The sequence below is a fragment of the Chiloscyllium plagiosum genome, unplaced genomic scaffold (genome assembly GCF_037043375.1).
Source record: "Chiloscyllium plagiosum isolate Xiang-an unplaced genomic scaffold, Cpla_swu_hap1 HiC_scaffold_13, whole genome shotgun sequence".
NCBI lineage: Eukaryota > Metazoa > Chordata > Chondrichthyes > Orectolobiformes > Hemiscylliidae > Chiloscyllium > Chiloscyllium plagiosum.
Genome location: NW_028270151.1, coordinates 25,651,352 through 25,795,530, shown reverse-complemented (window position 1 = coordinate 25,795,530; position 144,179 = coordinate 25,651,352). Strand labels below are relative to the sequence as shown.

Here is a 144,179-nt window from a genome sequence, read left to right as displayed (position 1 = left end):
CGAGGCTGGTGCAGGAGGGAGGGATTCAGATACCTAGACAATTGGGATACCTTCTGGAGAAAGTGGGACCTGTACATGAACTGGAGAGGCACAGATGTCCTGGGTGGGAGATCGTGTGGTTCAGGAGGGTTTAAGCTAGTTTGGCAGGGGGGTGGGAATGAGAGCCACATGTCTGAGAGGGGGTCAGTTGCAGATGGGGCAGTGACAGGATGTATTCAATCTATCAGGAAGGTTTCTCATGCAATGGAACAAAGGGATTGGTTAAAGTGTGTCTGCTTTAATGCAAGGAGTGTCCGAAATAAGAGTGATGAACTTAGAACATGGATCAGTACTTGGGGCTACGATGTTGTGGCCATAACAGAAATGTGGGTTCCACAGGGGCAGGAATGGTTGCTTGATGTTCCAGGGTTTAGAACATTTAAAAAGAACAGGGAGGGTGGTAAAAGAGGAGGGGGTGTAGCATTGCTAATCACACCTACAGAAAAGAAGGTTGTTGAGGAAGGTTTGTCTACTGAGTCAGTATGGGTGGAAGTTAGGAAGAGCAAGGGAACAGCCACCGCATTGAGGGTTTTCAAAAGGCCACCTAGTAGCAGTAGAGAGATTGAAGATCTCATAGGCAGGCAGATTCTGGATAAATGCAAAAGTAGCAGGGTTGTTGTTATGGTTGATTTCAACTTTCCCAATATCGACTGGAACCTCCTGTGGGCGGCACGGTGGCACAGTGGTTAGCACTGCTGCCTCACAGCGCCGGAGACCCGGGTTCATTTCCCGCCTCAGGCGACTGACTGTGTGGAGTTTGCATGTTCTCCCCGTGTCTGCGTGGGTTTCCTCCGGGTGCTCCGGTTTCCTCCCACAGTCCAAAGATGTGTAGGTCAGGTGAATTGGCCATGCTTAATTGCCCGTAGAGTTAGGTAAGGGGTAAATGTAGGGGTATGGGTGGGTTGCGCTTCGGCGGGTCGGTGTGGACTTGTTGGGCCGAAGGGCCTGTTTCTACACTGTAAGTAATCTAATCTAATCTCCTAAATGCAGATGGTTTGGATGGAGTCGTTTTTCTCAGGTGTGTTCAGGAGGAGTTCCTTACTCAGTATGTAGACAGACCGACAAGGGAAGAGGCCATTTTGGATTTGAACTCGACAATGAGCCAGGACAGGTGTCAGATCTCGCGGTGGGAGAGCACTTTGGTGAAAGTGATCACAACTGCCTCACATTTAGCATAGCCTTGGAGTGGGAAAGGAGCAGTTACCCAGGGAAGATATTGAATTGGGGAAAAGGAAATTACGACGCTATCAGACAGGAGTTGGGAAGTACAGACTGGGAGCAATTGTTCCACAGAAAGGGCACAGCAGACATGTAGAGACTAGTTAAGGAGCAGTTGTTGCAAGTGATGCACGAATTTGTTCCTCTGAGACAGTTAAGAAGGGGTAAGATTAAGGAACCTTGGATGACGAGAACAGAGGAACTTCTCATCAAAAGGAAGAAGGCAACTTATGTAAGGTGGAGGAAGCAAGGATCTAGCACAGCTTTAGAGGATTACAGGCTTGCTAGAAAGGAGCTCAGAAATGGACTGAGGAGAGCCAGGAGGGAGCACGAAAAAGGCTTGGCAAGAGGATTAGGGAGAACCCAAAGGCATTTTACTCATTCGTGAGGAATAAGAAAATGATCAGGGAGATGGTAGGGCCGATCAGGGATAGCCAAGGGAACTTGTGCATGGAGTCTGAGCAGATAGGGGAAGCCCTAAATGAATTTTTTGCTTCGGTTTTCACCAAGGAAAGGGAATTTGTTGTAAGTGAAAACTTAGAGGAGCTGTAATATAATCTTGACCAGATCAAGATTAATGAAGTTGATGTGCTAGAAATTTTGGAAAACATTAAGATTGATAAGTCCTGAGGGCCAGACCAGATTTATCCTAGGCTGCTCCGGGAAGCGAGAAAGGAGGTTGCTAAGCCACTGGCGAGGATATTTGCCTTCTCCCTCTCCACAGGAGTCATACCGGAGGATTGGTAGGAGGTGAATGTTGTTCCTCTTTTCAAGAAAGGTAATAGGGAAATCGCTGGCAATTACAGACCAGTCAGTCTTATGTCTGTGGTCAGCAAAGTTTTGGAAAGAATTCTGAGGGATAGGATTTATGACTATTTGGCAAAGCATAGTGTGATTAAAGGCAGTCAGCATGGCTTTGTGAGGGGCAGGTCATGGCTTACAAATCTTATTGAGATCTTTGAGGAGGTGTAAAGACAGGTCGACGATGGTCGAGCAGTGGATGTAGTGTATGTGGACTTCAGTGAGGCATTTGATAGGGTTCCCCTTGGTAGGCTCATTCATAAAGTCAGGATGTATGGGATACAGGGAGATTTGGCTATCTGGATTCAGAATTGGCTGGCTGACAGAAGGCAGAGAGTGGTTGTAGATGGAAAGCATTCTGCCTGGGGGTCAGTGTTGAGTGGAGTCCCGCAGGGCTCTGTTCTTGGGCCTCTGCTCTTTGTAGTTTTTATAAATGACTTGGATGAGGAAGTTGAGGGGTGGGTTAGTAAATTTGTAGATGACACAAAGGTTGGATGTGTCGTCGATAGTATTGAGGGTAACTGCAGGCTGCAGCATGACATAGACAGGATGCAGAGTTGGGCTGAGAAATGGCAGATGGAGTTCAACCTGGATAAATGCGAAGTGATTCATTTTGGAAAGTCAAACTCGAATGCTGAATATAGGATTAAAGACAGGATTCTTGGCAGTGTGGAGGAACAGAGGGACCTGGGTGTGCAAGTACATAGATCCCTCAAAGTTGCCACCCAAGTGGATAGGGTTGTTAAGAAAGCATATGGTGTTTTGGCTTTCATTAACAGGGGGATCAAGTTTAAGAACCGTGAGGTTTTGCTGCAGCTCCACAAGTCCCTGGTGAGAACACACTTGGAATATTTTGTCCAGTTCTGGTCGCCCTACTATAGGAAAGATACAGAGTATTTGGAGAGGGTGCAAAGAAGGTTTACCAGGATGCTACCTGGACTGGAGGGCATGCCTTATGAAGTAAAATTGAATAAGCTCAGACTTTTCTCTCTGGAGAGAAGGAGGAAGGAGGAGACCTGATCGAGGTGTACAAAATAATGAGAGGAATAGATAGAGTCAATAGCCAGAGACTTTTCCCCAGAGCAGGATTGACTGGTACAAGGAGTCATAGTTTGAAGATATTAAGAGGAAGGTATAAAGGAGACGTCAGAGGTAGGTTCTTTATACTGAGAGTTGTGAATGCATGGAATGCGTTGCCAGCTGTGGTGGTGGAAGCAGAGTCATTGGGGACATTTAAGCGACTGCTGGACATGCACATGGATAGCAGTGATTCGAGGGGTGCGTAGGTTAAGTTACTATATTTTACATAAGGATTAAACCTCAACACAACATTGTGGGCCACAGGGCCTGTTCTGTGCTGTACTTTTCTATGTTTTATGTTCTATGACCACCTCTTATGCAAATGTGAGCTTTGGTTTCAGTAATGCCAATGGTGCATAATACCCGTTGGATGTTCGGTTTGACTGGGTATAACTCTGACGAGGGGTGAGGAGGAAGGTGAATTGGAGACTGTGATGTTAAATTCAACAAGACAAATGTCTGCCATATAAACAAATGTCTACAGTCTTCAGCTAAGGCTCATGATGTTTGGAAAAGAACAAATGATGATTTTAATTCAAATGGTTTCTTTTCAGCATAGACAGAAGTGAGTGAAGATACATGCTTTATTTAAAAATGTTGTTACACTGTGTAACTACTTTGAGAAAGGGATTGGAATTAGATTAGATTAGATTACTTACAGTGTGGAAACAGGCCCTTCGGCCCAACAAGTCCACACCGACCCGCCGAAGCGCAACCCACCCATACCCCTACATTTACCCCTTTAACCTAACACTACGGGCAATTTAGCATGGCCAATTCACCTGACCCGCACATTTTTGGATTGTGGGAGGAAACCGGAGCACCCACAAGAATTTTTAGATACCAAAATGTTTAAATGTGTTTTTTTTTTGTTTTTCTGTATTTTTAGTAGTAAAATAAGAAAATAAATGATACAAAAACAACAAAAATTGCTGAAGAGTTCCTATATGCTTTTGAAAGTAAATAATCTGACATTCATTGCAAGCACCTTTACATTGTTATCTGTCCAAGGAAGGTACAGAAGAACAGGTCTCAAGGCCATATGTCCGTGGAGATTCAGCTGGGATTAAATAGCTGGTTGGTCTGTGAACTAGTGACCAGTTATCGATAACAAAAGGCTTATGCCTGCCAACAACAACATGAATAGTTCTCTGGTGGCTGTATAGCTTGAGTCTGCAAAAGGACAGTCAGCAATCATCAGTCTAGGCAGGGGAAATTTTGTGTCAGTGTCAGAGGCTGAGGAGTGACCTTACAGAGGTTCATAAAATCATGAGGGCCATGGATAGGGTAAATAGACAAAATTATTTCCCTGGGGTAGGGGAGTCCAGAACTAGAGGACATAGGTTTAGGGTGAGAGGGGAAAAAGTTTAAAAAGCACCTAAGGAGCAACTTTTTCATGCAGATGGTGGTGTTTGCATGGAATGAGCTGCCAGAAGAAGTGATAGAGGCTGGTACAATTACAACATTTAAAAGGCATCTGGATAGATATATGAATAGGAAGTGTGTAGAGGGATGTGAACCAAATGCTAGCAATTGGGACTTGATTACTTTTGGATATCTAATCTGAAGAGTCTGATTCTGTGCTGTACACCTCTATGACTCTAATTCTCCACCAGCTCAGGAACACTCTCTATGTTCACAGCACCAGAACCTAACTTAAGACTGAAAACGTTTATATTTTTCTGTAAGCAGTTGCTGGAAGCTATGATTTTTAAGTAATGAGTTAGAGAATAGCCACTTGTCTCTCTTTCAAAAGTATCCAGGGACAGAAAACTGGGTAACAGCATTCCGAACAGCACAAGATCCATCTCAGCAGAACCTGTCCAACACCACTGAACTGTTTTCCAAGTTACTCCCTCTGCCATAGCACCTGTGATTTTGTTTCCACTGCTTCCCCTGTGTAAGGGGCTATTTATGAGGGAATTATATTTTAACTAGTAGAGTTATAATTCTTTACTTCTACTTAGAGACTAGTTACTTATAATAAATAATAATTCTTGTTAAGTAAGGAAATGTAATCTGTGATTTTTGTCATTCTGGGGCTGAAACTCAGGTAATTTGTGGAATTTTGTACACTTCAATAAAATGTTTAACTTTTATGCTAGCTCCATGAATAGGAGGGCTTGATTTCCAGTGGGCTAGGCCAGAGAAGTGTAACAAAATTTGGGCACTCTTTTGGGATAAACTTAAAGCACAGGCATTGAGAATTTGGATGATGGATGTGTAAATAACACAAGTGAATGAAAACAACAGGCTCTCTGTTGCATTTAAGACATAGCATTGGAAGCAGTAAAGGATTTCCTGAAGATGGCAGAGTTATCCCCTGGTAAATTTTACAGACCAAATTGATTGATCTGGTGGGTAAACCTCTGTGACCTTTTTTGAGAGAACAGTCAATGATAATTGAGATACCAGGTTGAGAGAAAGTGGCAAGAGAGGATGAGACTCGAGGTCATCAAACATTGGAATCAGATGATATTCAGTTGGAGGTAAAGCACTATGCCACTGTAAAGAAAAATATATTGGTTTCATATCAGAGTGAATGCCTGAAGCATATAAGCAGATGTTCTGAAATTTAGGGGAAAATAGCTGAGCAGCTGAGGCTAACCTGAATTGAGCACAAGGGGGAAAGAAAGTTAGATGAAATTTAAAAGGAATGCAAAAGACAAAGAAAGGGAAATTGAACTAAGAAGACAGAAATGCAGGGGAAAGCACAATAAATTTAGAAGTGCCAAATGAGGAGAAAATGAGGGAACATGAATATCCAGTTAAAATGATGCAGTTGAAACAGACAATGACAGATGCTGATGCAAACCCTGGTGGGGAGAAAGTGAGGTCTGCAGATGCTGGAGATCAAAGTTGAAACTTTATTGCTGGAACAGCACAGCAGGTCAGGCAGCATCCAGGGAACAGGAGATTCGACGTTTCGGGCACAGGCCTTCCTGAAGAAGGGCCTGTGCCCGAAACGTCGAATCTCCTGTTCCCTGGATGCTGCCTGACCTGCTGTGCTGTTCCAGCAATAAAGTTTCAAACCCTGGTGGGGACAATTTGATGCATAATTTGAAATTGGGTAACAAAATTTTTTTGTTTGCAGAGGCCTTACCAAAAATTGAGGAAAAGGAAAAACTGAAGGTTTGTCACATCATTTGAGGAAAAGGCTGAACAAAAAAGTTGAGTAGAATCACTACAGTGCAGAAAGACTGAGTCAACATGAACCCTCTGCAGAGCATCCCACCCAAGTCCACTGCATTCCCCTAACCTCACATGGGGCTTTTACCATGGCTATGCCACACACTACAGATGTTTAGATACCCACACACTAACCCAATGCACCTAACCTATACATCTTTTAGATCCTGGGAGGAAATTGGAGCAACTGGAAGAAACATACACAGATAACATGCAAACTCCACCCAAGGCTGGAATCAAACCCAGGATTGTGGCACTGGGAGACAGCAGTGCTAACCACTGTGCCACCATATCACCTTGGTAAATTAATAAATTGGGAAAAGAATGACTGGACTTGCTCATGCAATGTAAGCTGACAGGTAAAGCACAGGGGATTTATACATCATTGTCAACGGAAGCTTCTCAGGATTATGTCACTGTAAAGAAAAGTATATTGGTTTCATATTGGAGTGAATGTCTGAAGCATATAAGCAGATGTTCTAGAATTTAGGGGAAACAGCTGAGGCTAACCTGAATTGAATATGAAATGGTTAAACAAAGTAATTTGTAATGAAGTAATGAAGGTGGATTAGGCTCCTAAAAAAATTATTCTCCCAAACAAATTTAAATTTCAGTTCCTTTTGTAATGAAGATCCCATTTGTGGACCAAAGGGTTGCAATTGTTAAGTAGGTAGCAATAATAGCTGATGATTGTAGATTAATCCATAAAACCAAATCTTTTGTCCATTACCCTCTTAAATTTGAAAGGTACTGAAATGGAGTGAAATGAATGTCAGTGACCAAAGTGAGTAATGCATAGTTGGGAATATCCTTAGTTCCCTACCCAGAGCAGAGGGAAAGTGCTGATGATGGAGATAAAAATTGGGAGCTGAGATGTTTTGATTGTAACAAAGTGGGACACATACATTTGTGATGCTGGGAATTTAAAGGGAACCATCTGGGACTTATCTGAATTCATAAGAATGAGTCTAGAAGGAAATTCAGAAGGAAAAGAACACATAAGACTGTAGTTTTAATTACAGCTAAGAGATAAGAAGTTAACACTGCTGTGAATGCATAAGGTAGATGTTTTATTCTTCAAAAGGCTGCATAACTGAGGAGAAGAATAGAATGTTATGTCTACCAAATAAAAATAACATTGAATCAATTTTAGGTTCTCACCCAATTAATGTCAGAAATTAACAGTATTGCAGAAATTAATAGCAAAAACAGTCTGCAATATTTGGGCGGCACGGTGGCACAGTGGTTAGCGCTGTTGCCTCACAGCGCCAGAGACCCGGGTTCAATTCCCGCCTCAGGCGACTGACTGTGTGGAGTTTGCACATTCTCCCCGTGTCTGCGTGGGTTTCCTCCGAGTGCTCCGGTTTCCTCCCACAGTCCAAAAATGTGCGGGTTAGGTGAATTGGCCACGCTAAATTGCCTGTAGTGTTAGGTGCAGGGGTAAATGTAGGGGAATGGGTCTGGGTGGGTGCGCTTCGGCAGGTCGGTGTGGACTTGTTGGGCCGAAGGGCCTGTTTCCACACTATAAAGTAATCTAATCTAATTCCAGGACTTGTCATCTCTGAGAGAGATAAGTCAGGACTAGGCATCAGGGTTGTCATCTGAATTTAAAGGAAGTTCATGAGAACATTGCAGATACATTAAGAATGATCTTGCAAAATTCTCTCAATTTGGGAAATCTAACTTTGAATTGCAAATGTCTCTGCTCAGCTTTCTATTTAGGTTTTGGAGGACCCAGTGTTGGACTGGGTTGAAAAAAGTTAAAAATCACACAACACCAGGTTATAGTCCAACAGGTTTACTTAGAACCACTAGCTTTTGAAGCACTGCTTCTTCATCAGGTGGTTGTGGAGCAGGACCACAAGACGCAAAATTAACAGCAAAAGGTTACAGTGATGCAATGATACATTGAACAAACCTAAAATGTTAAGTCTTTCAGCTTTTAGAATGGATTTGCTCGTTTTGGTTCTTTAATATGCAAATCTCAGAACTTCTTTTATGGCACATTCTCAAGATAATTTAAGGTTTTACACAAAAGATGACATCTCAGCTCAGACAATGCCTTAAAGATGTGAGTCCATAAGACCATAAGAACATTAGATATAGGAGTGGAAGTATGGCCATTTGGCCCATTGAGTCCATTCTGCCATTTAATCAAGGCTGATTAAACTCCACTCACCCGAACTCTCCTCATAGCCCTTAATTCCTTACAAGATCAAGAATTTATCAATCTCTGCCTTGAAGACATTTAACATCCCGGCCTCCACTGCGCTCTGTGGCAATGAATTCCACAGGCCCACCACTCTCTGGTTGAAGAAATGGCTCCTCATTTCCATTCTAAATTGACCTCCTCTAATTCTAAGGCTGTGCCCACAGGGCCTAGTCTCCCCGCCTAACGGAAAAAAAATTCCCAGCATCTGCCCTTTCTAAACCATGCATTATCTTGTAAGTTTCTATTAGATCTCCCCTCAACCTTCTAAACTCAAATGAATACAATCCCAGGATCCTCAGCCATTCATCATATGTTCAGCCTACCATTCCAGGGATCATCCATGTGAATTTCTGCTGGACACACTCCAGTGCCAGTATGTCCTTTCTGAGGTGTGGAGACCAAAATTGGACACAGTATTCTAATTGGGGCCTAACTAGAACTTTATAAAGTCTCAGAAGCACATCGCTGCTTTTATATTCCAATCCTCTTGAGATAACTGACAACATTACATTTGCTGTCTTAACCATGGACTCAACCTGCAAGTTAACCTTTAATGAATCCTGGACGAACACTCCCAGATCCCTTTGTACTTCAGCTTTATGAATTCTCTCACTGTTTTGAAAATAGTACTTACCTGTATTCTTTTTTCCAAAGTGTAAGGCTCGCATTTGCTCACGTTGAATTTCATCAGTCATTTCCCAGACCACTCTCCTAAACTGCCTAAATCTTTCTGCAGCCTCCCCTCCTTCTCAGTACTACCTGCCTGTCCATCTAACTTTGTATCTTTGGCAAACTTCACCAGAATGCCCCAATCCATTCGTCTAGGTCATTAATATATAAAGTGAACAGCTTCGGCCACAACATTGAACCCTGTGGGACACCACTTGTTCATGACTGCCATTCCAGAAAAGAACCTTTTATCCCAACTCTCTGCCTTCTGTCAGACAGCAATCCTCAATCCATACCAGTAGATCACCTCAAACACCATTGGCCCTCACCTTGCTCAGCACCCTCCCTTATCAAGAGCCTTTTGGAAGTCTAGATAGATAATATCCACTGGGTTTCCCTGATCTAACCTACTTGTTAACTCTTCAAAGAATTCTAACAGATTTGTCAGGCACAATCTCCTCTTACTAAATCTATGCTGGCCCTGCACTTCCAAGAATTTAGAAATCTCATCCTTAATGATGGATTACAGAATTTTACCAACAACCGAGGTTAGGCTAATTGGCCTATCATTTTCCATCTTTTGTCTTGATCCTCTATTGAAGAAGAGCTTTACAACAGTGATTTTCCAATCATCTGGGACTTTCCCTGACTCCAATGACTTTTGAAAGATCACAACCAATGCCTCTGCTCTTTCCTCAGCCACCTCCGTCAGAACTCTAGGATACAGCCCATTAGGGACAGGAGAATTATCAATTTTTAGACCTTTTCTAGCACTTTCTCTTTTGTAACGGCTACCATACTCAACTCTGCTCCCTGGTTCTCTTTAATTGTTGGGATAATACACCTGTCTTCTACTGTGAAGACTAACACAAAGTACTTATTAAGTTCTTCAGCTATTTCCTGATCTCTCAGCACTAATCTTCCTCATCAATTTGGAGCAGCCCAATGTCTACTTTTGCCTCTTGTTTGTTTCTTATATATTGAAATAAACCTTTGCTGTTATTTCTAATATTACTGGCTAGCCTACTTTCATATTTGATTGTCTCCTTCCTTATTTCTCTCTTTGTTATCCTCTGTTTGTTTTTGTAGTCTTCCCAATCTTCTGATTCCCAGTGCTCTTGGCCACTTTGTAGGCTCACTCTTTTTCTTTGATACATTTCCTGACTTCCTTTGTCAGTCATGGCTGTCTAATCCCTACCCCCCTCATACACCGGATAATCTTTCTTTTCTTTGGGAAGAATCTCTGTACTGTGTCCTCAATTACACCCAGAAACTCCTGCTATTGTTGCTCAACTGTCTTCCCCATTAAGTCTACTTGCAGTCGATTTTCGTCAGTTCCTCTCTCATGCCCCTGTAATTGCCTTTACTTAACTGTAACAGCATTACATCTGATTTTGCCTTCTCTCTTTCAAACTGCAGACTGAACTATACCACATTATAATCACTGCTCCTAAGTATTCCCTTACTTTATGATGTTTTATAAAGTCTGGCTCATTACATAGCACCATGTCCAGAATAGCCTGATCCCTTGTGGGCTCCATCACAAGCTGTTCCAACACGCCATTCTGTAAGCATTCCATGAATTCTCTTTCTTTGGTTTCACTGGAAACATTATTTACCCAGTCCACCTGCTTATTGCAGTCCCCCGTGAACACCGTGACCTTGCCTTTCTGACATGCCCTATCTATTTCCCGGTACATCTTGTGCCCTGGTCCTGACTACTATTAGGACATCTGAATATAAGTTCTATTATGATTTTTTTGCCTTTGTGGTTCCTCAGCTCCACCCACACAGACTCCACATCACCTGACACTATGTCATTCAGTGCCATAGATTTAAATATATATTTTAACTAACAAGGCAACTCCGCCCCCTCTGCCCACCTCCCTGTCTTTTCGATAAGTTGTAGATCCTTGGATATTTAACTGCCAGTCCTGAACCTCCTGCTCTGTGCTGCCTACCACATCATAATCATTCACTATGATTTGTGCCGTTAATTCATCTACATTGTTCTGAATACTATGAGCATTCAGGTAAAGTGCCTTAATGATAATTTTCTTATCCTCATGATTTCCAACATCTCTAGTAATATGTTCCAAGTTATCCTCCCTTTTGGTTCATTCCTAGTCTGACTTGAACTTAAACCCTACACACATGCTAACCTGCTGCTTGTGTTTCTACCTGACTCCATACTCGCAGTCACTTTCCCTTTCCCTTCTCCCTGACTCACAAGCTTAAAGTCCTAGTGAACACCCTATTTATCCTTTTCACTAGAACACTGGTTCCACATTGGTTCAGTTGGAGACCGTCCCATTGGTACATATCACCCCGGTTCCAAAACCGATGCCAATATCCATGAAATGGAATCCCTCTCTCCAACACCAATCTCTTAGCCATGTGTTTACTTTCCTTATTTTCTTATCCCTATGCTAATTAGCACATGGCTCGGGCAGTAATCCAGAGATTATGACCCTTGAGGACCTGTTCTTCAATTTCCTTCCTCGCGCTTGATAATCCCCAAACAGATCCTCCTTCCTAGCCTTGCCTATGTTGTTAGTTCCAATGTGGACCACAACTGGATCATCTCCCTCCCACTCCAATATCCTTTCAAGCCGGTCAGAGTTGTCCTGCACCCTGGAACCAGGTAGGCAACACACCATGTGGGACTCCCGATCCGGCTTGCAAAGATATTATCTGCTTCCTCAATTATAGAATCTCCTGTATCAACTGCTTGTCTTTTTGCTCCCCCCATGCTTGAATGGCCTTCTGCACCATGGTGCCATGGTCAGCTGGCTCATTCTGTCCACAGCCCTTTTTCTCATCCATACAGGGAACAAAAATCACATACCTATTGGACAAGATCAAGGGCTGAGGCTCCTCCACTCCTGAACTCAGAATCTTCTTACCTGCCTCACTTACAGTCACACCCATAGTGACCTTACAGTCACTAATTGAATTTGAATTGGTCAGACCAATCTTAAGTCAGAGTGGTTCTATTTCCAAAGTGGAATTTACAAATATTATATGGATTCACTGCCTACATTAACTGCTTGCAGGTTCTGCAATTTTTGAGCAAAATAAATGTATCTGCAAATATAATTCTGCAAATGCAAATTCACGCCATAAACTCATATGTGTGTGCGGGTGCAGGACAGAAAGACAGAGTGAGTGTATGCATGTGAGTGTGTGTGTGAGTACACGTGAGAGACTGTGTGCTTGCATGTGTGCAAGCTTGATAAAATGTGTGTATGTGAGTGTGATGGGACTTAAGCTGGTGAGAGGGTGCATGGGTGGATGTGAGTGTGGGAGGTGTATATGTGCACACAAAAGAAAGAGCTTGTGAATGAGAGAGGGTCTGTGTTCGTGTGTCAGTATGTAGGAGTGTGTATTTGTGCTTGTGTGCTTGTATGTGTATGAGACAGTATATAGTGCAGTGCAGTCACCTGTAGTGTGACATGAACCTAAGGTCCCGGTTGATGCCACCTGCATGGGTATCGAACTTAGCTATCATGCCTCCGCTCAGCCACGTTGCACTGTTGCCTGTCCTGAAGTCCACCTTGAAGGATGGTCACCCGAAGGTCCAAGGCTGAATGTCTCTGACCGCTGAAGTGTTCCCCAAGTGGGAGGGAACACTCCTGCCTGGTGATTGTTGTGCGGTGTCCATTCATCCATTGTCAGAGGGTCTGCTTGGTCTCGCCAATGTCCCATGCCTCGGGGCATTCCTGTCTGCAATGTATGAGATAGGCAATGTTGGCCGAGTCACATGAGTACCTGCCGCACACATGGTGGGTGGGACCCATGCGTATTGGTGGTATCCATGTCGAAACTCTAACACGTCTTGCAGTAGTTGTCATGACAACATTGTATGGTGTTGTGGTTGATGTTGGCCTGAAGGCTGGGCAGTTTGCTTTGAACAATGATTTGTTTAAGGTTTGGCGGTTGTTTAAAGGTGAGAAATGAAGGTGTAGGAAAGATCTTGGCAAGGTGCACATCCACATTGATAATGTGTTGCAGTCTGCAAAGAACATGGCATAGTTTTCTTGGCTCTCATGAAGTACTGGACAATTAAGAAATAACATTTTCTTCCTCTGGACCCATGGCAAAGAGTCACTGAAGCAACTACACAGTGATATCAACGGATTTCATCCCACCATCAGCCTTACCATGGACTACTCTTTAGTATCTGTGTCATTCTTGAATACATGCATCTCCATCAAGGATGGGAATCTCAACACCTCACTCTACAGCAAACGTATCGGTGACCTCATGATGGTACACTTCTCTAGCTTCCACCCGAAACATATTAAAACAGCCAGGCAAACATGAGGACTGCAGATGCTGGAGCTCAGAGTCAAGATTAGAGTGGTGCTGCAAAAGCACAGCAGGTCAGGCAGCATCCAAGGAGCAGGAAAATCCCTTGCCTGAAACATTGATTTTCCTGCTCCTCGGATGCTGCCTGACCTGCTATGCTTTTCCAGCACCACTCTAATTTTGACTCTGATATTAAAACAGCCAACCCACACAGTCAAGCCCTATGCATACACAAGATCTGTTCAGATGAGGAGGAACGTGATGGACACCTGAAGGTGCTCAAGAATGCCCTCATAAGAACAAGTTACAATGCTCAAATCATCAATCGCCAGTTCTGACATTCCACAACAAGAAACCGTGATGGCATCGTCAGGAGACAGACACGGGTTGCAACCGATAATGTACCCTTCACTGTCCCATACTTCCTAGAGCTGAAAAACTACACCATGTTCTTCACAATCTGCAACATACTATCAATGAGGATGTGCACCTCATCAAGACCTTCCCTATGAGTCGTAGAGGTGTACAGCATTGAAACAGACTTCTCAGCCCAACTTGTCCACGCCAACCAGGTTTCCTAAATGGACTAGTCCCACTTGCCTGCATTTGGCCCAAATCCCTTTAAACATTTCCTATCCACGTACCTGTCCAAATGTCTTTTAAATGTTGTAATTGTACCCACCTCTACCACTTCCTTTGGCAGGATATATATATATATATATGTATATACATACCACCTCCCCGCTCCCTTTTAAATCTTCCCTCTCACCTTAAACCTATGCTCTCTAGTTTTAGACCCCCCTACTCTGGGAAAAGACCTTGGCTATTCATCTTATCTATAAATCCCCTGATTTTATAAAACTCTATAAGGTCACCCCTCATCCTCCTATACTCCAGGGAAAAAAGGTCCTAGCCTATCCAGCATCTCCTTATAACTCCAACTTTCCAGTCTTAGTAATGCCAAAGCACAGTGAGGTTGCCTTAAAGGACTCTCCTTCTCAATCTGTCCCCTTGCCTGAGGCATGATTATCCTCAGGTTAAACGAGCACTAATCATCCCTCTCTCATGAGAGTGGAACTGTCGGACGTCTGCCTCTCTGCCCCTGGAGAGTTGGAAGTGCCACCCACACGACCATAAGTGACACCTTTAGAGACAGTTTCTGTCCGAAATGGGGAATAATACTCTCAGACAGCTACAAACGGAGAAGTGTCTGTGTTCAAACGATTTAACATTTGGTGAGAACATAGTCAAATGCCTTCAGTGCAAGTGACTGCGACAGAAAGGCAATGCATCGATCCATCCCTCAACTTTCCCTGCAAATTGGTTTTGCAAATTCGTGGCTTACTCTAATCCTTCATGTGAACCGGCCTTTCTTTTTGTGTGATGCACAGGTAATTACATACTGCTGTCACTAGAGGACGACAGAGTGCTTACTCAGAATTCATGAGATTTTCCACACATACCAAATGGTGAAATCTTATTTACTGTTGATTATGGTAAAGTTTTCTGAATCTGCCCACCCCTAATTTGATCTTGAGAAAATGAGTGCAATTATTATTGAACGAAAGCAGAAATTGCTGGGAAGCCTGGCAGATTTGGCAGCATCTGTGGAGAGAAAGCAGTGTAAACGTTTCAAGTTCAGAGACCCTTCTTCAGGACCGATTGTAGATAAGGTTGGTATATACATGGAAGATGGGTTGGGAATTGGGGAAGAAGTAAAAAATAGGTGGCTTCCGAAATGTCCATCTTCTTCCTCAATGGAGGATCCCCATCACCCTTGACAGGGCCCTCAGTTGTGTTACAACCATCTTCCCCACTTTGGGCCCCACCTCTTGTCTTCACTCCTGTAACAGCATTAGGGTCTCCCTAGTCTTCACTTGCCATCCCACCAGTATCCACATCCAGAGGATCATTAGCCACCATTTCCACCACCTCCAGCAGGATGCTACCAGTAAACACTTTTTCCCCTCCCCTCCCTTTTCAGCCTTCAGTGGTGACTGTTCCCTCTGGACCACTTTGGCATGTTCCTCCTTCACTTTCAACACCTTCCCAGATCCCCACACAATTGCAAAAGGTGTAATACCTGTCTATTTACTTGCTCTATTCTCATTATGCAAGGCCTCAGACACACCTTCCAGCTGGAGCAGTGATTTACCTGCACTTCATTCAATCTAGTCTACATTATTCACTGTTCACAATGTGGTCTCTAACACTGGGGAGGCAAAACACAGACTGGGCAACCGCTTTTGAGAACATTTGTGTTCTGATGAGGGGCATGTATAGGGTAAATAGGCAAAGCATTTTCCCTTGGCTAGGGGAGTCCAGAACAAGAGGGCATAGGTTTAGGGTGAGAGGGGAAAGATATAAAAGAAACCTAAGGGGCAACTTTTTCACACAGAGGGTGGTACGGGTATGGAATGAGCTGCCAGAGGAAGTGGTGGAGGCTGGTACAATTGCAACATTTAAGAGGCGTTTGGATAGGTATATGAATAGGAAGGGTTTAGAGCAATATGGGCCAGGTGTTGGCAGGTGGGACTAGATTGGGTTGGGATATCTGGTTGACATGGATGGGTTGGACCGAAGGGTCTGTTTCCGTGCTGTACATCTCTATGACTCTATGACTATGCCTGCAAAACAACCCAGGGCTTCCAGTTGCCTATTGCCTCAATTCACATCACCATGTTCCCCAGCCAACATCTCTACCTCATGCTCGCTGCATTGCTCTAATGAAGCCAGCAGAATCTGAAAGAACAGCATTGCATTTTCCGCTTGGCAACCCCGTAGCCTTTAGGACTCAATATCGAGTTCAATAATTTCAGGGTCTGAGCACTTTATCTCATGTCCTTACCCCAACCCCCACACACCAGGCCTTATTATCAGACTATTACCACAAATGTCAGTTACTAATGGTCCCCTTTAACAGTTATTCATTGTCCCAGGCTGACCTTTACACATTCTTTTGTCTGTCCAACTGTTTTTCTCTATCTCTGGGCTTCATCTCCACCTATCCTTTACCCTCCCCCCTCCCCCATCTTTAGTATATGTACTAACCTTTTCCCAGCTACATTCAAGTCCAAAGAAGGATGACTCTACCCGAAATGTTAACTTCGTTTATTCTCCACTGATGCTGCCAGACTTGCTGGATTTTCCCAGTAATTTTGTTTTTGTTTCTGATTTCTACCATCTGCAGTTCTTTGGTGATTTTGTTTAGTCATTATTCTTTGAATCTGCACATACACTGCTCAGCCATGGGGATATGGGGATATGTAATGGGGATATGGTTCATTGTGCAGATAAATTAATGGCCCAAGAATGCATTTTGAATTTGGATTTTTAAATGTGTACATCAAATGGTTTTCCAACAAAAGGATTGGGAATCGGAACTGTAGATGAAGTTAAGAGTCAACAACATTCCTGTCGGTGTGAAATAATACATAGATCAGACCAGAGAGGGATGGCAGATTTGCTTCCTGAAAGGGCATTAGTAATATGCTGAGCATTTTTGACAATTTAACCATCATATTACTGATATTTTCATTTTGTTTTCTCATTTTAAAAGCTGAACTTAATCCATAAAACAACCATTGAAACTCGGTTCTGAATTACTAATCCACCACAAAACCAAATTCCCCACATGTCCACATTAACTTGCTTCAAAGCCCAACTCTAATGCTTTCTTTGGCAGAGAACTTCAAAAGTCTATTGAATTTTTCATAAAAATGCAGATCTGGAAAGTCATATTAAACTCAAAATGTTAACTCTATTTCCCTCTCCATAGATGCTGCCTGGCCTACTGTGTTTCTCCTGCACTTTCTGATTATTTTCAGATCTCCAGCATCCACATATTTTCCATATAAAAACGGAGGAACAAATAATAGGTGCTTGATTCATCGCTCCTCATTTTCTAACTCCATCGTAAGTTAGGATTGCCTTTATTGTGTTGGCACAGGACTGGCAAGGACAGCAGATTCCCTTCTCCAAAAGACATTGAGTGAACCACTTCGACATGTGTAACCCTAAGGCAGAGTCTAGATTAGAGTGGTGCTGGAAAAGCACAGCAGTTCAGGCAGCATCTGAGGAGCAGTGAAATCGACGTTTTGGGCAAAAGCCCTTCATCAGGAATACAGGCAGAGTGCCTGAAGGGTGCAGAGATAAATGAGAGGAGGGTGGGGGTGGGGAGAAAGTAGCATAGAGTACAATAGGTGAGTGGGGGAGGGGATGAAGGTGATAATCAGGGAGGAGGGTGGAGTGGATAGGTGGAAAAGAAGATAGGCAGGTAGGACAAGTCATGGGGACAGTGCTGAGCTGGGGGTTTGGAACTGGGGTGAGGTGGGGGATGGGGAATTGAGGAAACTGTTGAAGTCCACATTGATGCCCTGGGGTTGAAGTGTTCCGAGGCGGAAGATGAGGCGTTCTTCCTCCAGGCCTGTGGTGGTGAGGGATCGGCGGTGAAGGAGGCCCAGGACCTCCATGTCCTCAGCAGAGTGGGAGGGGGAGTTGAAATGTTGGGCCACAGGGCGGTGTGGTTGATTGGTGCGGGTGTCCCAGAGATGTTCCCTAAAGCGCTCTGCTAGGAGGCGTCCAGTCTCCCCAATGTAGAGGAGGCCGCATTAGGAGCAACGGATACAATAAATGATATTGATGGATGTGCAGGTAAATCTTTGATGGATGTGGAAGGCTCCTTTAGGGCCTTGGATGGAGGTGAGGGAGGAGGTGTGGGTGCAGGTTATGCAATTCCTGCATGGCAGGGGAAGGTTTCAATTCCTGCGGTGGCAGGGGAAGTTTGCAATTCCTGCGGTGGCAGGGGAAGGCAGTTTCATACTTACTATTCTCTATGATGCCAGCCAGAAAGTAGCAGAAAATTTCCTCCCACTTTCAAAATGTTGGTTGCCAACTCTCCAACAAATGTGTTGATGCGTCTACAATTAATCACCATAGCATTCTTTCAAGCATCCCGGAAAGCAATTCATTGGTCCACTAAGGGCAAAATACATTTCTCACTCATTTTCTTTGAATGCCCTTGGTGCCACAAGCAAAGCTTGAGGAAGCTCTGGATGTGCTATACTCTACCACTAACACCCTGGAAACAGAACTTCCCGAGACCCTGTTAATGGTAACTAGCAACTTCAGTCAAGCCAATCTAAGGAAAGTGTTGCCCAAGTACCACCAGAATATTACCTGCCCCACCAGGGGCCCAAACATTTTAGACCACTGCTACACCACTGTGAAAGATGCCTACTGCTCCATCCCCCACCCTCATTTCGGGAACTCCAACCACAATGCCGTGTTTCTTTTCCACACTTCCAGGCAAAAGCTCTAGCAGGAGACCCCCTCAGGATATTCAGAACCTGCTAAAAACAAGGCATGAGGCCTTCAGGTCAGGAGACCCACTCAAATATAAGAAATACAAGAATGACCTTCGTAGAGATATTAAGACAGTCAAGGACCAATACCGATCCAAACTACAGACTCATACAGAAACCCGATGACAATGGCAAAGACTGATTGACATCACAGGTTCTAAAAAGAGACAGTGCAAGATAGCAGATGATGACATATCCCTCCCAGATCGTCTCAACGCCTTCTACGCTCGCTTTGAGCAGAATCTTGACGGAGAGGCAACATCTATTTCGACATGTGCTGACGAACCTAACCCGTCAGTCACTGCATCAGAGGTCAGATCAGTTTTCCTTCATGTGAATCCAAGAAAAGTGATGGGACCAGACAGCGTACCAGGCCGTGCACTCAGAGCATACACAGATTAACTGGCAGAGGTCTTATCAGACATCTTCAACCTCTCCCTGCAGCAGGCCACTGTCCCTGCCTGTTTCAAGAGGGCCAACATCATCCCTGTGCCTAAGAAGGCTCATCCAGCATGTCTCAATGACTACTGCCTAGTGGCCATAACTTCAGTGGTCAGGAAGTGCTTTCAAAGGCTGGTCATGGCATTAATAAACTCCAGCCTCCCCACTACTCTTGACCCATTCCAATTTGCCTTTCGGACCAACCGATCCATGTCAGATGCCATATCACTTGCCCTTCACTCCTTCCTAGAACATCTTGACACCAAAAACAGCTACGTAAGAATCCTATTCGTTGACTACAGTTCAGCCTTCAACACCATTATCCTCTCGAGACTGATGACTAAACTTAGTGATCTCGGACTAAGCCCCACTCTCTGTAAATGGATCCTCAGTTTCCTGACCCTCAGGCCACAATCAGTGAAGACTGGGGGCAATATTTCATCCTCACTAACACTCAACACTGGAGCCCCCGAGGGGTGCATACTCAGCTCCCCACTATACTCACTGTATACCCATGACTGCGTCACCAAATACCAGATGAAGGTCATTTACAAGTTCCCTGATGACACCACCATAGTCGGTCGAATCTCAGATGGCGATGAAACAGACTACAGACTGGAGGTGGAAGACCTGGGAAAATGGTGCACTGAGAACAACCTAGCTCTCAATGCTGGCAAAACCAAGAAACTCATAACTGATTTTCAGCGGGATGTTCCTCATGCCCCTCACTCATTAATAGCACAGAGGTGGAATGAGTGGAGAATGTCAGGCTCCTGGGAGTGGTCATTCACAACGAGCTTTCTTGGATCTTCATGTGGACACACTGGTTACAAAGGCCCAACAATGACTCTTTTTCCCCAGGCAGCCGAGGAAATTTGGCATGATGGCGAAGACCCTTGCTAACTTTTATAGGTGTGCCATCGAGAGCATTCTGTCTGGAGGTATCACTACCTGGTTGGCAACTGTACCATTCAAGATTGGAGACGGTTACAGAGAGTGGTGAACTCAGCTCGGACAATCACGAAGGCCAACTTCCCATCTATAGAATCCATCTACCAGTCCTGCTGTCAAGGAAAGGCCTCCAGCATTCTCAAAGATCCATCCTACCATGGCAATGCTTTCCTAGAGCCTCTACCATCAGGGAGAGGGTACAGAAGCCTGAAGGAGAATGTGAGGTCTGCAGATGCTGGAGATCAGAGCTGGAAATGTGTTGCTGGAAAAGCGCAGCAGGTCAGGCAGCATCCAGGGAACAGGAGAATCGACGTTTCGGGCATAAGCCTGAAGAAGATTCCTGAAGAAGGGCTTATGCCCGAAACGTCGATTCTCCTGTTCCCTGGATGCTGCCTGACCTGCTGCGCTTTTCCAGCAACACATTTCCAGTACAGAAGCCTGAATACAAGTACCAGCCGGTTTTGAAACAGTTTTTACCCAACTGTTGTTAGAATACTGAATGGACTCACAAACTCTTAACATTCGCCTCCACCTGTGTTTTTGTTTTTGCCGCTGTTTACCTATTATTTACTTATCTATGCTACTTAACTCTGTGATCTGCCTGTATTGCTCGCAAGACAAAGCTTTTCACTGTGCCTCGGTACATGTGACAATCAATTCAATTCAATTCAATTCAATTCTTATTATTGAAGATAATGAATAAAGACCTTTTGACTAGTTGCTAGCCCAATTAATGTGGGGTGTTGCGTGTTATCAGAATGGTTGTGTCAACTGTCCAGTAATTGGAGACAGGAGATCATGCCTGATTGACATTAACTCCACTTTCTTGCCAACTTACCTAGAAGTCTTGAGCACATGGAGGTCAAATACATGCTAAATCTGCCTGGATTATTTCCAACTAGAGTAAGCAATCCTGGGAAAATTGCAAGAGGGTTTTCATGATGCAATGTTGTGGGAACATTGAATCTTCTCATCACCTGCAGAGGACTGGTGACATTAAATACATCTTCCCCAAGCAGGAGTCCCTTCGCAGGCAAACTATATTCCTGTTGTGTGCTCCAATTTGGCTGCAATATAAAGATTCAGCACTAGAGGACGACAAAAAGCTTCATGAGACATGTTGAGCAAATACAGAGTAGTTGTTTTAAGTTTTTATTTGTTGATTTTACCTTTCCAAACTACCATGGTATGTTTCAGAGTTTTCAGGATTTATATCAGAAAGGCACGATGAGAAGTCATTTTACTGATAGATTGTACATGAGTGTAGACTGAAATTAAAGCAATGACAAATAAACATTTTATAGCTATGTTGCCACATCTCAAAACTGACACTTCAATCAGATGGTTGTGAATTCAAATCTCAAAACAAAGGCCTGAGGCCAATATCTAGGCTGATGCTCCTAGTGCAGTGTACAGGAGTACCACACTGTCAGATTTGTCTTCTTTTAGATCAGAAAAGTAATTGAGGCCCTGTATACCCTTTTAGCAGTTTGGAAGGTGCCAATGGGTATCACTTTAATAAAAAGTTAGGGAAATTCTTCCAGTGCTCTGTTCATCTCTTGACTAAAGCCATTGGAACAAAACTCTGTTCGTTATCATGTTGCTGTTTCTGAAAGCTTGCTAAGCACAACTTCACTGCCACCTTTCCAACATTTCAAAAGTGACCACATATCAAAAGTACTGCTTTGGCTCAAAATGTTTTTGGACATCATGAGATTGTGATGAGATATTATAATCAAATATTATAATTTGCACTAATCATTATTTCTGTGATTCCAGTCAGAGCATTTGTTTCCTATTACTGGAAACAGACATGAACAGAGAAAAAAAAACCTCAATGTTCTTTGCCTTTTACTGATTGGCCAGGGAAGTTCCTGCCTGATTCTCCCCTCCCAGTTTTCCTGATTGGTTTGGAGAATTTAAGCTCAGACTTTCTTATAGTTTGGTTTAGAATTCAACTTCACTTTCTGCGATCGTGCTGCTTGAAGGTTTTTGTTCGAAGGAGAACACGGACAACTGAAGAGAGTTTCACCTTGAAAACAAACACAGATCCTATTCTGGGCACCTTGTGTTTCCTGAGAGGCCTTGGAGACAGTGTCAAGCTTTTTATTTTTGGAAGGAACATTTCACGGGAGGAACAGAACCTGTCTGAAATATTTCCATATTTTCGTGCTCGTAAATTATTCAGTTGGTTGAAGACAGAATGTCATCTGTGTGTCTGCATTTACTGGGTTTCATGCTGAGCTCCCTGGGCTGGATTGCGATTCTGATTGCCACCATCACCAAAGAATGGGTTCAGAGTTGCTCAACAGGAGTGAGTGATTGCCTTCATTTCAATGGATTGAAATTAAAGGGACTGTGGACTGAATGTTACCGATCAACTGACAGTTATCACTGCAAGACTCTGACGGACATCCTGACAATGCCAGGTAACTTCTCCATCACTGTTAGTCTCATGAAACTGTTAACCCCACTTCAGTTTTTAATATTTCCCAAAGTACTTTTAATTCTTAGACATATATATATTTGTATGCACATTTTAAAACAAATATAATTTGCCAACTCTCTTTCTCTATTTCCTTCACATCATTTTATCTAATCATCTTTGCTGTGGAATTGCTTTTTTGTTCCACATCTCTTCCCCTTCTTGCTTCTCCTTTACTATGTTCCAATCCTGATTTTATACATTATTTCAATATCTGGTTCTTTACTCTGCCTGAGTGCTTCCAAACCATCATCATGTACTTCAAATCCATTTGCAGAAGCTAATTTATGACTCCACCTGATGTTCCATTAGTTTACCTGATACATTAACCCACTTAACTTTGTTGTAAAATATTGAGTGCAAATTTAATTTGCATGTGTCCTTATTTTTTCTTGCTAATTGACATATGGAATATTCATTGAAATAATTATTCTCCAGTTGAATCTCAATTTGAATGCAATGAGGACATTGACTAATATTTGCTAACATGAGGCCATTAAACATTTTTGTAGTCACTCACTCAAAACTGGGCAACATTTTATCAATTTTTCTTTCTGCATATTTGTCATTACTTCCCTCCAGGAAGGTATGTGCTTATTCTCACTGAATATTAATTATAATATATCGAGGGCCGAAGGGCATGTACTGCGTTGTAATGTTGTATAACTTAACGGGTTGAACTTGAGAAAGAAATTGTGGGATCATGTTGCACTCCAGAGGCATGTACCCATAATCTAGGCTGATACTCCAGTGCAAGACAATGGAAGGGTAAGCACTGCATTATTGGAAATTCAGATCTTCATCTGGGCTGTTAAAATGAGTCTCCATCTAACCTATGAAGTGGATTAAAAGATTTAATGGCACAATTAGAGTCAGAAAACAGCTATTCACAATGGCATTCACCCTCAATTTGTAGCGAATATCATATTGTTTGTGGGATCTCATTCTGCACATTTTCTGCATTTGTTACAACAGAGTGACTACACTGGAAATGTATTTCATTGGCTGTAAGTCGCCTTCTGGGATCTTGATGTTGTGAAAGTTGGTATAACAGTGTACATTTATTATTCTTTTACAATCTATTTTCTGCTGACTTGGACTTGTTACTCTTCTGGGTGCAGATGGGAATTCTTGAATATTCCAAATATGTACATTTGAAACCAAATGGTTTCTGAACAAAGAGACCCAGTGTTACAGCTTCTGCCTCAGATAGGAATATGTGGGCATTCTGGCAGATATAATAATTATCTGTGGATTTTCAGCAGGAGTATTAAAACCCCAACCCTATCACTATTCCCCTTAATGAAGAAGTAAGTGAATGTATGGTTGTGTAATTCTCACAGTTCCTAAGATTTCTCCATCCTGATTGACTCCAACATCACTTTACAGATTATGCACCTTGCTTTAGTTTGTGCAAAATATATAGGATATTGTAATCTATCCAGTGAAATTGGCAATTCAATATTGGTAAAAGGGAGGACATTACCAATCAATACTGTGTTTGGTGTTCCTACATTTATGGCACATTGTTCTCCTTCATGATTTGAAGATGCCGGTGTTGGATTGGGCTGTACAAAGTTAAAAATCACACAACACCAGGTTATAGTCCAACAGACAATAGACAAAAGACAATAGACAATAGGTGCAGGAGTAGGCCATTCAGCCCTTCGAGCCTGCACCGCCATTCAATATAATCATGGCTGATCATTCCTAATCAGTATCCTGTTCCTGCCTTATCTCCATAACCCTTGATTCCACTATCTTTGAGAGCTCTATCCAACTCTTTCTTAAATGAATCCAGAGACTGGGCCTCCACTGCCCCCTGTGGCAGAGCATTCCACACAGCCACCACTCTCTGGGTGAAGAAGTTTCTCCTCATCTCTGTCCTAAATGGTCTACCCCGTATTTTTAAGCTGTGTCCTCTGGTTCGACACTCACCCATCAGCAAAAACATGTTTCCTGCTGCCAGAGTGTCCAATCCTTTCATAATCTTATATGTCTCAATCAGATCCCCTCTCAGTCTTCTAAACTCAAGGGTATACAAGGTTGAAACTTTATTGCTGGAACAGCACAGCAGGTCAGGCAGCATCCAGGGAACAGGAGATTCGACGTTTCGGGCACAGGCCCTTCTTCAGGAATGAGCAGAGAGTGTTCAGCAGGAGAAGATAAAAGGTAGGGAGGAGGGACTTGGAGGAGGGGAGTTGGAAATGTGATAGGTGGAAAGAGGTCAAGGTGAGGGTGATAGGTCGGAGTAGGGTGGAGGCGGAGAGGTCAAGAAGAAGACTGCAGGTCAGGAAGGCGGTGCCGGGCTGGAAGGATCCGGCTGAGACAAGGTGGGGGGAGGGGGGATGAAGAAACTGGTGAAGTCCAAGTTCATCCCCTGCGGTTGGAGGGTTCCCAGTCGGAAGATAAGACGCTCCTCCTCCGACCGTCGGGTTGTTGTGGTTTGGCGGTGGATGAGTCCAATGACCTGCATATCCTCGGTGGAGTGGGAGGGGGAGTTGAAATGCTGTGCCACAGGTTGGTTGGGTTGGTTCGTCCGGGTGGCCCAGAGGTGCTCCCTGAATCGCTCCGCAAGTAGGCGGCCTGTCTCCCCAATATAGAGGAGGCCACACCGGCTGCAGCGGATGCAGTAGATGATGTGGGTGGAGGTGCAGGTGAATCTGTGGCGGATATGGAAGTTTCCCTTGGGGCCTTGGAGAGAAGTGAGGGGGGAGGTGTGGGCGCAAGTGTTGCACCTCCTGCGGTTGCAAGGGAAGGTGCCGGGAGTGGTGGTTGGGTCGGTGGGGGGTGTGGATCTGACAAGGGAGTCGCGGAGGGAGTGGTCTCTACGGAAAGCTGATAGGGGAGGGGAGGGAAATATATCCTTGGTGCTGGGGTCTGTTTGGAGGTGGCGGAAGTGACGGCGGATGATGCGCTGTACATTTCCTTGGTGCTGGGGTCTGTTTGGAGGTGGCGGAAGTGGCGGAGGTGGCGGAAGTGTACAGCGCATCATCCGCCGTCACTTCCGCCACCTCCAAACAGACCCCAGCACCAAGGATATATTTCCCTCCCCTCCCCTATCAGCTTTCCGTAGAGACCACTCCCTCCGCGACTCCCTTGTCAGATCCACACCCCCCACCGACCCAACCACCACTCCCGGCACCTTCCCTTGCAACCGCAGGAGGTGCAACACTTGCGCCCACACCTCCCCCCTCACTTCTCTCCAAGGCCCCAAGGGAAACTTCCATATCCGCCACAGATTCACCTGCACCTCCACCCACATCATCTACTGCATCCGCTGCAGCCGGTGTGGCCTCCTCTATATTGGGGAGACAGGCCGCCTACTTGCGGAGCGATTCAGGGAGCACCTCTGGGCCACCCGGACGAACCAACCCAACCAACCTGTGGCACAGCATTTCAACTCCCCCTCCCACTCCACCGAGGATATGCAGGTCATTGGACTCATCCACCGCCAAACCACAACAACCCGACGGTCGGAGGAGGAGCGTCTTATCTTCCGACTGGGAACCCTCCAACCGCAGGGGATGAACTTGGACTTCACCAGTTTCTTCATCCCCCCTCCCCCCACCTTGTCTCAGCCGGATCCTTCCAGCCCGGCACCGCCTTCCTGACCTGCAGTCTTCTTCTTGACCTCTCCGCCTCCACCCTACTCCGACCTATCACCCTCACCTTGACCTCTTTCCACCTATCACATTTCCAACTCCCCTCCTCCAAGTCCCTCCTCCCTACCTTTTATCTTCTCCTGCTGAACACTCTCTGCTCATTCCTGAAGAAGGGCCTGTGCCCGAAACGTCGAATCTCCTGTTCCCTGGATGCTGCCTGACCTGCTGTGCTGTTCCAGCAATAAAGTTTCAACTTTGATCTCCAGCATCTGCAGACCTCACTTTCTCCTCAAGGGTATACAAGCCCAGTCGCTTCAGTCTTTCAGTGTAAGATAATCCCGCCAGGTTATAGTCCAACAGGTTTAATTGGAAGCACTAGCTTTCTGAGCACTGCTCCTTCACAACCACCTGATGAAGGAGTGGCGCTCCGAAAGCTAGTGCTTCAAATTAAACCTGTTGGACTATAACCTGGTGCTGTGTGATTTTTAACTTTGCTCTCTTTCAAAATGTTTTATTTGTTCCGGCCCTCTCATTGTGTTTGCTGTCCCCTGTTTTGATTCTCAATTAGATTTCCAACGTCCCTTTCTTCCTTCATCCTCACCACCCTATGATTCCAACCCACAACGATTTTGATTTCTGTCTCAGTTAGCCTCTCTCTCTCTCTCTCTCTCTCTCTCTCTCCTCTGATCTAACTGCCCAGCTGTTCTGCATAAACCTCTTCCTCTCGTCTCTCCTATTCACTTACGGAGACACCACGGAACATTGGTTCATTGTATGCCTTTACCCTCTTCCAACCGTCCATTTCTTTCTGTGGTCAATCCTGTTAACAAGTGTCCACATCACCATGTAACTTTCAGCTGTTCTTTCAAATTAACAAATTCCCAAACCTTTAGCTTTCTACCCTCCAGCAAATATTAATACAGTCTGTACAGTCATCCTCTGAACTTGAATGCTGTTGTTGGAAAACAAGCTCTTAACTTGGCCCATCTTGGAGGTACTCTGTTTTCAGGCCCAGTAGCACCTATTTGAGCAGACCCTATGTGCCACTAGTTTAGCCATCCATAGCTGACTACTGTCACCACAAACAGCATTAAAATAGGTTGAAAACTTTTCTATTACCCTCATTCAACAAGCCAAATCTCCCACCTTGGGATTGCTCCTGTCCTATGCAAAGGTAACTGAAGCATTCAAGAGGCTATTGGATGATGGAATAAAAATGACGTGCACCTATAAGACCTAATGCGGGAGAATGGTATAACGCTTAATGCTCATTGGAAAGTTGCTATGGACAAAACTACTGAATGATGGACTGAATTACTGCATCTGTGTTGTAACGATTCTGTGATACTGAGTGATCCTGAACTCAAATGTTTTTTCCAGATATGGGCCATTCCTCTCCACTTTGTGCCTGAGAGAGTCTCAGCTACCAGATCCACATCCTCCTTCATTGCTCACGTTTCCATTGAACTCCCGAGTGTTCAACTTCCCTTCCCGATATTAGGAATAGTTCCAACTCAGCTATGGTTCCACTTATTTTCATAAAGTAGGGAATCTCTCTTCCAGTCTGAAAAAAGTGCCTTTTTTTTTTGCAAACTTGCACCTCATCTCTAACATGCATTTCCTCTTCAAAGTCATTGTCTCTTCTCAGATCTGTCCAAGCATTTTCTGGAACTCTACTCGAATCCTCCTTTCAGGATTTCATCATACTATCAGGAATGAGATGGCACTTTAACACATGGGTGTAGGGGAGGGATAGCACCCTCATTGGTGTTTTCATTGCATTCTTTTGAAAGGCTCATCCTGTCTTGATTGTCATTTGCAGCTTGCATATGACGGTGGTCAATGATATAATTCTACAGCCAATTAAATCCATTGATTTGTACCTAATACCCTCAGTGGCTAGTGGATTGTCTACCTGGGCAGAGAAAGACTGATTGAGAGTGAACTGAGTGGATGATACCAATTTATGATCTAACAGCTTTGAAATAAGCCAGAATGATGTTGTGAATACTACAAGACACAAAAGATGTCATCTTCCCCCACTGGTCCTGATTTATCTCAAGCTGTCTAGTTCCACCTTATCACCTTGGGGCGACACGGTGGCTCAGTGGTTAGCACTGTTGACTCACAGCACCAGGGACCCAGGTTTGATTCCGGTCTCAGACAACTGTCTGTATGGAGTTTGCACATTCTCCCCATGTCTGCGTGGGTTTCCTCTGGGTGCTCCGGTTTCCTCCCACAATCCAAAGATGTGTGGGACAGGTGAATTGGCTGTGCTAATTGCTCATAGTGTTAGGTGCATTAGTCAGGGGTACATATAGGGTAGGGGAATAGGTCTGGGTGGGTTACTCTTTGGAGGGTTGATGTAGACTTGTTGGGCCAAAGGGTCAGTTTCGTACTGTAGGGAATCTAATCTAATCACGAGATGAAGATTGATCAGGATGACAGAGTAAGGCTGATGATGGGCACCTCTCCCTTACTATCATCTAAACCACACACAATTCATTTTCATCATCTTTATATCATCTGTCACTTTTGTATCTGATAAACATCCCAAATAATGAATGCAGGCATCTTCATCTCAAGGGATGAACAAAACAAAAGACCATAGCCATGATTATCATTAGAATTATATTGGTTTGTGCTGCTCACGCTGACCTTTGCAATCTAAGATATGGTTGCCTTCACCATCTTCTTCCAATGCCCCTCATATATTTTCCAGCTCACTTGGCATGCCTAGCATTGGCTCCTTACTTGCTGAAATTATTGCAGCCAGAGGATCTTCAACAATGGCTGCTTTTGTTGCATGCACACAATTATTCCAGGTGCCACCAAATAACACCAATCATTCAATTCTTCCTCCCCTGCTTTGGAAGGATACACCATGTTAATTAATCTACAACATGACAACATAATTACATCATTTCTCTCAACATTTCCCCTGCCTCACTGCTGTCAAATGTGTCTGGCATCCAGTCCAAATGAGCCACAAGTTTCCTCCTCACTGTCTCAGACTTCTGTCATTTGATGGAACCCCAAGTTGTATTTCCCGTTTCACATACATACCATCAAAAATACTATCTACTTCCACTCCATAAGGAGCTGCCTCTGCCTATCTGCATCAAGAGCTGTCATCCCAGATCAAAATTTCCAATGACTTCCCCAATCTTCAATGTTCTGTAAATATAATCCACATCAAAATTGTGCTGCCATTAGAAATATCCATTCACTCCTCAGATGGAGGGTAAATCATGACATGTGTCACACACACACTGACACACACACACACACTTTATACTACAATTGCTTTCCATCTGATTTAGCTCTGCCTGACCTGCATACCTTATTAGAAACTGCCTGGGAGGAAGCCTCTCTTGACCTTTGATTCTCTAGCACATAATGGCTGAGTTTGTTTTATCATAATCATGTTACTAGGATTGATAGGATTGTTAATATTCTATTTTATTTCCTGGAAGCTTTCTTCCTTGATACATGGTCATAAATAGATGCACCAAAGCTGCTGTCTTCTTTCTTCTTTTAATGAAACATGTATTTTCTCCTTAATCTTCAGGTAAACTTTTACTTTTGTTGAGTACATGAAATTGCAATTCACATCAAATATTTTTCAGTTTTGAAAAAAACAAGATTGTGCGTGACAGAGAATGAGGCATATGTGACAACTTACCCTCCATGTAATGAGTGAATGGATGAAACTAAGGGCAGCACAGTTTTGATATGGACTGCATTTACAGAAGGTTAAAGATCAGAGAGTCAATGGAAATATTGAACTGGGCTAACAGCCATTAACAAGTGTTTCTGCAGCAGATGGACAGAGGCAGCTGCTTATGGAGTGGAAGTAGGTGTTTTTTTTCAATTAGAGAGAGATACTTGGAGTTAACCTCTACAACTCACCTCTTGAGCTTTCAGTCCCAGTAAATAATAGAAGAATCTCAATCAGTTAAGGAAACATTTTTGAAATGCAAAGTTTTAATCCAATTGTCACTATGCTGTGACATTTGATGTCTGCAGAAAAGTTATTAAATTCTTAAAACTAGGGAGAATTGCTTGCCTGACCATATGCATCCTTGTGGGGGTCAATTGGAATGTTTTTGGAAAAAGTGGAAATCATGTTGAGTTTGGTGTACTGCTTATTGCTGCAAAGCTGAATGAATTTTCTCACTATATCGAATTGACTCACTGCATTAATTCCTGATGTAGGGCTTTTGCCCAAAACGTCAATTTTCCTGCTCCTCGGGTGCTGCCTGACCTGCTGTGCTTTTCCAGCACCACTCTAATCTAGACTCTGGTTTCCAGCATATGTAGTCCTTGTTTTTACCTCACTGCATTAATTAGCATTTGACCCTTCATAGTGAGTATCACGTTCAATTCCTATCCCACCTTACCACATCCTATCTCTGGAGAAACTTGCTGCTTATAGGAGATTCTGGAATTGACATGCAGTCGTGGCTCCAGTACCATATTTGCCCTGATACACTATCAGTCCAGAGCTTTATAGTGAGTTTGATGAGCTAGCAACCCATGATGAGTTGAGCTGTTGACAAGGCAGTTAATAAGCAATAATGAGCACCATTTGGGAACTTGCCAGTGTCTGGCAAGAATCTTTACGTGCTACTTGAGAAAAGCAAACAGGAGATGGATTTGTCAGCTGACCTTGACATTGAGATGGGCCCCATCAAACATCTCACCCACCCTGCCACTCATCTCAGCATAACCCACATTGCTCAAAACTTTACCATCGACTGTGAAAGCATCATTCCCCCTTTTGAAGAAAGAAATAACAAGTGCTCTGGTTGGAATGTCAAGGAGTTATTTTCTCAGTTCACAATTTCACCTTGGGAAAAGATCCACTTAAGTTAAAAACATTAATACTGAACAATACATAAAGTTATATCCAGCAATCTGAAAACAGCTGCCTGTTGAAATTAGAAGTATACTGCTGAAACATTTAGAGTCATAGAGTCATTGGGGTTTATAGCATAGAAACAGGCCTCCCAGTTTACACAATTAATCTAGTCCCTTTTGCCTGCATTTGGTCTATTTACATCCAGGGCAGAAGTGGGTACTGCAGATGCTAGAGATTAGAGTCAAGATTAGAGTGGTTCTGGAAAAGCACGGCAGGTCAGGCATCATCTAAGCAGCAGGAACATCAAAGTTTCAGCCAAAAGCCCTTCTCCCGAAATACGATTTTCCTGCTCCTTGGATGTTGCCTGACCTGCTGTGCTTTTCCAGCACCTCTCTAATCTTGAACTATTTACCTCCATACCTGTCCCACCCATGTATCTGTCCAAAGGTTTCTTAAATGACAAAATTGTACTTACCTCCACCATGACTTCTTGCACTCAGCACACTCTACATGAAAAACATTGCCCCTCTGAACCCTTTTTCATTTCACGTTAATCCTTTAGTTTTTGACCAGCACCACCACCACCACCACCACCACCATGAGGAAAAGTTGCTGGCCATCTACTTACCTATGCCTCTCATGATTTTACAGACCTCTGTAAGGTCACATCTTCAGTCTCCTCGGCTTCAGGGAAAACATCCCAGGCTATCCAGTCTCTCCTCAAACGGTGGGTGGCATGAGGCAGCACTGCTGCCTCACAGCGCCAGAGACCTGGGTTCAATTCCCGCCTCAGGCAACTGTCTGTGTGGAGTTTGCATGTTCTCCCCGTGTCTGCGTGGGTTTCCTCCGGGTGCTCCAGTTTCCTCCCACAATCCAAAAATGTTCAGGTTAGGTCAATTGGCCATGCTAAATTGCCTGTAGTGTTAGGTGAAGTGGTAAATGTAGGGGAATGGTTCTGGGTGAGTTAATCTTTGGAGGGTTGGTGTGGACTTGTTGGGTCGAAGGGCCTGTTTCCACACTGTAAGTAATCTAATCAAACCTTCCAGTCCGGGTAGCATCCTACTAAATCTTTTCTAGTTTCATAATATCCTTTCTATAGTAGGATAACCATAACTGCATGCTGTTCTCCAAATGTGGCCTCACCAAACTCCAGCATTCAGTGTGCTCTGACCGATGAAGGCAAACATGTCAGAAGCCTTCTTCACCACCCTGTCTACTTATGACTCAACTGTCAAGGAGTTATGAATCTGTATCCCTAGATCTCTTTTTTCTCTCACACTCCCCAGGGCCTACCATTGGCTGTGCAAGTCCTGCCCTGGTTTGACCAACCAAAATGCTAAACATTGCATTTATCAAAACTAAACTCCATCTGCCATTCCTCAAACCACTGATCGAGATCTTGCCAAATTCATAGACAACCTTCTTCATTGTCCACTACACCACCAATCTTGGTTGCATCTGCAAACTTACTAATTATATCTCTGAAATTCTCATTCAAAGCATTTATATAAATTACAAATAACCATGGATGCAGTACTTGTTGCTATGACACACCACTGGTCACAGGCCTCCAATTTGAAAAACAACCTTGCATCACCACCCATTGTATTCTACCATCAATCCAATTCTTTTATCCAATTGGTGTTCCTGGACCCCACAAGATTAAACCCTACTCAACAACCCACCAAGGCCCAGGGCTTAACAAATCTAACCATCCTGGTTAAACAAATGCCCTAGTTAAGACAACTGACAAATCTGTTTCCAAATAACTCAAGCAGGGCTGCCATGTCTTATAAAAATGGTCTGTTGTGTGGTGCACCATGTTTGCAAAAACATCCAAGGGACTGTTCTCCATAATTAATTTCTGCCATCCCAGCAAGCCCAGCGGTTCTCAGACACCCAATTCATCAGAATATTCTTCCGTGCACAGTACGCAAGAATATTAAATAGTTTCCTCCCATGCCTGTCTAAAGACCTAAGAGGAGAGATATTGGGTCTACTTTGAATTCAGTCCTCAATACTCTCCCTATCTCTCCCGCCACAGCGCTCCAGTAAACACAGAGCCTCTGGCATGTCCAGAAGCAATGGGCAAGAGTACCTACACTTATTTTACATTTGGGGCACACTGAAGATGCCCCATTTTTAAACTTTGCCAGATGGTCCTGTGCCAGATGAGATCCTGCAGCCTTTCTTAAATAATGGCACAACAACCTTCAGGCACTTCACCTGTGGCTGTCGATGATACAAATATCCCCGCTAGGGCCTTACAATGTTAACCCCCACCCCAGCCTCCAACAGAGTCTGGAATACACTTCATCAGGTCCCAAAGATTTATCCCAAAGCTTGTTTTAAAATTTCCAGCACCTCTTGTTCTGTAATGTGGACTTTCTTGAAGACATCACTATTTATTTCCCCAATTTACCTAGTCTTTCTCAATGGTAAATACTAATGAGAAAATATTCATTTATGATCGCACCCTCTGTTGTGGCTCCACACATAGATTACCTTGTTGATCTTTAAGAGGCCCTATTCTCTCAGTAGTTACTCTTTTTCCCTTCCTATAATTGTAGAATCCCTTTGGATTCTCCCTTACCTTATCTGCCAATGTCATCTTATATCCCCCTTAAGCTATCCTGATGTGTCCCTTAAGAGTACTCCCATATCCTTTCTATTCCACAAGGATCATTTGATCCCTGCTGCCTATACATATCATATGCTTCCTTCCTTTTCTTGACCAGGGCCTCAATAAATCCAGTTCCCTAGGGTTCCCTACTTCTGCTGTCCTTACACCTCACTCTAACAGGAACATGCTGGCCCTGAACCCTCATTAACGCACTTTTGAAAGCTTCCCATTTGCCAGATATCCCTTACCTGCAAACAGCCTCCCCCAATCAACTTTTGAAAGTTCCTGTCTAAAACCATCAAAATTGGCCTTGTTCCAATTCAGAACTTTTACTTGAGGACCAGCCCTATCTCATATTATGATAACCAATACGGCCTTTATGATTTAACTTGGTGTCATTAACTTCTGTACTGTCCTCAACCTTCTCTTTTGTCTCCATCCTGCTTTGGATTCCAACCTACATGCCAGTCTAGACTAAACCTTCCCTAGTGGATCTAGCAAATCTCCCTGCCAGGATATAGGTCCCTCTCCAGTTCAGGTTCAACAAGTCCCACTTTTCAGGTCATCTCTACCCCAGAAGACATCCAATGATCCAAGAATCTAAATCCCTGCCCCCTGCACCAGCTCCTAATCCTTGCATTCATTTGCCAAACCTTCCTATTCCTATTCACGCTAACAATTCACGCCGGAATTAATCTAGAAATTACTACCCTTGAGGTTCTGCATTTTAACCTTCTGCCAAACTCCCTGTAATGACTCTTCAGGACTTCATCCTTTTTACTACATATGTCATTGGTACCAATGTGTACAACAACCTCTGGATGCTCACTGTCCCCCTTAAGAATTGAATGCAACAACCATGTGACTCCAAGGTACGAGTAAGCCTTGATCCTCAGCCGATTTATGTTTACATTTCTAAACACCATTGATTCAATTCATGTGAACTTATCAAGTCTTTCTCAACTAATAAAACCAAACACCCCTTTGCCTTTTGTCAATTTTTAAAATCTTTTTAAAGTTGCATGATATTTAACAGAAATGTCAGCTTCCCTTTGCCTTCCAGTTCTCAAAACATGAATGATGAAGGCACAAAAATATTATCAAGTTGTTATCCATCTCTATGAACTGCCATACAGTAAGTTAAAAGACCATTTAGACCACCACTATTAACATTCTTTGGATTGCTATCATGCTGTTGAATAGCAATAGCAATTCCCATTTTCTCATACATTCCAGTAACACCAGGATGATTCCATGCCAATTATTACTGTGTCTGTCTAATGTCTGAAACTAGAGACTCTTACATAATTTACAACAATAATATTACCTTGACCATAATATGAGTCTGGTGTTCACACTTAACATGTTCATTAACCTCAATAATTCAGCCTCAAGAGCACTAGGAATGGGCAATTAGTGCCGGCCTAACATGCAAAGGTCACATTCTGTTATTGAATAAAGGAAAAAAAGATGTTTTATGAACTAAACACAATATAAAGCACATAAAGTAAAGCAATAAAGAGTAAATAGTATAATTTTCCCTTTTCATTCATCAAACACCTATCCAGTTGATGTAAAAAAAAGAACTGATGAATCATTCAGCTTTCACAGTTAAACCAAATTATTCTGTTAAAAAAAGAGGAAATGTGACAGGGTTACAGCCCGTGGAACCAAAGCAGTGCACTGCAATTTGGCAGTTTTTACAGAAGAAAAGGGATACAATCTCCCCTATTCTGAGTTATCCCATTCAAGATCATTTTTTATTATTTATTAGTGTATATACAAAATCCAATTATTAACTGTAATCAAACTGGAAATTTCTCACAATCTGTTGGATCCCTTTAATATCTTGAAAGTTGTGATAAAATTACTGCTTATTTAAACCATATATTCCAAGCAATACAATCCTAATCTATTTAATCTCTTAAATGAAAGCAAAATTCTGCAGGTGCTGGATATCTGAAGTGAAAACTTCAGGGGTGGGACAGTGCTCAATGGTTAGCACTACTGCCTCACAGTGCCAGGGACCTGGGTTTGATTCCGGTCTTGGGCGACTGTCTGTGTGGAGTTTGCACATTCTCCCTGTGTCTGTGTGGGTTTCCTCCGGGTGCTCTGATTTCCTCCCACAATCCAAAGATGTGTAGGTTAGGTGAATTGGTCATGCTAAACTGCCCATAGTGTTAGATGCATTAGTCAGGGGTAAATATGGGGTAGGGGAATGGGCCTGGCTGGGTTATTCTTTGGAGGGTCGATGTAGACTTGTTGGGCCAAAGTCTGTTCTATACTGTAGGGAATCTAATCTAACCTTAAAAAAACAGAAAATACTGGAGAAGCACAAAAAGAGAGTTAAGGTTTTCAGTCTAATGTGACTCTTCTTCAGACCTTATCAGACTGAAACATTAACTCTGTTTCTCGTTCCAAGGATGCAGCCAGACCTGCTGAGTTCCTCCATCATTTTCTGTTTTTATTTGATCTCTTCTTGAAGTTTAAGCTTTGGAGTCCAGATACAATTTTAATCACTAAGTGTTGAATTCTCTCCATGACAAATACATCCTTCCAAAGAAAAGATTCGCAGAACAGTTCATTTTTTCCAGATATGGCATGACTGGAGTTTTGTATAACCGAAGCATAACTTTAACTCCTCTGTACTTTTGTCATCTACATATAGAGATCAACATCTAACTTGATCTTTTATTCTATTTTCTGTACTGCTTTTTGTCATTTGTATAAATGATTTGGATGTGAATACAGGAGGTATGTTTAGTAAGGTTGCAGATGACACCAAAATAGGTGGTGTAGTGGACAGTAAAGAAGATTTACTCAGAGTATAAAGGGACCTTGCTTAGATGGGCAAATGGCCGAGGAGTGACAGATGGAGTTTAATGTAGAGATTTACCAGGATGCTGCCGGGACTGGAGGGTTTGAGCTATAGGGAAATGTTAAATAGGCTAAGGCATCTTTCTCTGAAGTCTCACAGACTTTTGGCTGTCCTGATAGAGGTTTATAAAATCATGAGGGCCATAAGGTGAATAGCCAAGGCCTTTTCCTGAGGGTGGGGGAGTCCAAAGCAAAAAGACGTAGGTTTAAGGTGAAAGGGGAAAGATATAAAAAGGACCTGACGAATAACATTTCCATGCAGAGGGTGGTGCGTGTACAGAACAAGCTGCCAGAGGTCGACACTGAAACAATTACAATCTTTAAAAGACATCTGGATGGGCATATCAATAAGAAGCGTTTAGATGGATATGAGCCAAATTCTGGGACTAGGTTAGATTGGGATGAATGGTCGGCACAGACAAGTTGGACTGAAGGATATGGTTCTGAGTTGCATTACTCTATTACTTTATGACCTAACACTGGCATTTTAATGATTTATATATGTGAACTCCCAAGTCTTTTTCGATTGCCATCGTTTCTTATCTTTTCGCCATTTAGACAGTACTCTGTTCTTTCCTTCATAGGTTCAAAATAGATGTAATTCACTTTCCCTACTTTGAACCATTCTTCAGATTTTTACTATTTACTTAATCTATCAACGAGACTTTTCTACATTTCCATCTATATTGCGTATCATACTGCATATCTTCATGTCATTAGTAAACTGCTCAAGATAATATAAAAAAAATTAATTATAACAGTATGAAACAACAGAAGATTTCTTTTTATTTTAATTCTGTTAAAACAAAGTGTTTTGAATTGAATTTTCACCAGTCACCTTGGCAACTCTAACTTCAAGGTAGAAGGTTATCTTTTATAAAACAAGCTCTGTTGTGCTTTTCCACAATTGCACAAGTAAATTTTAATTAAAAGTAAATCACAACATTATTTTTAATTTACAATGCAATTCAAAGATTTCCTCAATTCTGGGTGTGAAATATTAAATTAAAACAAGCATACAATCAAGTGAATTCAAATGTTAATTCAGTTTAGAAACATTGATTCCTTGAAGGGTGTCTCTGATAGCAGAAAATATAAACTCAAAATTGGGCTCTTTTGAAAAAAACCAGACTTTTAAAGAACAGTTATGCTGCAATTTCCTAAACGTTTAAGGACAGGAGAATCTTCACAGAAAACAAAATTTTCGTAGCCTTTCAAGTTTCCATTCATTCTGTAACTGTCATGTTTCATCTACCGTGTCTCCACACTGGAAACATTTACCATCAGTCCAGGGTTACTTTGATATAAATCCCCTTCTGGACCATTCAAAAACTAAAATAAATCTGTCATGCATGACCTCTAAAATTTCCTATCTCTGGCCCTCTCAAATTTCCAAATTCAGGACCTCGTAAAACTAAGTCTTCCAACCTTAGCTCCACTGCTTCTTTAGAGAGAGAGAGAGAGAGTGAGAGAGAGACAGAGTTCAAGTCATTATACTAAATCTGTTCCACATAATTTTTCAGATAACTTCTTATTTTTAGTTATTTTGACATCATTTCAGTCTGTCTTAACAAACCTTAACAAACTGCTGCAAAACGGCTAGTCAGAAGATGCCTTACACACCTGAAAATTTGCCTTTGTAACTACTTGGGCAGTTACCACACCAATCCTCAGATTCCATTAACCAGAAAATTTAGTAGTAACCATTAGTTATCTCCAGACTGACTTGTTATGGTCAGAAATGATTTATAGCACCTCTGAGCTGCCTATCCAATCATTAAAGCTGACTCTTATTGGAAGGAGTTATGATTTTATTTAATATGCTTGATTTTAATAAATTCAATATTTGAGTGTAGTTCATAAAGTGCAAATGAGAATAACATTACCTATTGTTGTCCTTTGAATACTAGGATTACCCAACTCCTTTTGTTTCCCCATGCACATGCACAGTTAGACCCATGTGGACCAGCATCTGCATTGACAATGTCTGAAACATTAGTGTGGCCCCATCCAGACATGAATCTTTCATACTTGCGCACACACACACACACACATATATATACATCTTGGTAACTTTAGTCTTTGGGCAATGGCTTGGGCCTCTCTCATCATTTTTAGCAAGAAGTTTTATTCTGTTCTTGGCTTCTGTTTCCACGGTGATGGTGCAATCCGGGCATTTGATGATATCAAGTATTTTAACAGCATCATCGTTTATTGCACAAAAATTACTGAAGATGGTTTATGATTGATTATATTTTGAAACCTTACAGAATCTCCAAGGATCTCCCTGTTCAGAAGACAGTTCCCCTTGGTCTTTATGAATGATCAGAAGTGTATTTTGCTGCATCTCCAATGCATTCAGAACACTGAGTCAGAAGAAAATCCGCAGCATTTTGTTTTTCAGAAAAAAAGCTGTCCAGCAAAAATTGTAGAACAATTTAACTCTTGAAATGTCTACTCCACAAAAATATCCTTTGATCTCATATTCTTACAGTAATTAAAGATGGAGGAGCCTCATCTGAAGTTTAGATGCCAAAGAAGCCTAGGTGGCTAAATGATCTGGTTCTATCATGAAGCAGATTATATGAATGTAGAGCAATGAATTTAGTTCTGAATATACTGAACCTGTCTCACCTGATAAAGTTGAACACTCATGATGTTTATCAGTCTCACCTGATAAAGTTTAACACCCTGCAAGAAAGAAGCCACATTCTGCACTCAAAGCCATGATAAAGAAAGAAGGAAGTTTCAATTTACAGAGCATCTTACAACCTCAGGGTGTCCAACATGCTTGACAGTTAATGAAGTATATATTCAAGTGCAGTTACGGTGCTAACAGGGCAGTGTGGCCACCATTTTGCTAACAGCAACACCACACAAACAGAAATAATGTAGCCTGAGTTTCTTAATGATACCGGTTGAACAATAAGATTAGATTACATTACAGTGTGGAAACAGGCCCTTCGGCCCAACAAGTCCACACCGACCCGCCGAAGCGCAACCCACCCATACCCTTACATTTACCCCTTACCTAACAAGACAGGCAATTTAGCATGGCCAATTCACCTTACCTGCACATCTTTGGACTGTGGGAGGAAACCAGAGCACCCGGAGGAAACCCACGCAGACACGGGGAGAACGTGCAAACTCCACACAGTCAGTCGCCTGAGGCGGGAATTGAACCCGGGTCTCTGGCGCTGTGAGGCAACAGTGCTAACCACTGTGCCACCGTGCCGCCCACTAAGTATCAGAAAATTCTACTATTCTGTGAAATGATAGCAGGATGTTTTTTTTTATTCACTGAGATGACAGACAAGGCATTGTTTTAATATCTCATCTGAAACACAACATCTCCAATGATGCAGCATTCCCTCAGTTCTGTTCTGGGAAGATCAGTTTCGATTAGGAGCCAAAACCACTGGAGTAGAAATCGAACACATAGCCATCAAACTCACTGAACCTTGATTCATCGAGTGTCTCTTGCTCCCCGATTTCTCTTAGTTTTGTGACTAAAATGTGCTATGTTTCCGACAGACAGTGGATAGCTACATGGGGAAAGTCCCAGAGCTGTTTTCAACAAGCCTTTCCAACCAAAGTTGCACCACTATGGATAAAATAAAGCTCTTAATTTGCCGCAGTTCCCAGTTATTACTCCAAGAATAGGTCAAGGTAAAGATGGCACCATGTGAGTGAAGATTGTGGCTGAAGTCAATGTTTTTGCAGCTGTTGTTGTGTAATCCCTGAAAGCCTCATAGCAGCTGGGTTCTGAATATCAGCTGTCAGTTCAATCCAAGCATCAACAATGCGATGATCAGGTTTCCTTTTGTATTGTCTCTGGTTTTTATATTACAGCGTGTGTGGCCTTAAGATGTTCCCCATCTGTTTGCCTGACTTATTTGGTCTCTCTTCATTTCACTGTCACCTTTCCTTAATTTAATTGATCCCCTGTCTCTTTCTCTTTTTTCTCCTCCTGGCCTTGATATATCTATCTTTTTCTTCATCTGTGCATCTAATTGCTAACATTCTGTTCTATTCTTCAAAACTCTTTCACTTTTCTCTCCAGCTTGATCCTTGTATATTTCTGTATGATTCACTTTCTCCCTTCCTTTCACTCTTTGTCTCACCCTGGTATTGTATTATTTTCTTTTCACTGCCCCTTTTCCTGATTTACGGAAAATGGTGAGCCTCTGTCCCAGAATGTCAAATGACATTGTGTGACCCCACCCCCTCCGTCCTGGAGTGTGAGAGGACAGTCTGTGACTCACTTTTCCAGATGGTGAAAGGGTATTGTTCTGACCCACTGTCCAAGAATATGAAATGACAGCGAGTGATCCATTGTCCCTGAGGGTGATAGGACTGTCTGTGAATCATTGTTCCAAAGTGTAAAGGGACAGTGTTGTGACCCATTGTCCCAAAAGGTGAAAGGATAGTGAGTGACCTACTGTTGTAGAGTGTCGGAGGACAATGCATGATTCACACAGACAGTGTATGATCCACTGTGAGGCAGCAGTGCTAACCATTGAGTCACTGTGTTGCCCCAAGCCATCATGCCACCCCCAAACATCTTTGAGGTAATCATTTACCCTTCTGTTTTCTAGAGAAAAGAGACATTTTTGATAGATGTTTCAGTATCATCATTGGAAATCTTGTTTGCACTTTCTTCGGTGCCTCTATATCCTTCAACAATTAGCACACTAAGTGTGGTCCAATACAAGGTTCAATACAAGTTTGACTTAATTCCTTTAGTTTTCAATGTCATCTTTTCAAGAGATAATGGCTTTATTAATCTGTGCCCGATTGTGGAATGTCATGTCTGACCCACCACAAAATGCAACCCCATGGATCCAAATTCTTCCAATATCTCAGCATCTTCTCAGCGTGTTCTGAAACACCTCACTCAAAGCACCCTGCTCCCTTTCTCATCCCAATGTCAAGGACAGTTCAGTGAGCTACATAACAGAACACAACCACAAGCAGTATTTTAAATTCTGGACCTACTACAGTTGCACTATATTTCTGCCTGATGATCTAACAGGAAATGTGCTGGAACTAGATGAATCAGTCGATGCTGGGATTTCCTTTCCTGACTTTGAATGTCTTCCTTCCATGCACGTTGCAGGAGACGGATAATCCTCAAGCAATTAAGTCAAAATGAGTTAACAGCACTCAGCCCTGGGTGAAAGACAGGGGTTTTAGTTGTTCAATAGTCATATGGACTGCAAAAGCTCAATGATAAAAATGCTTAGAAGTTTCAGAAGTTTACTTTGTCTGTTTTCCAAGATTACACTCCTATTTTGCAAAGCTTTAACACTTTGGGTCGACCCTTTCTAAACTCATCCACTTCTGCAACCAAGTAATTACAATCCTTGTCTGAACCAGTACTCTCAAGCTATGTAAGATTTGTGCAACATTTAGTATAACTAATCTGATTGAAACAACTTGATAGAAGCCACTATCCCCTCACCAAGTCACCATTTATTGACAATGTGGAGAGTCCTTGACACTGATCCAGCTCCCTCAGAGCCAGCTCTCAGAGTGAACAGAACCTTTGACACTCCAGTTCTTAACTGGCAGCCTGGGCTTCCTGATTGCACCAGATTAACAGCCAGAACCAGGACCACTTGGCTGACCTCAATACAATCATGACACTAATTATATTATATTGTTTTATTTAGCAGATATAAATAATTATTTAGTATAAATAATGAAATTTAATTGGCATATCATTACATGGCAAGGTAATGAACTCAGTTCCTGCCCTTTATACATGCAACTGTCTTGTGTTCCAGTGCAAAAACAGTGACTAAAGAGGCATAAAGGAGAATGCATGGGAAGAAGAAAGAATTAAATAGAAGGGAAGGAAGAACATGGGAAGGAAAGGAAAGATGGAATGTCACTGAGGGCATTGGAAGCCTTGGAATAGGTGAACAGGATAGTATGGGCAGAAGGGGTCTGATGATAGTTGAGGATTGGAAGGGATGGGATGTGCAGAGCATGGTAAGGATTTCACAGGAAGAATTGAGTGGCAGGGGTTGGGCATTTAAGAGCCATTGAAACCAGAGAAATAATACAACACTGAAGGGGGACATTTGACCCATCTTGTCCGTGCCAACCTAAAGACATCCAGATGCCCTTTCAAAAACCAACTTTCCACACAAGGCTCATTGATCTATACCTTATGCGCTCAAGGTGCAGATCAGGTGTGTTTTGAAAAGCTGTAAGTTTTCTGCCTTCACTACCAACTCAGACAGTGAACTCCATACACCCACCTCTCGCTGCATAAAAAAGTTTTTACTCATGTGCCCTCTAATCCTTCTGCCACTTAGCTTGAATCTATGAGCCCTAATTTTTTAAATTTCTCCCAAGAGAAACAGGTTCCCCTTGTCTACTGTATCTCTACCCCTCACAATTTTGTATACCTTAATCATGTTGCCCCTCAGCCTTCTCTGTTTCAAGGAAACAATCCCAACCTCTCCAATCTCTCCTTGTAGCTGCAATTACCCAGCCCAATTAACATTCTAGTAAATCTACTCTGCACTCTCTCCAGAGGAATTATATCCTTCCTGTAATGTGGTGCCCAGAATTGCAGACAATAGTCCAGTTGTGGCATCACCGGTGTCTTACACATCTTCACATTATATCCCAACATTTGTACTTTCTACCTCTGCCAGTGAAAGAGAGCATTCTGTTTGCCTTCTTTACAATCTTATCTACCTGTACTACCACATTAGGGACCGTACACCTGCATGCCAATATCTCTCACTTCATCTATCCCTCTCAGTAAGTTCCCATTTATAGTGTATTCCTTTTTACTGTTTGACCTCCAAAAATGCATTACCTCACATTTGTCAGAGTTGAACTTCATTTGCCACATTCCTGACCATTCCACCAAACCTAATGTATTATTTTGGAGCATATAGCTATCCTCAACACCGTCCACTATGCAGACAATTTTTGAGTCGTCTACAAATATCCCAATAGTGACTTCCATGTTCAAGTCTAAATCGTTAATGTATAAAACAAGCAGCAGGGGTCCCAACACCAAACCCTGCAGAGCAATATTTGAAATAGCTTTCCATTCACAAGGGCAGCCATCAACCATTGCTTTTTGTTTCCTATAACTGTAAGCCAATTTTGTATCCAATTTCACACATTAGTCCACATCCCATGGGCTTTTACATTTTGACCAGTCTGGCATGTGAGATCAAATGCCTTACTAAAATTGATGTCAACAACACCAACTACACTATCCTCTTCGATGCTTCTAATACAGCCAAATTCCTTGTGAAATTATCATTAAATCTGCTTCTACTACCTTTCCAAGTGATGCATTCCAGATCATAACAACTCTCCACATAGAAAATTTCTCCTCATGGTCCTCATGAATATTTTGGCAATTAAAAAAGAATTTTGATGACTGTGACTATTCCCATTATTTCTCCCTATTTTCTCTCTTAAAGACAATTTTTAACTTGTCTATAGACACTTTCATGTACCTTCTTTGCTCTAGCCAAACAATGTTAGCTTCTTGTATCTCTCTAGCCCCTCATCTTTTCAAATATCATAGTAAATCTCTCCTGCACTATCTCCAAGGTATTGACATAATTCTTAGATTGCGATGCCCAGAATTGGACACAATGTTCCAGCTGAACCGTAACCTGTGATTTATAAAGTTTGAATCCAACTTTCAAATTTTTATATTTTATTCCACTGTTTATAAATCTATGGATCCCAAATTTGGCTGAGCATCACATTGTTTTATCATCTTCAAACTTTTCTAAAAGCTAGACCAAAGTAATTGACCAAATCACCATCTTTGATACCATAAAGTTCCATGATCCTCTGATTCTATCCCTTCTATACTTATCCACCATTAAGAACAAACTAAAAATAAATACCAACCCAGCTTTCAAATCAATAACTCCTTAAATAATCAGTTTACTTAGTTTTGAATGATCTCCACCACCTCTGAAATGGGTATTTGAATGATAGCTGTTTTTCCCTCATGCAGCCTACCTGCAGACCAGCCGAGCTCTGATGATCACTGCCTCCATCTTGGGACTGCCGGCAACTCTCCTCATACTCACATCATTACCATGTATGCGGTTCGGAGCTGAATCCCATTCTTCCAAGCACAAGCAATCCTTACTGGGTTCCATTCTGTACATACTAATGGGTAAGTTACAGATCACCAGACTGTCATTGTAACTGATCATTAGGCAAGGGAATAAGCATCATCATTCAGTAGACAGTGCTGGGGCCAGCCTTGTCACTGCCCAATTATTTCTGCTTAATGGACAAGCTCTCTCCTATCTGGAGAAAATATGCAAAAGAGAGAAGTTGCTCTTTATCGCTGTGCATTCACATTAATGATCTATTAGGATTTTCATTAGAAAATAAGATCATTAAAAAATGGATGGCTGGTTTAATAGGTTCCAGATCAACTGCTGGCAAAGATGCACCCCTACATCACCACTTCCAGTCATCCCAAGACCTCAGTGAGAAAGAAGTTGAGTCTCGTTGAGAGTTCGTATATCTAATTTCATTCCCTGTGATCCGAATTTGAACCCAGAGTAGAATGAACAAGTGAAGATCCACTTCTCTTAGCCTTTATGTGGGATCAAAGAGGAGCATGCTAAGTCCAGTTCCATGCATCTGTCTGCCCAGGACATAAAACTGTGCTATTTAGACAATCTCATTTAGAGAGAATTGTGACAAAAATCAGGATTGTTCTGAATTCAGGAAAGAGTCTGTTTATCTAAAGGGCAGTCCTTTACCCTCTTATCCTGGCCTCTCTCTGGTGAGTGATCATAGTTCCTAATCCATAAACAGTTAGTGGGTCTTTAAAGCTTGGCATGAAATGGGTCTCTCCTTTAACTGATCTTACTTTGAAGAATGCTTGGCATTAGCTGCACCTCACTGCGAGAGCTATAGTTTTCAAGTCCTTCCCAGACTTGAGCACAAAATTTAGATTGGGTAAGCCAGTTCCACTTGTTCTCTTAGGCAAATGGGACTAGTTTAGTTTGGGAAACCTGGTCAGCATGGTCAAGTTGGACCGAAGGGTCTGTTTCTGTGCTGTATGGCTCTGTAACTCTGTAACAAGTGAGTTCTTGCTGGTGCCCTTGAAAGTATTTACCTCTCAACCAATATCACTAAAATAGATTATCTGAACATTATCTCATTGCTGTTGGTGGGATCTTGCTAACTAAATATTAACTGTCATTTTTTCTTCTTTGCAACAGTGACTAATTTTGATAATTGGCTTAATTGATCGCAAAATGCTTTGGAACATCTTGTGGTCATGGAAAGCACTATTGAAATGCAAATTGCTTTAGTTTGTTTGACAAGGCCCTTGTTGGATAGGGAAAGCAAGAGAGGATTTAGAAATGATTGTTTGTAAGACATTGTCAAGGATGTTACATAAGTGCATGGTCTCACTTGTGTTTGTATTTTACAGCAATTTGTGCGGCTGTTGCCACAATCTGGTTCCCAGTGGGAGTCCACCAAAATGCACGCCTCTTCAATTTCGGCTATTCTCTCTTTGTGGGTTGGATAGGCACCATGCTGTGTCTGCTCGGGGGAACAGTGATTGCCTGCTGCATCAGTCCTTCACCACAACGCCAGGAAAACCAGTATTACTACACGTCACAAGGCTCCTCCTCCTCCTCGTCAACAAACCCAACACATGCCAAAAGTGCACACGTCTAAGGAACAAAGAGAAGCTCTAACAGATCGTGCATCAAGGGACACATAAAACCCATGGCAAATGCCCACCTTAAAACACACTCTTCCCTAACTTGAAGGACAATGCAGATTGAAGTTCTACTTCACATTGAACAGAAGAAGAAACCCTAGTTTTGTGATTTTAATTGTGATCTTGTCATGGATAATGTTAAATTATGATAACCACCAACTCTTGCTTCAGCAAGAAAAGATATAATAACTAATGTCCAATCTCATGCATCAAATCTGCAGATTAGTAACAGCCAGTCTGGATTCATTTAGATGTGTCAGGTTGTGGATTTGAGACAGTATAAAGCTAAATAGTTATTGATTGGTTGCTGTCCTAAAATGCATTTGTTAGTAAAGTATAAAAGGTTTGTAACTCAAACAGTATTATACAACCTCTCAATTGCCAAATTGGGAATAACCTTCAAAACTAAACTGAAAATCTGAAAATATGCTGATGTTCTTTATCAAGATCTTTCCCTAGCCTCTGATCCCTGTTGGCTTGCACAGGCCCTGTGCTTCTGTTCTGCGTTGGTGAATTTGCACATAACTTGTTAACTACAATGGAGCCTCAAAAAGAGCAAGGGAACAATGAGGGGAGGAAGCAGTGGCTGTAGTGGGCGGCACGGTGGCACAGTGGTTAGCACTGCTGCCTCGCAGCGCCAGAGACCCGGGTTCAATTCCCGACTCAGGCGACTGACTGTGTGGAGTTTGCACGTTCTCCCCGTGTCTGTGTGGGTTTCCTCCGGGGGCTCCGGTTTCCTCCCACAGTCCAAAGATGTGCAAGTCAGGTGAATTGGCCATTCTAAATTGCCCGTAGTGTTAGGTAAAGGGGTAAATGTAGGGGTATGGGTGGGTTACGCTTCGGCGGGTCGGTGTGGACTTGTTGGGCCGAAGGGCCTGTTTCCACACTGTAAGTAATCTAATCTAATCTAATCTAATCTAATCTAAAAGTAAACCCTAAGAAGACCAAATTTAAAAGATGAGTAGATATATTCCAGGATATTGGGAGAAAGAAAGGAAGCTAAATGGCACATACTCATCAAAAGGCAAATTGACCTTTTGAAAAAGTTAGGAGAGGACATTGAAGTGAACAATGTAAATTGTCTCAAGGAAATTGGATGATTTGAGTGAGTTGGCAAAAGGAGTTTGATAGCGTTGGTCTGATGTATTGAATTATGATATGAGTTCCTTGAAATTTTTTCACATCACACAACCCTTTTCCTTTAGACCGTGCAGATTTCTTTTCTTATTCACTCGATGTTCTGCTACATATATCAACATGAAAATTGATCAGACTCATGAATAGTTCCTCAGTTTTTGCTAAACTATGAAGAAATCAATTGAAATCAAGAGGAGCTGACCTTGAGAAATAACTGGACATCGCAATTGATCCATTCTATATATTAAAAAAAACAGGGTTGGGCAAACTGGATGCAGGGATGATGTTTCCCTGGCCGGGATTTGGGGGAGGGGATGGTGGTGCTAGGGTGGGGGTGGGGGCGTGATGTGGGAGGAGGAGAATAAGGGGCTACAGTTTCTGCATATACAGTAGGCTATTTCAGACTGAGATTCAGACTGAGATGAGGGGAGATTTCTTCAGTGCAGGATGGTGAACTACAGAAGGCCGCAAAGGCCAAGTCACTAAGGTGAAAGGTGTCAAGAGATATGGAGGACAGAGCAAGAGTTGGGCATTGGCAGAGAAAATCACCTTTTTTAAATTCATATGTAGGTTTTGTACTTCGCTGCCTAAGCCAGCATTAATTGCCATCCTTAATTATTGTTGTGAAGATAGTAGTGAGTTATCTTCTTGAACCACTGCAGTCCATGTGGTGTAGGTAGACCCAAAATACTGATAGGGAGGGAGTTCCAGGATTTTGACCCAGTGACTGTGAGGAATGGGGATATATTTCCAAGTCAGGATGGTGAGTGGTTTGGAGGGGAAACTTGTAGGAGTCCATATTCTTGTGTATCTGCTTCCTTTGTCCTCCTAGGTGGTATTGGTCAAGTGTATAGAAGGTGTTATCTATTTCTTCACGGAATAGCTCCTACTGAGCATTGGTGTGGAGGTAGTGAACATTTGTGGGTGTAAGGCCAATCAAGCAGACTGCTTTGTTCTGGATGGTGTCAAGCCTGTTGAGCATTCATACAAGTATGAATTGTTCCATCACCCTCTTGACTTGTGCCTTGTATGTGATAAACAAGATTTGCAGAGTCAGATGGTGATTTACTGACTGCAAGGTACCTAGGCTCTGACTTGCCCTTTGAGCCTCGGCATATTAAATGGCTGGTCCAGTTCAGTTTCTGGTTAATGGTGATCCCCAGGATGTTGAGAATGGGTGATTCAGTGACAATAATGCCTTTGAAAGATGAAGGGGTGATTGTCAGATCCCCTCCTGTTGGAGATGGTGATCGCCTATCACTTGTGTGGTGTGAACGTTGCCTGTTGCCTGTCAGCTCAAACCCGGATATTGTCCAAGTCTTGTTGCTTTGGATATGGAATGTTTCAATATCTGAGGAATTGAATGGTCGAGTGATTCTTTGGGCTGAATGGCCGACTCCTGATCCTATTTTCTGTGTTCTGTATGACGTATCTAACATTTGATCAATTGGAAAAAGTGTCGTATGTGATGCTTCATTTTTCTGATAACACACAGATTGACATGAAAAACAAAAATACTGAAACCAATAACTTGTGATGGCTTTTGGATTCTGACTAATCTCTTCCAGATTTAAAATGTTGTACCTACCCATTTCATGAATTGACAGTGTCGGGAGGGTCACATATTCTGGCTGAAAAACTTCTTCATTCATTCATAAAATGTGAGCACTGCAGGCAAAGCCACCCCATACTTTGAGAATGTCTTTGAGAATTTAGCACTGACACCCTGTTTTCCAGAAATTTAATGCAGAAATGGTGGCATGGTAGCTCAGTAGTTATCCCTGCTGCCTCACAGCAGCTGGGACCTAGGTTCGATTCCAACCTTGGTGAATGTTTATGTGGAGTTAGTACGTTCTCCCTAAGTCTGCATGGGTTTTCTCCAGGTGCTCTGGTTTCCTTTCACAGTCTAAAGATGTGCAGATTAGGTGGATTGGCCATGCTAACTTGCCTATAGTGTCCAGGGATGTGCAGACTAAGTGAGTTCACCATGGAAATGCAGGCTTACAGGGTAGTTGGGTGGATGCTCTTCAGAAGGTCAGTGTGGTCTTGATGGGCTGAATGCCCTGCTCCGACACTGTAGAGATTCTATGATTGTATTCTCTGAAACTTGCCCATGGAGACAGCATCTATAATTGACTGGATTTGGGACTTTTTCATAGATCTTTTTACTGTTTAACAGAAAGGTGAGTTTTCTTTTGAATGTGGTACATTTGCATTTAAAAATGGTTGACCCACTGTTTGGTATTATACAACTTGAGTATTGCCAAAAAGAGATTCAGTCAAAGCTTTTTGTCTTGCACTCATCAGGACAATTTGCAAGAATCCCAAAAATGAGGAAAACCAATATTTATATTGTATGAGGGAAGAGTGCTGGCATGGAGAATTAATGACGATTGACAGTTAACTGTCAGGCTTTAATTAAAATTTAAAACAGGCATGTTGAATTGGATTGGTCAACACATAGCCCTGAGAAATGCACCAATGAATGGCTGCCACCTATTTTGTCTTTTCTCAGCATTACTCAAATATATACTCATAAAGTTGGATCAGCAATCATTGCCTTGGCTTTGTCTGGAATATTGTGTTCCCAGACATGGATGGATTTTCTTACATGATGTAAAGAAGTTTGGAGTTTGGAGTTTAACAGAATGAGTGGTGACCTTATCGAAACATAGAGGATTATTTGGGGTTTGTCAAGGTAAATGCAGAGAGATTGTTTCCTGTTAGGGGACAGTCCAGAAACAGAGATATATCTCGGAGTGAGGGGTCACCCATTTCCTGTAAAACACTGTTGTGTAGGAATTTCTTCTGTCAGAAATAATGTGTCTGAAGAATTTGTTTCCATAGGGGCCTGTCAAGGCTGAGTCATTGGATATAATCAAGGCTGAGATAGACATTTTTTTAATCAGTAAAGGGATCAAGAGTTATGGTGACAAGAAAGGAAAGTAGGGGTGAGGATTATCAGATCAGCAATGATCTCACTGAAAGGTGGAGCAGACTCAATGGCCAGATGATCTACCTCTGTTCCTGAGTGAGAATGTTAAAGTGGAGATATAGTTAAGGAATTCAAAATCATAAGAAGTCTTTGCTTTCATTTGAAGGAAGCTTAGTAACCAGGGAACATGGATATACACTAAGTAAAATAAATGCCACAAAAGGAAAAATTTTTCTAAACAATGAGTTCTTTTGATTTAGAATGCACCACTTGAATAGATGTTGGAAGCAGATTCATGACTAACTTCAAAACAGAATTGGATGCAGACTTGAAAGAGATAAATGTGCAGGACTCCGGGTAAACAGCAGGAAATTGGGTCTAACTGAATAAGTCATTAAAAGATCTCATACAAGCATAATGGACTAAATGGTTTCCTTCCTACAGTGATCAATAAATGTAGTCTACATAGCCTCCAGCATGTATATTGAGTTCCAATTATGATTGTTGGTACAGGAATTTACAATGGGAATATATAAGTAAGACTAAATGTATGATTTTAATGCAATTCACATACCCATGTACAATATTCATTCTCCTCTAAGTCCACATCTGCCTCGACTCCGTTCTTCCATGTAACCCTTAGTCAGTGTGTTCTTTAATTGTGTTCCTAATCAGATATTTCTATAACACAGTTTTGAAAAATTCTGTTTCTCCAAGGAGATTTTTCCATATGTCTACCACATTGGGTTGGAGGAGGATGGGAAGATGTGCCAACTGATCTGTATATTGCTAGTAACTCTATTGTAAATAAATGTCAACACAACATTGACCATGTTGATTACAGATGAAGAAACAATATGATAAGGCCATGCAATGATACTTAGGCTGGTTTGTTAAACAACAGTTACAATTAGTTACGACTGGCTAAGCCAATGCTGAAAGATGATCAATCATTTTTATAGCTGAAATATAAATATCTAGGAAAGTGGTCTATGAAGTTTGCAAAATGCAACACTGAATTCATGGATAAGGATCAAGGTAACAATTGATGTGAGCAAGGAACATCTGCAGGAATTACATTCTACATGTGATGTGTTGAAAATGTAAATAATTCACACTTTCCATATGTAATCTGTTCACTGGTTGTATGATTATATAATAAAAAACAAATGCAAGTCTGTTTCATCAGTTGTCTCTATATAAGTATATGGCAGGGCATTGTTCACAAATTTCAATACAATATTGATCTTTTCATTCAGAAAGGAACAATAACATGAAATGCCCAGAGGTCTCAAGACACCAATTAATGACTTATCATTTTATGATATGAATTGAAGTCCTCACTGAGCTATGTCATAATTATTAATTAACACTTTGGTGATGGAAGGCCCAAACATGTGAGCTGTTCAGTGATGAGAATATCATCCACAAAATCTAATGAAGTATGATTACATTTTGGGAGATTGCAGAGTTCATGAACCACACTTACAGTTTCCTGAGATACTTGAGATTTTGCACAGAAACAATGAGTCAGGGGTCCTGAATAAAGCCCTTCATTCCTGATAAAGGGTTTTTGCCTGAAACATCAATTTTCCTGCTCCTCGGATGCTGCCTGACCTGCTGTGCTTTTCCAGCACCACTCTAATCTAGACTCCGATTTCCAGCATCTGCAGTACCCACTTCTGCCCAGTTCTGAATAATGTCCATTCTATGTTGCTCCACCAAGGGGATGGGTACAAAAATTACAAACAGCCTCACTTTACAACATATTATATATACAGTGGATTAGTGGATTTACCTCAGAACCAGAAACACAAGAAAAACATGAAATAAAAATGTGGAAGGATTTACTGAGAAAATTCTGGAGTTTAGGCAAGGCAACTCTAAGCAATTAAAATCATAAATGCTAACATGCCACAATTAGAAGATTGCAGATACATTAGAGGTTGGAAGAGCTGGAGGAAGTAACAGAGATAGTTTGGGAGCAAAACAATGGAGGGATTTGAAAAACAAGGAAGAGATATTGCCTAATTGGAAACAAAGGGAGCTGGGTGAACAAGAATCGAGGTAAATGATTCTTAAAATTTATTATTTCATAGGATGTGAGCTTTGCTGGCAGGGTCAGTATTTGTTGCCCCTCCCTAACTGCCTTTCAACTGAGCTCACTCAGGCCATTGTCTGGAGTCACACATAGGCTAGGCCAGTTAGAGACAATAGATTTCCTACCCTAAAGGGCATCAGTCAATCAGTTTTAATGACAATCAATGATACTTTTATGGTCATTGTCAGTTCTGTGGTTTCAATTCCACACTTTACTAATTGAATTTAAATTCCACCCATTGCCATGTGATGTTTGCCAGTAACAATGTGTCCAAGATTGGGCTAGATCCTGGTTGAGGGGAGAGGCACAGGGTAACCTCTCTGTGTTCCACACTGGGATACTAATCTAACACCTGAAGCATTCGCCAGTTGCTTGTATAGCAAACAAATTCTATATTTATTCAAATAAATGGCCACATCAAAAAGTGCATGGGAACTAGTCCTCAGTCCAGTCAGGCAGGGACTGCTGTCCGTCACGTGGTCTGAACACTGTGAGTCACGGTCACAGAGTCCTCATATTCCATGGGCTTGATGATGGTCTGTTATCCACTCAGGACAATCACAGTCAGGGAATTTGCCAGCATACAGTCCATGAGTTGATAATGGTCAAGTTTGTAGGACCATCGCAAGCAATTGGGGAATTGCATATCTGTCTGAGAGCTGCAAATGCAGAGATCTGATCAGTCATGTCTAGAGGCTATTTGTTGAAATTGGCTACGGTCTGCAGTGAATAAAGTTCTGAGGGTCAATCTGTTTTTCATTAAGGGGCGCAAGATCCAACAGGTGCAGTGAGAAATTATTGCCAAAAATATTGGGATTCAAGACTATGGGCAGAGGAAATGGCGGAAATAGAGATGGGGATACTGACAGGGAAAACTCAAGGTGTATAGGAGATAAGTGGATAAGCATCAATGGTTAAGGTAAACTGCGGGGGGGAAATTATTGGCAATGGTCACTTTGTGGCTTCCACAGTGGGAGCATTCAAGATTATATTACAGTGTGGAAACAGGCCCTTCGGCCCAACAAGTCCACACCGACCCGCCGAAGCGCAACCCACCCATACCCCTACATTTACCCCTTACCTAACCCTACGGGCAATTTAGTATGGCCAATTCACCTGACCTGCACAGCTTTTGGACTGTGGGAGGAAACCGGAGCACCTGGAGGAAACCCACGCAGACACGAGGAGAACGTGCAAACTCCACACAGTCAGTTGCCTGAGGCGGGAATTGAACCCGGGTCTCTAGCGCTGTGAGGCAGCAGTGCTAACCACTGGGCCACCGTGCCGCCCAGGATGGGCACCATTGTGGTGTCATTTTGAGGACAGCTGGAAGCAAAGTTCAATATGATAGGTCTCCACATGGGGCGATGAGTAGAAATAAGTTGTCAGGGTAGAGCAAGACAAAAGGGGACATAGAGACTCTGCGCTTGTACCTGATTCTCTGAAAAAGCCCAAAGCTGATGTTATTAACCAAAAACTACATTCCCTATCATTACTTTCATTCTCTACCTGCAAAATGCAACTGAAAAGTGGCTTGGGCAACACCCAGAGTGGGCAGAGGCAATGTTAGTTTGATTGTCAAAAGCATGAGATCCTGGCCTGCTGAATGCAAGAACATTGTTGCAACATACCATCTAAGTTACATAATGTTGTAAACTCCAGCTATATTCCATTTTCAATCATCTCTTTGCTCACTTGCAATACATGCTGAATGATTGTGTGGGAGGAGGTGAATATTGCTTTATCATTTGTCAGGGAGGTATGACAATGGGCTTCACTGAATGCAATGAAACCTTGAATAAATGGGGTCTGGGCTGGCAATGAGTTTGAAGTGCAAGAAGCACTTCCTTTTATTAGTCACTCAGCTGGCGCAGCACCTTCACCAAGTTGGCGCACATGCTGTGAACAGGACCACGATAGAGCAGACAATAGGACTAGTGAAAATGTACTTGCTGTTTGGGCTAGAGGAAGTGAAGGTTCGCTCCACTATAGAAAAGATAATGTGCAACATCATCCCGGCAAGCAATGAGGCCAAGTGACAGCTGCTGAGGAATGGGACAATGGGAGCAATCTTCCAAAGTGGAGTACAAGGACACTGGGGAGGGAAAATCTCCTTTGTGTATGACAGAACCTAGCTGTGTAAGGCACTATAAGCTAGACAGAACTTGACACCCATTTCCTGTAGACAAACGCTGGATTTAGCAGATCATCATGGGCTATGGACTAATCATTGATCATAATTTGGTTTAAATTACAAGGGTGAATTACAGCCTTTACTTGTTTATGTTTGCTTTTGTTGCCTATAAATTAAACTTCATGTTTGAAATTGTTCAAATGCCTGTCTGTACATAATTTTCCCCTATTGGATGACAAGATTTTTTCTGTGGGCTTTGGGATTGGAGTATTGGTGAACTAGAGAGGATGCTTAGATGGAAGGCAGGTATGGACAGGTAAAATGTATGGCTCAGGAGTTAAACAGTGACAAGGATGAGACAATGGGGATGTGTGGTGCAAGGGAGTCAGCAAATGATATGAGTGGAGACCCTACTTTCACTAATCTGATTGCTATAATAGGATGATATTGCCATTGCATGTTCTTGTAGTTCTCATGAGATCTTTTAACACTTTCAAACAATACTGAATGGTCATGCGCTTGCCCATTCCTCTGTGCTTTCATCTCTTTAAACAGCACCAGTAATTAGTTCATTTTCACAACTGCAGGTGCATCTGTGATATCTTATAAGCAAGAAAATGTAACATCAGCTGCATTTTGCGGCTGCTGCCTCTTTGATTCCGAGGGGTGTTCTCAAGCTGTGAAATGAATGGCATTATTCAATCCACTCAAGACTAATATGTTGCTGCGATGTTGCACAGTGAATGAACTCATTACTCTGAAATTACCAGTGAAGAACCACAAAATTAATGTCATCCGTTCATTCCAAATTGACAAACACAATTTTAAATTAAATTGCAATGTAAAACATGGCTGTCTCCCAGCCTAGCATGGAGGTCTCTTGGCCTGGCATCGTCTCATCGTTGACTTCTGGCTTTGAGGTGAAGCCTGGTACTACCTGCAGATAGATGCCAGGGTAGACTGGGTTGGAATGATTGTTATACTGAAATTTTATTTCTTTATTTTTCTAATTTATTCCTATGTTCTGTATTGCTGGACTTTTTTTGGTATTTTTCTAATTTGTCTTCCCTCAGAATTTGTACTTAAGAATCTGTACTTAGGTACCTTTATACCTAAGATGGCACCGTAAGTGGTGATTTGTAAACTTTTCGTTGTACTCGTTTGGTCACATGACAACAAAGCTAATTCTAATTCTTAATCTAACTGAAAAATGCAATGCAGATTATTGGAGTATAAATTGTACTAAAAATAAATGTACTCAGTTAATGTTCCGAGTTTAGGGGAGATTGATATGCACAATTTAGCTGTTGCATTTCCTACAATACAAGATTGACTTAACAGAAAGGTTTTAGTTGTGGTTTAAATAGTGAGCAGGTGCAAACATTTTTGGTGCTGTAGTACAGGATTTTAAAACATTAAAGATTAGTCTTCCATTTCTCCCTTTATTATTCCATTATTCCATTTATTCCATTTCTCCCTTGAGTGTTTACTGGAACTTCTCTACTGCAATTTTATAATTATTATATCTCAGGATGCCCTAGAATGCTGCATGCTGTATGCTCAATAAATAATTTAAATGTGCAGTCTATGCTATTTTATTTGCAAATATGGGAAGCATTTCATTCAGAGCAATGAGCCACAAAATATACAATGAGCTAACTATAAGATAATCTGCTTTTCATTGGTGGAATGATGTTAGTCAGGAACCTGGGAGGACTCCCCTAATCTTCAAATATTGATTGTGTGATCATTTGCATCCACTGAGAGGGCAGGATGCACATTTTTCTTTCTTGTTATATTTACATGGAATGTGGGATTACTGGCAAGGCCAGCATTTATTAGCCACTCTTATTTTCCCCTTGAGAACTTGATGGTAAGCTGCGTTCTTCAACTGCTAGGTACGCCCACGGTACACCATGGGGATGGTGTTCCAAAGATTTGTCTGAGCAATGGTGAAGTGATGACTATCATATATCCAGATCAGGATGATATATTAGATGGCAGTGAACTTGTAGCCATGATGTTTTCATGTTTCTATTGCATTTTTTCCTAGTCGAGAGCTTAGAGAGTGCTGCACCAGGAACTTTGGCATGTTGCTGCAGAGCATCCTGTAGACCATACGCACTGTGGCCATGGACTGTCAGTGGTGGAGTAAGTAAACATCATCTGAAAGACATCATCTCTTCCAGTCTTACACTATAGCACCACCTCAAGACTAGTTCCAGAAGACCAACCTGGATAATGTGCTGCAGTCTCTGAGTTGGACTTAACCCGCTAATTTCTGAGACCAAGGTTCAAATATTACCCAATGAGCATATTTAGGACTTTATTGTTTGTGAAATATCTTATGTTACGAAGGGGCTTCAGGACCATGAAGAAACTTGCAGTGATATCACAGGGATACTCCCCACTGGACATAAATAGCACAAATGTGGTGGAGCTACATTAGAGGGAACAAAGAAGCACACTAGCTAATAGCTTTTAAACAGTGCAACAATAAACTTAGAGCCTGATATAGCTCAGATTACCATAAGTGGCAATAATTATTATTAAAACACAATACTTCTGTAAAACCCTAAGCCTGAAAACAGTTCATGACAATGACTTCTCCTTGAACTCAAACTCTTAGATGTGGACATGAAACCACATATCAAATCAATTGCTAAGACACAATTATACAAATCATATATGATAACATCACATAATTGTAATATTTAAAAAAACACCAAATGCTGATTCTTTCCCCTTTGTAAAATAGGAAGTAAAGGTATATTTCCCAAAGGCATTTTACAATTAGATAGGATTGCCTTTATTGTGGTTTGATCATTGCAATTCTGTACAAAATTCTCACTCAATGCTTCATGCAATAATGATGCCATGCAATCAAGTCAATAGGTCCTCATGTCAAAACAGCTCCTTGAACTTTGCTGTAAGCATTTATGGAGGTATGATGGAAAGCACAGGACAGAACTCAAAAAATAAATATTTTAAAAATGGAAATAATGGGAATTTCAGCAGAGCAGGAGGTCATTCAGGCAGTGTGTCTGTCACTTCCCACATTGCTGAATAATCTTCTAATACTTATTGCACATGAATACATGAGTGAAGAATGCTATCAAAGGGTAGATTTGGTGTATGAAACTATATCTCAACCTGAGACTGTCTGGGAGGTTAATTACAGATATAAAAAGGAAATTTTACACAAGAGAAATATTATCATTATCATTATCAACCACAAACTGAGAAAATCATGTCAGTGGAATTCCAAAAGAGGCCTACGATGCAATTTGTGCAAACTATCCCACAAACAATCACTACTCTGCATTAAAATTTCTCTTCTATTTTAAAGTATCTTAAAACTTACTTTTTCCCAACATTTTAGTTACTTGTTCCAGTAGCTATTTATATGGTTCCATATCACGTTTTGTCTGACTCACATCTCAGCAGCAGTTGTGACATTTTCTGCTATTAATGACACTTTATAAATTGTAATTGTAGGGTTGTAAAATCAGTTAATCTTGGTTTTATGAAGTGTGCCCTTCAGGCCCATAGGTGTTAATATAAAAAGGACCTGCTAGTATGTCCCAAATTCATTAAAATCACGACTGTAAACTTAGCAATAGTTTGCGTGAGCAGAATATTATACCGAAGCAAATGTCCTTGGAATGTAATTTATTTTACACAAGTGAAGAGACCAACTCTCACATATGTATAGAGACCGAGAGTCAGGCATTGGGTAAAAACAAGGACTGCAGATGCTGGAAGCCAGAGCCTAGATTAGAGTGGTGCTGGAAAAACACAGCAGATCAGGCAGCATCCAAAGAGCAGGAAAATCGACGTTTCGGGCAAAAGCCCTTCATCAGGAATAGAAGCAGGGTGCCTGCAGAGCGGAGAGATAAATGAGGGAGGGGGGGTGGTGAGAAGGTAGAAAAGAGTACAATAGATGAATGGGGTTGGGGATGGAGATGATAGGTCAGAGAGGAGGGTGGAGTGAATAGGTGGAAAGGAAGATAGGCAGGTAGGTCAGGCCAAGAGGGCGGTACTGAGCTGGAAGGTTGGAGCTGGGATGAGGTTAGGGAAAGGGAAATGAGGAAATTGGTGAAATCCACATTGATACCATGGGGTTGAAGTGTTCCAAAGCGGAAGATGAGGCGTTCTTCCTCCAGGCGTCGGGTGGTGAGGGAGCGACGGTGGAGAAGACCCAGGACCTGCATGTCCTCGGCAGAGCGGGAGGGGGAGTTGAAATGTTGGGCCACAGGGCAGTTGGGTTGATTGGTGCGGGTGTCCCAGAGATATTCCTTAAAACACTCTGCTAGGTGGTGTCCAGTCTCCCCAATGTAGAGGAGACCACATTGGGAGCAACGGATACAATAAATGATATTGGTGGATGTGCAGGTAAAACTTTGATGGATGTGGAAGTCTCCTTTGGGGCCTTGGATGGAGGTGAGGGAGGTCTGGTCACAGGTTTTGCAATTCCTGTGGTGACAGGGGAGGGTGCCAGGAAAGGAGGGTGGGTTGCTGGGGGGTGTGGACCTGACCAGGTAGTCACAGAGGGAACGGTCTTTGCAGAAAGTGGAAATGGGTAGGGAAGGAAATATATCCCTGGTGGTGGGGTCCGTTTGGAGGTGGCAGAACTGTCGTCAGATGAGGCCGTATAGGACATTGGTTAGGCCACTGTTGGAATATTGTGTGCAATTCTGGTCTCCTTCCTATCGGAAAGATGTTATGAAACTTGAAAGGGTTCAGAAAAGATTTACAAGGATGTTGCCAGGGTTGGAGGATTTGAGCTATAGGGAGAGGCTGACACTGTTTTCCCTGGAGCGTCGGAAGCTGAGGGGTGACCTTATAGAGGTTTACAAAATTATGATGGGCATGGATAGGATAAATCGGCAAAGTCTTTTCCCTGGGGTCAGGGAGTCCAGAACTAGAAGGCATAGGTTTCGGGTGAGAGGGGAATGATATAAAAAAGACCTAAGGGGCAACTTTTACACGCAGAGGGTGGTATGTGTATGGAATGGGCTGCCAGACGAAGTGGTGGAGGCTGGTACAATTGCAACATTTAAAAGGCATTTGGATGGGTATATGAATAGGAAGGGTTTGGAGGGATATGGGCCAGGTGCTGGCAGGTGGGACTAGATTGGGTTGGGATATCTGGTCGGCGTGGGCGGGTTGGACCGAAGGGTCTGTTTCCATGCTGTGCATCTCTATGACTCTATGATGTGGTTTATGCGAGGGTTGGTATGGTAGAAAGTGAGCACCAGGCAGGTTCTGTCCTTGTTACAGTTGGAGGAGTGGGGTTTGAGGGTGGAGTGGCGGGATGTGGACGAGATGCTTTGGAGGGCATCTTTAACTACATGGGAAGGGAAATTGCGGTCTCAAAAGAAGGCGGCCATCTGATGTGTTCTGTGGTGGAACTGGTCCTCCTGGGAGCAAATACGGCAGAGGCAGAGGAATTGGGAATACGGGATGGCATTTTTGCAGGAGGTAGGGTGGGAAGAGGTGTAATCCAGTTAGCTGGTGGTTTTGTAAAAAAATGTCAGTGTCAAGTCGGTCGTCATTAATGGAGGTGGAGAGGTCCAGGAAGGGGAGGTAGGTGTCAGAGATGGTCCAGATGAATTTAAGGTCGGGGTGGAATGTGTTGGTGAAGTTGATGAATTGCTCAACCTCCTCGCGTGAGCACACAATGCAGTCATCAATGTAGCGGAGGAAGAGGTGGGGAGTGGTGTCGGTGTAACTACAGAAGATGGACTGTTCTACGTAGCCAACAAAGAGACAAGCATAGCTGGGGCCCATACGTGTGCCCATGGCTACCCCTTTGGTTTGGAGGAAGTGGGAGGATTCGAAGGAGAAATTGTTAAGGGTGAGGACCAGTTCAGCCAAATGAATGAGAGTGTCGGTGGAAGGGTACTGTTGGGGACGACGGGAGGGTCATGGTTGAGGGGGCAGTAGGAGGAGGTGTCTCCGAGTTGGCGTCTGACTTCAGCGGTGTACCACTACCACTGCACCCCCTTTATCCGCTGGTTTGATGGTGAGGTTGGGAATGGAGCAGAGGGAGTGGAGGGCTACGCATTGTGAGGGTGAGGTTGGAGTGGGGGAGGGGGTTAGACAGGTTGAGGCGGTTAATGTCTCGGCGGCAGTTGGAAATGAAGAAATCGAGGACAGGTAATAGGCCAGCATGGAGTGTCCAGGTGGATGGAGTGTGCTGGAGGCGGGCAAAGGCATCCTCGGAAGTTGGGCGGGAGTCCTGATTGTAAAAGTAAGCTTGGAGCCAGGGGCGATGGAAGAAGTGTTCGACGTCACGGCATGTATTAAATTCATTGATGCGTTGTTGAGATTGACAAAATGCACCAATCTGCTTGAAGGATTTTCCAAGGTAACATTAATCCATTACTGTGCATTAAAGAACTAATCTTTCAAGTTATTCACAAGTGCTAACTCCAATAAGAGTAATAGAATGATGACTTTTATCTCAGGTATGCTTGAATTCAAAAGTGAATAATTGTTGCATCACTTCTACAGATCCACAAGTTAGATCATATCTGAAGTACCTTTCAGTCTTAGGAATTGCACCTCAGGGAGGTTACACTGCTTTTTTTAGATTAGATTAGATTCTTGGAAGGAGTGCGGGAGAATCAATGTTTCAGGCATAAGCCCTTCTTGAGGAATTCCTGAAGATTCCTGAAGGGCTTATGCCCGAAACGTCGATTCTCCTGTTTCTTTGATGCTGCCTGACCTGCTGCGCTTTTCCAGCAACACATGTGTAAGCTCTGATCTCCAGCATCTACAGTCCTCACTTCCTCCTTCTTGGAAGGAGTACCAACTCACAATGATGAAAACGTATTGCTGGAAAAGCGCAGCAGGTCAGGCAGCATCCAAGGAGCAGGGGAAATCGACGTTTCGGGCATGAGCCCTTCTTCAGGAATTCCTTGGATGCTGCGCTTTTCCAGCAACACATTTTCAGCTCTGATCTCCAGCATTTGCAGTCCTCACTTTCCCCCAACTCACAATGATCCCAAGGTTTTAGTTTATGCAGGCCAGGCCATAGCCAGCCTTTGTATTCCCATGAGTTCCAAAGCATTTACAAAGGGATTTAACAGGGCAGATGCAAAGCTAATTTGTATTGAGGGAAAACTGGAAAAAGACAGATTAGCGCCCCCTGTCAAAGATTGGATATTTGGATTAATTACGTTTTCAAGACTGACACTGATGGAACTTTGTTATCTAAGGCTATTAGTTAGGATATAGAGAAAAGGTTGGGAGATGGATTTAAGGATTTAAGGTACAAATCAACCGTAATCTCATTGAATGGTGAAGCAGGTTTGAGGGACTGAATGGAATCCTCGCATTCCTATGACTAACCATCATATGTATTCTTCATATGTATTATGTATGGGTAAATATAGATATATATATAGTACAAACAAATATATTTGATGGACAAATATATTAAATGGCCATTTTATAGTGTGTATAAGCATATATACACACACACAAGATAATACATGTTTACTTGCAAATCTCAGTATTTATCTTGCACAGTTTAGCATGAGCATAAGAAAAATAAATCAATAAATGAGTCACTTCGTTAGATGTTTCTGCAATAAATTTTGTTTTTTTTTTCTGTATGGTTTTGATACAAGTGCAGCAAGGAGACAAAACACACCAAAACAAAACCACAGTATACATACTGATAACAAATATACAGCAATTCCATAGCCAAAGTTCAAAATATACAGAAAAATCAACCAAAATCATTCCCGGAAAAAAAAAGTAAAACTCGACAGTATTACAACTCAGACTACAGAGTTAAAACAAAAGGGCAATTCACAGGGTTAAACAGTACCAGGGTAGAGTTTGTACTGAAACTATCAACAAGCAGTGAGAAGTATTGTGAAACTGGAGGTTAAATGTGAAAGAACAGAATTTACTTTCCGACCTCTGTCTGTCCACTGGTCCTTGTTAATATTCATCCATTGATTTCAGTGAAGAGGTCTCCATACCTTTATTTGAGAAGGTACAGCACTTCTGGGCTTTGTGCTGTATGGCGTCAATTTCATGCATGTTTCAATGTTTAACGAAGGAGCTATTCCCAGATATTATAAGCCTGGAGTCACTGCTTCTTGTAGCTGACCCTTGGACTAGATCAAAAAGATATGGTGAAAGATATAAGACAGTTACGGTGGACTTTCACTGACATTGCAGGACATTAGGCGCCAAACCGTTCATTCACAAACAACATGAAAACAACGCATTGGATCATTAATAACAAACAGTTGACATGCAGTATAGAAACTTCAGCAAATATTGAAAGAGAAATTTTGGCTAAAACCAACCCCCATCAGTAAGGGGACTGACATACATTAACAGCATGAGTATTAGAATGCTGCCAATGCTCCTGCCTTTCATCTGTGCCACTCAAGTAAATCCCATACCCTCCTCTATTTAAGCATAACCTCTCTCCTGAAGACAATTCAACTTCTCAAACTCATCACCGTCAATGCATAGAAAGATGGAAGAGCTCCACCAAGTCAAACACACCACCATTAAGTTTGGAATCATATCAGTTGTTCCTCCATTTGTTGCTGGATCACTATCTTAGAGCTTACTACATCAATGCACAGTGAATGTTCTCTCATCACAGACTGCAGCAGCAAGAAGGTTGCTCATAATGACTGGTGAGTGCAGAACCAGGCCTCATACTCTAAGGATACAGTATAGGCCATTTAGTACTGAGATGATGAGAAATTTCTACATCCAGCAAGTGGTGAGCCTGTGGAATGCTCTGCCCCAGAAAGTAGTTGAAGACAAAACACTAAATACTTGCAAGAAGGATTTAGATGTAGATCTTGGGGCTGAAGGCTTAAAAGGCAATGGGGTAAAAATTGAAAACAGGGCACTTGATTGAACTCTCAGCCATAATTTTGTTGAATGGTGGAGTAACCTTGAAAAACTGAATGCCCTACTCCTGTTCATATCTTCTATGTTTCTATATTTCCATGTAAAGCTATATGCAGATATTTCTTTCAATATTCCATCTTCAGTAAGTCTGTCAGCACTTGAGAAGTAACCCAGTAAAATATTACTGGGTAGAAGAAGGAGGCAGGTCCCAAATCCAATCACATTTTGTGCTGTTGACACCAATTGGATTCACAACTGATGTTTAATTAAGAACACAAACCATCGCCTATTGTGCCCCTGAAGAATCTGAGATGTAATAGAAATCTGTACTTTTTAAATTGGATCACTTAATGGGTTTTAATTCATTGCAGGTCAAGAAGGTCAGCGATAGGGAGCTTTTATTTTGGAGTGGTAATATCCTTACCTCTGAGGCAGGAGACCTAGATTCAAGTTCCAGTCTTCTTCAGAGGTATGGAATAACAACACTTAACAAGTTGACCAGAAAATATCTAACAGCAGGGTTCTTCTCCACTCCCTGCAGTCCATTTTCTTTTACCGGTGGGGGTAAATAAAGGATAACAAAACAAAGTCACCAATGACTTCTGACGCAAAAATGTATTGCTAAGGTGGCAGGAAGGGAGTTTGTGTCTTTCTATTCAATTATTTGCCTTCCCAACCACCTTCCTCACCATCTCCAGAGAGGGGAAATAAAAACCACACTCCAAGCACAGTTCTGTAAATCAGCAAAAACTATACGGATCTAATTCTGTCAAAAGGAGAGAAAACAAGCTAACATTGGCTCAGCTATGATGAAGTCATCTAGACTTGAAACGTTAGCTTGCTGTCTCTGCAAGGATGCTGCCTGATCCATTGTAACTTCCAGTATCAGTTGTTTTCAGTACAGTTTCTAGCATCTGCAGTAATTTGCTCCTACATTCTAATTCTGTCAATATCCCATCTGTTCTTCTTTCTTTTGAGATGAAAGAATGTGTATGCTACAGCAGCAAAAATCAATGGCCGGACAACAACAAAAGTAGAGTGATATTGACAACAACTATATCATAGTCCTTAATATTTCTCAACATATCAATACAGAAAACGTCCTTCAAAATTTGTTGGACATCCACTAACTTAAGTAATTCATAAGTAGGAGGATGTTTCTCTGCTCTGTAATGAAACTTAATCAAAAAATAAAATGCCTTCCCCTTCATCTGCAATGTGACTTTCATTTGGCGCAGTGACCTGTGTGTTTTTTTCAGTGTTCATTTCAACTAGACAATTGAAAACAGTTTAAATACTTAAAAAAATTATACTAAAGGTTGTCACTTCCTATCACAAAATTAACCTTGGCATATGATAGCCTGAGGCATACAAAAGATATACTGAATCATGTTCCTGAAATTATGCATCAAATAATATCAAGGGATTTACCTTTCCTTTAAAATAATGACAAAAAGAATTCATTCAAACATCAGCTTTGATGATTTCAGGCAAGGTCAAGGCCTGAATTCTATTTGCCCCACAAACTGACATCCAAATAAAACTCAGACAGGTTTAATGAACATTGTTTAAGATTTATGTTTTCAAATATACTCTGGTGCTTATGACATTCCCTAAAATCAATTCGAATGATTGATGCTATTCATAAAATGAATTGGAAGCAAGGGACTTATCAGTCTTCACATAAGATGGGGGATGGGAGATTTCCTCTCATTGTTAGGTGCCAGAAACATCAAATATAGTTCATTGGAATCTTGCTTTATCGGCATATTTAAACAATTGGAAGCATTGTTCTTTTAAAATTTGTGTTCTGAGCTGTTAGTAAATGAGCATTAATGGGAGCAGCTGTGTTCTATTTTATAATAAATAACTTTCATAGCTACAGTCCACTGAGACTGAACAGCTGGGTGATTGCTTTTGCCTGGCACTGACTGGATGGGCAGAATCTTCTTTTGTTGTGCTGTAGAACTGCATGACTATGACTTTATGACTCTGTCAGATGATGTAACCAATTCAACATGACCAATATCATAAGAAAAAGGTGGAACAACTATGGCCAGCTCAAGGTTGATCTCCAAACCTCAAGGTAGAGGGAAAAGATAAATGGAATTGGTAAAGACTCATGTTGGTCTAATATGACTCTCCAAAGTTTAAAGTTTAAAGTGCATTCCCAACTAAGTAGGCATAAAATATATTTTGTTCATCCATACCAAACAGCTAAAATGTAACCCATAACTGGGAAGGACAGAAAGTCATGCTATTCAGTACATTTGGTTGCCATCCAGGCTTTGTCCATTCATACCCCTACCAACACCAAACTCCAATAAGCTCCCAATTCCTCAGAACATGCACTTCAGAAACAGAAACATTGAATGAATTTGCCATTACTTCTTCAACCAGCTCATATGAATATACGGATGAGGTGCAAAAGTAGACCATTCACCACCTTGAACTTGCTTTATAATTCAATGAGATCATGGCTGATCATGGTTTATGTTTCAAATGGCACATTCTCACCTACTCCCAATGTCTTTTGCTTCCCTTTCCCAACATGAATCTACCTACTTTTTGCCTTAAATATATTTAATAATCCAATGTCCATTGCCTTCTGCACCAGAGAGATCCAAAATTGCAAAACCTCCAGAGAAGAAACAATTTTCCTTATCTCTGTTCTAAAAGGACAACCCACAGTTTTAAAATACTGGCTGTCAGTTCTAGACTGACTTAGGTGAGGAAATACTCTTACCATGTCAAGAAAATTTAGCATCTTACATATTTTAATAAAGTCACCCACAATTCTTCTAATCTCTAATGGAAACTAACCCAGCTTTTCCAACCTACTCACTCATTCCATTTATTCATCTGGTCAACCTCCTCTAAAACACCGACAATGTATTTCTGTACTTCCTTAAATAAGAACAAAGCTGCACATAGAATTTGAAATGCAGTCTCTCCAGTGCCCTGTATATTTGAAGCATAACATCCTTATTTTTATATTCACTTCCTCTCATAATAAACAGTAGTATCCCATTAGCCTTCTTGAATGTGTGCTGTGTACAGACTATCATTTTTTGACTAATGCACTAGAATAGGAGAAAGTGAGGACTGCAGATGCTGGAGATCAGAGCTGAAAATGTGTTGCTAGAAAAGCACAGCAGGTCAGGCAGCATCAAAGGAGCAGGAGAATCGATGTTTCAGGCATGAGCCCTTCTTCAGGAATGAGGAAAGTGTGCCAAGCCGGCTAAGATAAAAGGTAGGGAGGAGGGACTTGGGGAAGGGGCGTTGGAAATGCGACAAGTGGAAGGAGGTTAAGGTGAGGGTGATAGGCCGGAGTGGGGGTGGGGGCGGAGAGGTCAGGAAGAAGATTGCAGGTTAGGAAGGTGCCTATCACCCTCACCTTGTCACCCTCACCTTAACCTCCTTCCACCTATCACATTTCCAACGCCCCTCCCCCAAGTCCCTCCTCCCTACCTTTTATTTTAGCCTGCTTGGCACACTTTCCTCATTCCTGAAGAAGGGCTCATGCCCGAAACGTCGATTCTCCTGCTCCTTGGATGCTGCCTGATCTGCTGCGCTTTTCCAGCAATACATTTTCAGTAATGTACTGGAATGCCTAAATCCTTCTGTATCTTGGAATTCTGCAATCGTTTTCCTCTTAAATAATAATCTGTTTTTGCATTCTTCCTGCCACAATGAGAAACTGCACATTTTCTTACATTATTTCATCAACCAGATTCGTCCCAGCTCACGAATGTACTTCTATCTGTCTGCAAATTCCTTGTGTCTTCTTCACAACATAATTTCATCCCTATTTTGGTGCAATTGGCAAATTTAGCTGCAATGCTCTTATTCCCCTCTTCTAAGTCATTGACATAAATTGCAAAAGCTTGAGGCTCCAACATAGGTCCTTTGGGATAACACTTGTCTCATCTTCACAATCAACAAAATACCTATTCATACGTACTCAGTTTTCTGACAGTCAGCCAATCCTTTATCCTTGCTAACATCCCTGAGCATGCCCTCTACATTTTGAATTCTATTCCATAACATCATTAATACAGTGTCAAAAAGTGTGGCCTGGAAAAGCACAAGTAGTCAGGCAGCATCCAAGGAGTAGGAGAGTTGACATTTCGGGCATAAATCCTTCATCTGCAATGTATTAGGCTTATTAACGAAACATCGACTTTCCTGCTCCTCGGATGCTGCCTGACCTGCTGTGTTTTCCCAGTGCCACACTTCTTGACTCTGATCTCCAGCATCTGCAGTCCTCACCTTCTCCTAATCATTAATACAGTGTTTAACCATTTAAACAACATACACAGCAACCTCTTGCTAACAGTGCTCCGTGTTTCTCATACTGTGGAAAGTCCTATTTCACAGATCATTTCAAAACTGAAATCAATGGATTTTTGTTGATTACGGATGTTGAAATTATGACAATAAGGTGATAGGTATGAAATTGAATTAGAATTTAGATTAACTTGATCTTATTGAAAATCTGGATTGGTATCATAACTTAAATGGTCTCATATTTCTATGGTCCTATGTTGTATTCTGTTCATTCAGCTGTCTTTTTTTGACTTCCATGAATCATTAACTATTGGTGTTTGTATACAGTACTTTCCTCCACTTCAGTTAATCTGTATAATCAAACATAAAAGTGCAAAACTATTTTGATATTGTCACAGATGAGACAGTCTTCTTTATTATTTTGTGGGACAGGGTTTTTTCTAGCAAGGCCAGTATTCACTGTCCATCCTTAATTTGCCCGCAAACTCAATTGCTTTCTGGGGACACTTCAAAGAGCAGTTAAGAATTAACCAAGTTGCTGTGTATCTGGAGTTACGTTTAGGCAGATAGGGAAGGACTGCAGATGTCCTTCCCTAAGTAACCTCATTGAAACAGATGGGATTTTAAAAAAAATGACTGTAGTTATCTTGGTCACCATTATGAACCCTATACATTCAAGATTTATCAGTTGAATTTATTTCTATCAGAGGCCTTGGTGGTATTTCAACCCATTTTTCCAAGTAATTAGACCAGGGCTCTGGATTACTAGATTATTGACATTACCAATGTGCCACATTTTATTTCATATTATTTAAAATTTATTTCCTCTCCTTATTTTACTGATGAAGTTGAATCAGCCGACATTCTCTGCATTGACTTTCATCTGTCATATATCTGCCCATGTGCTCCTAAAATTTATTTCTATCCTCCTCACTACATTGAATTTCCCCATCATGTACAGTTGTAATATGCATTTTGCAGACGCAACAGTGTAGTGGTTATGTTACTAGTTTGACATTCAAGTATTGTTCCAGCAGGGTAGCTTGCTTCACTTGAAAAGAAAATCTGGGTATCAATAAAAATGACCAGAAAACTTAGTTTATTATTAAAAACTCAATGTGTTCATTAATGTCTCTTTGAGAAACCTGTTGTCTGTTCTGAGCCAGTACATGACGCCAAACCCACAGCAACAAGATGGACTCTAAACCGAACACTGGCATGCATCATGACAGAGCAATGAGGGGTAGACATTTCTCATTAAAGTAACAAGTTTCTTTAATCTTTCCTGGATATCCTAAGCATTCATTCCCCCATTACAAAAATCACCTTTTTTTTCCCCATTTTGATGTACAAACATCTATTTGCTTTCTCCTGCAGAACCCTTCATTTGAAATTTGGGGTGCTTTCCAACACATTTAGATTTGTACTGAAAAGTATATAAAAGCTGTCATCTTAAGTAATGTGGTCAGTTCTGGGTGTCCACTCCAAGAAAAACACCAAAACGTGTTGAAAAGGAAAATGGGAACCCGATGGCACTTCATACAGACATAAGATTGGATATCATTTTAGAGTTGCTATATTATAGGACTAATAGTACTGAGAATGAGAGTTCAAATACCACAATGGAAGTTTGAGAACCCATTAAAAATATTTATAAACTGGAAACAGAAACATGGTTTCAGTAACAGTGAGCATGAAGCTGTTAGATTGTTGGGGAAAGGTTGACTGGTTCAGTAATTTCCTTTAGGGAAATATGCTGTTCTGGCCAGTGCATGCTTACGTGTGATTTCAAAGCCATATTAAGTTAATTGACCATTAACAGCTCTCAAAGTAACTCACTCAGTCATATCAAATTTCTATCAATGGTTCAAGAGGACAATCCACAATACTGATCTTGCCAGTGAAGTTTGTGAATGAAACAAATACACCACAATGACAATATAGAATGCAGATCTTCAATTCTGTTACTCTTGGTGCCAGACATTGCATGCAGTTAGAACACGACAAAATGTGCACAGATTTGGAAAAAAAACCCACAAGGAAATATATATATACATTGCAATAACAAGAAACATATTTCAAATATTTTTTAGAAAGACACTGCACAGGCATGCATTCTAGTAAGTCAATTCATGGATGGGAGTTTGTGCAATAAGTCATACCTGTGACTGGTTTCAATTCTGATTTAAAGTCAATGTTTTGAGGCCACGATAGCGTACATTCAGATGTAAGAAGCAAGAGTGAGCCAGAGGTTCAGACTTAATATACCCCTTTTAGAAGTTTATTTTATCTGCACAATACATTATTTTAGTGCTTGAAAGTTTTATGCCTAAAGGAAGGCAAGGCAATATGCAAATAGCAAATTAAAGCAGAGGTATGTACTAGTAGATTGCTCCACACTTGTGAGGTACATTTGAGAGGTGGTGGGGTGGAGATTGGGGACACTTCTTCTAATCACTACCCCTCTCTCACTATTCTTATCAGCTGTGATTCTTCCCAATGACATCATATGACTCCAATGAACATCATTGAACTATTATCAATTAGTATAGGCTGCCTTCAGTAGAAACTGTCAACCAATCCAGCTTCAATATTCAAAGCCAATCTTGGAGCAGTGAGCTTTCATCCAATTAAGAGATGCAAAGGGAATAATTTAATATGCAAACTTGTAATTCCATACCATCAAGTTGAAAATAACTGCTCTTTATCATACTGTCAAATTGAAAACATTATTTACAGTAAAACAAACAATATTCAACTTGATATTAATATTGTTTTCACTTTCACTCCTTGTCATTATTGGGTCCTCCCACCACCTCAACTGAAAAACTGCCTTTGAAGTTAAAAATAAATTTTTCAATGAGAAAATGAATCTGTATAAAGTCCATGAGCAGTTTCAAGAAAATTACTGTCACTTTTGCTGTGTAGAATGACAAAAAGATACATTTCCCTCAGGGCTCAGATAGCAGTTGCACCCAGTAGCTTCTATCTTATAACTGATGTTTGAATACACCTTTTTTCAATGTAAGTAAACTTCATTTTTCCCAACAAATATTGCAATTTAGGAGTCTTAAAAAATTGCATGATCATTAGTTGGACAATATTATCAGCCAGAAAGGAAGTAAAGTAATTAGTCTTCCTTGTATGTGCCCTGCCTAATTTCTAAAGGAAGGGCTTTTTATAGACTAGTTCAAAAACTTGAACAGTTTACATAAATATTGTTGGATAATCAGAAGGAAATATAATCCAGTCCTTCAAAACATAAACTGTGTAACTTTTGATAACAATAATAATTCCTCATGCCTACACAGATATAGTGTTGAAAGATGAAGGGGCAGCAAACATTACTATCATAAAGGAATTGTTACTTATGAAATGAACTAAAGTTGTAAATTTCACTCATTAAATCAGTGAAAGACGCTATAATTCCTAAGAGCCCCACACATCTTTGTCTACCAGATGTGATCTGCACTTTATCAGCACAGCTTGATGTTTCTGCTCTCAAGATGGTGACACACAGTGCGGCTGCAGTTTCAAATGTCCACCTCCTTCATTTTTGAACAAAAAGACTGTGATTATCAGCAGGGTATTCAACACTGAGTTGCATCCCATCCAAGCCCGTCTATAAAAATGTATGCACAGCGGGGGGGTCATTATGTTAGACGGCAAGGAACTTGGCTGATTGTATTATGTTGTCACTTGTCTAACTAGGCACAATGGGGCTTTTGCTAACCTGACCCGTCAACACTCTGATTACAACTGGCTACTTTAGCACAAATTAAGGACTGAGTCTGGGTTGTTCTAGGTTTGTAAAAGGCAACATGTTGCTTTTACACATTTTTGAGGCTGAGTGCCTTTTATCAGGTCTTTATCAAGCCTCTAAGGTCAAGCATTCATTAAGTTCTGAACGTATAACAAGAATGTACTCAATAAACTGACACAACTCTTTCTGCTCTCAAGGTTCAACATTATAGTAATATGTATGTCAACTTGAACTTTCCTTTTGGCTTTGTGTTAAATTTAATGTCATTCTGGAATATTCACACTCACACCTCATTGTAATGTATTGGGATTTCAATTGGGTGGAGTGTATTCTTTCCAAAAGAAAGTTTTTTTTTGGCTTAATTTACTGATTAAAAGGAGCCCTGCAATAAATATCTGGCAAATTCTTTTTGCAATATAATTGTAAGTGCATGAAACTCCAGGGCAGTATGAGTTACACAGAATCACCCCATCCACTCATATCCCTGTGATAACACAATTTTGGTCTTCCTGAACAATAAAAGTTTGCCAAACATTTATACAGGAAAATGACAACCCTTTAAGAATGAAAAGAGTGAAGTTTGAAAAAAATTAAACAAACACATTGCCTTTTTTAATGTCACGTGACAGCATTTTTTTTCATATAAAAGAGATCATGTCCAAGATCTAGCTCAAGGGTATGAGGGTCAGTACCCTTTACTTTGGGGAATTATCTAGCTCATCATTTGCAATCAGTGCCTCTGATTTCCCGACATACTTCCCTTTACTTCTGCCTTTGTTGTAGGTCCTGTGATTTCCAACAATGTCAGGCATTGCCTGCTTGGACTGATACCCCATCTGCTCTGCTGGTGGCCACTCCTCTTGGTGTTGAGTCATCTCTTCCTCTGGGTAGGCAAAACTCTCATCCACCATGAAGCTGTCATCCACGTCGTAGCGTTGATACGTGCTCTGGCTCAGGGCTTCCTGACGTGCTCCAATCTCCAGGCTACTATTCCAAATTCCATATCCGAAATAAATGAGTAATCCTAGCAATGGGAAAACAAAACTGCCATCAGGAGCAGACTCAAAAATTATATTCAGATGAGAACCAGATATTTGATGTGATGATATCTTAGGACTGTGGAGGTGGGAAAATGCAAATGGAGTGATTGGAAGGTTCTTTGAAAGAGCGAGCAGGGGACAATGGGCTGAAATGACCTTCTGTGCCACATGATTTTGAGGAGTTTCTTTTTTTTAAAAAAAGCAAGGGAAGGCTATTCAACAACTCACATCTCCCTAGCTGTTCCATAAAGATGGCTACTGAGTGTGTTCCTTCCAGTGTCACAATTGTATTTATGTTTAGAAATTATGGCACAATTCTTGCTGACTCATGGTCTCTGAAGAGTTTGGCCTTGGTAACCAAGTCTGTCTGAGTTATTGAGGGAACACTATGACTTTAAGATTGCCTCCAAAGCTTCCGCCTCCCTGACTTGGGACTGTATCTATTCCTTTACCTTATCTGGGTAAAAACCCTGAAACTTTCTTCCTAAGAGCACTATGGGTGTGCCTATACTCGGGGACCATTCATTAGCAGCAATCTCAATGGCAATAAATGCAGGATAAGTCAGCATTTTTCAATGGAACAGTAATTTTATAAATGCTTTCCAGTTAATCTTGAACCAAGTGGCCTCAACAATCCTCTTCTTTCTGCAATCAGCTGATATCTAATGCTTAACATGGCATTTGAGAATCAGTCACAGAATGATACAGAACAGAAGGTGCTGTTAAAGAGAAATCCCATTCATCCCAACCCTTGTTCTCTTCTATAACTCTGAAATTCTTTCTATCCTAAGTAACTATTTCATTTCAAATCATAACAACAATTGAACAACATTTATTTTGTCACCATCCCACTGTTCTTTTGCCAACTAACTTATTTGTATCCATTTGAGTGATTTACCTGCCAAACGAAAAGGTTGCTCTATATTTATGAAAATGCCTCCTAATGTGAGCTCTCCCCAGAAAATCTCCTTTCAGCATTTTCATATTTTTCTCTAATCGTTACTTCCTGGTTGCCCTTCAAATGAGAAGGCATAAAGGGGATACACAATATGGGATAACGCGATCAAAAAGATGAGGAGAATAATCAACAAAAATCTAGCCTAACAACATTTTGTGTCTGGGACACCCTTTTATCTTTTTGGGAAAATGATTCATCTTTTGATTTCAGCCAACCTTCGTCTCCTTTCAAGGGTACAAGAATTGTGTTTGCAAAGTGGATTGGGGTCATCTTGGTGGCAGCAACTTGCAATTATGTAGACCTCTTTACATAGTAAAATCTCCCAAATTGCTTCCAATAAATTTGATACTGCGCCACAAAAGGCAACATTAGGATAGGATTGGTCAAAGAGGCAAGTTTTAATGAATCTCTTGAGGAAAGAGAGGAAGAGAATGCTTTGGGAAGGAATTCCTAAAAGCTTAGCTGTCAAATTTGGAGTTTGTAACGCTGGGGATGCTCAAAAGACCAGAATTTGAGGAGCACAGAGATGTCAGATGGTTGTCAAATTGATGAAGGTAACAAAGGTAGCATTTGGGTGAGACAACATTGAAATGTGAATACAAGGTGTGAATTAAGAAGCAAGTTCAGAGTAAATAGTGCATGATACAATACTAACTTATTTTAAAATGCTAAAAAGAGAAAAAAAAATCTAGGCCTAACACAGTGAACCTATTGTGCCAGTGACATCACATATGTATATGCCCTGTAATGTTTGGAGGCAGAATTTTATGTCCAACAGGATTCAGTGACCACAGGACACTTTAGGGCATGCCCAAACAAATAGGACCCAAGCATGCTTAGGCTTCATTAAAATTGTTTGGGCAACTTGCTGCTTTCAGTTCACAGGCAGGTCACCTGATGAATGTCAGGGCTTCTGCCTCACAAGCACCTGACAGAAGGTTATTAAGCTTAAATCCTGTGATGGCATGGTTGGGGGTTTGGCAAGATGTGGGGGAGGATAGCGGTTGAATTTAAGTGGAGTCACGGATAAAGAGAGTGAATTCTGTGGAGAAGAGACACAGCTACTTCACTTCAGCAAAGTCATAGAGTCATAGAGATGTACAGCACAGAAACAGACCCTTCAGTCCAACTTGTCCATGCTGACCAGATGTCCTAACCTAATCTAGTCTCAGTTGACACCACTTGGCCCATATCCCTCTAAACCCCTTCTATTCATATACCCGTCCAGATGCCTGTTAAATGCTGTAACTGTATCAGCCTCCACCATTTCCTGTGGCAGCTCATTCCACACATGCACCACCCTGTGCGTGAAAACGTTGCCCCTTAGGTCCGTTTTATATCTTTCCCCTCTCACCCTAAACTTATGCCCCCTAGTTAGGATTCGCCCACCCCACGGAAAAGATCTTGTCTGTTTATCCTATCCATGCCCCTCATGATTTTATAAACCTCTATAATATCATTCCTCAGGCTCTGACACTCCAGGGAAAACAGCCCCAGCCTATTCAGCCTCTCCCTATACCTCAAATCTTCCAACTCTGGCAACATCCTTGCAAATCTTTTCTGAACATTTTCAGGTTTCACAACATCCTTCAGCTAGCAAGTAGACCAGAATTGCATGCATTTTAAATTTAACAACAAAAAATGATATTGTCTAAATATTTCTAAGCATAGCATGGCATTTAAGTATTGGTATCCAATATCACTGACTGGCCTAAATCTGGTCTTAGATTCCTTTGTGACAATATGTAAGGGTCATAAGATCTGTTTTCAGTAGCTTCCAAGGATACTTGAAAAATGGGACAACCCCATATCACTGCAGATCTTTAAGCATGGAATTAGAGCCAATGAAGCTATGCTCATTTTACATCTGCAGAACAGTCATTGCCATTACTGGCATTGGTCACTGCCAGATTAGATACAGGTCTCATAAGCTTCCACTTAGTCCCTTCTCTAATAAAGTGCATGAGTCTTAATTTGAGATTACTATTCTCTCAGCACCATTGTAACATTTGTGTTTATTAGAACTGTTTTTATGGCCTCTGCAAGGTATGATTTGAACTTGTGTCACCTTTTGTGGATGCCCTTTTGTTGCACATTGGAGGACCATCAAACCTGTGGATTTTACACAACAGAATAAGGCCACTGCCTCCCAGCTACCCACCACCCCACACCACACAATTCCCCCAACTGCCCAAGCTCAAACAAGCTTCTGTATAAGAAAATGTCTCTCTCACTGTCCCTTTTCATTCTCCTTTTGGCCAATATCAAAGGACTGGGCTAAGACTGACCATAAATTTACTTAGGATGCAGCAGAGAGAAAACCATCAATCAGGTATCACCTAAGGGACATTGTGGAAGTCCAGTCATTAATCTTCCAACATTACAATTATAATTTCTAGAAAAAGCTTTGAGGCTTTCTATATAGTGTGCATTTGTTAAAATTTCAAACACTAGCACAGTGATATTTCTGCATGGATGACACTAATTGATTCATAGTCAGATCTGATGCTTTTTATTTAAAGATGAAATTAGAATACTTAGCCCAATTTCAGCATCAATAATATACTCTGAAATATTTAACCATGCTTACCTACAAAACACCAGACTGCAAAGCGGATCCAAGTTATACTGGAGAGCTTCAACATGAGGTACATATTTACCAACATGGCAAATGCAGGCACGAAGGGAACACAGGGAGCCATGTATGGCAACTTCTTGGGGTTTTCAGGTTGCTGTAGGATCACAAAGACCAGTGAGCAGATCAGCAACGCCATCAGGATTATCAGCAGGATGGCCCACCAGCTCCGATCATAGATGTACTCCTCCCCAAAAATGGCAAAAGAGCAGAAGACAAACATCAAGACAAAGAGTAGCATCACACAGGTGGTAACTGTGCGTCCTGTGACAGTGGTCGGACGATCCATCTTATTGGGCAGGCCAAGCCGAATCCTCATCGTGTAGTACCGCGGTCCAATCAGCTTCTTGAGCTTTATTAAGTATATGTTCTCAGATTCATCTGCTTCTATTCCTGTGCTCATATCCACGGTACCATAGTTAGGATGATTCACGCTATAACTGGACTTGTCCTGTTTCCCAATAAGCATTTCATTGTCGCCCAAAGATGGCAGGTTCTTTGCTCCACAAGTGTTCTTCCCAAGGCCAGTGTAGTCTTCCCCTTCACTCATAGGGGAAATGGCTTCCTTCTCACACTCAGCTAGCACTCCTTCCTTCTTCTTAGTGCCTTCCTCCGATAGGAACTTGACAAAGCCATCAATGTCACTCTCGGGCTGGTAGCGCAGAAGCAGAACACACACCGATACCAGGGTGTAGGCTAGAAGGGTTCCAATGGACATCATTTCAATAAGGTCCCGTAGGCTGACCAGCAGGGCAAGAAGACCCGCAAGGAATCCTGAAACAATGCAGGCCACAACTGGGGTCTCCGTGTAGTTACTGACATGGGCAAAAAACCTAGACAACCATAACCATAAATATTATAGCACAATCTTATAGAAACATAGATTACAGCTTTGAAGCAGGATGTTTATGTCAAACAGTCTTTTCTGGTGTTTATGATCCCTACAAATCTCCTCCCACCCTTCTTCATTTCCTTCTATTCCATCATCCCTCATTAATTTACGTAGCTTCCACTTAAAAGAATTTCTGCTTCTAATCTCAAATATTCCATTTGATTATATATCAACACCTTATATTATATCTGTAGCTACTTCACAAAGCATGATCAAATATAGTTGCCAAAGAGTCACAACGTTGGGCTAAAATTTACAACATCAAGATGTAGGCTAAGGATGTAAAAATGTATGATTTCTGAAGTTAAACTGTTTCCATTTTGCAAATGGTCACTTTGAATAACAGACCGATGTATTTAAAAGAAATTCTGAATTAGTAAGAATCTCTCAATGTCATGACAGTGAATCTGTAAATGCAATGTATATGTTGTATGGTACACCTCTGTTATTGTGTTGAACTCTAACTTACAGCCAGGCCACAACTTATCCAAGATTTCCTGATTGTGAAGAACAGAAAAGAAGCCATTTGACCCATTGGCTGTGCTGGTGAGTTTCCTATCTGGACTGCATAATCTATCACTGTGGTCCATCTGCTGGAATCTCATATGTAACCTTTTAAAAATATTTATGGACTCTGCATCTGTGAGCACTCAAGATGCCCTATAATAACATGGACATGCTCTTTCACTAGGCTGCTGGACAATGAGACCAATTGTGTACTTTTGTAGCAAAATGAGACAAAGCCAGAATGGCTGATGTAGTGGAGGGAAGGACAGTAGCTCATTTCATATCCCCAACTGCAAATAATCTCAAAACTGCTTCCCTTCACAGTTATACTCTCCTGCATCATAAGTGAGGGTCCAGAGTGTGAGGAGAGACCACCGACCTGAAGAGTAGACCATCATCAGCCATGGCATAAATCACTCTGGGCATCGGGAAGAGGGAGCCCAGGAGACTGACCGTCAGTCCTGCCACCGAACCAATCGCAACAATGTACTTGGCTGCGTGGAATCCGTGTAGTACAAACATCTCCATGAGTGGAGATTCCGTGTCAATGGCATAATAAGGCACCATCAGTGTCAGGATAATACTGACCTAGTAAAGGAAGGACAGACATTTAACACTGTCAGTAATATGGTACAATGAACACTTACCATCATCCACAGATTATCTATAGCAGGCAGAGGCCTAACCAGCAGAGTCTAGTGACTACCTTAAAGCAACTGATGCACTCCCATGACAGCTGACCATGAGAAGATGGATATCAGGACATCATTTTCTTTTTGAAAGGCCTATCATATATAGAATTATATCAAATCATTAGCCTGTTGTTCAGCCCAATTGATCTATGCCAGTTTTATGTTGATTCCATCAGCACCTATCTGTCATCTCTTGATAATCTTCAATCCCACCAACCCAACTTTCCCCAAATCCCTCAAACTCATTTCCTCCCTATATCCCTCAAAACCACCTTCCCACATCCCTTAAATCCACCTGTCCAACTTCTTCCAATATTCCTCAATTATTTCTTTCTCCAGAAATGCACCAATATATGTCCATCGCAATACCTTTGACTCAATACCTATGATACAAATTGATCACTCTTTGGGTGAACAAAATCAACCCCCTTTTATTATTGTAAAAAGTTTACTAATTTTAACTTGTCTTGATCTTAATGTTTGAACAAACACATTTTAATAATTCCTTTTAAATTACTCATTAAAGTATGTATTTTAATAAATGTTGTTACTGTATATTAGAGTTTATTCCAATCTGTTAATGGTTTGATGTTAAGTCTATATTCAGATATCTCTGTTACCATTGTATGTCTGTTATTCTATCCCATCTGCTTGCGTATTACTGGAGGGACTTCTGGCAACTGTTCAACTGGAGCATATTGCTGTAGAGTACAGTGTGAATGCTGAAATAAATGCAATGGAACATTTAACAGGAACAGTCAGGGAGGCTCTCAGCCAGATATCAGCTGTGTTATTCACTTTCTTGTCTCAGTTTTCTCCTTCACTCAACATGTATCAGATTGGATATTCAACTAGCAATGTAATCCAGAAGACAATGGCTGTTCTGTTCGAGAGATTCTGTGGCTACAATTGAAGGCTCAGTATGTATAACAATGAAAACCCCCCAACCTAGATGTTAGCAAGGTCAAGTTCATTCCTGGTCCATGTTCACAAGCCTTATAAAAGAAATGGGGCCAGTGGGGCTCAGTGAACTGAAATGAGGAAGGGAAAAACCAGTCAATGGTCCCATACCCAATCATATTGGATAACAAAAGTGGCAAAGTGAACATCATTCTAAATCTTGCATGTGATGCCTCCAATGCTCAATTAGACTTATATATAAAACTTTAATTGAGGGAACACAAGGCAAATTATATGAATTTTTATGTCTTTTTTACGAGAAATACACTTGTATTCAGAATTGCTGTGCAGGCAAAACTGGGAACTGCCATTCTTATGAGGAAATGCAGAAGCAGGATTGAGGTCTTAGAGGAATGGAAGGCAGATTGAAGCGAGATCTAGGGCCAGGCAAAGACATAAACAGATTCTGGATTAGTGGTGCTGGAAGAGCACGGCAATTCAGGCAGCATCCGAGGACAGACAAAATCCGAGGACAGGCAAAATCGACGTTTTGGGCAAAAGCCCTTCATCAGGAATAAAGGCAGAGAGCCTGAGCGTGGAGAGATAAGCTAGAGGAGGGTGGGGGTGGGTCAGTGCTCAGGGTGGGGAGAGAGTAGCATAGAGTACAATAGGTCAGTGGGTCACCTCCATCCAAGGCCCTAAAGGAGCCTTCCACATCCATCAAAGTTTTACCTGCACATCCACTAATATCATTTATTGTATCCGTTGCTCCCGATGCGGTCTCCTCTACATCGGGGAGACTGGGCGCCTCCTAGCAGAGCGCTTTAGGGAACATCTCCGAGACACCCGCACCAATCAATGAAACCGCCCCGTGGCCTAACATTTCAACTCCCCCTTCCACTCTGCCGAGGATATGGAGGTGTTGGGCCTCCTCCACCGCCGCTCCCTCACCACCAGACGCATGGAAGAAGAACGCCTCATCTTCCGCCTCGGAACACTTCAACCCCAGGGCATCAATGTGGACTTCAACAGCTTCCTCATTTCCCCTTCCCCCACCTCATCCTAGTTTCTAACCTCCAGCTCAACACTGTCCCCTTGTCTTGTCCGGACTTGTCCGACCTGCCCAGCTCCTTTTCCACCTATCCACTCCACCCTCTCCTCCCTGACCTATCACCTTCATCTCCTCCCCCACTGACCTATTGTACTCTATGCTACTCTCTCCCCACCCCCACCCTCCTCTAGCTTATCTCTCCACGCTTCAGACTCTCTGCCTTTATTCCTGATGAAGGGCTTTTGCCGAAACGTCGATTTTGCCTGTCCTCGGATTTTGCCTGTCCTCGGATGCTGCCTGAATTGCTGTGCTCTTCCAGCACCACTAATCCAGAATCTGGTTTCCAGCATGTGCAGTTATTGTTTTTACCAAAGAGATAAACAGAGCCACTGCCATCAAACACTTATTGAAAACAAGTCTTGAATGTTTGCTGAGAGGGGAAATGGGCCAGGCTCAGAGAGACTGGCACAAACACAGAATGCTGTAGAAACTGAGTGGATCTTGCAGCACCTGTGGAGATAGAAGCAAAGTTAAAGTCTTGCATTTGGAATGACTTCAGAATTGTCCTGATGAAGAGTCATACCAGACTCAAAATGCTAACACTGTTTCTCTGTCCACAGATACTGCCAGGCCTACTGAATTTCTCCAGCATTCTGTGTTTGTTTCAGGTTTCTAGAATCCACGGTATTTTGACATTAGCAGAGAGGTTGGTTCCTAATTTGGGTCAGGAATTGGACGTGGAGTATCGGGTCAGGTTAATAGGCTAGATGGAGTGCTGATGCATCTGCTTTTTTTCGGAGAACCATTCTGTAAATGGATATGGGAAAGAAACTGTGTGTACTGTGTACAAGCTTCCATTATTTGCCTCATTCCACATAGCTTCTTCAACTGTAAAGGAATCTCAATTCTAAATTATCTGTGCAGTAATAGTGTATGACAAATCCAACAAGTTAAGCATATTTACATACTTAGCAGTCTGGGTACCGGACCTCAGAAGGGACCGAGTCACCTTCAAAGGAATGCAGCATTACTTTACCAATCTGACACAGTCAATTATGATGAGAAATTACACAAACTAGGATTGTATTTTCTGGACTTCAGACAGTTAAAGAGTGATTTAATCAAACATTGCAAGATACTGGGAGGAACAATGAGGCTATATGGAAAGTAGATCTGTTGGTTTAGAAATGTGGGTTACAGGGGTCATAATCTAAAAGTCATGAATGAAATTTCAAAACTCCTCATCCAAAAATTTGGATGCTAGATTACTGTTCACTTTAAAACTGCAATTGTATTTTTTGCTATTCAAAGGTAAATGGGACAAATGTAAACTAGAAAGTAGTCACAGATTGCCGTGGTCTAATTGAAAAACTGACCAAGTTCAAGGAACCAAATAATCGTTTCCTTGTCCGATATTCTCCTATAAATGAATGGATATTTTATGAGAGAATCCAAACCAAAGAAAGCTTGTGGGAAATTGTCACATCTGAAATAGATTTTATTTTAAATTAAGTGAAATGTAGTTAAGATACCTATCAGCCATGATATAATAGAATGGTGAAACAGGGTCAGGGGATGGAATTGACTGCTTTTGTTACAATTGCAATGTCAAGGTAGTTTGGTTATGCTTCTGGGGGAACGATGAACTGTAGAATAATACAAAGTATTTACAATACAGAAATAGGCCATTCAACCCGTCAGGTTCATGTCAGTGTTTATGCTTTACATGAGATTCCTCCAACTCCTCAACATCTTATCCATTAACACATCTGTGCATTCCTTTTTCCCTTACGTCTATCTAACTTCCCCTTAAATGTAAATACATTAATCACTTCAACTGCTGCCTCTGGTAGTGAGTTCCATATTCTCACCATTCTCTGGATAAAATTGGATTATTAGTGGCATTATCATGTAATTCTGAAAGTGAAAACACCTTCCCTACTATTAGCGTTTCAAACTGTTTCATAATCTTGAAGATCCCTATTTTACCACCCCTCGACTTCTCCTTTAAAGAAAAAAATGCTGATAATTGTCTAAATAGTTCATGTCACCTGATTTCACATGATGAACCCAGCAAATGTTTGGATTTCAATTTAATTTTTTTTACTGTCTCCTCAAGCTTGCTGTTTCTATTGTCATAGTCCCCATTTTTCCTTTTAATCATATTTTATCTTTTAGGTTTGGGCCTAGCTGCTGAGCCGCTGAACAATAGAAGGAATTGCCTTTCCTCTCCAGGCATTTCCTGGTGTAAAACATTAAACTTCATTCTATATGTTTGAGAATGGACGAGGAGCATGGGTAGGTGATTGACCACAGACTAGGGCTTATGTGTCATCACATGGTGCCCCTTCTCAAACCACTAACCTGCCAATGGTCTGTCCACCAGGTATGCTGTCTTCCCATGACCAATTGGGAACAGAATCCATTATTTCCCAATCTGATTATTTTGGCAAAAACAATGCCTTTTTCTCCATATCTCCACTGCTAAAATCATTGTAAAATGTTCAAAGAAAAGTTACAATATTTACAATTATGTTTCAAATCCCTATGATACTTCTGTCTGTTGCTTGCAGCTGTGTTCTGGAGACTAACTTTCAATTCGAGCAAACCCCTCGACCATCTTGGGAGTGTTGAAAATAATCCCATGGAGATGCGCACAGTTGAGCTCAATCCTTCTGAATATGAAGGACATACTCAGTGGATCACAATCAGGAGGTGAAAAGCTGACCATTCCCAGATGCATTTAGGTCAAAGGTAAAACAATAGATGGAAACCTGAATGACCACCAATTAGTTTAATGCAAGCCAGATACTCAACCTTGGGCCTACCTGGACCAGATCTGATTACTAACCAAGAGGGCTTAGAGATATAATTTACAAATGAAGTTGTGCCTAGATTCATAAGCCTTCACAGGAATATGATTATGCTAATATATTTACATAGATAAAATAACAATAACTTGAACATATATAGTCCCAATAACTTAGCTGAAGGTCCCAAGGTGTTTCACAGGTGCATTATCAAATTTGATACAAAGTCTTATGCGATATTAGAAAAGAGACTGCTTACAGTGTCATAAAGGAGAAGAGTAAAGAGAGGTTTGGATACAGAAATCTTATGAAGTATTGGAAATTTAGATCACATTTAACCACAGAAATTATTTTCACTCACAGACACGTATGCTGTTAGGCAGATCACCAGAGATGCAGTGATAGCGTATGGGATGGAAGTGTTTGGACTCTTTGCTTCCTCTCCTGTTGTGGCAATGATGTCGAAGCCAATGAATGCATAGAAACACGTTGCTGCACCCTGGAGAACCTGTAATCAATGGATTATTAAACTTTTAAAAATCGTTAGGAGTAAAAACATTCTTTATAGAGATTTAGAGGGAAACCTTGACAGCAATCCACGTAACAGATGTATTGGTTGTGGCTTAGACGGAATGCTCTCAACCAGTGTAATCCTGACGATGTACTTAACTATTGAAAAGTATGGTCCATATGTAACCCCTAGGTAATGCAATTATCAGGACATTTGATAATTGGTATATTTGGGATCTTGCTATGCAAAGATTGACTGCCATTCTTCCTAAGTTGAAACTATGTCTATACTTTGAAGAAAAAAAATTATTGTCGGTTAAAGGCTTTGGGGTGTCATAAAATTATGAAAGGAGTTGTATAAATGCAAGACTTTCTTTCATAGAATAAAATCCATGAAATCTTACAATATAGATGGGGCCATTCAGATCGTCATGCTAATGCTGGCTTTTTGAAAGTAGTCAAAGTCAGACTGTATAGAAACAAGCCCTTCAGCCTACCATGTTTATGTTGACCAACAAACTCCAAACTACACCAATCCCATTTACCTGCATATGGTTCTACAGCCTGCTGCACCCTGGCATTTTAAGTTCTTGTGCTGATTCTTCTTAAATGTCGCAAGAGTATCTGCCTCCAAAACATTGTCAGGCAGTATATTCCATATTTCTATCAGCCTCTGGATGGAAAACCTTTTCCTTACATCTCTTCTAAACTCATTATTTCTCACCTGAAGCTTCTGCTGTTTGGTCTTACACACATCTGCCTTAGGGAAAAGATTCTCACGATCTACCGATCGATACCTCTCATAATTGTATATGTGTCAATCAAATATCCCCTCAGACTCCTCTGCTTCAGGGAAAACAAATCCAATCTATCCAGTCTCTTCTCATAACTGAGATTTTCCATCTTAGGCAACATCCTGGTGAACTTCCTCTGTGCCCTCTCCTGTGCAATTGTATCGTCCAATGGTGTGGCGAGCAGAACTGCACAGAGTATTTTATCTGTGGCCTAACCAGTCTCTATAACTATTCAAAATTCATCCTAGTTCCCAGTTTCTATCTGTCTGTCTTTCAGATGGACCAGTTCAGTTGTTAAAGTGCTTTAAAAACATCAAAAATTGAGATCCAGTTAACCTTTGATGGCGCTGAGATTCACAGGTCCCTGCTATTTTAGTCAGGAAAACTAATTAAACCTTCCCCAGTTGTGAGATAGTGATGGGCAATGTGTTGTGCATAGAGTGGTGGCAGAATCCGGCCCCCATCCAGATGGGGACATACCTGAGCACATTTGCTTGCTTTGTCAGAGGGTACTCGTAAAACTTAACAATACTTCTAAATATTTAATCATTTTTATTTTTATTTCTTACACAAATTCCAGTGATTTGTAACTACACTAACCCGTGACCTCACATCATTTCCATTCATTAGTATCTACACTCATCCTTGATCTCACATCATCTCCATGACCCTTAACCACACACCACTTCCATTGATTAGTATCTGCACTGACCTATTACTGTTTCCTCGTACTGTTTCCTAACTCCTTAGTCTCAATTGAATATTGGACATACAGAAGCAGGTGCAATCTCCAAGGAAAGTATAATGGAGACAAAGCTTTATGGCTGAAAACGTGTTGCTGGAAAAGCGCAGCAGGTCAGACAGCATCCAAGGAGCAGGAGAATCGATGTTTCGGGCATGAGCCCTTCTTCAAGAAAGGCTGAAGAAGGGCTCATGCCCGAAATGTCGATTCTCCTGCTCCTTAGATGCTGCCTGACCTGCTGTGCTTTTCTAGCAACACATTTTCAGCTCTGATCTCCAGCATCTGCAGTCCTCACTTTCTCCACGGAGCATTATGGCCAAAGATTGGGTGCTCAAATCCTATAAGATCATAAGACTTAAGAGCAAGATTAGATCTTTCAGCCCATTATGTCTGCTCTGCCATTTGATCATGGCTGATATGTTTCTCAACCCGACCCTCTTGTCTTCTCCCCGTAACATTTGATCTCCTTTACTAATCAAGAACCTATCTAACTCTGTCTTAAATACACTCAGTGACTTGGCCTCCACAACCTTCTGTGGCAATGAATTCCACAAATTCAACATCGTCTGGTTAAAGGAGTTGCTCCTCATCTCAGTTCTAAAAGGTTGTCTCTTCACATGGAGGCTGAACCCTCTGATCTGAATCTCTCCTACTAGCAGAAACCTCTTCTCCACATCCACTCTTCCGGGTCTGTCAGTATTGTGTAAATTTCAATCAGATCTTTCTTCATCCCTCTAAATTCTATTGAGTACAGATGCAGAGTCCTCAACAGTTCTTCCAGTCACAAACAAAAACAGAAGTTGCTGGAAAAGCTCATCAGGTCTGGCAGCATCTCTGAAGAGGAATCAGAGTTAATGCTTTGTGTCTGGTGACCCTTCCTCAGAACTGACGGTAGCTAGGAAAATGTTGGTTTATATGCAGAAGATTGGGTGTGGGGAGGGGACAAGAAGTGAATGATAGCTGGAAATAAAGCTGAAAGAGAGAGAAGAGCAGTTGGGTAGACAGAAGTGTGGATAACGGTCTGGCTAGGACTGTGAATAGCTGTTAATGGAGACTGTTAATGGCTAACAATTGGTAATATGTAATGTCAGACAATGTGATAGTAAGGCCTGGTGTGTAGGGTAGGGAACTAGATCATAGGAGAGTTCAGGCCCTAACTCGATATTGGGTCTGGAGGGCTGCACAGTTCCCAAGCAGAAAATAAGGTGTTGTTCTTCCAGCTTGTGTTGAGCTTCACTGAGACAGCAAGCCTGAGACAGAGATCTTGGCCAGGGAACAGGGTGGTGTGTTAAAATGGCAGACAACTAGAAGCTCAGGGGTTTTTTTTAGCAGGCAGAACATTTCATTTTCCCTAATACAGAGGAGACCACATTGGGAACAGTGAATGCAACACATAAGATTGTGTGAAATGCAGGCAAAGTGCTGCTCCAACTGGAAGATATGTTTGGGTCCTTCCCTGAGGTGCAGGTGTTATACCTTCAGTAGCTGCAGAGGAAGGTGTTCTGAGGATGTGGGCGGTGTTGGGAGTGAAGGAAGGGTGGACCAGGGTCTCCTGGAGGGAACAGTCCCTGCAGAAGGTGAAAAAGTGAGGGGAGGGGAACATGTGTCTGGTGGTGGTATCTCGCTGTAGGTGATGGAAATGGCAGCTGATGATTATCTGGATGTGGATACTGGTGGGGTGGTAGGTAAGGACAAGGGGAAATCTATCACTGTTGCGGGAGGGAAGAGAGGGAGTGAGGGCAGAAGTGTAGGAGATGGGTCAGTTGAAGTTCCTGCCGATAACGGTGCTGGGGAATCTTCAGTTGAGGAAGAAGGTGGACAGTTCAGAGGACCCCGTGTCAAAGTTGGCCTGATTGTAATATACGCAATGGAGACAGAGGAAGTGAAAGAATGGAATGGAATCTTTAGAGGACGCAGGGTGTGAGGATGTGTTGTCCAGTTAGCTGTGGGAGTCAGTGGGTGTAAAGTGGATATTAGTGACCATTCTATCCCTAGAAATGGAAACAGAAATGTTGAGGAAGGGAATGGAGGAGTCAGAGGTAGATCAAGTGAAAGTGAGGGTGAGGTGGAAATTGGATGGGAAAGAGTGAGGCGGAAATTGGAAGGGAAATCGACAAACTTTTCCAATTCCGAAGGAGGGAAGCAGCACTGATGATATCGTTGATATGTCAGAGAAAGAGTTGTGGGTAGGGGCCGAAGTAGGACTAGAACAATAAATATTCCAGCCCCAAAAGGAGACAGGCATAACTGTGACCCACACACATACCCATGACCTGAAGAAAATGAGAGGTGTTAAAAGAGAAGTTGTTGAGAGTGAGGACGAGCTTGGACAACTGGATGAGGGTGTTGGTGGATGGGTACGGTTTAGGCCTTTGCCCCAGGAAGAAGCGGAGAGCCCTGAGACCATCCTGGTGGGGGATGGTTGTGTAAAGGAATTGCACATCCATGGTAAAGAGGTGGCAGCTGGAACCTGCAAACTGGAAATTCCAAAACTGGTGAAAAGCGTCAGAGGAATCACAGGTGTACGTGGGCAGAGTCTGAACCAGAACAGAAAAGACTGAGTCAAGATAGGAAGAGATAATTTCTGTGGGGCAGGAGCAGGCTGAAACAATGGATCTGCCCGGCAGTCCTGTTTGTGGATTTTCGGAAGAAGGTAGAAGCTGTCCAGGGCTGAGGGACTGTCAGCTTAGAAGCAATGGGGGCCAGAGGGAGTTCACTAGATGAAATAAGGTCAGTGACCATAGTTGATACAATGGCTGTTGTGCCATGGTGGGGTCATGGCCCAGGGGAAGAAGCCAACTTCAAAAAGGGAGCCTCAGAAATGAGGTTTCCCCCATATCTTTGTTGAAAGGGCCCTCAACCAGGTCTGATCCATTACCTGCACTTCTGCCCTCACTCCCTCACTTCCCTCCTGCAACAGCAATAGGATTCCCCTTGTCCTTACCTCACATCCAGATGATCATCAGCTGCCATTTCTGCCACCTCCAATGAGATGCCACTACCAGACTCATATTCTCCCCCCCTCCCCTGTCCACCTTCTGCAGAGACCCTTCCCTCCAGACATGCTGGTCCACTCTTCCTTCACTCCCAGCATCCCCCACAGCCTCACAGCATCTTCCCCTGCAACCACTGAAGGCATAACACCTGCCTATTTACCTCCTTCCTCCTCAGTTTCCAAGGGTCCAAACATACCTTCCAGTTGGAGCAGCACTTTATCTGCACTTCTCTCAATCAAGTCCACTACAATTGCTGCTCTCAATGTGGTCTGTTCTACATTGGGGAAACAAAGCTTGGACTGGTGGACAGCTTTGCAGAACATCTACATTCTGCCTGCAAAAAAGACCCTGAACTTTCAGTTGCCTGCCAGTTTAACATACCACCCTGTTCCCTGGCCAACATCTCTGCTTCAGGCTTGCAACAGTGCTCCAGTGAAGCTCAGCACAAGCTGGAAGAACAACACTAATTTTCTGCTTGAGGTCCCTGCAGCACTCCAGACTCAATATGGAGTTCAATAATTTTAGGGCCTGAACTCTCCCATGTCCTACCTCCCTACGACACACAGTAGGCCTTGTTATTACATAGACTATCATTACACAGTACCTATTGTTGGCCACTAACAGTCTCCATTAACAGTCATTCACCCTCCTAACCAAATTGTTATCCATTCCTTTATCCATCCAACTGTTCTCATCTCTCTTTTAGCTCTATCTCCAACCATTGTTCGCTCCCTGCACCCTCCCCCCACCCTATCTTCTCCATATAAACCAACATTTTCCTAATTACCATCAGTGCTGAGGAAGGGTCACTGGATCTGAGACATTAACTCTGATTTCTCTTCACAGATGCTGCCAGAGTTGCCAAGCTTTTCCAGTGACTTCTGTTTTTGTTTCTGATTCACAGCATCCACAGTGCTTTCAGTTTTTATCATCCAATGACAAGTCTTTCATCTCCAGGATTGTCTTGTAAACCTAATCTGGACCTCCTCCAATGTTAGAACATCTTTCCTTAGGTACTGGACTCCATGTTACTTATAGCATTCCAAATGAGGTCTGACCAGAGCCTTATACAGCCTCAGTAGTACATCTCTGCTCTTATGTCCTAGCCCTCTTCAAATGGATATTAACATTGTATTTGTCTTTCTAATTGCCAACTGAACCTGCATGTTAACCTTAAGAGAATCCTAAGCTCGGTCACTTTAGTCCATTTGTGCTTCAGATTTCTGAGGCCTTTTCCCATTTAGAAAATAGTTTATGTCTCTATTCTTCCTACCAAATAGTATAACCTCATACTTTGCCACTTCTTTGCCCACTTTGCTAGCCTGTCCAAGTCCTTCTGCAGCCTCCCGCCTCATCAACACTACCTGTTGCTCTACTATTTTTGAATCATCTGCACACTTAGCAGCAATGCCTTCAGTTCTTTCATCCAGATTCAATTCCCGCCTCGGGTGACTGTCTGTGTGGAGTTTGCATGTTCTCCCTGTGTCTGTGTGGATTTCCTCCGGGTGCTCCGGTTTCCCCCCATAATCCAAAGATGTGCAGGTTAGATGAATTGGCTATGCTAAATTGCCCATAGTCAGGGGTATATATAGGGTAGGGGAATGGATTTAGGTGGGTTAATCATTGGACGATTGGTGTGAATCTATTGGGCTGCAGGGCCTGTTTCAAAAAGGGGTGGCACGGTGGCTCAATGTTTAGCATTGCTGCCTCACAGTGCCAGGGAGCTGAGTTCAATTCCCGCCTCGGCCAACTGTCTGTGTGGAGTTTCACATTCTCCCCGTGTCTACGTGGGTTTCCTCCCACAGTCCAAAGATGTGCAGGTTAGGTGAATTGGCCATGCTAAATTGCTCCTAGTGTTAGGTGTAGGGGAATGGGTCTGGGTGGGTTGCTCTTCGGAGGGTCGGTGTGGACTTGTTGGGCCGAACAGCCCGTTTCCACACTGTAGGGAATCTAATCTAACACTTTCAGTATTGCATAATTTACATTGAAATTGCCTTTTAGGGGCAGCACAGTGGCTCAGTGGTTAGCACTGCTGCCTCACAGCACCAGGGTCGCAGGTTCGATTCCAGCCTCGGGCGACTGTGTGGAATTTGCATATTGTCCCCATGTCAGTGTGGGTTTCCTCCGGGTGCTCTGGTTTCCTCCCACAGTCCAAAGATGTGCAGGTTAGGTGAATTAGCCATGCTAAATTGCCCATAGTGTTAGGTGCATTAGTCAGAGGGGAAGTGGGTCTGTGTGGGTTACTCTTCGGAGGGTCGGTGTGGTCTGGTTGGGCTGAAGGGCCTGTGTCCACACTGTAGGAATCTAATCTAATCTTAATGTATAACACGAGTAGCGGTGGTTCCAAACTGATGGACTATCACCAAAGATAACAACTGAAGTTGACCAAAATTGATGATGTGGAAAAGGCATGGCATCTTCAAAAATACTGTACAACACAAATCCTTTCCTCTTGGGCAATGCAAAGGAATAATTTGATATTTCATAGTATGATGTTTCACCAAGGAAGTTAATTTAACATGAGGTAACAGTGCAAGAAGTATTGACACACTGGTAAAGTCAGTCTAAGAATCAAGCCCAGATGACGTGCAGATTTCCAGATTTGCTGATTATTATTTTAAATCAGAAACAACTACAGGATGTGTCTATTGTACTTCCAGTATTCTTGTTATCCAAATATTGTAGTGTTTATTTGAATGAAAACTCCCATCTTGCACTGCTGTTGGTGACAGTGATCAGGAGCAGGTTCAAGTTTGAAATTCTTTTAAGATTTGCACTTATCTGCAATTCGTAATGTGTAACATCCCCGTACAACCCAAGGACTTATCATATCCCATTGGACAGTGCAATACTAAGACCTGTTTCGTTACATCCCACATTTCAATTTCTTCTCCAAACGTAATGCTTCTTGTTTGCCTTGCTTTTTGCGGGAAGAAATCATTTTGGCCGACCTTATACCTTTTAGGCCCTTCCAGTTCCTGGGACTCAGCTGTCTTTTAGCACAGAGTCAAATACCAGTTCAAAGCTGAACACAGAGCAACAGAGAAGCAGCTGCATTGTAAACCAATGTAAGGTTTTTTTTGGAATACATCCAAGCTAATAAGCTAAGTAGCCACGTTGTTGTAAACAAGCTGGTTCCGTTTCCAAAACTCTGGCATAATACATTGGAGTAACTGACTGTGGCTGCTATTGAATCACAGCCAGGAAACCACTTAAAATAATTCAATTTCAGATTGATACAAAGGAACATCATATCAATACAAATTAGATGAAAAGACTCTACGGGCATCTGCAGCGGTCAAATCATTTTGGTGTCACTCATCTTCTGTTTGTCGGAGAGAGAAATGTAATAACCTGAATTTGTATTTGCAATGACGGCAAAACTGTTTGTCCTCATGGTTATTACTGGCAAACTGACAGCAACTTCTAGACTTTGCACAGTAAAATGTGAAAATCCATAGGTTGCGATCAGCAATTGTCCCATCACAAGTTGCAATGTTGAAGTACTGGATATGTAAACATTTTAGAAATCACTTGAATGAACATGAACTTTCATTAATCTGATAAATATTCATCCAGTAAAGTAAGAAGGAGTTGGTCCATCTTCCACATTTAGTTACTCACAATCCACAGTCTGGTATAAACACAGACAACTATACTATACTATACTACAAATTGGCCCACTTTTCCAAGGGTAAACCAGTCTGTGGTCTTGCAAACATGCCACATTGCACTCCATCGTCCATAATTGTGCCTTATCCAAATGGCCTGTTCAGAGATGTTTTGATACACCTCTAGAGGAGATGGGATTTGAACACAGGCCTCCTGCCTCAAAGGTAGGGACACCAACAGTGCACTGCAACAGACAGAATCCATTTTACATATTCTCTGATCAAACTGTTCAGAGATGTTTTTATGAACTTTTCAAGCATGTAAGACTTGAACCTGGGCCTTCTGTCTCAGAGGTAGTGGGACTATCTCTGCGCCAATAAGAGCTCATACAACCCACTTCGATTTTTTTGATATCCAGAAGTGCTCTTTCTCCCTCATTGTCAAATCACCCATTGGACTTTTTCATCTATTAAGCACGAACAAACTACTTTGTCAATACTGCTCCAATTAACTTCAGCTGCTTTCAATAATATCTGGAGCATGCACAAGTTCATGCTCAATTAGCACAGTAAAATTAGCTACCTTCACTTCTTATGATCATGCTGTCTCCGTTAAAAACCCTAGAAAAAGGTATGCCTTGTTGGACATGTTCTAATTAGAATTCACAGGATGTACTAAATTAAATCATAAGGTTTTCTGAGCAATCTTTCTAGTCTTGAAAATGAAACTTTATGGTCAGAATTTTAAAAGTGTTATGAGCAATGGGAAATAAGGTAGGGTTTTGGAGTTAGTTGTGCTGGAGTCAAATTTTCAGCTTCTCAAGAGTGAAATGAAAGTAGGGAATTAAGTTTGCAGTTAGATTAAACTTTCTGAATGCAAATGTTGGAAACTATTTTAAAGTGTTAGCAGATCAAGTATATTCATTAAAGCACAAGTACACTAAATTAAATTGTACATTTGCAAGTAAGCCAGCAGTTAATGAACAATATATACTGTCAGGTTCATGACTAGTTAAAGGTTGATGAGGTAGCCTTCTTGGTAGATTTTGTCTGAGTTGAAAATCACACAACACCAGGTTATAGTCCAACAGGGTTTAATTGGAAGCACTGGCTTTTGGAGCGCTGCTCCTTCATCAGGTGGTTGTGGCGCTTCAAAAGCTAGTACTTCCAATTAAACCTGTTGGACTATAACCTGGTGTTGTGTGATTTTTAACTTTGTACACCCTGGTACAACACTGGCATCTTGTCTGAGTTGGAGCTCCTATTCTTTCATGGAGATCTTTGTTGGGTTACAGGAGAGGTGGCATTGATGCACTAAATCAGGTAGCAGTGGTGCAAATAGGGGGAAAATAAAATATGAGGGAAAGTTGGCTATAACTATCAAAACAGATAACATATTTTTCTATGGATATGTAAAATGTGAAGATTTAACAAAGTCAGCATTAGCCCTATAGAAAGTGAACTTGCAAATTAATAATGGAGAATAAGGAAATGGGGAGATGAACAGATATTTTACTTGGGTGTTCACTATGAAAAATAGAAGTAAAATCCCAGAAATAGCTGTATATCAAAAACTGGGTGCGAGTGAAGAATTAAGAAATCACAATCACCAGGGATGTAGTCCTGAGCAAATTGGTGAAGCTGTAGCTGATCACTCCTTGGGTCCTGATGAATGTTTTCCTCAGGTCTGAAACAATGTCGGTCAAAAGTGTGGTACTGGAAAAGCACAGCAGGTCAGACAGCATCTGAGGAGCAGAAGAATCAACGTTTCAGGCAAAATCCCTGACTCTCCTGCTCCTCCGATGCTGCCTGACCTGCTGTGCTTTTCAACCACCACACTCTCGATTGTGATTTCCAGCATCTTCAGTCCTCACTTGCCCTCTTAATGATGTCGCTAGTTGATGCATTGGGTTTAATTTTCTAAAAGGAAGATTCTATTAGATTGGAAATTATTTAATGTAACAACTTTACTCAAAAAGGGATAGAAACAGAAAGCAGGAAACTGTAGGTAAGTTAGCTGAATATCTGTCACCGTGAATATGTCAGAAGATATTATTAAAGATGTTACAGCAAGGCACTTAAAGTTCAAGGTAAATGGGCAGAGACAACATGAGTTCGTTAAAGGGGAATCATGTTTAGTCAATTTATTGGAGCTCTTTGAGACTGAAACATTTGCTATGGATAAAAGTGGAACCAATGGATGCATTGTACTTAGATTTCTAGAAGGCATTTGATAAGGTGTCACATCAAAGGTTCTTATAGAAATTAAAAGCATATTTAATATGTTTGCAGGATTAGAAGATTATTTAGTAAACATGAATCAGGGAAGAAGCATAAAAAGGTTATATTCTGGTTAGCATGATGGAATGAGTAATGTGCCAGAAGGATCAGTGCTGGGCCTCAGTTTTTACAATTTATACAAATGATTTGAAAGAAGGGACCGGCGGTATGATTGTTAAATTTGCTGATGAATCAAGGAAAGGTAGGACAGTAAGTTGAAGAGAATGTAGGGCACTACAAAGTTATATAGTTCAATTAATTGAGTGGACCAAGATCTTGCAAATAGAGTCAAATGCAGGAAAATGTAAAATTGGCCATTTTGGCAGGAACAAAAAACAAGAATCTAAATGGTGAAATATTGCAAAGCTCTGGAGTGCAGAAGGGTTGAGTGCATGGGTCATAAAAAGTTGCTATGCTGGTATGGCAAGAAATTAGGAAAACAATTAGAATTTACTGTGACAAGAAGTTTCTTCAGTTATACAGGAAACGGATGAGACTGCATCTTGAATACTATGTATAGAGTTGCTCTCCTTACTTTAAAAAGATAGCAAATATGTTGGGATTAGTTCAGAGAAGGTTGACTTGACTAACACCCAGAATACATTAGTTGCCTTGTGAAGAAAGGTTGAACAGGGTGAGCTTGTATCCACTGGAGTTTAGAAGAATAAGAGGTTACTTGACTGAGACAGGTAAAGATTGCTTGTAGCATTTTAGTTTACATTTAAATCAAATGTGTATGTCCCAACCTTTATTGCATTCCTTGTGAAATGATTAAAATATTATGGATGATCAGCATTTTTTTTTAGCTCCTGGGTTGCTGTCAGTGACAATTCTGCAGTGTGGTTGATGACAACACTACTGGACAGAGATCTCCAGAAGTCAAAATAAAATTAATCTCAGGAAAGCGCATTGAGGCTACATAGATCACTAGATTCCACTGAGGTCTTTAGTGATCTTCATCACTTGAACACCGACAACAAAATCTGGTCTAATATATCAATCAATATATTGTTGTACAAAAATAATTCAATTAATGAGGAGATTTAGCATTTACTTAATAAGCCATAGTAGGAGACACAGATTTTAGAAAACAGTTTGCAAATGTAAGCAGCTTTCGCCAGTAGCAGAATCAGACAATAGAGAATTAGCAGCCCTGTTTCCCATTTCACTCAAAATTACTTTACTGTTGGAAAGGAAAATTAGTCACAATTAAAAAGGCATCCAATTTACTGTCGAACATTTCTGCTACTGCTGAAAACTAATCTCACCCCATTTCACCCAAATGGAATTGTTTAATAATAAACTGAAGAGGTTGTTACTAACCCCAGACCATCCAAAAGGTAGAAACCTCCCTTCATCCCAGTTGGCGCTATTGATGAAGAACAGGCCTGAGAACATGATGAAGACCCAAGCAGCCAAGTTGATGATGTTCAGCACATTGTTAAACCCTACAGAATTCTTCACTCCTAAGGAAACGATGGCTGTCACAATGACAGCGATGAACAGTGCCAGGAGGTCAGGATAGGACTCTTCCCCTTTCCCTGTGCAAAACAAATACAGAAAACAACACAACTCAATCACAAAGTTACAAACACTAAAAAAAGCACTATTTCAAACCTAAAGCCAAAGTCCTTCAGCAATCTTTGAGAATTGGCAATGCCAAAAATGTGGTCCTAGAATGTACTGGCCATTGAAACTGAGTGTTGGTGAAATGGCAGAGAGCCTGGTTTAATCTTGAACTAAGCTTCAAACTTCTTTCAGACTGATTGGCTTTGCTGTAAGAATTCAATATTAAATTAAATAAGTTAGAGTAAAAGCAATCCCAAGCAGGTATAGGTCTAAACCACAATTTAGTACAATTTCAACTTTATTCAAGATGGCCAGGATAAAGATTGTAAAAGTACACAGGGCTGCTCTTCTGCAATTGCAGTTAAAGGTGGGACTGTGAGGGGTAATGCTAAGGAAATGCATCCAATATCCAACCAAAGAGCTTTCAAGTGCAGGAAAGAGATGGAAGAACCAATAAATCTTGTTTGATTGGACACTGGTCTGAACTGGTCTTGTACTCCTTAAGGTGGAACTCCAGTTTTGACCACTGATAATCATTTCTAAGTTTTATTGGCTTTTCCTTCTGATAGCCATTTGGATGAAGTATTAACCAAGGTCCTTTCTCTGTTCTTGCATGAATATAAAGTTTGCATTGAGGACTATTGAAAAGAAATGCATTGAGCATGCATGGGAGCCTTGGTCAATGTTTATCTCTAAACGAACATCACCAAAATGGAAATAAATTACTGCAGATGCTGGAGATAGAGTCATAGAGATGTACAGCACGGAAACAGATCCTTCAGATCAACTCATCCATGCCGACCAGATATCCCAACCCAATCTAGTCCCACCTGCCAGCATCTGGCCTATATCCCTCCAAACCCTTCCTATTCATATACCCATCCAAATGCCTCTTAAATGTTGCAATTGTACCATCCTCCACCACTTCCTCTGGCAGCTCGTTCCATACATGTACCACCCTCTGTATGAAAAAGTTGCCCCTTTGGTCTCTTTTATATCTTTCCCCTTTCACTGTCAACCTGTGCCCTCGACTTCCGGACTCCCCCATCCCAGGGAAAAGACTTTGTCTATTTATCCTATCCATGCCCCTTAGGATTTTATAAACTTCTCGGCCTCTGACGCTCCAGGGAAAACAGCCCGAGCCTATTAAACCTCTCGCTATAGCTCAAATCCTCCAACCCTGGCAACATCCTTGTAAATCTTTTCTGAATCCTTTCAAGTTTCACAACATCTTTCCAATAGGAAGGAGACCAGAATTGCACATAATATTCTAACAGTGGCCTAACCAATATCCTGTACAGGCACAACATGACCTCCCAACTCCTGTACTCAATACTCTGACCAATAAAGGAAAGCATGCCAAATGCTTTCTTCACTATCCTATCTACCTGCGACTCCACTTTCAAGGAGCTATGAACCTGCACTCTAATGTCTCTCTGTTCAGCAACTCCCTAGCACCTTACCATTAACTGTATAAGTACTGCTAAGATTTGCTTTCCCAAAATGCAGCACCTCACATTTATCGAAATTAAACTCCATCTGCCACTTCTCAGTCCATTGGCTCATCTGATTAAAATCCCGTTGTTATCTGAGGTAACCTTCTTTGCTTCCACTACACCTCCAATTTTGGTGTCATCTGCAAACTTACTAAACTGTACCTCTTCTTCTCACATCCAAATCATTTATATAAATGATGAAAAGTAGTGAACCCAGCACCGATCCTTGTGGCACTCCACTGGTCACAGGCCTCCAGTCTAAAAAACAACCCTCCACTACCACCCTCTATATTCGACCTTTGAGCCAATCCTGTATCCAAATGGCTAGTTCTCCCTGTATTCCATGAGGTCTAGGATTAGTGGTGCTGGAAGAGCACAGTAGTTCAGGCAGCATCCAAGGAGCTTCAAAATCCTTGGATGCTGCCTGAACTGCTGTGCTCTTCCAGCACCACTAATCCAGAATCTGGTTTCCAGCATCTGCAGTCATTGTTTTTACTTCCATGAGATCTAACCTTGCTAACCAGTCTCCCATGGGGAACCTTGTCGAACAACTTCCTGAAGTCAATAAAGATCATGTCCACCACTCTGCCCTCATCAATCTTCCTTGTTACTTCTTCAAAAAACAGAATCAAGTTTGTGTGACATGATTTCCTATGCACAAAGCCTTGTTGATTATCCCTAATCAGTCCTTGCCTTTCCAAATACATGTACAGCCTGTCCATCAGGATTCCCTCCAACAACTTGCCCACCACCGACATCAGGCTCAGTGGTCTATAGTTCCCTGGCTTGTCCTTACCACCTTTCTTAAACAGCGGCACCACATTGGCCAATCTCCAGTCTTCTAGCACCTCACCTGTGACTATTGCTGATACAAATATGAAATAAAAACAGAAAGTGCTGGAGCAACTCAGCAGTTCTGGCAGCATCTGTGGAGCTGTAAAATGCCTTGGGAAATCCTGATATAATGAAAGCTGTGACATTAATATTGCAAGTTGGGGCTATTTTCTCCCGAGAGGAGAACACTGAAAGGTGTTCTGATAGAGGTCTTCAAAATCATGACAAAGTTAAGCAACTAGACATGGTGCATATATTTTGGGGAAATGCCTACAAATAGAAAGCCACAAATTAAACAAACTGAAAAGGGAACTCAGTAAAGAGGGATGAAGATAGGAAACTCATTACCATAGGGAGCAATTCAGGCAAATAGCACAGATCGTTTCAGGAGAGGTTAAGTAAACACTTTAGGCAAAAAGGAGTAAGAGAATCTCTCAATATTATGAGATGATATAGGGTGAGCAGAGGTTCACCTGGAATATAAACTGTGGTGTGAAGTTGCAGAATCAAATGACTTGCTTCTGTACTGTATATTCATGAAATTGTATGAAGGTATTATTTTCATTTAAGTGACTGGAGCACCATAACGAGTGTTAACCAAATTCCTAAAATTACAGAAACCTAACACCAAGAATCATGATTTCATTTTCTATCAACATTGAGAACTGACAATTCTTTTTTGTTTAAATCTGGTAGTGATCCTACTGACCTACCTAGTCCATTCAAAGTGCCAACGTAATCCACTATCCAGTGGCTGATGGTGTGGTTGGCTAGTGAATCAAACATACTGCTCAAAGCACTGGCACCAGCGGCTGTGCCAATCAGATACTCCAAAATCAGGTTCCACCCAATGAAGAATGCTACAAACTCTCCCACTGTCACATAGCTGTAAGTGTAGGCAGAGCCTGTAGTCTTAGGTACTCGCACACCAAACTCAGCATAGCACACCCCTGGAAGATAAAAAGAGAAAATACCTGCATCAAGATGGAGTTGGATGAAAGATGTAAGAGCAGGGTGCAAGACAGTCACACAAGGCAACTCTGAAGGCAACACTTGTTACATCCAATATTGAAACTTTATTGCTGGAACAGCACAGCAGGTCAGGCAGCATCCAGGGAACAGGAGATTCGACGTTTCGGGCACAGGCCCTTCTTCAGGAAAAGGGCCTGTGCCCGAAACGTCGAATCTCCTGTTCCCTGGATGCTGCCTGACCTGCTGTGCTGTTCCAGCAATAAAGTTTCAACTTTGATCTCCAGCATCTGCAGACCTCACTTTCTCCTCGAAGATTACATCCAATATTCCCTGTTCTGCAGTCTATCTAATCATTGACATCTTCAAAATCCAAATGCATTTTACCCTTTCAAAAACTCAAATCATCCACTTAATGTAAGGGAAAGTTATATGCAAATATTTTTTGATTCCCAAAGATAAACATGCCCTAAACTAAAACCCAGAGATGTTAAATAAAGATTATAATTTTAAAAAAGGAATGGAAATTAGTGGAAATAACAAACAGTAAATGATATATAAATAGCACCTGTAACATGGTAAAATATCCTAAGGTTCTTCACTGGAGTATTCTCAAACAAAATTAAACTTCATTCATGTAAGGCATTACTGGGACAGGTAGAACATAAGATAGATGGGTTGAGAGATTTACAGAAGAAATTTCATATATTAGGTTCAAACTAGCTGTACAGTCATCAACAGTGGAAACATTAAAATTACAGCTCTTCAAAGGCTAGAGTTAAATGGACACAGATCTCCGAGGTATGTGGGGCTGGAAGCCATTATAGAGATATGGTGTTCCATTTGAATTGGAAAGGCCTAACTGTTACTGTAATTCTTTATTTGTTGCATTCCCATGTGTTGCCTATCAGCAATAATCAACTTATTCCCACCAATTCTCCTTTCCCCAATCCCATCAGCTTCATGGGTACTAGGGATGTTTTAATCATTTCTGTTTCTGTTTTTACAGTTTCCAGTCACATTCCTGACCTACTATTTACTTTGAAAAAGATGGCTATTTCAGCTGTTTGTTTAAAAATACGCTCCACATTCCAGAGAGTCATTTAGGTATTAACATGAATTAAAGATTCTTAAAATAATTCCCCTCTGTGTAAAAAATGGTTTTCACTAATCTATAGTTTCAAAATTGCAAAATTTAATTTCAACAGTTCAAGCCAAGAAAAAAACCTTTAGATCTTGTATATGTATTTGTCACTCAACACTTTAAAGATTTGCATTATATCTCCTTAAATCTTCCTTTCTCCAACAATTGGAAAATTAGTTTTTTATAGCCAGCAATAGCAATGTTGCTATATCATATATCTGTGCCAGGTAAGTTAGGTAATCCTTACAGTCATTTCTCACCAAAAATTTCTTAGGTACCCTAAACTACACTAGAATGATGCTCAATGCTAGTCAGTAAAGGCCTTTTAATGTTACTCAGACATTTTTACCCATAGCCCTTTAACTGTGTACTGTTGAGCCATGACGCAGTGATATCAGGAGAACCAAGACAGCTGAATGTTTAAATATCATTTGGTTAAAAACAGTGCCAAATCTGAGGACAGCAAGAAATGAAAAGAACCAAAACTTAAATTTTAAAATGTTAAATATGTAAATGAGTTTTTAAAAGGCAGCAGTAGTTGCACCTTTCAAGTCCCAATAAACTCTGCAGATGCCATTTTTGAAAAACACATTTATGTATTTAACATTTTAAAATTGAAGTTATGATTCTTTTCATTTCTTGCTCTTCACTAAAGATCCTTTTCCATCTCTTGCTCTTCAATAGTCTTTTACAATGAAAATTAGGACATGGGCATATTTCTGTAGTATCATTGTTCATTTGACAGGAAGATGAATACTCACTAGGTAACTGAATAGGATCACAGTTTATTCAGCAGGGGGAAGGGTTTCTCACTGTGTAATTGCACAGAATCATTATATATTCAGCAGAAGGATTACAATCTGTGTAACTATACAAAGTTGCTGTCTTTTTTTCAGCAGGGGAAGGATTATTTACTGTGTATGGAATTGCTGTTTAGTGAATGGAACATAACTATTCACTTTGTAAGCATATAGTTGTTTTCAGAATCAGGTCTGGCTATTCATTATGTATTGATTTCCTGTTCATTCAGAAGGATAAGGATTTTCCTAATCTAAATGCTATTAAATTATTGGATTGGGTCATAAAACATCTTCAGTTCTATTAAGTAAGCAAAAAGTAAAATCTTTCACAAAACAAACTGGATTACAAGCCCAAGAAAATGAATGATTCTTTGTAGTTTTATTGCATCAGGCAATATCTTTCATAAAAGTAGTTTGTGCAAACCAAGATAATTTTACCAAGACAGGCATCAGGATCTAGTCTTTTTCCTTCTGTGTTTTTATCTGGAACAGGATGGCCTATGCAGATGGAGTTAATCTCTGAAGATTGCGTCACTGATGTTTGGACAGATGAACTGTCTTTCTCTGAGCTATATCTGGCATCAACGTTTAGTCCCAAGGGTGTTGTTGCAACAGAACTATGTCAGCCACAGCAACATGTGTGTGTAGAATTAGGCGCACTCAGGGTGAGGGCCTGATTCTGTATTCTCGAACAAGACTGATGCTGCTTTACACATGTACCCACTATAGTGTGTTGGTGTGTTATTAGACCAGAAACACAATGGCAGTTTTGAGAATTTCAATAGATAGATTGACATAGGTATTTGTTTTCAATTTTAAAGGCAATAAGGAGCAGCGGGAGAAAGCAACAATATGACATTAAAAATAGAGAATCAGCCATGAATATATTAAATGGTGGAATAGGCTTGCAGGACCAAAAGACCTGCTCCTGGTTTCCATCTATGTAGATTCTATGATCGGCGGCACGGTGGCACAGTGGTTAGCACTGCTGCCTCACAGCACCAGAGACCTGGGTTCAAATCCCGCCTCAGGCGACTGACTGTGTGGAGTTTGCACATTCGGAGGAAGCCCGTGTCTGCGTGGGCTTCCTCCGGATGCTCCGGTTTCCTCCCACAGTCCAAAGATGGGCAGGTCAGGTGAATTGGCCATGCTAAATTGCCCGGTAGTGGTAGGTGAAGGGGCAAGTGTAGGGGTATGGGTGGGTTGCGCTTCGGCAGGTCGGTGTGGATTTGTTGGGCTGAAGGGCCTGTTTCCACACTGTAGGTGAAGAAGGGCCTGTGCCCGAAACGTCGAATCTCCTGTTCCCTGGATGCTGCCTGACCTGCTGTGCTGTTCCAGCAATAAAGTTTCAACGGTAATCTAATCTAATCTAATGATTCAGTGTCCGAAGCTAAAAGCTGTCATTTTAAAATTGCCCAATTAATATTGTGGCTGTTATTATCAGTCTCTTGCATATTTAAGACATCTTCACTGGTTGTCCCACTCAACTTTTCAGTAAAGCCACAGGACTGCAAAAAGGGTAAGTTTCAATCCTTACTTTGATTAACGCTCCCACCCACTTCTTCCCAGATGTATTGAGTTAAGCTGAGGGCCATGATTTTTGCATAGAATAATTCAAGTCACATAAGGTTGCAGTTATTCAAGATTCCACTGCCAATTCCTCCAGAGATAGCTAGGGATAGGCAAGAAAAAGCCAGCCATGTCAATGGCATTCATATCACAGCAAATTATAACAATGAAAGCAATTGCAGGATTAGACCCATAACTGCAAACTGGCAAAACTCTGTCTTCAATACTTTCCATTATAGTTGTGATGGAATATGTTTAGGCTTTCATTGAAACTATGAATTCATTCATACTATTTATTGAAATGAATAATCAAACATATCATCAGAAACTGTCTATACTAACACCATAAGGTAATAAAGTCATCTCGAGCACGTTCTAAAGGAATTCTAGTGCGAATCAAAACATAGCTCGGCATCTACCAGCTCCTTCGAAAGGAGAGGCAAACACAAAGGAGAGTAGCTCTGTCCTTAGAACAAAATGTAAACTTAACAATTACAAGGATGGCAATTGCAAATGTTGTCTTATTTGATTTTTTTCATTATTTCAGATATATATCTGGTAATCTTGTTTTCCTGCATCTTATCAGCTGATTGCCTGAGCTATCAGAAGTAACTGCATTTATTTGCTGTGACTTGTAAGTGATTCATAAGAAGAAATGATAAAGAAGCAGGAATGGCCCATATGGCTCACTTAAGCCTGTCTACCACTCAATCAGCTCCATGAACAAACATGCCCACCAATTCTATTTTGTCCACTTTTCCCATACCCCAACTTCCATTGTGTTCAAAAGTGTACCAACCTCGACAGTGAATGCGTTTAATGGCTAAACATCCTCAGAGAACTTCAAAAATTCACAGCCCTATGAGTGAAGAAACTTCTCCTCCTAAACAGCTGACAGCATATCCTGAGGTTGCAACACCTAGCTCTCGACTCTGCAATCAGGGCAACAGCCTATCAGCAAGTCTCTAAGAGTTTTATCAATTTCAATAAGGTCTCATTCTTCCAAACTATATATATGTTAATATAGGAGAAAGTGAGGACTGCAGATGCTGGAAATCAGAGTCGAGAGTGTAATGTTGGAAAAACACAACCGGTCAGGCAGCATCTGAGGAGCAGGAGTTTCCCAATGAGAGGCTTATGCCAGAAACGTTAATATAGGCCCATTCTGACCAATAACTTTCATATGACAAGCTTTCATCCCAGAAACCAATCTGATGAATAATTGTTGCCACTTTGCTAGGGAAGTACATCTTTCTTTAGGCAGAGAAACCAAAATTTTATAAATACTTATCTCAAATTTGTCAACTATGATTCAGTGGGTAACTTATTCAATTCTGAATCCCGAAAGTGAGAGTTTAAGTTCATACTCCAGAGCCCACACCCTATATGGTGGATAGTCACATGCAGTGCTAGCACTGAAGGAGTGCTGCATGGTCATTGGTGCCTTGTTGTGGATGGGAATTAAAGCTGGCCCTGCCTCATTTGATGTGAAAGTTTCTGATACTATTTTGAAGATGAGCAAGAGAGTTATCCTCGATGTCCTGGTCAATACTTAACCCCCAAAGATTACCGATAAAAAGTTTACCTGACTATTTATTATATTGCAGTTTGGGGATCTGACAGTACACAAACTGTTGCATTTTTTATTAGAAAAGTGACTCCACTTTAAAAGTGGTTATTTGGTTGTGAAGCACTTTGGGTGGTTCTGAGATCATGAACCATATTGTGTGGATACAAGTTTGTTTGCTTTAAACCTTTGCTTTGGTACTTGGTTCATTCAAGTGAATATGACTGATGTTCAAGTTTTTATGTTTCAAACCAGAGGTGCAAATGGAATAAATCCCAGTATTGTTGAGTGAGTCTCAGACCATGAGTCCGATGGCCAATCTGAACTACAGTTCAAACACTTCAGCCTCTCTGTGCCACTATATTTTCCACAGAAAGTATTTACTGCTACAGGAACAGAATAGAAATTTGAAATAACTCCATGAAGGCCAGTATCCAGTCACCAAGTCACCCTACGCTTACATATGTTAATACATGACACTGACCCAGCTAGCTCAGAACCAGCTTCTAGAGTGGCCCGAAGACCTAAACAGGAGTGGCAGGCATGTCAGCAAGGACTCCCTAATTGGACCAGGTTAACAGCCACAATCAGGGAATTCATATTCTATGAGGTCCACCTGTCTATCCTCGTTTCAATCACTATGAAATCCCCATCCCATTCTGACATATGCTTCTATTTCTTTCTCCCTCATTTGCTTACCTAGCTTCCCCCTAAAATCCCCTAAAGTTAGTTGCCTTAATGACAACCTGTGGTAGCAAGTTCCTCATTCTCATCACATCCTTGGTACACAGGTTCTTGCTGAATCCTTTGTTGGATTTATTAATGACTATTGAATCTTATACGATGACCCCTAGATTTGGCTTCTCCCACAGCTGAAATGTCTTTCCTATGTGTACCTAATTGAATCCTCCATAATTTTAATGATCTGAATATGGCCACCTACCTGCTCTATAAATTAAAGAGCCCCACTTGATATCAAGAAACTGCATAGGCCATCTCATGGAGCAAAATTTGTTCTGCAACTAACCCATGCTATAGATAATGATAGAATGCTTGCTACTGGAAAATTACTCCATCCCCCAGCACTCTGATTGATCACTTGCCAGACACAGAAATGCATCCATAAACAAATAAAACTGTTAGGTATCCAACAAAACTGGCAACATATTCTCCCCCAGGCTGCTAGCAAACAGAAAGTTTGACACCAGTTATTGAATGTAAAAGTTATCCCAAAGAACAGTCAGGGAAATGGGAAATCTATCTGGATTCCATTAAATGATACATGACATGTCAATTTCTTATAAATGTAAAAGGTGAAATTCTGCAATTATAGTGGTGGTATACTCTGTGTAAAGTATTGGCAACTCTTGTAGAAAAAAGAAAAATAACACATGGAAACAAAAGCATAACTAGGGAATACAGCAAGATTGGAAGTGGGCTGGATGGGGAAATGTAATTACAGATGGAAGAGGCTCAGGTTAATATGCCTAACTGAAATATATGATCTGTGTTGCACTCTCAATATAATTCTGTTTTGATGTGGTTACAATTTCTTTGCTCTTATCCATTGCCAACCAATCTCAATTCTGGATCTACCTTCATAAGATCTATCCTCCTCCATTACTTTTTACTGATATATAGTGAGGACCAGTGCCTTCTAGATAGCTTTACACCATGGAAAACAAAATCACCTCATTAAAAAAAAGGCCATTTTGTAATGGTCATCATTGAGTATAGGGTCTGAGATCAACTGTTGTTCTCATATCTTTTGACCCTGTGATCTTTAATTTCTCCGATTCCTGACGCACAGCACTGATCTGTCACTTTGCTTCTTTATTACTATATTAACCCAGATGAAGAGATTGTAGGCTCCTCACATCTTCTGTGAAGCTTTTACAGAATCCCACCTTCCATAGTTATGTAGTAACTCTTTTAAAGGTAATGAAGTACGATTTCAGTTTTGATTTTAAGTGAGGTCACTGTTTTAATGACAGGATAGTAAGCTCCCACAAACAACAATGATACAATGACCAAGTTATCCATTTGTGTTACTGATTGATGAGTAAACATTGGATTGGGATATTGGAGAAAACTGTATTGCTTTTCTTTGAAGTAACATTTAAAGCCCATCCAAGAAAATGTATGTGACTTCAGTTTAATATCTCAAGAAAAAGATACCATCTCCAGTAGTACTGCACTCCTTCAGTATGGTGCTGGATTGTCAGCCTTTATATTTGTGCTCAAGTTCTTGAGTATAACTTGCACTGTGCTTTGGCCAAGCTAAACATTCCGAGGGAGCCCAGCCCCAGGAAGAACTCTTTCAATTGGCCATAAAGGAATTGGAAGTGGGATTTCATCAGGGACAGGAAGTCCCACCTCCCACAGCATCTGGACATTGTGAAGCATGCAGTTCTTAATTTTCTGATAGTACCAATGGGGCAGGAGGTGTCTTCTGGGATTGCAATAAAGAAACAAGCTGCGATACATCAGAACTTTGTAAATGTTTGGAGATTGATGAGGGAGTGGAGGGATAAGGTTTGGTAGAGTATGGTAGTAGTCTGACAAATCCATCAGATCAGTTGAAAAGGACACATCTCCTGTCCACTACCAGTCAATGTAAGGAAATCTGTCAGACTGGCCACTTGTAATGGATCTCTCCTACTGATTAAATCGCAGTGGTGGTATGCAAATACCCTTAAGTGGGCACTTCAGGGGCTCAATTAGCCCACTGATGGGGAGGCTACTTGAATCCACTCTTGTTGCTGGTATAATTCCTGCTGTATAGTCAGAATCGCTCTCTGGATTTAACTTGTTCCCCCCACCCCCACCCCCACTGAACCTAGCTTCAAATCCACCTGCATTCAAGCATAAGATCCACACAATTGGGCATTTTATTAAAATATATGTTATTTTCAATGAAGGCTGACTAACAGAATATCTTCGGAGGACTTCTTTCACTTCACGCTCAGCCAGGAAACAGGCAAGAGTTTGGTCCCAAATGAAAATGTTGTACTCTTTCCTGCTTCATTGGAATTTGAAGAGTTAGTTGGCTGGCTGAAAAACAAACATCAAACCCAAACCCACCAGTTTCCTGTCTCACTATTAAGTAAAACCTTTCCTCATTATGCTGTGGAGGTCATATTGAAATAGCATCTGTCAAAAGAATTGGAAAAATACTTTAGAAAATTCCATCCTCCCAGCTGAATGAATGACCAAATAATTGGAGATCTAACAAAACCATTGCAATGCTATTGCATCTTTCATAACTTGGTTCAAAGTCCTTCCTCGCTGATGAAGTGCCTATGGAACTGAAGTCACTGTAATAATGTAAAAACGCAGCAATGAAATACACACAGTAAGTCCTCAAATAAATGGCAACGTGATAAGCTATTTTTGAGATGACAATTGAGGGAGAAAGTGAGGACTGCAGATGCTGGAGCTCAGAGTCAAGAGTGTAGTGCTGGAAAAGCATAGCACCTGCTGTGCTTTTCCAGCATTACACGCTCGACTATGTTGATTGAGGGATTAGTAATGACCAAGATAACAGAGAGAACTTCTATGATCTTGTTCATACAGTAACCTGGGTTCTTATATACCTACTTAAGAGGGAAGACAGAACCTCAGTTTAATGTCACATCAAAAAATCAGAACCTCAAGCACCACCACTGGCCTGACTACCCAGATTACCTGCTCACCTTCTGGAGTGGGGTTTGACTTCACAGCCTTTGAAAAAGAAACACTCTCCAATGAGCCTCCACTGACACTTTATGTAGGAACTAGAACAGATATAGAAAGACACGCAAGAATGCTACCACATAGAAAGGATTTGCTTTTCAGGTAAGGCAGAACAGGTGAGACCTCTTTTCTCCAGGAAAGACGATAAAAAGTAGGAACAGGAGTAGCTGTTCAACCCCTTCCCCATCACCAGGGGGGACAGGAGTGTTCTGATGGACATTCTTTAAAATTTTGGAAGTTTGAGTTGATGTGGAGAAAATGTTTCTATCTGCAAAAATGAATAGAATGAATGACAACGTATAAAAGATGGCCACAAATAAAGGAGAAATCTCTTTACTCAGAGAGTTGTGAGAATGTGAAACTGGCTAACAAAAAGGTTGGTTGTCTTGAATAATATCAAATCATTTAAACAGAAGTTGGATAAATCCATGAGTTAATAAAGAATACGAGGATATGGTTAGATAAATGACAGGAGGTGGTATTTATGTGAAGCATAAATACTATCATTGAACAGTTGGACCAAATGAGCTGTTTCTTAATTGAAGATTCTATGTAATTTCTAATCAAATTCCCTAGCGATGCAATTCTCATCCCTCCTGCTTAATGAGCCTCGCAGTTGGCTGTGAGCTACCAGCTCAAGCCACCTACAGATGACAATTTTATTAGGATCCTTAGAACTGTTGGAAAGTGCAATTTTGAAAATGGTCACGCTTCATGCTCCTAAATAGAGTCCCAAGTGGTTGTTCTGTCACTCCTACAGAGCTGTTTTACTGCTTTGGATTATTAATAATTGCACAGCATTTTTCTATTGATTTTATGCATGTTATTCAGCAATTGCAAGATTAATTTGGTCCTCGCTTTTCCAAATTGAATTTGTCTCTTTCTACATGGTCACAATGCTTTAAAGGAGTCGTGGCAAAAAGGAAGAAATTGCATTCCAATTGGATCATTCTCGACTTCAGGATGTCCTGAATAGCCAATGAGATAATTTGGTATGTGACTACTATTGTAACACAAACATGGCAGCCAGTTAAGACACAGAACAAACTCATCAACAATGCCATAATAGATGGTCACATTACCTGTTTTCATGTTGGTGACTGAGGGATTAATATTGGGTGCAGGACACTGGGGAAGACTTCCCTACTCTTCTTCATTGGATCATTTCCATCCACCTGACATGGTCATGTCTCTTCAAAGAAGTTTAGATAGACTCTACACATTATCCCAGGGCCAATATTAATTTCTGAACCAGAACCAATGAAGCAGATGATCTGGACATTTATCATATTGCTTGTGGGACTTTGCTATTCATAATTGGACAACTACATTTATCAACATGAAAAGCATAAGTATAGTTAGGTGTGATGGATTCTTGGCCATCCAGAGATGTGAAAAGCTTGAATTAAATGTAATAATTCATTTCAAAATATTCTTAATGAATTAACTTGAGGTAACTGATTTCAAACTTGCATTCCATTGCAATCATTGGAGGATGTTATCCATATACGTTCAGGTGTGGCTAGAAACCAGCAAAAGGCACTGAGAAAAACACTGCATAGAACAATATAACAGTAAGATACAGAATTCTGACATGGAAAGGGCTTTACAGGAATATGGGTAAAGCAGCTGGTGGGGTTAGTTCAGGATTGATGGGCACCACACCTTAAGAAGGATATATTGGCCTTGTAGGGAACAAACACAGAAACACTGGAATGAGGAGGGGGAGGAGACAATTCAGCCCTTCAAGCCCACTCTGCCATTTAATATAATCATGGCTGATCTTATCCTGGTCTCAGCTCCATTCTCCTGCCCACTCCCCATAGACTTTTATCCTATTTTTCATCAGAAACATATATATTTATTTCTTGAATCCATTGTTGATTGATTCTGTCTCCACTGCACTCTGGGACAGTGTGTTCCACAGATTCACTACCTCTGAGAGAAGTAGTTTCTCCTCATCTTAATTTTGAACATAACTCTTCTCATTCTTTATCTATGACCTCTTGTTGAGACTGTTCCAAACGGGAAGAGCATCTGTTCAACATTCAACATCCAACTTATCAATTCTATTTAGCATTTTATATACCTCAATCAGATCCCCCCCTCGTTCTTCTGAACTCCAGTGAGTACAGCCCAAGCAATCCAACTCCTCCTTGCATGCCAGCCCTTCCATCCCTGGAATGATTTTAGTGAACCTCCTCTGAACTGCCTCCAGTGCCACAACATCCTTCATCAAGTAAGGACACTAAAACTGGACACAATACTCCAGGTATGGCCCCACCAATGACTTATGTTAATGTAATAACATTTCTTTACTTTTATAATCCAGTCCTTTTGCCATAAATGCCAGGATTTCATTTGCCTTTCTTATTCTATGCTACGGAGAAAGTGAGGACTGCAGATGCTGGAGATCAGAGCTGAAAATGTGTTGCTGGAAAAGCGCAGCAGGTCAGGCAGCATCCAAGGAGCAGGAGAATCGACGTTTTGGGCATGAAGGACCCAGAGTGTCCCAGAGTGCAGTGGAGATAGAATCAATCAATGGATTCAAGAAATAAATATATATGTTTCTGATGAAAAATAGGATAAAAGTCTATGGGGAGTGGGCAGGAGAATGGAGTTGAGACCAGGATAAGATCAGCCATGATTACGTTAAATGGCAGAGTGGGCTTGAAGGGCTGAGTTGTCTCCTCCCCCTTCTCATTCCAGTGTTTCTGTGTTTGTTCCCTCCAGAAGGGCTCATGCCCGAAACGTCGATTCTCCTGCTCCTTGGATGCTGCCTGACCTGCTGCGCTTTTCCAGCAACACATTTTCAGCTTATTCTATGCTACACTTACTTACACACTTTCTACAATTTATGCACAAAGACACCCAGATCCCTCTGCACTATGCACTTTGAATCTGCTTCCCACTTACATAACAATTTACTTCTTTATTTTTCTGGTCAAAATGGACAACCTCTCACTTATCCACATTAAGTTCCATCTGCCAGATCTGGCCCATTCTCCTGGCCTATCAATATCCACCTGTAAACTCTATCTCCTCATCACAGTCTGCTTTCCCACCTGTTTTAGTAACATCTGCGAGTTTTGCTGCAGTTTGTCCCTGTTTGCAGACACGTATAGAGATTGTAAATAGTTGAGGGCCAAGATCTGAACCCTGCGGTACCCCACTAGTTATAGTTCACTATCTAGAGAAGGACCCATTTATTCCCAATCCTCTGCTTTCTGTCTGTCAGCTAATAATCTATCCAAGCTAACACTCTACCATTGACCCTCTGGACTCTAACCTTCTGGATCAGTCTTTTATGTTGCAAATGCTTTCCAGATATACCACATACACTGGATCCTCATTATCCAACTTGCTGGTTATACCCTCAAAGAACTCCAGCAAGTTTGTCAAGCATGACTTGTGCTCATGAAACCTGTGCTGGCATTGACAAATTGAGCTGTATTTTCCAAGTGTTCAATTATTTCCTCCTTTATGATTGACCCTAGCAACTTCCCACTACGGAGGTCAAACTAACTGATCTATTGTTTCCCACATTTTGCCTGTCTCCAATATTGAATCAGGCTCTCACACTAGAATGTTTATAATTCACTGGTACCTTTCCAGAATCCAGGGAATTTTGGAATATCATAACTAATGCCTCCACTATCTCTGTTGCCACCTCCTTTAATACTCTAGTTTACAGGCCATCAGACTCCAGGGATTTATCTGCTTTAATCCCATTAGTTTGCTTAATATCTTCTCCCATGTTATAGTAATTTCATTAAGTTTTGGGGAAGAAATTATTATCTTCCACTATAAAAACAGAGTCAAAATATTTGGTTTAGTGTCTCTGCCATTTCTTATCACAATAGAGGTGACTTGGACAGCAAGGATTAAATTATGAGAGATTATACAAACTAAGCCTGTGTTCTGTAGAATTTAGATGGTTAAGGGGTGATCTGATCAAAATCTTCATGATAATTAACAGGAAAAGACACAGAGTAGATAAGGATAAATTGTTTCTACTGGTTGGAGATTGTAGAATTAGGGAACATAGTCTGAGAATTAGAACCTAAAAAGATCAGAATTGTTAGGAAGCACTTCAACACACAAAGAGTAATAGATGTTTAGAACTCTCTTCACAAACAGCCATGTCCTAGATCAGTTTTTAGTTTTGAAACTGAGACAGACAATTTTTTGTTCAACAAAGGTATTAAGAGATATGGGCCAAAAACAAGTAGATGGAGTTAGGCCACAGATTAGCCATGACCTCATTAAATGGTGGAACAGGCTCAAGAGGCTGAATGACCTAATCCTGTTCCTATGTGCCTATATATACAGGAGTATGAGGGCGGTAGAACAGTGAAATTAGATTGGGACTAATACAAAGTTATGGAGAGAGAGCAGCAGTCAGACTGGTTATAAGAAACAGTATGGTATATTGGGTTGAGTGGTTTCCTTAAATGCTACAGGCTTACTTGGTCCTGTAGAATTAGGACGCATGTTTCCTATAATTGGCAGTGAAAGTGTAGGATTATTGAGGGAGATTGCATTACAACATTTTCTTAATGTTTAACATGATAAAAATGTCTGTCCAGAGAAAGAGAGGAATTGAGGAGGTGCCAAAAGAGAGGCGGAATCATTGAGGAGTACCTGAAGTGTGGAGCATTTGAATTGAAAAGGAAAGCTTGTCTGACAGCATAAGAAATGACTTGGTATTTATTTCCAATGTTTTCTTGTGATGTAGGGAACACAGGCAATGTTATTCATCATTTTAATTGTCATCTGAAGGTGCTGGTGGGACTTCTAAAATAGCTGCTGTACTTGTATCAATGCACCAACAATAGAATCAGAGAATTCCAAATATTGTCCCAGAGATAATGAAGAAACAGTAATACTCATTAATTTCAGGATGGTGTCAAACTTGGAAGAGGTGGCAATCGCAAATTTTGGTGTTTCTACAAATCTCAGAGGTAAACTTAATAGATTTGGGAGAAATTTGGAGAGTTACTGTAGCGCATCTTGAGATGATACATACTATTGCCATGAGAACTCTAAAGAGGAGGAAAATATTGAGGGTCCAGTGGCAATTAATCCTGTCAATTGATGCGGTCTGTTCTGGATGGTGTTAAACTACATTGGGTGATGCAATGCAGCCAAAAAGGAAGATGGTGAGTATTCCATTCCACTCAGGCTGTAAGTTACTAACAGCTTTCAGAAACTAACACCAGACTAAAAACTGCATCTCAAGCTCACAATGGGTCAGCAATCTTACCAATCTCCTAATTGGATGCCTATGTGGCCAATGTAAAAGTAAGGATAGCATGTAGACCCCTGCCTGTCCAATCAGGGGATTATTAGCTTTGTCACTTAAGAAAGAATATTGGATACGAGGGCACTATTGAAGCCAACAGGAAAGCTGGGGGTGCCTCATAATGGAAGGGCTTCCTGTTTGTACAAATTAAACTTCATAGTGCTCAGGCAGGCAGACGCCAAGGGAAGGAAGAATTATCTCTTTCGGAGTTATCGACATCAAGTCAGCTGTCTCTCATCCTTGTGACCCCTCTCTTAGGGCTTGTGCTCTGAAAGGCCCCTAAGTGCCACAAAGAAACCACCTGCCTGAAATTGGCAATCTACAAGGCAGAAGGATGGCCCTGCTATGGAAAGATAGTGGCAGCCCTTTAAAATTTGGCCCTTGATTATACAAAGCAGGTGGAGTGGTGAGTCAATGCAGTACGCAGCCTGCCAACAGTAAACTTTCCATTGATGGGACAGAGCCCAATAAAGCTCCCTTTGTTTTAATAGGGCCTGCTCCCATCACCCAGGGTCTAGTAACATTTAAGCCACCGAGCCATGCAGTAACATACTGCAGAAAGAGACTATTTGGCCCATTGTACCTGTAGGAGCTTTTTCAACGTGCTGTCCAATTAATCCCACTCACTTCCACTTTATCTACAGCACTGAAATTCTTTCTCCTTGAAGCATTTCTGCAAATCCCTTTTGGAAGTTAATACTTAACCTGCTTTCTCCTCCCTTTCAGACAGCACATTGCACATCACAACAACTCATTACAATTTTCCTCAACTTCACTCTTGTTCCTGACCAAATTAAACCCATGCCTTCTGATTTCCAAAGTTGCTGCCCTGGGAAACAGGATCTCCAGATTTGCGATAACAAAGCTCTGGAAAATATTGGATTGAAGAAACAGTAAGATGGAGGTTCGGTCAGGATTATAATGTATTACAAGGAGATGTTGCTGGTTATGCTCCTAATGACTTGTGTGTTCTAAGGTCCTGGAGATCATAGCACAGAAGGTATCACAGCTTCTTTCTCACAATGCAATGCTTATTTCATTATTACTATCTGACATGGAGTAAGGTGCCAGATGGCATTCAGACATAGAATTATGATCAGACTTAATCGTTCTCAACTGACACTAATTCTCTTCCACAATGCAAGTAGGTAACCAGTTGAATAAATGGACACCTAAAGAATGGGATTTTCTCATGCAAAGAGGTCAAATAAAACTGCGATGGAGTTTGGTTGAGGTTACAAAGTGATAGTGAAAAGAAAATGGGAATCAGGTGGCACTGAACTTGGGTTTTGACAATCTTAGAAGGAAGATGAGGAAGGGAAGGTTAAGGAAGGTGAGGAGTTCTCAGTGTCTTAGTTCCTGGCAACAAATGGATTAGAGTCGGGAAATGCGGCCATGCAATTTTCAAGAAGGCAATAATTTTGTATATCTTGACAACTGCAAAGGACTGTCATTTTATCGATCAAACAGAAAGACAAGCAGAGTTATGATGGATAAACAGAGGTTAGAGATTAGAGGTCACAGAGGAACCTCTAAAAGGAGGGAATTGTGTGTTTGTGTTTTGCAAAAGTTACTATGGCAATATTGTGCCAGCAGATGGGGATTGACATGAATCCTCACATGGAGAGATGCCATCTGCTGAAAGGAGAAAATGAACAAAGATTGATGGACAAAACATATTGAAAGAATGGATTTAGCAATCATTTAATCCTTGGATTGCCAGCAGCTCTGGTATTAGATGCATCAGCCATCATTTCTCTACTTTGAGATTTCAAGTCCTGCTCCACACAAACTTAAAAACAAAACATGGAGGAACAAAGCAAGTGTATTAGCTAAGCTGCCAGGCACAGTCATGTTGGCTGAACCACAACTCCTCCCATCTTTCCTCACAGCCATTCACCACAGCCACTCAATTTCTTGGGAGAGGCAAAATAAAGGGAAAAGATGAGGGCCTATATGGGAGGAAAATAACTAAGCATTTTCCCTCCAATCCTCTCAGATAATCAATAATGATCAATAACAATCAATAATGCTAAAGTTGATGGAAATGATACTGACTTGATCCAGGATAATGATATTCTCGCAAAATTAATGTTCCATCTCTGGAATATTTCACCCTTTCCTGTGACCTGGCCAATAGTTATTCCCCCAGCATTACTATAAAGGAACATCTTGTCTTTGTCACATTGTTGTTTTTGGGACCATGCATAAATTGGCTGCATGTTTCCTGCATTACAACAGCAGGAAAGATATACCTGTGACATCCTGTGATCTTCAAAGTCACAGCATTTTTAATTGTTTTTTCTGCCTCTGAGAATGGTAATGTAGTCAACAACTTAAATAGCACCTGCATTATCGGGTGGAATTCTGTTTTCACTCTCAGCAGCTCACACACGATGAGATCACTGACCTTTCATACCAACAAGGAGAATGGACACATCTGGTAGCTTTTCACTAAACACTTACATGGAACAAGGACACAAACACAAAAGATGGCCTTTTGAGTTGATCCCCACTTACCAGCTGCCGTCAGGTTTGCTGCTAACAGCCAATGCAGTTGGCTCAATTATTGGCCACATCAGGTTTCACCCCGAATACTGTAAATGTTTAACAACAACAAGCCAGACTGGCAGAGGACTGAGACTTCCCATGAGCTGATCACCATGAAAAGAATTTGACCTTAACACTAAATGTTTGTGTAAAAAAAATGGCTTTGCCTTAAGGAGCCAAGCTGATCAAGACATTTGTGACCACTGGAGATTGGAGCAAGAAGTCTACCCAATATGCCCCATATATACCGTTAGGTTGGTGAACAGATATTTCTGGTTTTGGGCTAATGAGATTGCCAGAGACTGTAATTCTGTAGGATTTGACAAACTACAAAGATAATGAGTGACTTGTTCATTTTCTTTTGTCCAAGTGAATAATTTCAGCATGGCACTTCACTTTGTCTTCCCCAAAAGGTACTGTAAGATATTTTATCATAGTTATATAGAGACCAGGTATAAGTGTCTGATCAGAAATGCGGCAGCTCCAACAATGCAGCGCTCCCCTGTACGATCAATATAAGTTGAAAGTGGGACTATTTTAGTTTGGAAAATTGGTTGGCATGGACATGTTGGACTGAAGGGTCTGTTTCTGTGCTGTATTACTCAATGATTTGATAAGGTTAGGTGGATTGGCTGTGCTAAATTTCCACATACAGTCCAGGGACATGCAGGCTAAGTGGATTAGTCATGGTAGATGCAGGGTTATGGGGATGGGATGGGTGAGGATGGAATGCTTTTCAGAGGGTCAGTGCAGACCTGATGGGCCAAATGGTCTCTATCTGCACTGTGGTGAATCTATGATTCTATTGTGTGCAACATGGAGGCATCAGTGTACAAATCATTAAAACTGTCAGGGCAGGTATAGCAAGCGATTAATAATACACACAGGATCCTAAGTGGCACAAAGCATAAAAGCCTGGACATTATAAAAAATCATTATAAAACACAGGTTTGGCCTCAACTGGAATATTACATCAAATTCTGGGCACCCCACTTATGAAATAATGTGCAAGCATTAAGGCACAGAGCAGATTTATAAGAATCTAGGGATGGGAGACTTCAGTTGCTTGGATAGATTACAGAACCTGGAACTGTTACCTCTAAACAGGTTTGAAAGGAAATTTAATTGGGGTGCTACTAAACAAATAGATAGGGAGTAGCTGATCACGTGCTGGCAATGTCAAGAGCCAAACTTGACATGGACGAAAACTTGCTCATGCAGCGAGTGGTTGGGATCTGGATCACACTGCCTGAAAATGTTTTGGAGGCAGATTCAGTCATGGCCTTCAAGGAATTTGGATCAGGACCTAAAGAATAAGAAATCACAGTACTGCAGGGAAAAGGCTTGGAAGTGGAATGAACACTGTTGGTCTTTAAAAGCAGAAAGCAAATTAAGATTATGTTGTTAGGTCAAGAATTGTAGATTGGGAGGAGGATCATGTTGAGAATACACTCCAGCATGGACCAGTTGGGACAAATGGCCTGTTTCTGTGCAATTTACTTGATGCAATTTGATGCAAGTTGGGTTACCATGAGGCATATATTTGTTAGAGGATTTTGGGCTCAGGCTTAAATGAAGGGATGTGTTATTCCACAGTTAGTACTTGTCATCTCTTTTCCTCTTATTCAGCACATTCCTCTATCTGAAGTTTTCATGAACAAGTCAAAGATTGCACTTCCAAAAGTTCTTGCCAGTGAGTTGCATTTCATTCTCGCATCCATTCATTATGTTGTTGAACCTAAACCATATGAAGAGAAAGCAGTGCAGCTCAACCTTATCCAAATCCTCAATTTAGAGTAGGAGTAAGCTACATAACAGAACATAACAAATCTTACCTGCAGCTTTGTTTGTATTAGTTTAGAAATAGATAGTGCAACAATCTTATATTTGCGACCTCTGTATATCAACTATCCTAATATTGGAAATAGCAAGCATCTTCAACAAAGTATCCTGAGTCACTTCAAAGGAGGAAGAGATACTAAGAATAGGTGTGGAAAGCTTGGTCAAAGAAATGGTTATAAACAGCATCTTAAAGTACAGGAGAGAAGTGGAGATGTTTGGGAAGGGAATTTCAGCACTTCGGGCAAATGCAGCTCTGTGATTGACAGGAGCTACTGTTGGCGAAAAAGGAGTCATAGACTAGGCAAGGGAGTCCTTTTGGTTGATTGTACAATTCTTCACATGCAGACATATCATTCAGTAACAGATCTAACAGAAAATGGAAGCTTAAATGAATCTTTCTTGTCTGTGACTCTAAGCACTGAATCTTATCAACAAAGTGAATGCCTGGACAGAATTGTGTGGAAGCATCAAGAGGTTGGGTCTCACTGGTCCATGTTGCCCCTCTTTTGGGAAAGCTCACCAAACCACATATCAATCAGGCAGTGGTGAGGCCACAGAGAGGTCTTCCCCTGGCATCAAGACTGTGGGGAAGGTGTTGGGGATGGAGGCAGGGAAGATTGCCGACGAAGAGTTGCTGGTGAATCAGAAACAGGCATTCCTTGTGCAGAGGTGGCTGTGGCTCCTGTCAGAATGACAGGCACCAGTTAATACCACACTGAGTTCGTACCTGTGGCAGTGAGTTGAAGCCCATAAGTGGCCACTGATTGGTCTCTTAAGGGCTTCAATTCGTGGTGTTGAAGAAAGGATGAGTATAGGCCCTCCTGTTCGGAACTTAATTCTGGCAGAGATGGTATTGGAGTGTGGTTCAGGTATGCTACTGTCCTGTCTAACTATATTCTCTTTCCACTACCAGCAAGGATGTTAAATCTAATGTTTCTGCAAGTAGCAGGGCCAATTTTACATATCAAAGAAAAGCAAGAGCCACAAAGGAATCAAGCATTTTAGGATGTGGAACAGATGACTCATATCAATAATTCAAGAGGAGACTGGATATTTTACAAGCACATTAATTAGACAGGGTGAGCAATGACAGATTACCTTAATCCCCAGATACACTACACAATGGTAAAGTGTTTAGTGTTAAGTTCTGAATAGAACTTTCTCTTGGAATGAAATATTTTTCTCTTTCAATCTAAACTAAAAGAATTGAAAAAACGTTGGTGAGGAGGGCAAGTGTATTGCTAAGTCGCTGCACCCTCCGCAGTCAGACAAGATGCATTTTGTTAGAGTGTGGAGGAATTGGGAGTTAGGAAGGTTACGTAAGAGTGCTCCCAACATCGGGATAGGCCTGGTTAGATTTCTCATCTCCCAATTCTGCCACAAATGTTGCCATAGTCTAGTTTAAACAGATTCCTATAAGATTCCACCTCTTGTATTTATGGAGCACCATTGATATCATCAAACGTCTCCAAGGACCTTGACAGGCTCATTCTCAAATTGACATTGACAGTCCCTGATGTGATTATAAAAGCCTGGTAGGCTATGAGCAAGGGTTTTAAATATGTTCATGAGGTTTGACAAAAAACAGAATTGTCACTGCCCAGAAATAAAGTCTGAGCCTTCAGTTTCACATGCAGCACCCCTATACCCTGTGAGATTTTGCTGAAAAGACAGGGTGTACAAGTTTAGCTTGTATTCCCTTTAAGTATGATCTGATCAAGGCATTTAACATGAATAAAGGAATTTGATAGAATAGCTTAAGTAAAACTTTGGAGATTCTAGAACTAGAGGACCTAACCTTAAAAATAGATGAAATTATTTGGAGGTGAAAATGAAACACATTCACATGAAAAGTATTGACGTATGAAACTTATTCCTTCAACAGTCTATTGATGCTAGGGATTGACTAAAACTTTGAACACTAAGAACGATAAGTCTTTGTGAGATAATGACATTCAGGGATTTGGAGTGAATTTAGTTAATTCAGTGTTAATATGTTTGAACATTTGATCAGGTCAGAGGGGTCAGTATCTACGCTCCTGTATACAGTATTCCTTTATACTGGCCCCAGCCCAAATCAAACATCACAACCTATTAAAGGATCAAGAACCAGGGGATAAAGATTTAAAGCGATTTGTAAAAACAGCACATGCAAGGTGAGGAAAATAATAACGTTTTCACACAGTGAGTAGTGAGGATATAGAATGCATTGCTTGGAAGTGTGGTAGAGGCAGCATCAGTTGAGGCATTCAAGATATCATTGGATAATTATTTGGGTGGGAAAAAAGGAGATGGCCAATAAATAATGGTGTTCATTTGGTACAGAGTTGGTACAGATATAATAGGCCAAATGGTCTCCTTCTCTAGCATAATACTTCTGTGATAAATCTCAAGTTTGAAAAAAAAAACAAATTTCCTGGGAGGCAGGTATCAGTGTTTGTTGCCGACTCCCAATTATTCTTGAACTGAGTGGCTTCCTAGAACATTTTTGAAGGTAGTTAAGTTTAACTACATTGTTATGGGTTTGTAGTCACCATTAGTCAGATCAGGCAAGGGTAGCAGATTTCTTTCTCTGAAGGACATCAATAAGCCAGATGGGTTTTTATGACAATCAATGATCGTTTTGCAAGCACCATTACTGAAACTCGTTTTCAAATACATACTTTATTAATTGAATTAAAGTTCCACCAATTACTTAAGCAGGATTTGTTTCCTGATCCCATACTGTTAGTTTAGTCCTCTGGATTACACACCCACTGATCTGTAATCTAAAGACATTACTAAACCATGCTACCATCCCCTCCACATTATTAGTCTATAGGATTCAGTCTGACACCAGTTAAAGGAACCACCACTTGACTCTCAGGACAAAGACAAAAATATTTAGTAATTTGCCCAGTTACCTGATAAGATGGAGGCCACTGCTGCGATGATAAAAGACACAATGACACCAGGTCCTGCCATCTCCTTGGCTACCAGTCCAGATACGACATACATGCCAGTCCCCACACAGCTGCCAACTCCAAGAGACACTAGGTCAACTGTGGTGAGTACCTGGGCCAGTCTGGAGTGACCTGTTCCTTGCTGGTTGGAATCATCAAGCATAGATTCCACAGGCTTAGTGCGAAGAATCCGTGAGTGTAACGCCATCCAAGTAGCACCCCAATGAACCCGTCGAGGGTCCAGGTATGAGAGGAATCCACTCATAGCTGCGAAGCAGGTGGCAGGGGTGTGAATTAGGGAATGTTCTTCAGCTGATATAAAGGTTCTCAATTGAATGTGGAGTACTTCAGCGGAGAATCCAAATTCCAGCGCGAGGGAAACCAGCCATTCACATGAAGACCATCTGAGCCTTTAAGAACATGACTGAAGTCCAAATGAATGCTGCCTACTGGAAACCCGTTGAACCTGGAAAATAATATGTTGAGGACAGAATTCTTCAGAAAGTTTTCAAAGGACAGTGTTCAAAAAATGAAGGGAGCTTTCTTATTCAACAACTAGCATATATATGAGGTTTATGGGGGTCAGGTTTACATTTGGGCAACAGCAACATAGGAACAGAAGTAGGCCAATCAGCCCCTTCAGTCTGTTCCACCATTCAATGAAATCAAGGCTGATATGTGGCCTAACTCCATTCACCTGTCTTTGGACCTTATCCCTTCACTTAACAAACAATATATCTATCTCAGATTTAAAATTAGCAACAGATCCAACCATTTGTGGAAGGGTGCTCCAAACATCTAACACCCTTAGTGTGTAGAAATATCAGAATAGCCTAGCCATAATTCTCAGTCAAAGCACCCCTCGTTCTAAAATCCATAATCAGTGGAAAGAGTTAATTTTAATTTTTTCCTGTTAATATCTTGAAGACTTTGATCAGATCACCCCTTAAACTTTGAAATTCTAGAGAAAACAAGCTTAATTTGCGTAATCACTTCTCATTAGTTAACCCCTGAAATCTATGTATCGTTCTTGTAAACCTACTGAAGAAAGTCACTGGACCTGAAACATTCACTTTTAGCAAGTTTTGAGAAGATTTGCAGCTTAGGTTAAGGTTTTGGATGTAGGTTTGCTTGCTGAGCTGAAAGGTTCATTTCCAGACAGTTTGTTACCTTTAATGGACCTCATGTAAAACAATGCTGAAAATTCCTGCTTTCTATTTATATGTTTGGATTTCTTTGAGTTGGTGACATCATTTCCTGTGGTGATGTTACTTCCTGTTCCTTTTCTCAGGGGAAGGTAGATGGGGGTCTAACTTGATGTGTTTGTTGATAGAGTTCTGGTTGGAATGCCATGCTTCCAGGAATTCTTGTGCATGTCCTTGTTTGGCTTGTACTAGGATGGATGTATTGTCCCAGTCAAAGAGAGAGTCACCAACTAGCCACAAAAAGACATGACCCTCTCTCACTGGTATCCTCACATTCAGATGAGGAAGGACATCACTTTGACTGGGACAATACATTCATGCTAGGACAAGCCAAACAAAGACACAAGAATTCCTAGAAGCATGGCATTCCAACCGGAACTCTATCAACAAACACATCAAGTTAGACCCCCATCTATCACCCCCTGAGAAAAGGAACAAGGAGTGACTTCACCACAGGAAATGACATCACCAACCCAAAGAAATCCAAACATATAAATAGAAAGCAGGAATTTTCAGCATTCTTCACATGAGGTTCATTGAAGATGTTATCTTGTAAGGTAACAAAACGTCTGGAAATGAACCTTTCAGCTCAGCGAGCAAACCTACATCCAAAACATTCACCCTGCATTCTCTGCACATACACTGCAAGTTCTGCTGGGTTTGTTCAGCAATTTCCATTTTTGTTTTGTTTTTATATTCTTCCTAATGTCTGGTACACAGATCTGCTCACAGTGCCCAAGTGACACCTAACCCGGGTTTGTTTTAAATAACTTCTGCATCCTTGTACTCTAGTCCTCTAGCTATAAAGGCCAGCATTCCATTTGCTTTCTTGATTATTTTCTGCATCTGTTCATGGCATTTTAACGATTTATGCACATGAACCTCAAGTCTCTTTGGACAAGCACTGCAATTAATTTCATACTGTCTAGAAAATACCCTGATCTATTCTTTTTTAGTGTACAATGGATAATCTCACATTTACCTATATTTAATTCCATCTGCCGCAGTTTTGTCCATTCACCTAGTCTATCAGTACCCCTTTATAATTTTACGTGATCATCTACACGGTCTATAATACTGCCTAACTTTGTGTCCAAGTTATAAATCACACAACACCATGTTATAGTCCAACGGGTTTATTTGGAAGCACTAGCTTTTGGAGCACTGATCCTTCAACAGGACTATAACCTGGTGTTGTGTGATTTTTAACTTTGTCCACCCTAGTCCAACACTGACTCTTCCACACCATAACTTTGTGTCATCAGCGAATTTGGATATATGACTTCTTATGTTACTATCCAACTCATTAATAAAGAAAGTGAATAAACACTACTGGTCATATCCTGTCGATCTGAGTATCTACCAATTATCCCTATTTCCTGTCACATATCATTCAACCAATTTCTCAGTCAGTAATTTGCCCTCAATTCTGTGGGGTCTTATCTTACTTAGCAGTCTCTTCTACTGGGCTTTATCAAATGCCTTCTGGAAGTCCACAAACAACATCCTTAGATATTCCCCTGTCCACTACTTTAGCCACATCTTCAAAACATTCAATGACATTTGTCAGGCATGAACTTCTTGTCATGAATCCAAGCTGGCTTTTTCTGATTAACTGAAAATCTTCAACATGTTCAGTTACCTCATCCTTGATTATAAACTCCAAAAATTTCCCAACCACAGATGTTAGACTAACTTTTTTTTAAATTCCCTGGTTTTCCATTTCACCCTTCTTAACAAGTGCAGTTTTCCAATCCAGAGGGATAGCTCCTGCATCTAGGGAACTCTGAAAGATTATATATAGGGCATTTACAGTGTGTTCTTCTAACCCATTGGATGGAAACTGTCATGTCCTGTGAATTTGTCACTCTTTAACTCCATCAATTTTCTCATTACTGAAGGTTTACTTATGTTAATTTTATTCAGTCCATGTCCCACTCGACTATTAAATTTCTTGGGATTTCGAGCAAGCTTTCCTCCTTTTCGCTCATAAATAGATGAAAAGCAATTATTCAGCCTGTCTGCCATTTCCCCACATTGTCATTTACATTATCCCATGTTCAGTCTTTAGTGGGCCAACATTGCTCCTTACCCCCACTTTCCCTTTGTGTAACTATAAACTTTGTTCTGATGAATTTTGATGTTCCTGGCAATTTCCTTTCATAATCCCTCATAGCAGCTCTTAAATAATGCTTTGAGACCCTTTGCTGGCCTTTATATCTTTACCATTAACAGGATCTGTGCTGTGTATTTAGCATTTTGTAAGTCCTTTATTTTAATTTTATGCTGTTCCTTATTTCTTTAGTTGTCGATGGGTTTTTTTTTCTGTGAAGTGGAGCTTTTCCCTCTCAGGGTTATAAATCAGCTTTGCATTGTGTTGAGAAAGATTTAAAAGGCTCCAAAGGACATATGTTTTCATGCAGTGGGTGGTGCCTGTAAGGAATGAGCTGCCAGAGGAAGTGGTGGAGGTTGGTACAATTACAAAGTTAAAAGGCATCTGGATGGGTATATGAATAGGAAGGAATAAGTGAGATATGGGCCAAATGCTGGCAAATGGGACAAGATTAATTTAGGATATCTGGGAAGCATGGACAAGTTGGACTGAAGGGTGCAACTATGACTCAAATGTTTCTTTGGACCTGCTCCACTGTTCTTCAGTTGTTTCACATATTCATAGATTTTCCCAATTTGCTGTGGACAGTCTCTGTTTCATTTTATTAAAGTTGTCCTAAAGTTATCTAAATCTAAAACTCTAGGAATCAATTCATGCTTTTCACTTTCAAATGTTACACTTACTAAAACCAATATTGCTTGTCTCTTGTCAAGTTGTTGATGTAGGAAACTATCCGGGACATGTTCCAGGCTATGTAACAATTGTTAAATTCATTGAATCAGAATTGCACAGCGCAGGGAAGGTCATTTGACCCATTGTATGTCTGCCACTGTTTCAAAAAAGCTAGTCAATTGTCCTATACCATTCAGTTGTCTCACAATTCTGCAGTCTTTATCTTTTCAAGTTTTTTTATTGAATTGTGTTTTGAAACTCACTGTTGGATTTGCTTCCACTGCATTTTCAGTGAGCACCATCCAGATCACAACAACTCACTGAATAAAAAGCTTCCTGCTCATCTACCTGTTGCTTCTTTTTCCAATTAACTCAAATCTGTGCCTTCTGGCTTTCAATCGTCCTGCCACTGGAAAATAGTTTTTCCCTGTCAACTTTACCAGAACCATTCATGATTTTGAACCATATTTTAATGTTATTTGGTCTAGCAATAATCCCAGCTTCTTCAGTTTTTCCACGGAATTGAAGTTCACACCTTTGTATGATCTTAGGAAATCTCCTCTGCACCCTGTCCAAGATCTTTCTGAAGTATAATGAAAAGAAATGAACACAGGACTCCAGGCTATGCCTAACCAGTGTTTTATACACATTTATTATTACATCTTTGCTTCTGTCTCTGCTTCTAAAACTAAGGGACTTGGATATTTAACAACCTTTTTAACTTGCCCTGCTACCTTCAAAAATACATGGCGATAAACCTCCAAGTCTCTGTGTTCCCATGCCCCCTTTAAATTTGCACCATTTAGTTTGCTTTGTTTGGTTTAATTCATTCTTCCTGTTATGGTATATTTAATTAGTGTCAGGGCTAAAGTGAACAAAGTTTTAACTAAGAGTTCTGCTGCTGATCATTTAGCTTATATGTTATTGATTTAGGTGAGAATGGGTTTAACGGTGTGTACACTTGAAAAAATGATATAATTTGTTGAAGGATTCCAATTTGCACTCATCAGGACAATTCACAAGAATAGTAAAGCAACAGCCACAATTTATTCATCAAGGCAATGAGAGTCAATCTGCCCAATTTAAATTTAAGCAAAGCAGGGAATTAACTGTGAACCATCACGTAACTGGTGTACTCTCCAAGGCCATACCTCTGCTCATCAGGGTCCATGTGCCAACCATTAGCATGCTCTATGTTTCCGTTATAACATTGTTGATTTCCAGTGTATTAGTGTTTTTGCGAATTGGCCTGATGGGTACAAGATGGAAATCTTCAACAAAATGTATCTTTTTTCGGCAATACTAAAGTTCTGATCAAGCAATTGATTATTCCACTCTTTTGTTTGTCCAACTATCTTCTCTCTCTTTGTGCTGTATCTTCACCTATTGTTTACTCCTTACTCCCACACCCACCATATCTTCTGCATAAAAACAACTTTTTCTGAGCTACCATCAGTTCTGAGAGAGGGTCACTGATCTTGAAGCATTAACTTGATTTCTCTCCACAGATGTTGCCAGACCTGCTGTGCCTTTTCAGCAATTTCTGTGTTGTTTTGATATCCAGAATCTGCAATTCTTTTGGTTTTTATGATTATTCAAACACTCTCTAAATTAAGATGGTCAATTTTGTTTGAATTGTATTCTATGAGGTTTTATCACATGGCTTTTCAAACCCAACTGGCCTATCAAACATTCTTCCCAATGATCACTCAACAAGTTAATTATTTTGGAAGCTCATCTGTAACAGTAACTACAATTCCTATCATTTTCCATCCTGCAAACATCCCATGCCCACCCATTCTGAATGCAACGCATTTACAGAGGTCATCACTGACAATGTTGAGAGAGCAGGAAAGAACTCCAGAGAGGGAATTGTAAGCAAGCGTTCATTCTGTCATTGCAAAAAAGAAAAGCAGGTACTAATTTAAAGTGTATTAAAAATGAAATATAGTGCCAGAATGGTATTAATCAGAATACATGGAACTTATACATCCCTAGGGTGTATGCTGTGTGAGGAAACATAGATCATCTCATGGACTTGACCTACTTAACAAAACTCTAACATGGAAAGAGTTAGATCAGCAGTGAGCTGCAATGTCAATAGTCTTCTGAGGCAAAGCGTATGTAATATGACACAGGTTAAAATAGAGTCCTGCTATCATTTCAAACCTTGCTCTTGGGTTACATTAACAGCACTGAGCTGGGTAATGATTAAAAAAAAAACTGCAGCTCATCCATAATGCAAAAGTTTTTCATAGATGAAAGGAGAAAACATTGGAAGAGAACTAATGTGGACATGTCACCTTAGATGACGTGATGCCACAAAGCTGGAGTGATACAGGAATGAGCTGAAGTCCAATGGAAGCTCGATCTGAATTGATGTGTTTGATAGCTGGACAATGATTCCTCCTTCATCAATAAGGATTTGTAAAACAGATTCAAATACCAACACAGCTCAGAACTCACGATCACAAAATTACTACTGGAGAAGAAATTTATTCAACCTATTTTGAATTGTCTATCTATGAGTGCCATATAATCTCTTTATAGAATACAATTTTTCTTTTGTTTCTTTGAAGAATTAAAAAAAAGGAAGGTCTTACTTAAATTATAAAGGTTGACCACACAAATTGACTTGCACACAGACTCCGGAACCTCTTCATAACCTGAGGACTACCTGTGATAATACCTCTGAACAGATTGTTTAAAAAAACTAAATGTGGGACTAATTGTAATATTTCCAAATTTGCAGATGATGCAAAGCTTTATCATTGAAACATTTTAGGTGTAAAAAACTTGCTTTGATTGTAGCGACTAATTGACACTCAGCTGGACCACAATCTTCTGATACAGAAGCGAATATTCTTCCCGCCAACCTCCATCTGACACCTGTATTGGTATTTCAGACACAGGACATAAGGAGGAGAAATGGGTTTAAGTGTTTAGTGTTCACTAATAATACTCATTTAACTAGGTGGCTGGTCCTGAAAAAGGGTTACACCCGAAACGTCGCTGACTGGCTTGCTGTGTTCTTCCAGCCTCCTGTCTGTCGATTGTGGCTGGTTTGTGATGCAGAGTAATACCAACTGCATGTGTTCAGTTCTTGCACAACTGAGGTTACCATAAAGGATTCTCTATCTTACCCTCACCCCTCGCTTGATGCATGGTGACCCTCAGATAAAAACCACCAGCAGCCATCTCTCTTTCACTAATGAGAAAGCAAGACTATGGTCTGGTCGGATTATGGCGACTTTATCTTTACTTTAAGCAGGGTCACACTCCAGGAATGTGGGAAAATTTACACCCTCAATTAAAACAAACCACAGCTTCATAATATTGAGTTTAACTGTAATGGTATACAGTCAATCACATGCACAATCCAAAAGAGTCTGGTGATTCTGACCAGTTTGAAGTAGGCCTCACAAGCAACAAACAGAGTATTGACATGGAGACTGACTGCTTCACGTAACTAAAAGCAAAAAATGCTGGAGATCACACCTTGTCGGGCAGCATCTATGCAAAGAAAGCAAGCTAATGTTTCAATTTAGATAACTCATTTAGACTCAAAACATTTGCTTGCTTTCTCTCCATGAATGCTGCCTGACCCGATGTGACCTCCAGCATTTTTTTTACTTTTAGATTAGAATCCAGCATCTGCTGTAATTTGCTCTTGCTTCACATAACTGGTGGATGTTTCAATCTGTGTAGGTTGAAAATTGTTAATGGCAAAGGGGTTTTCCATTTCTAGACTATGGGCATTAGAGTTGGCGGAGATTTTTAGGTATAACATTGAGAATTTCCAGTGATGAAGTTGAAATAGAAATGATGTTATTTCTGTGGTATTTTAAAGAAGTGAAATTGAGAGAGCTTAAAGTAAACAGGCGACGTTTCAACAGAGCAAGATGATCTGTATTTACTGTTACTGTTATGAAATTGAAGGCATGTACTGGACCTTTAAGAGAGAGTGAATGCTATTTTGCACTGACAGCTTACAAGCACCTGTCATATGACTAGCTAGCAATTTCAGAGTGTACTGGAAAATTGAAAATATGTAACATTTGGCTGTGAGATAGATACCTCAGTTGGTTGGTTAAATTCAAATTGTTGTCAAAATAGCAATCAGTTTAAATTATCCCCTCAGGCAAAACTGAATAGATGAGGAAGCCTGACCCAAAAGAATAGCAAATATAAGAGATATGAGAAAAGCTAGTAGCAATAAAGGGCCTTATGTGTTTTTAATTTTCTTACACAGGGATCATGGCCCAAAAAAGACTCAGCATCAGCACAAAGCCAAAGGTATATTGGGAATTCGATTGTCAGAAACAATTAATTAAATATAATCATATGAGACAATATTGGATCTGAGAATTCTCCTCCTAACAGCAGGCATGTTTGACAACTCACAGTCTGCACTCTGGGTCTTAAAAAACTTTTTCACACTTATGTGACTCCATTCAGAACTGTTTCAGAGAAATAAAGACTAAAGGGCTCACATCCTAACTCCCCAGAGTCACAAGGGTTAGGAATGGTTTAAGTTAATTACGAAGAGCCAACACAGTTTTGTAAAGACCAGATCATGCTTGATTAATCTATTTGAATTATTTGACGAAGTAACAATGGAGGCTGGTGAAAGGAATGCAATGGATTTTGACTATATGATTTTTAAGAAAATATCTAATAAATTGCTGCACAAAAAATCTGGTTAAAAAAATGGAGAGTCAGTTTCAGTTGGAAAATAAAAGTTACCTTAACTGCAGAATACAGTAGGTTGAGATAGATGGTTGTTTTCAGACTGGAGGTTGGTTGATTAGCCCAGAATCAGTGCTAGAGCAACTTCTTTTTTAAAAGATATATATAAATGCCTTGATATGAAACAGATGATAAATCTATCAAATTTGGATGTAGCAAACAGTGAAGATAGTACCACCACTTGACTCCAAAAAAGCATGGCTAGATGAGCAGCATGAGCAGACAAGTGACAGATACACTGAAGTGTGGGTGTCATCCATTTTGGCAGAAGGAATCGGAAGGGGTAGTATAGGTTTAGTGGCCCGTACTAAAGAATGTAGGGATAGAGATTCTTGCAATCATGTATACAGATCTTTGAAGGTGGCAGGACATACACGAGAACATATGAGTTAGGGTTGCAGTGGGTGTTTGTGAGTGAGAGAAGATGTTGCAGCCAATAGTGAAAATGGTAGAACATGAGCCTTAGTGGGAGGGAAGCACAGTAGCAGCGACAAAGTGTGTGTAAGATATCAGAGAAAATGTGGTGCTTGCGCTAGTGCAGTGAAGAAGAACATTGACTATTTTCTGTAGAGCTGGGAATTCCTCCAGACCACAGAGAATATTATAACCAAGGTGGCAACACTGGACCAAGCTGGCACTGTCCGGTGTTATAGACTGCACTGCCATTCCTGAAGAAAGAGAAAATCCCACACCTGCACTACTCTGTCCAGCAGGACCTCCACTTCCTTGTACACAAAACAAGGTGCCAATTTCCAACTGTCTGCCATATCCGGGGCAAGTTTCAGAAACCATGCAGAGCAATTCCAGACTGTGCTTGTCAAGGTATAGGATAGGTATTTAAAGATGGCATGGGTGCAAGGGATGCCAATAAATTTTGAGATATCCACTCAAAAGAGAGTTGTTCTAGGAACGGCACATGTTAACGTAGGTTTAGAATCAGACATGAGTGCTGCCTTAGTGCATGATGGTTGGTTAACAAGACACATTTTGTAAGATACAGTGAGAAAACTTGCGACGCCTCACAGCAGAAATCCCTCCAAAAATGTTTGATGCCTTTTGGATTTCATCAATAAAAGATTCAGTCTTCTGTTAGCTCTGCCTTTTGAAGAAGGTAATTCTAAAGAATTAAGGCTCTTCGAGAGAAAGAATTTCATCTCATTTCTGTCTTAAATGGGCCACTGCTTACTTTAGCGGGACATAATGACAGGGTAAAAACTAAATAATATGTAATTTTGTATCCATCAATAGTGATATTGAGTACAAAAAGTTATACTTAACCTTTATAAAGTTCTACTTAGGCTATAATACATCCAGTTCTGGTGATCACATTTTAGGAAGGATCTGACTAATCTGTGCAGCAAACCACCCCAAGGCCAACCTATCTTTATCAAATGCAGTCTCCAGAATTGAAAGTAATAACTCCAAATAAGGTGTGCCCAATGTTCTGCACAACTGAACCAACATTACTTCATGGTTATATTTCAGATTGATACTATCATTCCATTGAGCTTTATATCCATAAAAGCATAGTAACTTCACTGTCAAAAGATTCTTCTAAAGTGGCACCTGACACAAACCCATCACAAAATTATGTCCCACTCTCTGGGCTCAGATCATATTTGGAACACTGCCAAAGAGACATTTTTAGGATGAACAAAGATCTGGAGAAGTTGGCAGAAAGGGACCTGATCTGATCGGGGAGGGTACATTTGCTATTTAAAAGGAAAGAATGAGAGAATGGAATGAAGCAGGCTGGAAACATTCAATAGTGCATTTTCATTAAAATTGAAAATCCAAGCACTTTAACTAAATCAACAACATTTTTCCTTTGTAAAGTACTCTTAAAAATCAATACACAGGTGTGAGAATACAGAAGGCGAGAGGGGGCTGACTGTTGTCAGTGACTAATAAGCAATTTATAAGCAATAAGCAAATGGTCTGACTAAGTAAATTGCTCATAAATTATTCTATTGACAAAGTGGTGAATTTATTTCAATTTATTGAGTGGGTGTAACAACTAACAGGAATGCGTGAGCAATAGTTCAAAGCCCAGCAAACCTACAATAACAAGAGCCATGTACTGCAGAAGCTGGAGGTCTGAAATAAAAACAAAGTACTTTAAAATTCAGCAGGTCTGGCAGCATCTGTGGCATCAATATATCATTTCTTTGGAACGGAAGGGGGCTAGGAGAAACGTGATGGATTATACTATCGAAAAAATAGAGGAAGAATAGACAAGGGAAGATGGAGGAGTTAGAGATCACAGATGTCACAGAACAAATGTTGAAGGGCATGGCAATGGTTTCTGTGTATTAACCTGTATTCTGTGTATTCTGTGTATTAATCGATACATAGTCGATATTAAGAGCAGATATGAGTCAGATTTGCAGAAAGCAAAACCTTGCAAACAATACACAGGAAAAGGGATGTATAATCAAAATGGAGCTAGATTTCAGAGTTGTTGATCTGAATCCTGAGTCCTGAAGGGTATAAGTTGTCTAAGCAGGGGAGCAGTGCTGTTCCTCCAATTTGTGTTGGACTTCAAAAGGAACGCTGCAGCAATCTTACAACTGAATAGTCAGTACGAGAGTCAGAAGGTGTGTTGAAATATCATATGCATTGAGTGGAAGTGCCTTGTTTCGCAAAATGGTAATATAGTCTGCATTCGGCCACCTCAAAATAAAGGAGATCCTACAGTTCAGAAGACCCAGTAAACCCACAGTTGGTCTTAATTGACAAGACTTATAAACACACTGCTGAAGTGAGATAAACAGGAGGAGATTTGAGGATATATTTGTCCGGCTTCTTGGCAATCAGGTAAGTTGGGAAATCAGCATTCCAGAAGGTGTGGAATAGAGGTGTTAGGGAGGAAATGGTGCGGGAGGCGAAGAGAGAGACCAGGACAGGTAAAGTTGAAGTCTAAACTTCCAGTGTGCATCCATGAAAGGCTTCTGCCGATTCTCCTACCTCCATGAAGGATAGCAGGATGCTTACTTTTAATATAAATTCAAAACACTAGAGATGCTGGAAATCTGAAATATAAACAGAATATGCCTAAATACTCAGCAGATCTGGCAGTAGATAAGTATTTTCAACACTGAAGGATGTAACAACAACAATGACAAAGATATCATGGAACAAAAGATAAAGGAAATGGTAATAGCTGTAGCAATGAGGTATTTGTCCAGATTAAATTCTAGTTTTCATGTTTTGCTTTCAGCCAGAGATATTCATTCTTTAGCTATTCACACTCAGTCTGGACACAAGCTTTGCTCTTTACTATAACTATCACTACTCCCTTTGCCTTTTAAACTCTGACATTTTCATCATTTAATCTTTTCTGCTGTCTATATCCCTGGCTTTCCCCTTCATCTTTCTTCCTTCTTCTTTCAACATCAAAAGCCCACTCACATTTCTATCTTTAGTTCTGGAGGAGTCATAGCAGAGTCAAAATGTTAACTCTGTTTCTATCTCCACAAATGCTGCCAGATCTGCTGAATATTTCCAGCACTTTCCATTTTTACTTATCTTTAATAGATTCCCCTGCTTCCCACCTGCTTCAATAAAGTGACAAAGCACAGATTAAAATCACTCAGCCTAACATGCCCTGAACTGGCCCTATCCAATTTGGTCTTACTCTCCCTGTTCTTTTGCCTTCCAGCATTTATCCTAACCCTTTAGTAAATTTTTATAGAACCTGCTTCATCCAATCTTTCCAGTGGTAAATTCTACGCCATCATAATTCATGAGTGAAAAATTCTCCAAATCATTCCTCTTTGTGTTTTTGCTAATTAGCTGTTCATTAAATAAATGGCCTGTCAAAGACACTAAAAGATCCTTCTTTATTCCTTTATCAAATCCCTTCCTAATTTTGAGCACAGTAATTAAATGGGCACTTAACTCTGCTCTAATGGAAATAATCCACTTATTTGGTCTCTCCCGGTAACTGCTCAATTTTCCTTACAATCCTCCTTGGTTTTTTGTGGCCTTCTTATTTCACTGTATATTATGTTCATGATTGCTGTGTGACCATATACATGCACATCTTAGGGGAAAGACTGTTGCCACTCTTTGGAGTTACCATTCCAGTAGATCCTTTCAACATAGTCTGCCAGGAGTACTATTCCTTAGGTACTGTTTACTTCTGCTGTCTTTACAGGCATTTGACCCTTGGTGGCTGTCTGGGAATAGTTGGGGAAGACTTTCAACTTGCCTTCTCGCTATGTAACTGACATTGTCAATTAGCTGTCCTTTGCCAGCTGGAAATGAAAGCTGGCTATTTTCCATAAATGGTAGCTGATCCAAGCCAGAAAGTTAAAATCTGCCCCAGTAAAAAAGAAAATGGCAGAGAATTCAGTTTTTGCTTTTTCCAAGGATAAATATAACAACAATGCTTTAATGAAAGCACTTCATCTACGAAATCAACAGCTATATTAATCCCTCAAAAGACATATTTCTGGCTCAATCCCCATGACTAATTTAAAGTGGAAGACAGCAATCACTTTAATTACATTCAGTTCCTTTCTAAAATGGCAATTGCTGTTGACTTGAAATTACCAACATAGTTTTCAGAACCATTTGTAAACACTGAATATTATTGCTTCTGAAGTAATAAAGAGATACTTCAGTTGAGCTTGGAGACCAGTGGCAACTGCAAATTGGACATTGAACCACCTTCCCCACAGCCCTTTGATTCAGTCTGGGCCATGAAAATTGCAGTTGGCCTTCCCTTATGGCGGCCAATTACCACTTAATCGTCAATTAAGGACCTCCCCTACCATAACTGATGCTATTGAACTGGAAAGAAACTGTTGTATGAGAAATGTAATACCTGAAAGGGTTAACTGACATCACTGGACAAGCTCCACTGCTCAGGTTCGAAAGAACTGTTCCTGTAAGGAATGAGTTCTGAATTTGTTCTGCACAAGTTGTATTACACATACAAACTATCGGCTCAGTGATTGTTTTTATGAGTTAACAGCATGTAGCTATGCACTTACTCTTAAGTTGAGCCTCGTGTCTTACAAGAGACAACCGTGTATCTAAGATGTGATGGAACTGGCTATTCAGTAAAATGTAACAATTCTCTTCTATTAGAATCAAGACCATGCCTATACTCTGTGGCCATGCTTCTGCACTTGGTATCAGTAGCATGATTAATTTCAATAGGGAAGATTGGTGGCAGTGAATTTATCCATAACACCTCCCTCTTTTTTAATAAAGTCTCTGCATTCACACATTAATAACTCATCAAATACAGTACAGTAACTTTAATTCAGATATTTATTCCTATTTAACCTCTTCAGAGATGTAATTATGCACCTCTGGTGGGGTTTGAACTCAGGTCTCCTGGCTCAGGGAAAGGGACTCCACCATTGCACCACAACAGCCCTTAGAAATCTGTCTAAAAAATAATAGACTAATACTTTTAACAATGTGACAACTGCCAATCAATTTTTGCTCAGAAGTGAACAAGTATAGGAGTGAATTAGCTTCCCTGGAAATGTGTAATAACATGTCTGAATAGTTTGATTAAAAATAGAAGTGAAATCTTACTGCCTCAAACTGTGAATTGTTGTAAGAGATTCAAAAAAAGTTAACATTCTGTCATAATTCTAACTTTGTTTCCCCTCTATTTCCCTAATTCAACTTAATGTAACTATCTTGCAGTGAGCATTTCTCAATGCTTAAAGTAAGTCAAATAACAACAGGAGATTAAAAACCCTTTATAAAGTGAATGGTTAGAGAATGTACTGCCTAAGAGTTTAGTGGAGACAGGGTTAGCTGAGGCTTTCAAAAGGGAACAACATTATTATCTGAAGAGAAAGGAATTGCAGAAAAATCAGTGAAATGGGAATAGATTATGCTTTTTTAAAGCTGACACAAAGATGTACTAAATAACCTCATTCTATGCTGTAACTGTTCTATGATTAAATAGAAGTGCCATGTCTCCTATTACTCACTATGGTCTTAGATGACCTGTTGTCTTTCTGAATTTGCACCTGAACTAACTTTGTGGGCAAATGTTTGAAACTTTGCATGTGCAACTGTAAATCTAACAAAGGGTATCATGAGGTACCATGGTTCAGTAAAAACTGACCCAATGACATCTGTAAAATAATTTCAACTTACCTGTATGCAACAAATTGATCAAACTAGTTGAGGTTGAGCAATTGTCCGGTCTATGTGACAAGGGTAAGAAAATATTACCTCAGGAGGCTTTCTTCTCATCCCTCAGATGGCTGTTCAATAACTGCTGATGGAAAATGCATGGATTATGCCATTAGCTGAGGTAAATATAAAACTTGTATTTGATGTGTTACATTGAGAGAAAATCCCCTGGCATCTACAAAATACATCACAGTAAAGGATGTCCTGTTTGTCAGGGAGTCAACAATTCCTGAGTAAACTGAAAACCACAGTACAATGTAGGGGGCCTTCAGTAACATATGATCCAATGCAGAATTTGTTCATGTGTTAACAATTTGCTCACTATTTTCTTCTGATAGTTTATAACATGTGTTTTGACTTTTCACCTGTGTTTGATGTTGCAAATGGATTAGGTGTTGATCTGCATAATTGGAGGATCTGCTGCATGGGAAGGAAAGAAAGAAATTATATAACATCACAAATGAATACAGGCTCCCAAGCACTGAGGATGTCACCTAGACAGGGGACGAAACATTTGCAACAAAAATTTCCAGCTCGGCAAACAGAACCACAACAACGAGCACCCGAGCTACAAATCTTCTCCCAAACTTTGAATTTCTGAATAGTTGATTAAAAATAGAAGTGAAGTCTTATTCCCTCAAAATGTGAATTGTTGTAAGAGGTTCAAAAGCTGTTAACATTGTCTCATAATTCTAACTTTGTTTCCCCACGGTTTCCCTAATTCAACTTAATTTAACTCCCTTGCAGTGAGCATTTCTCAATGCTTAAAGCAAATTGATTATTATCAAATAACAACAGGAGATTAAAAACACCATATGAAGTGAATGGTTAGAATTTGAAATGTATTGCCTAAGAGTTTAGTGGAGGCAGGCTCAGCTGAGGCTTTCAAAAGGGAACAAGATTATTATCTGAAGAGAAAGGAATTGCAGAAAAATCATTGGAATGGGAATGGATGATGCTTGTGATTGTTCACAATCAGTTAAATATGTTTGAAGTGCGGTTAATATGGGAAATCTAGCAATCAATTTGTTCACAGCAAACTTCTATACTCAGCACTAAACTGAAAAGTGACTAGATAAATTTTAGTGATGCTTTTGAGAGATAGGAACTATCCTGCTCTTCTTGTAATGGATTGTGGCTCATTTACATCCACTTGTGAAGGTAGAAGAAGACTTAATTTAAAACGTCATCCACTCTGACAGTGCAGTACTGCCTCAGTATTGTCTCAGTTATTGTGAATTGTTAGGTGCTAACTACAAAGGTTTCAACATCACAGTGAGTGGGCGAAATGAGGTGAAAAAGATGATTTGAAAACTGCAAGCAACGTTATAAATTTAACACCAACACGCATCCCCACCCTACACCCACAAAATGTCCAGAATTATAGCAAAACAATATAATAGGGAAAAACATGATTAAAGAAGGAGGATTGGTCCTGCAATCTTGTGCTCTGGTTAAAACTATTGAACCTCACAGGTGATTAAGATAGAGAATAGGAATGACAGCACTGCAATCCAATCTCTGGTCTACACTTAAATGAAAGCAAGGTACTCTGGCTGCTGCAGATCTGAAATATAAACAGAAAATGCTAGAGAAAGCCAGTAGGTTCACAGCATCTGAGGAGAGAGAAATCAAATTAACATTTCAAGTGAGCCATGACCATTCTTCAGAATTCAGTTTCTCCAGTACTTTTTGTTATTATTTCTGATTCACAATTCCTGTAATATCAGCTCCCCTGGGATTTCAGAAGCACACTATATTCAAATCAAACAGGCCAAATGTATGACTATTTTAATGGAAAAGTGAATCAGTTTAAAACAGCAAGCAGAGATTTCATACAAACATGTTCGGGGTTCAACAGCTTGCATTTACAGTGTGACTTAAATATAGCAAAATATCCCAAGGCACCTAACAGAGAGTCAGCAGACAAAGACTGACATGAGCCAAAGAAGGAAACAATACAACAGTTATCAAAAAGCTGAGGTAAAGAGACAAGTTCTGAAGACTATCTTAGACAGAGAGTGTGAGAGGAAGTGACAGAGAGAGAGAGAGAGACAGAGAAAGAGAGCAACAGAGAGAGCACGACAGAGAGAGAGGCACATGCTCAGAGAGGGAATCTCTGTGCTTAGGACCCAGGCAACTGAAGGCACAGCCATGAATGGAATTCCAATGGAGTAGTGCAGAAATCTCAGAAGGCTATACAGCAAAATATGTTAAAGAGATATTTTTGTGAATTTGTTCATGTAAGTGGGCATTCCTGGTTAGACCAGTGTTTATTATCCATCCTTTAATTACTCTTGAAAAGCTGGTGGGTGGGCTACCTTCTTGCAGTGCTGCAGGTAAAATGATAGAATAAGAAATTCAGTGGCTGATGGGCTGAGGTGAGACAGAGATGGCTGATGTCATGGAGGTGTTAGAAAGGATATGGATTTTCCAATGTGGTAACAATGATTCAATTTGTGAAATGAGAAGGATGAGAAGTGAAATTAGTGGCTAAGGAACAGAGTTATACCTTCATGAGCCAGGGATGGTAACATAGTAGCTAAATTAGGAATCCACAAACTGACACTATGTTTTGGAACCACAAAGTCAAACCCCACCAATAAAACTGAGTAATTTAGATTCAATTAGTTAAATAAAGCTGGAATGAAAAGGCTATTCTCAGAAATGGTAACCATGAAACTATCAAATTGTTGTATAAACTCAATTGGTTTACAAAAGTTCTTTAGCGCAGGAAATCTGTGATCCTTCCCTGATCCTGCCTACACATGACTCCAGACCCACAATAATGTGTTTGACTCGAACAGTCCGCTGAAATGATCCAGCAAGACACTCAGTTGTACACAAGGTTACTATTGCCTTTTTTATTTAAGTAAATTAATAAATGCTGGATTTGCCAGTGAGACCCCTATATGGTGAAAGGAAAAATAAGTAACTTCTGGTATTAATTGGTTCAATGCTTAAATCATATTTTAGTGGCTAGCTAAAGATATGACAAATGTTCCATTAATTTCAGGCACCTGTTGGATCTTAGATAGAAAATAATTACAATTCTATCATCTGCCATTTTCAGCTACTAAGTTGTCAAATCATCCCGTAGCAAAGCACTCTATAGCAATGCAATCTAAAGTTTAGGAATACTTGATAAGTAGTAACGTTTCAACTCCCTTGAACATGTTTGATTGGATGATAACTTTTCTATGCTTTTTTAACAACATTTTGAATGCTTAGGTCTTGATTCTATACTACTGACTAGATGTTCAATTTCTAATGTTTCTGAATTAGTTGATAGTGGTTATGGCAATAAATCATTGAGGTTGGGGTCACTGAAATTATCACGAAATGTAATCCTGCATTTTCTAGCAGTAATATTCAACATCTGTTCACCAGAGTTCTCTACTCTACCAGTCAAATTATTTCAGAAAGGCAATGACAGACATTGGTATAATGCCCACAATAGTGAAAATTGTTCAGATAGATCTTATCTACAAAACTAACTTGACCATTAACTATTCTATCAGCAATGGTCCAATCATCAATAAAATAAGATAAAGAGTCATCAGTAGTTCTAGTAGGCAGCAACAATGAAACAATAAAGTATTCAGTGTGTCTCAGTTTAAGTTTCATTAGAAGGAGTTGGTTTCAGTCAATTCACAGCCCTGTTCCTGGCATGAAATTCAGCAACTAAGTGCCAGGGAATAGGTGGGATTTGATATCAAGGCAACTTTTGTCCATCCAAGATTCAGCAGTTTATTTGACTTTGCTCCCACCAACTGTACCAATACCAAACACTTCCATCTGTGCTCGACTGTGTCTGTATTATGTATCTAGCACCATTATGTGGAAGCACTGTCAGCAGAAGAACTGCAATGGTTCAAGAAGAGAACCATTGCTGCCTTCTCAGTAACTAGGGATGGATTTGACACAATTATCCAAATACACCCACTCACCTATTTGCAGCAAAGAAGTTTATGACTTCTGGACCAACTTTCCATAATAACTAGAGACTAGTAAATTTATTCCCAATCGAGTAGAATTAAGATTCATAGTCATTGCATATTGGAAGCTAAGATGGGAAAGGGGGAGAGAGGGAGATGCAACAGGAGCCTGAAATTAATGGAACATTTATCATATCTTTAACTAGCCCCTAAAATATTTCAACAGAGATTCAATGGACAAATAATGATTGAGACAATAAAACATGTTACCTGGAATTAAGCCAGACTGCCAAGAATATCAACATGGCAGTTAACAGCAATATTCATAGATACTAGAGTCAGTAGGTCACATCTTATTTTATCTGGCTAAGTTCTCATTGTGTAGGACCTTTTTGGAGATATTCTTGTTATGATATCTGGCAAGATTTCTCATCACATCTTACTAAACTCACCTCAATAAGTATCTATTCCGCTCTATGCTCTCCTGTATAATCACCTGCCCCGATGTACTTTGTGCTGTGACCAGAATAAGTTGCCAGTCAGCAGGTTTCCTGGAATTCAGCTGTATCCTATGCACTTGCACCATTTTAAAAGCCTGTTATGCGCCTGGACATGTAGTTTCAGTCCAGAGGTGCCTTGCATACTTCCTGACATCTGTCCTGGACATTATGAATGAGAATCGGTGCCCCAATTGTGGGCAAGGACTTGGAGGTCTGCTGAATGGGATGGAACAGACATGGTACTTAGTCTTTCCCCAGGATGAGCAATGAAGGCCACTACACTAATCATGACAGGCGGGGTGCAAGGTTGCCACCCAGGATACAGTAGCTTTAACTCTCTGGAGGCAGAAGGTTAATGGCCTTCTCCAACCATCAGCATAATTTGCCATCACCATCACTATGCGATCTCATATTCACTCTGATACTGTACTGCCTTCCACAAAGGTTCTTTCTCTACCACTTTCACCTTTGCTTGAAACATCTTCCCTCACTAGCTGTCACCTCATGCAGTGCTAAGGCTGTATGCTCTCTGCTTGAGGTACCTCCCTACCTACACCAAAAGAAAGTGCTTGCCATCCATTTTCATCCTCTTTAGTATCTGCTTATCTCTCATTCAAAGAGATAAGCAAACTCCAAAAGGGCAGAAAGATTCAAAATGTGAGACTGGCAGCCTGCCATTTGACTCCTCACTCCTGATGTGGAAAGCATCCTTACTCTGAGCATACTGAGTGGCTGACCAACATTTTTCAAGTAAATGAGCTGGTATTGAGAGCTGTTCTTGACTTGCTGTGCCAGGACCACCCACCCTCTCCATGCCCCAAAAAGCAAAGGGTATCTCCCCTGATTTGACTCAAGTCAGCTGACAATAGAAAAGCTTCCTAGTTTGCATCTGTACAAAACAGCAAGTCAAGATAGTAGTAACATGAACCTATTATCTCTGGCTGAAGGGGCAAAGCACAAAGCGGCAAAGCAAGACAATGTAAAGCAGGAATGCTCCCTGCATCCAGGTAGGCTCATGTATGTTAGTACTATGACACTGAATAAAGAGCCTGGAAATTCAACCTGATTAAGTCCCTGAGCTGGGTGCTTGTCCCTGAGAGCACAGCATCTTTGGTGCAGCATTACAATAATAGTTTCTGGTGCTTTTCAAAGTCCAGAAGCATCCTGTAAGTGTGTTGGAGATGTGCCAGGAGGCTTCTTCGAGAATGGAATCTGTCACATGCAGATATCTGGTGGGGTGCATGTGCTAGTGCCCATGGAATGTTTTCTCAGCTATTGTTGCCTGTGTACAACACGGAAGTCCTTTGGAGCATGCAGCAAGCTGAATTTGTCAGGTGCCGACTACGGTTCCCAAGTCAAGTTTTTTCAATGTCAAGCTTTGTAAGTGAGCTTAGTAACACAGAAAGTGAAATGTTAAGCTGAGCTGAGCCATCAACAGTGCATTTAATAAGTAATAATCTTGCCACCTTGTCATTGATCACGTCATTTCTTTTCTGCATAACCAACTGGTAACCTGTAGGCAAATGAGAAACTCATCTGCTGCTCATCAAAAACATAAGATAGAATGAGTTCTCCTGATGTTGAGAACAGTAATGCTAGACTTTTCATCTGATTTTGCCACAAACCTCATCATAGCACAATCATTCAGACCCCTATAAGATTTGACCAGTATGTCTGAATTAGTAGCATCTGGAGAGCACAGTTTGAAATGGAACATGTACAGAAAATGAAAAGGTATTGGCAAGAGTTGTGATTCAGATTTGAAACAATATTAAAGTGGTATGAGTGAGATGTGAGAAATGCAGGGGAACAGAAGAGATACTGTCAGGGTGTGAGTGATCTACATATGATCTGAACTCGGGAACAATATGGAGAAGCAACTGGGCAGGGAAGGTGGAAGTGTAATCTTTCCATCATCCCAGTCCAAACCTACAATTCAAATTATATATAGAATTTAAGCTCATGATTTGTATGTATCTGTCATTGAAATTTAAGTGTAAAACTAGTGGATATATAATCAAATGAGCGACAGTGAACACGAACCAATAGAGAGAGAAATGTATACAGAGACATACATATGCTACAGATTCTGATGTTATAGGCAAGAGATACATCTGAAGGCTTTATGTGTATAATTAGTTCAAAGCAGAGTTCAGTATCCGAGACAACTGCTAGTTTAGTCCTCGGGGAACTCAACAAAATCAATCTTCAAACAGGAGAAACAGGCACTCCCCAGGAACACGAGACACAGTTCAATTGAGAAAGATTTCAAATAGTAGTGATATTGATTATTGAGAATAGCACAGGGACAGGTTGTTAAGGCTCCTTGGGAGACTCACAGCACTCTGTATGCACTGCAGTATCAAATCAAACACAAGCCGGCTCAAAAAGAATAATTAACCCTTAAATGCACCCAAATTAAATGGAACGCATTCTCACCACCCATGAATACGAACGCAGGACCCGCTCCCTAACAATTGATTGCCTTGGTGTGCCGTTCGTCTCGCCTTTCAGCACCAGGGACAGCGCACAGCTGATGAGGCGAAAGAGGGAGGAATCGTTGCGTTCGGGGTGAACAAGGGATCAGCCAATGAGTTGTGTTCCGAGTATCTGCAGTCTTTTTTCATTTTAAGAGGGCTCTTTGAACAGGTGAAGAGAAGCTGCTGGTCAATCTAAATGCCTACGAAGGTATTTACCTCTGAAGAGAGACTACTGCTGGGACTCCTTCGCCTGAGAGGAAGTGCGTGTAGGAGGGACCACCTCAGCTTTCCAGTTTCCTTACGAGTGAGAGGACAGATGTGTTGCTTTTCTGATGTTACTGCAAACTTGATCAATATTATGTTCGCCTCGTAAATAGCATAGCCCAGATATTGTAATCTGCTTTCCTAAATAAATTATATTCTAATTCTTTCTAATATTTGAAGAATGCTTTGCTAAAATATTATTGAAAACTGCAACATGGTTAGATAAAGCATGACGACAGTGCTGTAGGAGTGAAGGGTTTGTTGCAGTGCCGTTCAATTCATGCAGAGAAAATATACGTGATCAATAGCAAGGCGGCAGGTACATGCATCTGCGTTTCCCTTAAACCAATAAACGGCCCCTCATAAATAACGTATCTCAGTTCTACAATAACAACACTGAAAAAAATAAACTGGCTCCGCTCGGCTCATAATCCGCGGAAGAACAGAAATAAAGCGAAATGATAACGATTTGGAAAAAAAAACACTCACCCCCACAAAGATTAGTCAAGGATTGTTTCAGGTAAAAACACACATTGCTTCAGGGTCGCTTTGATGCTGGATTGATTGAAGGAGGGTGATGTGATCTGGCAAACACGCTGAATTATTCAGAATCAGAGCTCACGTGATCCTGGCCAATTCATTATTTAAATAGCGGCTCCATCAGCAGCTCTGCGTCAAAGAGCGAGCACCCAACGTATTAGGGTTAGAGAAGGAGACATAGACTGTCTGGCCAGCGCCCCTTCGACTCCGACACCTCTCCCTTCCCCCCACAACAGCAATTCGGGGTCAACGCGCACTCAGTGCATTCTTTAAACTGCAAACCTTGCCTTGGATTTTACTTTTTTTACACATAGGCGACTCACAGCATATAGTAAACAGTTGGTGACATCAGTTGCTATTATATTACAGAATACTGAGATAAGCCGGTGGAGTGAGAGAAGATCTATTTGTGTGTATTTTATGTCTGTATATGAGGAAGTGTGTGTGCCTGTAGCCACGGACATATTATGTCTTTTAGTTGGTTTGTGTCAATTATGCTCCGCTACAAATAATGGTTACCATTCGAAAACTTGCTTTATTAAAATTACCTGGGATTTCTTTTCTGCTGATCCCTGACGTGAGCCTGGTTGTCTATATCCTGCCTGGCGGAGTTTTTTCTAGTCTAGACGATTTCTCTGCATGCATCCATTAATGTTGCTAGACTTCCCCGAGAGAAAATGACTGCCTATTGGACAGCCATTCGGCTCCGTGAATCTGCTATGCTATCTAATCAAATCTTGGCTGATCTTCTACCTGGACACCATTTTTGCACACCACCGTTCAAAATCTTGTGGCATGGTGAGAGTCAGCTCTCAATATTACGCAGCATTTGAACAAGTGTGACACCATTGAAACGGAACATTGGATAGTACAGGGCGCAGAGTCAGGTCATTCAACCCAACCAATCCACGATGGCCTTCCTCCCATCCTTTCTCATCAATCTATCATCTGCCTTTGAGATGACAGCTTTTTAAATGTCTTCTACAAAGGAGACTTGTGCACAAAACACAGAAAGCTAGCACACAGATCCAGCTGATAATCAGGAAGCCTAATGGAATGTTGGCCCT

General features: G+C 41.0%; 2 protein-coding genes across 9 annotated transcripts; one reads left to right on the top strand and one right to left on the bottom strand.

Moving 5' to 3' along the window:
* Positions 1 to 22,210: 22,210 nt before the first annotated feature.
* On the top strand, positions 22,211 to 47,903 carry LOC122556336 (claudin-11-like). Its single transcript, XM_043702967.2, has 3 exons — positions 22,211 to 22,703; positions 44,740 to 44,904; positions 46,186 to 47,903. Exons 1-3 carry the CDS (start codon positions 22,478 to 22,480, stop codon positions 46,434 to 46,436), a joined length of 642 nt encoding a protein of 213 aa, XP_043558902.2. The 5' UTR covers positions 22,211 to 22,477; the 3' UTR covers positions 46,437 to 47,903.
* Positions 47,904 to 67,245: 19,342 nt separating this feature from the next.
* Positions 67,246 to 143,681, bottom strand: slc7a14a (solute carrier family 7 member 14a). 8 transcript variants are annotated; one of them, XM_087993383.1, is made up of 9 exons: positions 143,062 to 143,138; positions 135,756 to 135,810; positions 120,442 to 120,946; positions 98,771 to 99,007; positions 95,482 to 95,699; positions 83,587 to 83,733; positions 78,152 to 78,360; positions 76,329 to 77,206; positions 67,246 to 72,764 (listed from the first exon to the last, which is right to left on the bottom strand). In XM_087993383.1, the coding sequence occupies exons 3-9, from the start codon at positions 120,743 to 120,745 to the stop codon at positions 72,436 to 72,438; spliced, it is 2,322 nt and encodes a 773-aa protein (XP_087849509.1). In that variant the 5' UTR covers positions 120,746 to 120,946; positions 135,756 to 135,810; positions 143,062 to 143,138; the 3' UTR covers positions 67,246 to 72,435. The 8 variants fall into 8 exon arrangements, with proteins under 8 accessions (XP_087849509.1, XP_043558511.1, XP_043558508.1 ...); XM_043702576.2 differs by lacking the exons at positions 135,756 to 135,810; positions 143,062 to 143,138 and adding an exon at positions 143,661 to 143,681; XM_043702573.2 differs by lacking the exon at positions 135,756 to 135,810 and having other exon boundaries at positions 143,062 to 143,156.
* Positions 143,682 to 144,179: the final 498 nt, after the last annotated feature.

Bases quoted from the DNA above. Each gene is read 5' to 3' on its own strand.
- slc7a14a (XM_043702576.2), bottom strand. From the start codon at position 120,745: ATGAGTGGATTCCTCTCATACCTGGACCCTCGACGGGTTCATTGGGGT. The intron at 77,207-78,151 runs GTCGGTGGTCTC...ATGGTTGTCTAG, and splicing joins GATGATGGTCTACTCTTCAG to GTTTTTTGCCCATGTCAGTA. The intron at 72,765-76,328 runs GTAAGCATGGTT...TCCCATTGCTAG, and splicing joins TGCAGTCTGGTGTTTTGTAG to GATTACTCATTTATTTCGGA.
- LOC122556336 (XM_043702967.2), top strand. From the start codon at position 22,478: ATGTCATCTGTGTGTCTGCATTTACTGGGTTTCATGCTGAGCTCCCTG. The intron at 22,704-44,739 runs GTAACTTCTCCA...TCCCTCATGCAG, and splicing joins GGACATCCTGACAATGCCAG to CCTACCTGCAGACCAGCCGA. The intron at 44,905-46,185 runs GTAAGTTACAGA...TGTATTTTACAG, and splicing joins CATTCTGTACATACTAATGG to CAATTTGTGCGGCTGTTGCC.